Source organism: Oncorhynchus gorbuscha, unplaced genomic scaffold, assembly GCF_021184085.1.
Source record: "Oncorhynchus gorbuscha isolate QuinsamMale2020 ecotype Even-year unplaced genomic scaffold, OgorEven_v1.0 Un_scaffold_1093, whole genome shotgun sequence".
Lineage (NCBI taxonomy): Eukaryota > Metazoa > Chordata > Actinopteri > Salmoniformes > Salmonidae > Oncorhynchus > Oncorhynchus gorbuscha.
The window spans coordinates 75001-209653 of NW_025745979.1; the positions used below are offsets into that span (position 1 = coordinate 75001).

Genomic DNA, 134653 nt, shown 5'->3' on the forward strand with positions numbered 1-134653 from the left:
AACATGTACATGTGTTTTCTCTTGAAATGATAGATGATGGTGCTTGAACGTTACAATGTAGATATTGTTGGGGATGATCTGATTCAATAAATAATTATTAAGGATCTCCCTGTCTGTCTGTCTTCATTAACGATGATACACAAAGGATATGCCTGTATATTTATATAAAAAATAACGAATTATTATATCAAACAAGGTAACAGTAAACATGTTATCCCCCACGAATAATGCAGCGCCCCCAATTAGTGACAACAATTCAAGATCAAACGAGACAGGAGATATCCTTGTTAAAAACGTTTAATTTCAGTTGATTACTATATCGTCCCCCTTGGTGTAACGGATCTCGTCTTCCTCTTCTGATGAGGAGTAGCGAGAAGGACACTTACCATGCGCAGCGTGGTAAGTGTCCATAATGTTTAATCAAAACACAACAGACCACTGGACCAAACCAATAACCATGAATAAACTAAACAGTCCCGAAACCCCCCAAATCAAAAGTGAAACCAGGCTACCTAAGTATGATTCTCAATCAGGGACAACGATTGACAGCTGCCTCTGATTGTGAACCATACCAGGCCGAACACAGAAATCCCAAATTATAGAAAAACGAACATAGACAACCCACCCAACTCACGCCCTGACCATACTAAAACAAAGACATAACAAAGAAACTAAGGTCAGAACGTGACACTTGGGCCTATCAGTTTAACCACGGATCTCTATAGCAAGACGCATCTTTTAGCCAGTTTTCATAGAAATCGCGCCAGTGCTGACTGAGATATCGCGTGTGACTGACGGTCGGATGGAATGTGACCGATCCATAGTCTCCTCCCTGATTTAATTGTGGGGGACAATACAATAATCATGTTTCTATATATTTATCCTTGAAATCAGTGGGCAGTTCCAGCTATAATGTACTAATCACCATATTGTGTAACTAGATTTCCTGGCCTTTTGACTTGACCTGGTCTGGAAAAACTCAGGGCCCTATCCATCCATAACACATTCTACACTGCACGGCATATTCTCTTCAACCATACTAAACATCATAAACATCACTTAGTGTTGTCATAACCAGTGGAAAACATTTGCATGTCAGGTGTGGTCCATTAAGTGGGGTGATGGGTGGCATCAGTTTACGAACAGGAGAAACACAGGTTACTTGGTGAGGGTGCATGAAGCTGTTGGGGAGGGAGGGAGGGAGGGGGAGGGAGGGAGGGAGGGAGGGAGGGAGGGAGGGAGGGAGGGAGGGAGGGAGGGAGGGAGGGAGGGAGGGAGGGAGGGAGGGAGGGAGGGAGGGAGGGAGGGAGGGAGGGACATCTCTTCTGGTTGGCCAATAAAATGACCTTATTGGATGCAGAAGTTTCACCTTTACCTCCATGTTTTTATCATGCCCAGAGTCTGTCATTCCAATCCAGTACTTATCATCATAGCAGCAAGCTAGAACACAATAAATCTGCCAGGAACCATCAGCTTCCATCACTCTGTTACACTCTTCAAAAGCCTCATAGGTGCAAAGACAGTTTGCAGTGACACAGATGATGCCATTAAGTTTGACTTGGTCCTCGGGAAACCCATAGATCTGATTTTGATCTGATTTTCTATTGTCTAGTTTGCTGCTATGATGATGAGTGCTGGATTGGAAATGGCGATGCTGTGGATGATAAAAACATGGACCTGAAGTTGAAATGAATCCGTCCAAGTTATCCAGCAAGATCCTATTCTTGGCCAAACAGAGAAGACACATGTTGTTTACCAAAAACAAGCATCATCTGCACCATCAAGGAACCAACCACTTCAACTGGTCACCAATATGATTTGGGATGTAGCAACATTCCACAATAGAAGATGCAATGAAGAAAGAAAGTGAAAGAATGAAATGAAGAATGAGTAGCCCTCAAAGCAGTTTTTAGTTTTCCTTGGGCAAATACATTGTTCTAATTTTAACTATTCACTCTGCATTTATAAATGATTATCATTTGAAGGTTCAGCCTTGAATTAACTTTGAGTGGGTGTTCTTCACACCTTTTTCCACTAATAGTAGGAACAGCACCAGAACATGGTAATATTAGGTTGTATGATGGCACATACACTTCGATGACTGATTTCTCTGAACAGGGGAAAATAACCATCACCAAATTCACAGAGGATGCATGAAATAGTATGAAGACACAATACTACTAGCCATACTACTAGCCACAGCTTTGTAGTACTTGTCAGACATAGAGAATGAATGAGGTATACTGGCCGTTGGGGTGGGCTTGGTGTGGGGTTTAGGGGGTTACGTGGGTGGCTTTTTACCGCTTTGTAGTACTTGTCAGACATAGAGAATGAATGAGGTATACTGGCCGTTGGGGTGGGCTTGGTGTGGGGTTTAGGGGTTACGTGGGTGGCTTTTTACCGCTTTGTAGTACTTGTCAGACATAGAGAATGAATGAGGTATACTGGCCGTTGGGGTGGGCTTGGTGTGGGGTTTAGGGGGTTACGTGGGTGGCTTTTTACCGCTTTGTAGTACTTGTCAGACATAGAGAATGAATGAGGTATACTGGCCGTTGGGGTGGGCTTGGTGTGGGGTTTAGGGGGTTACGTGGGTGGCTTTTTACCGCTTTGTAGTACTTGTCAGACATAGAGAATGAATGAGGTATACTGGCCGTTGGGGTGGGCTTGGTGTGGGGTTTAGGGGTTACGTGGGTGGCTGTTTACCGCTTTGTAGTACTTGTCAGACATAGAGAATGAATGAGGTATACTGGCCGTTGGGGTGGGCTTGGTGTGGGGTTTAGGGGTTACGTGGGTGGCTTTTTACCGCTTTGTAGTACTTGTCAGACATAGAGAATGAATGAGGTATACTGGCCGTTGGGGTGGGCTTGGTGTGGGGTTTAGGGGTTACGTGGGTGGCTTTTTACCGCTTTGTAGTACTTGTCAGACATAGAGAATGAATGAGGTATACTGGCCGTTGGGGTGGGCTTGGTGTGGGGTTTAGGGGTTACGTGGGTGGCTTTTTACCGCTTTGTAGTACTTGTCAGACATAGAGAATGAATGAGGTATACTGGCCGTTGGGGTGGGCTTGGTGTGGGGTTTAGGGGTTACGTGGGTGGCTTTTTACCGCTTTGTAGTACTTGTCAGACATAGAGAATGAATGAGGTATACTGGCCGTTGGGGTGGGCTTGGTGTGGGGTTTAGGGGTTACGTGGGTGGCTGTTTACCGCTTTGTAGTACTTGTCAGACATAGAGAATGAATGAGGTATACTGGCCGTTGGGGTGGGCTTGGTGTGGGGTTTAGGGGTTACGTGGGTGGCTTTTTTACCGCTTTGTAGTACTTGTCAGACATAGAGAATGAATGAGGTATACTGGCCGTTGGGGTGGGCTTGGTGTGGGGTTTAGGGGTTACGTGGGTGGCTTTTTACCGCTTTGTAGTACTTGTCAGACATAGAGAATGAATGAGGTATACTGGCCGTTGGGGTGGGCTTGGTGTGGGGTTTAGGGGTTACGTGGGTGGCTTTTTACCGCTTTGTAGTACTTGTCAGACATAGAGAATGAATGAGGTATACTGGCCGTTGGGGTGGGCTTGGTGTGGGGTTTAGGGGTTACGTGGGTGGCTTTTACCGCTTTGTAGTACTTGTCAGACATAGAGAATGAATGAGGTATACTGGCCGTTGGGGTGGGCTTGGTGTGGGGTTTAGGGGTTACGTGGGTGGCTTTTTACCGCTTTGTAGTACTTGTCAGACATAGAGAATGAATGAGGTATACTGGCCGTTGGGGTGGGCTTGGTGTGGGGTTTAGGGGTTACGTGGGTGGCTTTTTACCGCTTTGTAGTACTTGTCAGACATAGAGAATGAATGAGGTATACTGGCCGTTGGGGTGGGCTTGGTGTGGGGTTTAGGGGTTACGTGGGTGGCTTTTACCGCTTTGTAGTACTTGTCAGACATAGAGAATGAATGAGGTATACTGGCCGTTGGGGTGGGCTTGGTGTGGGGTTTAGGGGTTACGTGGGTGGCTGTTTACCGCTTTGTAGTACTTGTCAGACATAGAGAATGAATGAGGTATACTGGCCGTTGGGGTGGGCTTGGTGGGGTTTAGGGGTTACGTGGGTGGCTTTTTACCGCTTTGTAGTACTTGTCAGACATAGAGAATGAATGAGGTATACTGGCCGTTGGGGTGGGCTTGGTGTGGGGTTTAGGGGGTTACGTGGGTGGCTGTTTACCGCTTTGTAGTACTTGTCAGACATAGAGAATGAATGAGGTATACTGGCCGTTGGGGTGGGCTTGGTGTGGGGTTTAGGGGGTTACGTGGGTGGCTGTTTACCGCTTTGTAGTACTTGTCAGACATAGAGAATGAATGAGGTATACTGGCCGTTGGGGTGGGCTTGGTGTGGGGTTTAGGGGTTACGTGGGTGGCTGTTTACCGCTTTGTAGTACTTGTCAGACATAGAGAATGAATGAGGTATACTGGCCGTTGGGGTGGGCTTGGTGTGGGGTTTAGGGGTTACGTGGGTGGCTTTTTACCGCTTTGTAGTACTTGTCAGACATAGAGAATGAATGAGGTATACTGGCCGTTGGGGTGGGCTTGGTGTGGGGTTTAGGGGTTACGTGGGTGGCTGTTTACCGCTTTGTAGTACTTGTCAGACATAGAGAATGAATGAGGTATACTGGCCGTTGGGGTGGGCTTGGTGTGGGGTTTAGGGGGTTACGTGGGTGGCTTTTTACCGCTTTGTAGTACTTGTCAGACATAGAGAATGAATGAGGTATACTGGCCGTTGGGGTGGGCTTGGTGTGGGGTTTAGGGGTTACGTGGGTGGCTTTTTACCGCTTTGTAGTACTTGTCAGACATAGAGAATGAATGAGGTATACTGGCCGTTGGGGTGGGCTTGGTGTGGGGTTTAGGGGTTACGTGGGTGGCTTTTTACCGCTTTGTAGTACTTGTCAGACATAGAGAATGAATGAGGTATACTGGCCGTTGGGGTGGGCTTGGTGTGGGGTTTAGGGGTTACGTGGGTGGCTTTTTACCGCTTTGTAGTACTTGTCAGACATAGAGAATGAATGAGGTATACTGGCCGTTGGGGTGGGCTTGGTGTGGGGTTTAGGGGTTACGTGGGTGGCTGTTTACCGCTTTGTAGTACTTGTCAGACATAGAGAATGAATGAGGTATACTGGCCGTTGGGGTGGGCTTGGTGTGGGGTTTAGGGGTTTAGTTACGTGGGTGGCTTTTTACCGCTTTGTAGTACTTGTCAGACATAGAGAATGAATGAGGTATACTGGCCGTTGGGGTGGGCTTGGTGTGGGGTTTAGGGGGTTACGTGGGTGGCTGTTTACCGCTTTGTAGTACTTGTCAGACATAGAGAATGAATGAGGTATACTGGCCGTTGGGGTGGGCTTGGTGTGGGGTTTAGGGGGTTACGTGGGTGGCTGTTTACCGCTTTGTAGTACTTGTCAGACATAGAGAATGAATGAGGTATACTGGCCGTTGGGGTGGGCTTGGTGTGGGGTTTAGGGGGTTACGTGGGTGGCTTTTTACCGCTTTGTAGTACTTGTCAGACATAGAGAATGAATGAGGTATACTGGCCGTTGGGGTGGGCTTGGTGTGGGGTTTAGGGGTTACGTGGGTGGCTGTTTACCGCTTTGTAGTACTTGTCAGACATAGAGAATGAATGAGGTATACTGGCCGTTGGGGTGGGCTTGGTGTGGGGTTTAGGGGTTACGGGGTGGGCTTTTTACCGCTTGGTTACGTGGGTGGCTTTTTACCGCTTTGTAGTACTTGTCAGACATAGAGAATGAATGAGGTATACTGGCCGTTGGGGTGGGCTTGGTGTGGGGTTTAGGGGGTTACGTGGGTGGCTTTTTACCGCTTTGTAGTACTTGTCAGACATAGAGAATGAATGAGGTATACTGGCCGTTGGGGTGGGCTTGGTGTGGGGTTTAGGGGTTACGTGGGTGGCTGTTTACCGCTTTGTAGTACTTGTCAGACATAGAGAATGAATGAGGTATACTGGCCGTTGGGGTGGGCTTGGTGTGGGGTTTAGGGGTTACGTGGGTGGCTGTTTACCGCTTTGTAGTACTTGTCAGACATAGAGAATGAATGAGGTATACTGGCCGTTGGGGTGGGCTTGGTGTGGGGTTTAGGGGTTACGTGGGTGGCTGTTTACCGCTTTGTAGTACTTGTCAGACATAGAGAATGAATGAGGTATACTGGCCGTTGGGGTGGGCTTGGTGTGGGGTTTTGGTAGGGGTTACGTGGGTGGCTGTTTACCGCTTTGTAGTACTTGTCAGACATAGAGAATGAATGAGGTATACTGGCCGTTGGGGTGGGCTTGGTGTGGGGTTTAGGGGGTTACGTGGGTGGCTGTTTACCGCTTTGTAGTACTTGTCAGACATAGAGAATGAATGAGGTATACTGGCCGTTGGGGTGGGCTTGGTGTGGGGTTTAGGGGGTTACGTGGGTGGCTTTTTACCGCTTTGTAGTACTTGTCAGACATAGAGAATGAATGAGGTATACTGGCCGTTGGGGTGGGCTTGGTGTGGGGTTTAGGGGGTTACGTGGGTGGCTGTTTACCCTTCATTTGGATTCCTCACATTTGAATCATTGTTAAGAGGTTTGGTCCAAATCTGATGTAGGCTACTATGTTTATTGAATATTATAGGTATCCTATAAATGTAAATGGCCAATTTGGGTGCAATCAATTCACTTAACAAAACAATGTTGCAGGAATGCTTATCTTATCTGTTTATAACTACAGCAACTATAGTGCTGTGAACAAGTCTTTGCCACCATCCTGATTTCTTATTTTTTGCACATTTGTCACACTTAAATGTTTCAGATCATCAAACTAAATGAAATATTACACAAAGATAACCCAAGTAAACACAAAATGCAGTTTTCAATTGATAATTTTATTTATTAAGGGAAAAAAGTGAAGTAGGCTAAAAGAACTCAAAAAGCAAGACTTCATGCCGCGATCCAAAGAAATTCAGGAACAGATGAGAAACAGAGTAATTGACATCTATCAGTTTGGGTTACAAAGCCATTTCTAAAGCTTTGGGACTCCAGTGAACCACGGTGAGAGACATTATCCCAAATGGAGAAAGTGTGGAACAGTGATGAACCTTCTCAGGAGTGGCCGGCCTACCAAAATTACCCCAAGAGCGCAGCGATGACTCATCCAAGAGGTCACAAAAGAACCCACCACAACATCTAAAGAACTGCAGGCCTCACTTGCCTCAGTTAAGGTCAGTGTTCATGACTCAACCATAAGAAAGAGACTGGGAAAAATGGCATCCATGGCAAAAAGAACATAAAGCCTTGTCTCACTTTTGGCAAACAACATCTTGATGATCCCCAAGACTTTTGGGGAAATATTCTGTGGACTGATGAGACAAAGTTGAACTTTTTGGAAGGTGTGCTTCCCGTTACATCTGGCGTAAAAGTAACACAGCATTTCAGAAAAAGAACATCACACCAACAGTCAAATATGGTGGTGGTAGTGTGATGGTCTCGGGCTGCTTTAGAACCTGGACAATTTGCTGTGATTGATGGAACCATGAATTCTGCTCTCTCCCAAAAAAATCCTGAAGGAGAATGTCTGGCCATCAGTTTGTGACCTCAAGCTGAAGAGCACTTGGGTTCTGCAGCAGGACAATGATCCAACACAAGTCCTCCTCTGTAAACTGGTCATCTCTGTATACCCGTCACAAGACCCACTGGTTGATGGTTATTTAGAAAACCCTCTTGTGCCTCACTCCCCCCTATGTGAGATATCTACTGCATCCCTCATCTTCTGTTCAGAACACCTGTTCTGCCAGTCACATTCTGTTAAAGGTCCCCAAAGCATTTACATTACATTACATTTAAGTCATGTAATGTAAATGCTTTAGGGACCTTTAACAGAATGTGACTCCCCCTGGGTCGCTGCTCTTTTCAGTTCACTGCAGCTAGCAACTGAAACGAGCTGCAACAAACACTCAAACTGGACAGTTTAATCTCAATCTCTTCATTCAAAGACTCAATCATGGACACTCTTACTGACAGTTGTGGCTGCTTTGTGTGACATATTGTTGTCTCTACCTTCTTGACCTTTGTGCTGTTGACTGTGCCCAATAATGTTTGTACCATGTTTTGTTGTGTGTCATGTGTTGCTGCCTTGCTATGTTGTCTTGGGTCTCTCTTTGTGTAGTGTTGTATTGTCTCTCGTTGTGATGTGTGTTTTGACCTATATTAAAATATTGTATTTATTATTATTATTATTCAATCCCAGGCTCCGTCCCCGCAGGGCCTTTTGGTAGGCAGTCACTGTAAATAAGAATTTGTTCTTAACTGACTTGCCTAGTTAAATAAAGGTGAAATTAAAAATAAAGAAAAATAATCGCATCCCCATGACATCAACCTCTCAGTTGATGCGCTGAGGTAGATATATGACGACTGATATAGCGGGCTGGGGGAACTTAACGACGAAACGGAAGTCCCCGTGAGCGTCTTGATGGAATGTAGTGAGTTGGCTAGCTTGATAGCAAATTAGCTGTAAAGTCGACGAATTGTCCTGTCAAACATTGAAGATATATCGAGTGGTCTTTAAATATTTATCCAACGATGCCAGGTAGCTACGTTTTTGTTGCGCTACTGGCTGCTGTGCATTCCAGATACAAGTTGACTTGAATCGTGTGTGCATATCACGCTGTTAGCCTTCGAGCTAAGTTTGATTTAGCTTGTTTCTACCACTACCAGCTAGCTACCTGCTAACAGTTTTATAGCTAGCTATAAAGACCATCCAAGGTAGTAAGAAGGCTATGCTAGTTCCAGGTGACGTAACATTCAGTCTGTACATCAAAAACAGCTTGCTAGCCAAGTTTGATCCAATATGCGTGTTTTTATATATTTCAAGTTAGTTAGCAAGCTCGCTAGCCAAGTAGCTTTCTTGCTCGCTAGTAACGTTAGTATGCCAAAGCCTTTTTCATAGGGTGATTGCACGATGTGTTAGTTATTTAGTGAATGCTAACTTACATAACTCGTTTCATCAGTGACTTGATGGCTACAGTAAGTTTAGTCGAAACCACAACCCTTTTATATCACACATTATTTTCAGGCTGCTAGTTAGCCAGTCCGTGCTAGTTTTCTGAGTTCGCTAGCTACGTAGTTACCTAACGTTGTGTACCAACTAGCAAACTACCTAACGTTGTTTACCAACTAGTAAGCTAGCTACTGTAACTAGCTCACTAGCAAACTGCCAATACTCAAAATAGGATTTGTGCTGCGATGAACGGTAATGTTAGCTGTAACTAAACGTTACTCCAGTTAGCTAATTGTCTGGCTGGCTTGTTGCAGCTGTGACACGCAGGTAGGCCTCGCTCCATGTGGGGTTTGTCATCACCTTTTTTTTTTCTCGTGACATGTGCATCCTTCAATGCTGACGATACAGGTAACGCGTTAGCTAGGTATTGTTGAGTTATAACGGTAGGAACTGGCTAACTAGTAATTGTATCCACGTCAGCTGTAAGCGCAGCCACTGACTCGCTACTCTTGGTCTACTTTAACTAGTATGACACTAGCAAGTAGTAAGTAAAATAATGAAGTATGGACTTTATTTGCGTTTTGGCAATATACATTTGTTCATGTGTGGGTAGATAACGGTTTAACATTCTACTCTTATGTTTTAGCTACGTTTTTTGACCTTAAATGTTTATTAAACACGTAATTTATTCAGTTTACCCAAGCTGAGCTTTACTCTCAATTTGAAAGCCATTTGCCTCATTTTAAAGTGGGTTGCCATTTATGCATGTGTGAAACTGTTAACCCTACAGAGCCTGCGGAGATGAACAGTCCTGAGATGGCGAAAACACCAGGTGGCAGCAGTGCCCCTGGGAAAGAGAACGTGGCCAATGGGCACAAGGAGGGAGAGGTGGGCAACAACAACAACCCCTTCGCTGACTACATGTGGATGGAGAACGAGGAGGATTACAACAGACAGGTCAGTGATTTTTAGGACCACTCTTTTGTTGCCCTGGATAGATATTGCCTGGCATTGTACACAGATCTAGGATCAGGTTACTCTACTCTCAGGATCAAGGGGCATGTTCACTCTTCCTTGCAGGTTTTCTCAAGCTCTGTTAAGTTAGATGGGGAGCGGCAGCCAAAGAGTTACAATTTTCCCATCAGACCACAGAATTGTTTGCCTTGTGCTCTGTCTTTCACATGCCTTTTTGCAAACTCCAGCCATGCTGTCATGTGCCACTCTCCCATAAAGCCCAACTTGGTGAAGTGCTGTAGAGACTGTTGTCCTTCTGGCAGGTTCTCCCTTCTTGCACGGTTGTTCAGTTTGGTCGAACGGCCAGCTCTAGGCAAAGTGGGTAGTTCCCATATTTCCTTCCCCAGATATATGCCTCATCACAATTTTATCTTGGAGATCTACGGACAGTTCCTTGGACTTCATGCTATAGTTTCTACTCTGACATGCACTGTCATGACATAGACTAACCAGGTGAAAGCTATGATCCCTTATTGATATAACTTGTTAATTCCCCTTCAATAAGTGTAGATGAAGGGGAGGACACGGCTTAAATAAGGGGTTTTGAAGTTTGAGACTATTGAGACATAGATTGTGTATGTGTGCCATTCAGAGTAGTGTTGTATACCAGTACCACGGTACCAAAACGTCATGATACTTATGACACCAACATTTTTAGAATACCGTATTACTGTTTCATGTGATGATACCACATTTTTCGGCCCGACCGATCTAAAGAACCATCTGGCGCCTGTCAGTTTTCTTAATAATTTCAGTAATAAAAAAATATAACCCAGCAAAAAAAAAGACACGTCCCTTTTTCAGGACAATGTCTTTCAAAGATCATTTGTAAAAATCCAAATAACTTCAGACCTTCATTGTAAAGGGTTTCCCATGCTTGTTCAATGAACCATAAAAAATGTATGAACATGCACCTGTGGAACGGTCGATAAGACACTAACAGCTTACAGACGGTAGTCAATTAAGGTCACAGTTATGAGAACTTAGGACACTAAAGAGGCTTTTCTACTGACTCCGAAAAAATCGCCCATCTGTGTGGACGTGCCTTAGGCATGCTACAAGGAGGCATGAGGACTGCAGATGTGGCCAGGGCAATAAATTACAATGTCCGTACTGTGAGACACCTAAGACAGCGTTACAGGGAGACAGGACGGGCAGCTGATTGTCTTCGCAGTGGCAGACCACGTGTAACAACACCTGCACAGGATCGGTACATCTGAACATCACACCTGCGGGACAGGGACAGGATAGCAACAACAACTGCCCTAGTTACACCAGGAACGCACAATCCCCCCAATCAGTGCTCAAACTGTCCGCAACAGGCTGAGAGAGGCTGGACTGAGGGCTTGTAGGCCTGTTGTAAGGCAGGTCCTCACCAGACATCACCGGCAACAACGTTGCCTGTGGGTACAAATCCACCATTGCTGAACCAGACAGGACTGGCAAAAAGTGCTCTTCACTGATAAGTCGCGGTTTTGTCTCACCAGGGGTGACAGTCAGTTTTGCGTTTATCGTCGAAGGAATGAGCGTTGCACGAGGCCTGTACTCTGGAGCGGGATTGATTTGGAGGTGGAGGGTCCATCATGGTCTGGGGCGGTGTGTCACAGCATTATCGGACCTAGCTTGTTGTCATTGCAGACAATCTCAACGTTGTGCGTTACAGGGAAGACATCCTCCCTCATGTGGTACCCTTCCTGCAGGCTCATCCTGACATGACCCTCCAGCATGACAATGCCACCGGCTACACTGCTTGTTCTGTGCATGATTTCCTGTAAGACGGGAATGTCAGTGTTCTGCCTTGGCCAGCGAAGAGCCCGGATCTCAATCCCATTGAGCACGTCTGGGACCTGTTTAACTGGAGGGTGAGGGCTAGGGCTATTCCCCCCAGAAATGTCTGGGAACTTGCAGGTGCCTTGGTGGAAGTGGGGTAACATCTCACAGCAAGAACTGGCAAATCTGGTGCAGTCCATGAGGAGGAGATGTACTTAATGCAGCTGGTGGCCACACCAGATAGTGACTGTTGATTTTGACCCCCCCTTTGTTCTGGGACACATTATTCCATTTCTGTTAGTCACATGTCTATGGAACTTGTTCAGTTTTTGTCAAATCTTATGTTCATACAAATATTTACACATGTCAAGTTTGCTGAAAATAACCGCAGTTGACAGTGAGAGGACAGTTTTCTTTTTTTGCTGAGTTTTTATCTCAAATAGTTTATTGTATTCGCCGGTCCTTATATGCGACGGGTCCGATAATGTTCATATCAGCTCTGATCAGCAAGCCGCATGGCCCACATCCCCTTCCAGCCGTCACTCACCTGCTTCTCTTCGTCCACTCTTCCTGCGCATCTATTTTTTCCCATCCATTTAAAAAAATATAATTTAGCAGGCGATCAGGGATGTAGACCCTTATCAGTCTTCTGTTACATTGGAGCAGCCCGCAGAGTGAGCAAAGTTGATACATTGGCCTATGCTGCTGGTTACACCAGGGATGAAGAGACAATCTGAGTAGGCTTTGCAAGTTGTCACTCAGCAGTGCCAGAGAGGGAAAACAAATTTGTGACAGTCATGCTTTCAGCTTTAAAGCAAAGAAAAGGCTCGTCTCTAGCTCAAATGGTGTAAAATTAAATAGAACCCATATTACGTTGGAGCATTGTGGTCCACATGGGCCTGTATACCTGTGGAACGCTTTGGACTCCTTGTAAAGCCCCTGCCCCGGGAAATTAATGCTGTTCTTAATGTTTTGTACACGCGCCTCGAACCTGGGCTGCCCTCCAGTGCTTTGAGAAGGAGGCAAGGATAGAGGACATGAGGAAAGACATATTAAGAAATAATCATCTACTGCTGATTGTAATCCAGCCCTATTCTTCCCCTATTGTGTGGTCATCCCAGGTGGAGGAGGAGCTTCTGGAACAGGAGTTCTTAGAACGCTGTTTCCAGGAAATGCTGGAAGAGGAGGATCAGGATTGGTTCATCCCCGCCAGAGACCTCGCCCCTGGGGTGGGGCAGATTCAGCAACAGCTCAACGGGCTATCTGTCTCCAATGGCAACGCAGATGAACTCGCGGTAAGTCCTGTCAGAATGTTTGTCCGTCAGAGTGTGTCACAAACTGTCTCTACACGAGCAGCATGTCTGAGCGTCGTCGACCAAAACGTCACTATATTTATAGGGCCAGTTTCCCAGATAAAGTTGAATCCTGATTTAAAAAGCATGTTCAACGGAGATTCTTTATTCAGTCCAGGACAAGGATTCATATTTTGTCCCTTAGAGTTAACCTGAGATCTTCTCCAGTTAAAAGCCTGAAATGTATTTGCTGTGGAGCGTTATCCACATTCATTACCTAGATACCGTAGGTAGCCCATCTTCTCCAGTTGTTATCCACATTCAGTACCTAGATACCGTAGGTAGCCCATCTTCTCCGTTGTTATCCACATTCAGTACCTAGATACCGTAGGTAGCCCATCTTCTCCAGTCCACATTCAGTACCTAGATACCACCCATCTTCTCAGTATCCACATTCAGTACCTACCGTAGGTAGCCCATCTTCTCCAGTGTTATCCACATTCAGTACCTAGATACCGTAGGTAGCCCATCTTCTCCAGTTGTTATCCACATTCAGTACCTAGATACCGTAGGTAGCCCATCTTCTCCAGTTGTTATCCACATTCAGTACCTAGATACCGTAGGTAGCCCATCTTCTCCAGTTGTTATCCACATTCAGTACCTAGATACCGTAGGTATTCCCATCTTCTCCAGTTGTTATCCACATTCAGTACCTAGATACCCATCTTCTCCAGTTGTTATCCACATTCAGTACCTAGTAGCCCATCTTCTCCAGTTGTTATCCACATTCAGTACCTAGATACCTAGGTAGCCCATCTTCTCCAGTTGTTATCCACATTCAGTACCTAGATACCGTATAGCCCATCTTCTCCAGTGTTATCCACATTCAGTACCTAGATACCGTAGGTAGCCCATCTTCTCCAGTTGTTATCCACATTCAGTACCTAGATACCGTAGGTAGCCCTTCTCCATCTTCTCCTAGTTGTTCTTCTCCATCCACATTCAGTACCTCTTCTCAGATACCAGTACCTAGGTAGCCCATCTTCTCCAGTTGTTATCCAGTTGTTATCCATCTTCTCCATTCATTCAGTACCTAGATACCTCCCATCTTCTCCAGTGTAGCCCATCTTCTCCAGTTGTTATCCACATTCAGTACCTAGATACCTCCCATCTTCTCCAGTGTTATCCACATTCAGTACCTAGATACCGTAGGTAGCCCATCTTCTCCAGTTGTTATCCACATTCAGTACCTAGATACCGTCAGGTAGCCCATCTTCTCCAGTTGTTATCCACATAAAGTACCTCTTCTCCAGATACATTCAGTACCTAGATAGGTAGCCCATCTTCTCCAGTTGTTATCCACATTCAGTACCTAGATACCGTAGGTAGCCCATCTTCTCCAGTGTTATCCACATTCAGTACCTAGATACCGTAGGTAGCCCATCTTCTCCAGTTGTTATCCACATTCAGTACCTAGATAGTTGTTATCCCATCTTCTCCCATCTTCTCCAGTGTTATCCACATTCAGTACCTAGATACCGATACCCATCTTCTCCAGTGTTATCCACATTCAGTACCTAGATACCGTAGGTAGCCCATCTTCTCCAGTGTTATCCACATTCAGTACCTAGATACCGTAGGTAGCCCATTCAGTACCTAGATACCGTAGGTAGCCCATCTTCTCCAGTGTTATCCATTCATTCAGTACCTCTTCTCCAGATACCGTAGGTAGCCCATTCAGTACCTAGATACCGTAGGTAGCCCATCTTCTCCAGTTGTTATCCACATTCAGTACCTAGATACCGTAGGTAGCCCATCTTCTCCAGTTGTTTGAGCACAGACACAATACCTCTTCTACTTTTTGGCCCAGTTTCCCCAAAAAATATTAAGCCTAGTCCTAGACTAAAGACCATGCTGAAAGGAAATTCTCCAGTAAAATCTGTTTTTAGTCTGGGACTAGGGTTAATCTGGCAGGGAACCGACCATCAGCTGGAGAAACTATCCTGTGGTGCGTGTTACAATCTGAACCGTCTCCTCTTGTCTGTTTTTAATGTTGAGGCCCTGTTATTTTGACCTGTTCATACAGGTCTGGGTCCTTTTTTGTTTGCTCCTATACTAATCCTCTCCTCTCTTTTTACAGCGCAAGAGCAGCTTGAACCCAGAGGCGAAGGAGTTTGTTCCGGGAATGAAATACTAGGGTCCTCCTGCCAGTAGGGGGAACCCTCATAAAGACTCTTTGTGACTGCTGGCTTCCCAGCAGACACCCTTGCACTTGCCTGCTTTTGGGCTGTGTGGGGTACATGGGGTGGGGTTGGAGGGTGGGCTGGGATATACTCTTCAATAAGCTTTTGGTCGCATTCCTCTGCTCAGACGTTGCATGCATCAACCTATGGTTACGTGCCAAGTCATCTACTGTGCCGTCGGGCACCAGATTGCTATGACATGTGGTTAGGGTTATAAATAAAATACCTATTAAATAAAATACCTATTCAGGAGTTGTAAGATCTGGAATGTGTCAGCACCGTCTGAGTAGGGGAACGCAGCCTTTTATTTCCGTTTTGTTCCTATGTGGTTAACTAGGCAGGGGGCAGTGATGGGAGAAGGGTGGGCAGGGGCCATATCAGTATAAAATAATCCTATTGGACAGAATGGGAGGGGCCATCAGTATAAGATGTTCTTATTGGACAGACTGCAGAACTGGAGGTCAGATCTGCGTAGAAAGTTTGGTGTTTTATTTTTGTTCTTTCTCCTCAATCTCAAGTGCAGCCGTGTGAGTCTGTCGTCGTGGTGATCGTGGCTGGAGATTTCTCTCCCCTGATCATTGTTGCAGTTTCCTTTTTTTGTCTTCTCTTTTCTGGATGTTTTTCTTTTCCTCGGAGGCTGGTTTTAGGGTAGGTAGAGTGTAGGGCAAAGTAGGCTTGGCGAAAGATGGACAGACTGCAGTGTACAGAAGGATTGGATGGGATTTGGCTGCGGGGTGTAGCTGACCTGCGAGGGATTTCCATGGCAACAATTTCGTTTTTTCGTTTGGTTGATATGTAAAAACTTGAGTTGAAATCCTGTCACAGTGTGCGACTTGCATTAACAAACGAGGACAAAGTATGATGGAATAAAGATCAGGTACCCTCTGGGACTTTGGTGTCTTGTTCATTGTTTTATATACAGGTTTGATTCTGTTATTACATGTCCAGTAACCTGTCATTACCGTAGCTAAAGGACCCCTCAAAAGATCACGCTGTGGGTTTGATAATGTCGACAGAAACAAGTATCTCTGAATTGTCAAAATATATTTCAAGTGTTTGTTTTTTTTAATTAACCTTTGTCAGGTTGAACATCGAATAGAGACCATGCAGGTCTAATCCTGAAGATGGTTTAGGTCAGTTGACTCTGTTCTGTCTGTACGCAGGGCTGGTCTTGGGTCTGGACAGGCCAGGGTAGTTCTGCAGCACAACCAGAGGAACAACATAATGAATTGTATCGTCTTTTCTCCTTTTGCTCAACTCTGTAAATGATTGAAGTGATCAGTTGTTCCTTGTTGGGCTGGGTTTATACTGCAAGTGTAACCTGATCCCAGATCTGTTTGTCATCTTGTCAACACCAGTGCTGTCATTGTGAAGCCGAATGTGGTATGATGGTGAGGTTGCATGATGGTACAAAAAGACTGGCACTCGCACTACACCAAACACCCGATTCACATCGATGGGAACGCAGTGGAGAAGCTGAACAGCTTGAAGTTCACTGACAATCTGAAATAGTCCAGTCTGCCCAATGCATCACCGGGGGTACACTGCCTGCCCTCCAGGATACCGACAGCACCCAATGTCACAGGAAGGCCCCAAAAAATCAAGGACATCAACCACCTGAGACACAGCCTGTTCACCCCGCTAAGGTGAGGTCACTACAGGGACATCAACCACCTGAGACACAGCCTGTTCACCCCGCTAAGGTGAGGTCACTACAGGGACATCAACCACCTGAGACACAGCCTGTTCACCCCGCTAAGGTGAGGTCACTACAGGGACATCAACCACCTGAGACACAGCCTGTTCACCCCGCTAAGGTGAGGTCACTACAGGGACATCAACCACCTGAGACACAGCCTGTTCACCCCGCTAAGGTGAGGTCACTACAGGGACATCAACCACCTGAGACACAGCCTGTTCACCCCGCTAAGGTGAGGTCACTACAGGGACATCAACCACCTGAGACACAGCCTGTTCACCCCGCTAAGGTGAGGTCACTACAGGGACATCAACCACCTGAGACACAGCCTGTTCACCCCGCTAAGGTGAGGTCACTACAGGTGCATCAAAGCTGGGCCCGAGAGACTGAACAACTTCTAAGGCCATCAGACTGTTAAATGGCCACTAGCCGGCTCACTAGGTTACTCAACCCTGCACCACCTCGGTTACACCCAGGTTACTCAACCCTGCACCACCTCGGTTACTCAACCCTGCACCACCTCGGTTACTCAACCCTGCACCTTAGAGGCTGCTGCTCTATATACACAGACATGGAATCAACGGTCACTTTAATAATGGAACACTAGTCTCTAATAATATTTACATACTGTTTTACTCATTTCATATGCATATAATGTATTTTAGTCATTGCCACTCCAACATTGCTCACCCTAATATTTCTTAATTCCATTATTTTGCTTTTAGATTTGTGTGTGTTGTGAATTGCTAGATACTACTGTGCTGTTGGAGCTAGGAAAGCAAGCATTTTGCTACACCCGCGATAACATAAATATGTGTATGTGACCAATACGATTTGAAATGTAAACGTTAATGGGGTAAATCTCAATCTCTGCAGAGCCCTCGGTGCACCTCGTCACAGCCTCTACAGAGTGTCTAGTGTAGTGGTGTGTAAGTGCAGCCTTATGTTTACTCTAATAGGGAGCCTTGAAACTGGGTCTTTGTCGCAAAATTATTCTCAAAGTGGACCATAAGGCCCTGGTCAAAAGTAGAGCACTACGAAGAGAATATGGTTCCGTTTGGGATATTACCTTCTTAGTGAAGTGCCTCTGATACTCTGAGCAGATGTGTCCTCGGGTCTGGTCTGCTGTGTGGGCACCAGGCTGGTACTTGGTGGTGCAGGGCTCCTTCAGGCCACTAGGGGGCTTCCTCTGCCCAGGGACGTAGTGATCCGGGCCCTGGTACCGGTCCTGGTACTCTGACACCCAGGCCCTCCTGGATGGATGGTGAAGCATATTAAAGTCTGTCATAATCCTGCCCTAACCTAGCTATGTCTTTTTAGGGGGTGGATAACCTAGCTATGTTTTTTAGTTTTTTTAGGGGGTAGATAATCTAGCTATGTTTTTTAGGGGTAGATAATCTAGCTATGTTTGCAGATCTGATGGTCTGGAGGACAGGTATAAGCAGTAGCGGTGGAGCTGCTAAAATTCCCCAATACTCCCCAACTGGATTTATTGTGACATCACTTTTACCTCTGGCTATTACAGACGCCAGACTATCTGATGGACATAACCTCTGCAGCACCACTTGACTGTTAATGGGTTGCTGGGTGAAGGGGATTGCTATGAATCACTGTATGTGTGAATCACTATGTAATCTGCTCTGTAGTAGTCTGCAGTTGTTATCTATCGCAGTGAACAGATTGCAGGAGCTTGAGCTGGAGGAGACTGTCCTGAACAGAGTGTGAAGGAGAGGAGTCGTCCATGGCCTGTGCACCATGGCCTTAGGTAAGTAAGTATGAACAGATACTATCCTTTCAATCCGTGTCGGTATGTGGATGTGATCTACTGTACCAGTTGAGTGTGGCTTCAGGCAGGATGCACTGCGGGCTTCTCAGTGTGGAGGGGTTGTCCCAGTGTGTGTAACTCTGGCTGTAGGTGGTCACACCGTTGAATGGCAGCCCTACACACACACATGTGGATGAGAGTTATCATGAATAATAAAGCGTCTCAGAGTAGGGAGTGCTGATCTAGGATCAGGGTGGATGGTGTTAGCTCGGCCCGTATTAAAGCATCTCAGAGTAGGGAGTGCTGATCTAGGATCAGGGTGGATGGTGTTGAGTACTATGTTTCCCCCTACTGGGTGGCTATGGGACCTACCGAGGTGCATGCAGGTTGTACATCCCAAATGACACCCTATTCGCAATATAGTGCACTACTTTTGACCAAAGCCATATTCCCTATATAGTGCCTATAGGGTTCTGGTCAAAAGTAGTGCACTATATATATATACACACACATTAGTGTTCTATTTGGGATATAAGGCTGGTGATAGAAAGCCTACCTAGGTGCATGAGGTTAGACGGTGGCTATGGGTATAGAACAGTGTTTAATATATTGTTATGTCTCTATAGGACCTACCTAGGTGCATGATGTTAGACTGGGTGGCTATGGGTATAGAACAGTGTTTAAAATATTGTTATGTCTCTATAGGACCTACCTAGGTGCATGATGTTAGACTGGGTGGCTATGGGTATAGAACTATAGGACCTACCTAGGTGCATGAGGTTAGACTGGGTGGCTATGGGTATAGAACAGTGTTTAATATATTGTTATGTCTCTATAGGACCTACCTAGGTGCATGAGGTTAGACTGGGTGGCTATGGGTATAGAACAGTGTTTAATGTATTGTTATGTCTCTATAGGACCTACCTAGGTGCATGAGGTTAGACTGGGTGGCTATGGGTATAGTACAGTGTTTAATATATTGTTATGTCTCTATAGGACCTACCTCGGTGCATGATGTTAGACTGGGTGGCTATGGGTATAGAACAGTGTTTAAAATATTGTTATGTCTCTATAGGACCTACCTAGGTGCATGAGGTTAGACTGGGTGGCTATGGGTATAGAACAGTGTTTAATATATTGTTATGTCTCTATAGGACCTGATGAGGTTAGACTGGCCTTCCAGCCTAGATGAGTGGGTCATGTCCCGACGGAACTGCTTCGCCCTTAACCGCTCCACCTGCAGAGGAAGCTCCCCATCACTTCCTGTGACAACAGGAACAGGTAGTACACACACATATGTTATTGGTGCTGGTCTATCATCTTGCACTAAAGGAAACAAAAGCAGATAAACTGTGGAGTTATAAGGCCATTCAAAGCCTCAAATAAAAACATGTTGTCAATACAAACTGAACAGGGTATTCCCTCTCTCACCTTCTCCACTGCCGATGTGAGGCAGCTCCACCATGTCCTTGGGTGTCGTTGTGATCCCCAGTGCCGGATCCCCTGTTGCATGTGTCCATGCCTCTTTCCTTGCAGGGCGGGACGGGGGGGGAGTTATGGACTGAGGTTGAGGAGAGAGAGGGAGAGACCGACCTTCGTTCCCCAGAGTCGGAGCTCGAACACTGTGGTGGTATCTGGCTCTGCCCCTTATCTGGAGGAGCTGTCCTTTCTACTTGGATCTTACTGACATTCTCACTGTCCAACATAGCTGCCCTCACTGTTCTCCCCTTCTGTAGAGAGACACGATGGAGAGACAGAGAGAGAGGATGAGAGAGGTGGAGAGAGAGAGAGAGAGGGGAGATGGAGAGAAGAGAGACAGAGAGAGGTTGAGAGAGAGGGGAGAGAGGTGGAGAGAGAGAGGGTGAGAGAGCGAGGATGAGAGAGACGGGAGAGGGAGAGACAGAGAGAGGTGAGAGGTGGAGAGGGAGAGGGGAGAGACAGAGAGAGGGTGAGAGGTGGAGAGAGACAGAGGGGGATGGAAGAGAGGCAGAGAGGGTGAGAGGAGGGGAGAGAGAGAGGTTTGAGACTGACTAAGATAATATCAATACATCTACCATGAAATGCCCCTAAGGTATGCCAATCTAGGGACAGGTAAGACAAGTAAGTTAGTTCTTGTGGCTGAGGGACTCACCTGAGTGAAGGAAAAGGCGGGGTTCTGTGGGCCTGTTGGTAATGGTCTGGACAGACAGACACTGTCTGTAGTACTGAGCAGACCAGACATATCCGCCAACTGACAGACAGACAGACAGACAGGCAGACAGATAGACAGGCAGACACAGATAGCAGACAGACAGATAGGAAGACAGACAGAAAGACAGACAGACAGACGGACAGACAGGACAGACGGAGAAAGACAGACACACAGATAGGACGGAGACAGACGGACAGGACAGACAGACAGACAGACAGACAGACAGGAAGACAGATAGACAGACAGACACACAGATAGGAAGACAGACAGACAGACGGACACACAGATAGGAAGACAGATAGACAGACGGACACACAGATAGGAAGACAGATAGACAGACGGACACACAGATAGGAAGACAGATAGACAGACGGACACACAGATAGGAAGACAGATAGACAGACGGACACACAGATAGGAAGACAGATAGACAGACGGACACACAGATAGGAAGACAGATAGACAGACGGACACACAGATAGGAAGACAGACAGACAGGACACAGATAGGACAGACAGATAGAAGACAGATAGGCAGGCAGAGGCAGAAAGACACACAGATAGGAAGACAGACAGGCAGGCAGGCAGAAAGACAGACACACAGATAGGAAGACAGATAGACAGGCAGGCAGAAAGACAGACAGACACACAGATAGGAAGACAGATAGACAGGCAGGCAGGCAGGCAGAAAGACAGACAGACACACAGATAGGAAGACAGATAGATAGGAAGACAGACAGACAGACAGACAGACAGACAGACAGACAGACAGACAGACAGACAGACAGACAGACAGACAGACAGACAGACAGACAGACAGACAGACAGACAGACAGACAGACAGACAGACAGACAGACAGACAGACAGACAGACAGACAGACAGACAGACAGACAGACAGACAGACAGACAGACAGACAGACAGACAGACAAGGACAAAGGAGGATAAACCCATGTGACTTGGAGCTCTGCTGGGAGTTTACCTCAGATTGAGATGAGTGAATTCTGCTTTGCTACTAAAATCATTCTGCCTGTGGATACAGAGAACCTTAACACAGTAATTGAACATCAACAGGCCAGAGGATAAACCCATGTGACTTGGAGCTCTGCTAGAGTTTACCTCAGATTGAGATGAGTGAATTCTGCTTTGCTACTAAAATCATAATAAACACTGACAATTAAAATATTGTGTTATTGTTATGCTGATGATTAATAATACATTTTATAAAATAGGGGGTACACCAAAAGGTTATTTGAGGATACTTTAAAAGGAGTTACTTGAAGAACCCTTTTAGAGGGTTCTTCAATGAACTTGGGCTCCCCCACAGTTTCAATTTGAAGAATCCCTAAAGGATACTCCAGGAGCCCTTTCCTTTTAGAGCGTATGGTATTAGTATACAAGTGGAAAGTGTTGGTGTGTGTGTGAGAGAGAGAGAGGGAGAGACAGAGCGAGTTAGTTGTACCTTCTGATGTGTGGTGCAAGACGGCTCTGCATGCAGCCTGAACAGCCTGAGGTGTCGATCACTGGGGGCTTGTAGTCAGCCCCATAGGTGCTTTACTGCCCCACTCTGGCCTGAGGGCCCCGAGACTGGAGGAGAGAAGAGTGGAGAGATGGATGAACCCTCACCTTTAACCAACCAAGAGCATCAGTGAAAAGTTTTCATTCTAGTAAACATTATGAGACAATCTCATTAATGACCTATTCTTACTAGTTGAATAGCCTAATGTTTATGTTATGAAAATGGTCAAATATGGCAATGATAAACCCGTACTAGACATACCTGAATGTGCCTTAAAGAGTGCATTCAATTGCTCTTTGTTCCCTGATATTTAAGATGGTCATTCGTCAAGGATAAATCGGGGTCAAGCCTAGCAAAACTAAAACAGGCTACGTGAGACAGTGGCTAAATGTGTGTTGGAAAACCCATAATAGTCTATGTTCCATAGAACGTTGGAACGTTTGAGGCAACATAATATACTTCTATCGATTCCTTAGTTACGCAGCGATATCATAAATAGGGCGATGTCACAGCGTCCCAAAATAATATTCGTAGCCGTTCTAAAAACATTGGTCATAAATGAAAGAACAATGAACAATTCAAACATCGTAATAAAATCAACCATGAATGGGCGGTTTCACTTCCTTCAGTCTTCACAATACACGTCTTATTCACTGTATGGTTCTCTGTGTAGGCAATTGTTCATTGTATGACATCACAAGGGTTGGTCTTTTGTCGATTCAGGTAGTTAGAGGAACGTGCATTAACCCCTGGACCAGACGTAGTAGCCTGGGGCGGTGAGAAAGGTGTGGACGCGGTCATAATTTCACCATAGGTTTAGCCTCTGACGTAACGAAAGAAAAACACACCTACATTTGTCAGGGGAGAGTTTTGACGGTACTGAAATCACAAGTGTAGGATTGGGATACCGTAAACTAACATATATCACAGTCAAATCCAAGTTATCGGTTAAAGTTCAGTTGAATGCCGAGAGACGCTTTGAACATAATGGACACTCATGTGAAAGCAGGACAAGTTTACCTTCAACACAGAAATGTAGGAAAGGTAAGCACGTAACTTTATTTAACTTTATTTAGCTCACTTAATTGTACACATCCTGGTACCTTATCTAGCTTGTTTTTGTGGAATGACAATAAAAGTCAATTGGAACATATTGTATTTATTTAGATTTTGAATGCAGCTTTATAACAGTCTTGTAATGTACGTTTTTATTTTGTTTATTTCGAGTGTTTTGATATTGGCTATTGCTGTTATCATGTAAACTCCCACCCCCTTGTTTACTCTATGTACTGTGTATGACAGCCATCTAATCCCTCTACCAATTCCACTTGACATTTTAAAGTATATGATTGCAGTATACGAGGACATTTACTGTAGCCGACATGTTGAAGTCTTTTTGCAGAGACAGGCTACGTTGGTAATGATGCGTGTGTAAAGGTGTGAGGGGGAACGGATCCTCACATGCGTGCCCAGACACAGTACTGCTTACAGTTTCCTCATGCACATTCCAACACAATGTGTCCCAAATGGCACCCTATTCCCTTTTCAGTGTACTACTTTTGACCAGGACTCACAGGATCTCTGGTCAAAACTAGTGCACTATGTAGGGGATAGGGTGCCATTTGGGATGTAATTTTAAACATGGCTAGGCACACGTAAAACAACGCATACTGTACCTGAGCACACATACCTCATCTACCACTGCACCTTTATTTAAAAATAGGCAGATGTGCTGGAGAAAGTGTGGGGGGGTGATATTCTGAGTCTGTCATTTGACTAATGTGTTGTGGGCGAAATGGGAAAACTAGATACTCACTTTTTTTTTTTTAAATTTATTTTTCTCACCCACAAATTTTTCTCCCATTCTCTTGGCCTTTCTCTTTTTCTCCCCATTATTTCTGTCTTCCCTCTCTTCCCTCATCCCCTTTCTTCCCTCCCTCCGCCCTCCCTCCAGAAGTGGAAGCAGCATTGGCTGACTCTCTACCCCTCCAGCCGCTGCGGTGTAGCCAGGCTAGAGCGCCAGGAAGTGGGGGGAGGAGAGCGGGCCGGTCCCTCTGGGGTCTGGAAGCACCAGGACAAAGTTAAGGAGAAGAGGGTGATCCGCCTGTCAGAGGTCAACCTTACTGCTGTACTTGTCTTCCTTACTAGCACTGACTTTGATTAGCTGCATTATTGAGGATTTATTTTTTACTGGCACTGACTGTTATACAGTATGTGGTTGTCTTACCTAACTTAGTTGAATGCACTATAATTGGCTCAGGATATGGACAAGCCTAAGGCCCTGCGAGAAACTAGCGTCCTGTCCAGAGGGCATACTTTTACATCAAACTGGCTCATGCTACAGAAACAAGAGATAGGCCCCTGCTCCTATGAGCTGTTAGATCGGGGTAAGGCTTGTGCAAGCTCTATCTCTTTAATGCTGAGTGCCAAGCAGAGACGCACCAAGTCACATTTTTTACAGTCTCTGGATAAGAGTGTCTGCTAATGGAGTAAAATGTAAATGTAGGTGATCAGGGTCCTGAGGCTGCCCCCACACGCTGAGGCCTGCCCCAAAGACAACATGGCCGCCTTCTGTGTGGAGACCGACGGCAGGAGGTACGTCTTCGCAGCGGATAAGGACGACTGCGTGGAGTGGGTGGAGAGGATGTGTGACCTCGCCTTCCAGGTGAGAATAGCAGCTTCTGTTGTTGTCTTGTGACTGTTATGGATCAGTCTCAATTCAACATTTTGACAGTTACAGATCGAAGTAGAATTATACTTTATTAGCATTCAACAACGCTGAATTAGGAATTTGTCTCGGTATTGGTACAAGGCTAACAGCAAACGCCATTATTCACTGGTCTCTTTATCATTAAACTCTTTTCATCACCAAACGGTTATTATATAGAGGATGTGTAGACTCTTAGAAAATAGGTTGTAAAATGGCTCTTCTGCTGACCCCATAGGAGAAACCTGTTTTGTTCCCTGTATAAACCTCTGTAGAAAGGGTTCTACATGGAAGCCAAAAGGGTTCTCCTTTGGGGACAGCCGAAGAACCCTTTTAAGGTTCTAGATGGCACCTTTTTTTCTAAGAGTGTAGGAATCTGTGAGGACAGTTCTCTCTGTCTAATGTAAATACATGTCTTGTCTCCCAGGGAGGCTCCACTGGTCAGCAGCCGCAAATTCAGATGGAGGACAACCAGATCTACGTCTCCAGGGAGGAAGGTGAGAAGCACATCAGATATCCTAGTGGCCACACAAACTATAACGAACAGCCATTCTTCTGTCTGTTTAATGTCTAATGGGCGTATGATTACTGCTGTCTTGGAACAGGTTCTTCTTTTCAATGATATTACTACGAACAAAGGAAAGATAAACACAAAATATAAAACCAGAAATAGAAATGAACACCGTCCATAGTGCTTCGGTCATGACCGCCACTCTCCCTTCTCTCTCCCCTCAGTTAGTGAGTTCAGGGTGGGTGTGAAGCAGACGGATGTAGCGATGCGCTGCGGCCTCCAGGGGGAGTACTATTGGCTGCAAGTGGCCCAGGAGGGGTTGGTCCTTAAGGAGGCGGAGACCAGGAAGAGTTTGCAGGACTGGCCCTATCGGCTGATACGACGCTATGGCAGAGACAAGGTCAGTAGAACCATGGAATTTAGAATCTCATTGAGCCATAGAATTAGATTCCTAATCTGTTACTAGTTTTAATCTAATGCTACTCTCTAGTGTCTAATTTCAAGGCCGTCACAGTACGGTACTATGGCAGAGACAAGGTCAGTAGAACCATGGAATTTAGAATCTCATTGAGCCATAGAATTAGATTCCTAATCTGTTACTAGTTTTAATCTAATGCTACTCTCTAGTGTCTAATTTCAAGGCCGTCACAGTACGGTACTATGGCAGAGACAAGGTCAGTAGAACCATGGAATTTAGAATCTCATTGAGCCATAGAATTAGATTCCTAATCTGTTACTAGTTTTAATCTAATGCTACTCTCTAGTGTCTAATTTCAAGGCCGTCACAGTACGGTACTATGCTGCTCTACAAAGGCAAAACGCAGTAACTACATCATTTTTTTGACTGCAAATTCAGACTTAAGTCTTTTTCTCTCTAAAAAGACAGCAATTTCTGGTACTTCATGATATGCTCTGATCAACTGTTCTTGTGTCAGGAAAGTAAATCCCACACTAATCAGATAATATACCTGGCCATTACAACAGAGTTACTGTGTTTGGCCTTTTTAGGGCAGTGTGGCTCCAAAAAAGGATGTGTCTTAAGGATCATTGTAGGGTCATCAGTGTCCAATCAAGAAGGTCGCAGGTTATAATACGTTTGGTGCCCACATTCAATTGTGCAATTTTCCAGTGAACACCTGTGGGAATTGTATCCTCAAATCATTGTATCCTCTTGGTTCTCCCACAGTTGACGTTCAACATCGAGGCGGGCCGGCGCTGTGACTCTGGACCCGGAACCTTCACCTTTGAGACGTGCCAAGCTGACGACATCTTCAGCCTCATCGAGGCCGCCATACGGGAACAGAAGGCCGTCGCCGGGGACGAATGTGAGGGCGACACTGTGGTTGCTAACCATAGCCCTAATATGCCTCGTGCTCGTTCCCCACTGCCCAAACTGCCAGATAGTGCAACCATTTTGGAGGGCAGCTACAGTTTTAAACCAGTATTTTCAAATGCTATTGGCTCAGAGCAGTGTTTGTACTCACAGCCGCCTAATTTGATTGGCTCTGAGGAGTGTCCGTACTCTGAGCCAGCAGACAGTATTAAACCCAAAGCCCCCAGCCTCAACTCCTATCTGACGCCCCCAACAGCCTCCACCCTCACCCCCTCTATCCCTCTACACCCCCGCAATCACCATGTCAACCGAACGGAACCAGTGTACGCCGACCCAGCAGACATCCTCTCACTCACACCCCCGAGATCTACACCACCACCACCCCCCCCCGCCCACTTCCTCTTCCTGCTCTTATCACCACGACAACAAGCCAGAGCCGGTCTACTCCGAGGTGTACGACCGTGCGAGTCCTCTACCTGATAAGACTCAACAACAGAAACAGAGCCGGGACCAGCGGGGGCAGGAACCTGGCAAAGAGGAACCCATCTATAGTGAGCCTTGTGTGGGGACCCCAGCCAAGGGCCCCAACACTGACCCGTTCGCCCACCTTTACAGCCAGGTCTGCAAGCCAGGCTCTTCATCACCATCATCATCATCCCCCCCTTCCTCACTGGCCTCCTCTTCCTCCTCATCATCATCGTCGTTGACCATTACCAGGACCTTGGCTACCAGGAGGCCCACTGCTGGACGCCAGTCACCAGAGGTCATCTATGAAAACATGGGGTTCATTTAGGATCCTCTGTTGTGTCTGAAATGGCCCTTTAAGGTTCACTACTTCTGATCTGCGCCCAGAAGGAGATATTCAGACCAATACACACAAATTCACTCATTTCACAATGTTATTGTCTACTTACTTTATTTATTGAACTTGTTTTCACATACAGAATCATTGTTTTTTCTTATGATGTAATACCTTTTGTATAACGTGTTATGAATATCAATATTGCACACCAGTGTAATGGACATGGGAGAGGGAGAAAAGAGCCACAGAGATCTTCCTTAAGTCTGTCAGTGGTCGATGTAAATGTTTTCAAACAGTGTTAGCCGCCGCCTCCTCCCCAACAGAAACCAATGACTTCCGCTCAGTCTCACATCCTTTTCCTTATTTACTTTGTTTTACTGATGTGATTCAATAAAACAATAATGGGTGTGTATCCAGTAACTCTCCTTCCACTATTTGTTTTGTGCATTGATAGTTTTTTTGTGTTTTTTTAATTGTGCCCCTCAATAAATCAGACTACTGTTCAGTTCAATGCTGTTTACCTGGGAATATGTGAACGTTAATAGGCCTACTACTGTATATTTCAGGCTCCTCTGTGGTTGTGGGCGTGTATTGACGTTTGATTTAGAGAGATTTGAACGCTTCCTGGTTTAACACGTTGTAATAGTTCTATTACATACTGTACTGTACCTCACCAGGAGGCGAAGTAGCCTATTATACCGTGTTAGAAATAGCACCAAATCGGACACCGAATAGGTAGGTGAGAATAAAAAAATACGCCGTATTTTGATACACTTGAACCGTACTTTTTTGTTTTCTTGGTTTCTGTAGGCGCTTCGTTCCCCCCTGTCCTCCACTTTTGACAGAACGCCCCGAGCGCACTTTTAATGATGCGTAACTGACGCGCGGTCATCAACGGACATTCTTCCTGATGTCACTTCTCAACATGCGGACCACCTGTTTTATGGCCGTGATCTTGTGGCTCACAACTGGTTCATCTCGTTGTCAAACACCAATTCCCAATGTTCACGGAGGTGAGTACAGTACAGTTGGACAAACGGCCTCTCTCTCGCTCTACATACAAAATGTATAGCAATAAAATGTATAGCAATTCCTAATGGATACGGTAACGTTATGGAGGCTACAATCAAATTAGTCATAGCAATGCAAATGATGTTGCCTAGCAAACAAGTAGATTTGTAAGAAGTCTATTATCAGCACCCAGTGTGGTTTTGGTAGCGTAATTTATTAATCTGGGAGTGGAGAGGTTAATTACTTAATTCAACATTTAACCAGATGGGAAGGATGGAGGCATAAAATGACTGAAGACAGGCGTGTCATTTCACTGCTGTTTTCACTAAGTACCTGGAATAATGCAGAGTGAGTATAGACTGGGGTTACAGTGTTATCCTAGTTTTGCCTGCTTTCATGGATACAGAGAATATGGTGGATTAAAGATGCCCCACTCTTTGTGGTGTGTGTGTGTGTTAACACACAAATGCAACAAGGAGCAGTTTACCGGACACATATTGAGCCTATGTCACGGACTAAATAGCAAACGCAAAGGAGAGTTTAGCCCCACAATTGTCTACCTAAATCAGCATTGAGTGACTGGTGAGTAGGGGTTTATTTATTATGCTGATTCTGTTGCAAAACATTTCTTAAACGGAATGAAATGGGGATGGACCTAAATGAATTTGTCCAATAGAAACCATTTTTTGTTGTTTGTACTAATTATTGCACCCCAGCTCTGGGTAGCAGCCGACAAACCACAAGAGTATTTCTCAGTAGAGGAAGTGACACAATTACTGATGCTTAGAAATGGTTCCGTAAAAGTCCCTGTAAGTCAGTCTCATCCTTTGCACATTCACTCAAAGGTCAAAGGCAAATAAATGGGGCGGAGCAGGAGAGTCTATATATTACGGAGCCCTGGTCCAAAGTAGTGCACTGTAGGAAATAGCCATTTGGGGCACATCCCTAATGTTATGTCCTGTTCTCCTCAGGGTTAGGTGCAGTTCTGGGGGTGTCCAACGCCAGCGTCCTCCTGCAAGACCCCAGCTCTGAGACACTCTACCTGGGAGCCAGAGGCTCCATTCTGGCACTGCACACCTCCAACCTCACCTGGAAACACCCATCAGTGAGAGAGAAAGGGAGAAGAGATGGGGGAGGGACAAGGGACAAGGACATAAGAGGGGAGGGAGGGAGAGGGAGATAAGAGAGCAGGGAGGACAGGGAGATAAGAGGGGAGGGAGGGAGATGGGGGGAGGGAGGGAGATAAGGGAGGAGGGACAGGAGATAAGAGGGCAGGGAGGGACAGGGAGATAAGAGGGCGGAGGGAGGGACAGGGAGATAAGAGGGGGAGGGACAGGGAGATAAGAGGGGGAGGGAGGGACAGGGAGATAAGAGGGTGGAGGGAGGGACAGGGAGATAAGAGGGCGGAGGGAGGGACAGGGAGATAAGAGGGGAGGGAGGGACAGGGAGATGGGAGGGACAGGGAGATGGGAGGGACAGAGAGATAAGAGGGCAGGGAGGGACAGGGAGATAAGAGGGCGGAGGGAGGGACAGGGAGATAAGAGGGGGAGGGAGGGACAGGGAGATAAGAGAGGGAGGGACAGGGAGATAAGAGGGGGAGGGAGGGACAGGGAGATAAGAGGGTGGAGGGAGGGACAGGGAGATAAGAGGGGGAGGGACAGGGAGATGGGGGGAGGGACAGGGAGATAAGAGGGGGCAGAGGGAGGGACAGGGAGATAAGGAGGGAGGGACAGGGACAGGGAGATAAGAGGGCGGAGGGAGGGACAGGGAGATAAGAGGGCAGGGAGGGATAGGGAGATGGGGGGGAGGGACAGGGAGATGGGAGGGAGGGAAGGAGGGACAGAGAGATAAGAGGGCAGAGGGAGGGACAGGGAGATAAGAGGGCGGAGGGAGGGACAGGGAGATAAGAGGGCGGAGGGAGGGACAGGGAGATAAGAGGGACAGGGAGAGGGGGACAGGGAGATAAGAGGGTGGAGGGAGGGACAGGAGATAAGGGGAGGGACAGGGAGATAAGAGGGCGGAGGAGGGACAGGGAGATAAGAGGGCAGGGGGAGGGAGATAAGAGGGCGGAGGGAGGGACAGGGAGATAAGAGGGCGGAGGGAGGGACAGGGAGATAAGAGGGCGGAGGAGGGACAGGGAGATAAGAGGGCGGAGGAGGGACAGGGAGATAAGAGGGCGGAGAGGGGACAGGGAGATAAGAGGGCGGAGGGAGGGACAGGGAGGGGGTGGAGGGAGGGACAGGGAGATAAGAGGGCGGAGGGAGGGACAGGGAGATAAGAGGTGGAGGGAGGGAGGGAAGGAGGGACAGGGGGGTGAGGGGGAGGGACAGGGAGATGGGAGGGAGGGAAGGAGGGACAGGGAGATAAGAGAAGGAGGTACAGAGAGATGGGAGCGACAGAGAGATGGGAGGGGGAGACTTCTTCACTTGACTGTCTGTGTGTGCACGGTTATCTGTGCATATTTCCACTCTTGATCTTAGCTAACTGGCAGTGAAACGAGTGTGTATATATTTTGGTGTGTTCATGATGGGAGTATTCATGAACACAAAACCATAGAAAAACCTACGTCTTACCTGGGACAAACACACTATGCCAGACATTGATTAAACCTAGTCCTGGACAACTTTCTCAATAGAGATTCTCCACTGACACTGCTTTTTAGTCCAGTACTGGGCTCAACCTGTTTAACTGTGGGATGTAACTGTATGTGTTTGTGTGTTCTCTCTTTGACTTCTGTCTCTGCAGATTAAGTGGGAGGCAACAGAAGAGGAGAGGAAGTCCTGTATGGGTAAAGGCAAGAGAGTGGTGAGCAACGTGGGGTGCTCTTGATCTGTGTTTTAAGTGGCACGAAAACTGTGTGTCTGGGTGTGTGTGTGCGTGTCTGTGTGTGTCTGTGTGTGTGTGTGTGTGTCTGTGTGCTGCTCTGTAGTGTATGTACGTGGTTAAAGGTGTCGGTGAGATGCCATGCTTCACACCCATCACCTTTGCCTTTTGTCATACTCACCTATGGCATGATGTATGATACCGTTACCATAACGATTGCTTTACTGACTCTTCAGCTTCCTGTCAACAACACATCACATCCTGTATGTTTGGCTTTCAGATGACTTTTCACTTTGTATCTGGTCATCTTCAAAGACTGATAAACAGAAGCATGACTTACCTTAAATAGTCCGGGAGTTAGAGTTCTTCACTACCATTTATTCAATGGGAGTCATATGAAAACCAACCTTGGCCTGTACACATTGTGTTCCTGCCACCTGAGTTGAGAAACCCTGCATTGTACTTCTGATTATAACCATATTTTATTGATCTGTTTAGAGCCAGGTTCTCCTGATCTAGGATCATGTTATCTACCCCAAATCCTAACCTTAGCCATTATGGTAAGGAATGTAAACTGACCTGAGATCTGTGTCTAGAGGCAACTTTATCCTGCTCTGTTATGGCCCTGTTGTAAGAAGGAGTTGCCAAATGCACTTCAGCCTAGCTTAAACTAAAAGGCAATCAGGGACTTGAAAATCCCCAAAATATTCCTTATCCCAGGGCACTTGAACTGTTTCCGCATATCATATCAAATCAAATCAAAATTATTTATATAGCCCTTCTTACATCAGCTGATATCTCAAAGTGCTGTACAGAAACCCAGCCTAAAACCCCAAACAGCAAGCAATGCAGGTGTAGAAGCACAGTGGCTAGGAAAACTCCCTAGAAAGGCCAAAACCAAGGATGAAACCGAGAGAGGCTATGAGGGGTGGTCAGCCCTCTTCTGGCTGTGCCGGGTGGAGATTATAACAGAACATGGCCAAGATGTTCAAATGTTCATAAATGACCAGCATGGTCAAATAATAATAATCACAGTAGTTGTCGAGGGTGCAGCAAGTCAGCACATCAGGAGTTAATGTCAGTTGGCTTTTCATAGCCGATCATTAAGAGTATCTCTACCACTCCTGCTGTCTCTAGAGAGTTGAAAACAGCAGGTCTGGGACAGGTAGCACGTCCAGTGAACAGGTCAGGGTTCCATAGCCGCAGGCAGAACAGTTGAAACTGGAGCAGCAGCACGGCCAGGTGGACTGGGGACAGCAAGGAGTCATCATGCCAGGTAGTCCTGAGGCATGGTCCGAGGGCTCAGGTCCTCCGAGAGAAAGAAAGAAAGAGAGAATTGGAGAGAGCATACTTAAATTCACACAGGACACCGGATAAGACAGGAGAAGTACTCCAGATATAACAGACTGACCCTAGCCCCCGACACATAAACTACTGCAGCATAAATACTGGAGGCTGAGACAGGAGGGGTCTGGAGACACTGTGGCCCCATCCGATGATACCCCCGGACAGGGCCAAACAGGCAGGATATAACCCCACCCACTTTGCCAAAGCACAGCCCCCACACCACTAGAGGAATATCTTCAACCACCAATTTACCATCCTGAGACAAGGCTGAGTATAGCCCACAAAGATCTCCGCCACGGCACAACCCAAGGGGGGGCGCCAACCCAGACAGGAAGATCACGTCAGTGACTCTACCCACTCAAGTGATGCACCCCTCCTAGGGACGGCATGGAAGAGCACCAGTAAGTCAGTGACTCAGGCTCTGTAATAGGGTTTGAGGCAGAGAATCCCAGTGGAGAGAGGGGAACCAACCAGCCAGAGACAGCAAGGGTGGTTCTTTGCTCCATAGATCGTAAAGAATTAGAGATACAAACAGGCTTCTGTTTTCCCCCTCTGCTAATCTTAAATGGCACCCTAGTCCCCTATTCAGTGCACCACTTTTGACCAGGGCCTATAGGGGAGAATAGGATGCTGTTTGAGACATGTTTCTTTGTCTCCCTCTACAGGATGACTGTTATAACTACATCTGTCTGCTGGAGGTTCTGAAGGATGGAAGGATCTACGTCTGTGGCTCCTACGCCTACAATCCCAAGTGTGCTTTCATAGTCAGTCACGTTGTCTCTCTGTCTCTTCTCATACTCTACACCTATATTATCATTATTATTATTATACTCTACACCTATATTATCATTATTATTATTATACTAGACACCTATATTATCATTATTATTATTATACTCTACACCTATATTTTCATTACTATTATGATACTCTACACCTATATTATTATTATACTCTACACCTATATTATCATTATTATTATTATACTCTACACCTATATTATCATTATTATTATTATACTCTACACCTATATTTTCATTACTATTATGATACTCTACACCTATATTATTATTATACTCTACACCTATATTATCATTATTATTATTATACTCTACACCTATATTATCATTATTATTATTATACTCTACACCTATATTATCATTATTATTATTATACTCTACACCTATATTTTCATTACTATTATGATACTCTACACCTATATTATTATTATACTCTACACCTATATTATCATTATTATTATTATACTCTACACCTATATTATCATTATTATTATTATACTAGACACCTATATTATCATTATTATTATTATACTCTACACCTATATTTTCATTACTATTATGATACTCTACACCTATATTATTATTATACTCTACACCTATATTATCATTATTATTATTATACTCTACACCTATATTATCATTATTATTATTATACTCTACACCTATATTATCATTATTATTATTATACTCTACACCTATATTATCATTATTATTATTATACTCTACACCTATATTATCATTATTATTATTATACTCTACACCTATATTATCATTATTATTATTATACTCTACACCTATATTATCATTATTATTATTATGATACTCTACACCTATATTATCATTATTATTATTATGATACTCTACACCTATATTATTATTATACTCTACACCTATATTATTATTATACTCTACACCTATATTATCATTATTATTATTATACTCTACACCTATATTATCATTATTATTATTATACTCTACACCTATATTATCATTATTATTATTATACTCTACACCTATATTATTATTATTATTATTATTATACTCTACACCTATATTATTTTTGTTATTATTACATTCTATACCTATATTATATATATATATATATATATATATGCCATTTAGCAGACGCTTTTATCCAAAGCGACTTACAGTCATGTGTGCATACATTGTACGTATGGGTGGTCCCGGGAATCGAACCCACTATCCTGGCGTTACAAGCGCCATGCTCTACCAACTGAGCTACAGAAGGACCACATTATAATACTCTACACCTATAATATTATTATACTCTACACCTATAATATTATTATACTCTACACCTATATTATTATGATACTCTACACCTATAATATTATTATACTCTACACCTATAATATTATTATACTCTACACCTATATTATTATGATACTCTACACCTATATTATTATTATACTCTACACCTATATTATTATTATACTCTACACCTATAATATTATTGTTCTCTACACATATAATATTATTATTATACTCTACACCTATAATATTATTATTGTTCTCTACACCTATATTATTATTATACTCTACACATATATTATTATTATACTCTACACCTATATTATTATTATACTCTACACATATAATAATATTATTATACTCTACACATATAATATTATTATTATACTCTACACCTATATTATTATACTCTACACCCATATTATTATTATTATTATACTCTACACGTATAATATTATTATTATTATACTCTACACATATAATATTATTATTATACTCTACACCTATATTATTATACTCTACACCCATATTATTATTATTATTATACTCTACACGTATAATATTATTATTATACTTTACACCTATATTATTATTATACTCTACACCTATATTACTATTATTATTATACTCTACACATATAATATTATTATTATACTCTACACCTATATTATTATTATACTCTACACCCATATTACTATTATTATTATACTCTACACCTATAATATTATTATACTCTACACGTATAATATTATTATTATACTTTACACCTATATTATTATTATACTCTACACATATAATATTATTATTATTATACTCTACACCTATATTATTATTATTATTATACTCTACACCTATATTATTATTATTATTATACTCTACACCTATATTATTTTTATACTCTACACCTATAATATTATTATTATACTCTACACATATATTATTATTATTATTATACTCTACACCTATAATATTATTATTATACTCTACACCTATATTATTTTTATACTCTACACCTATAATATTATTAGAATTATACTCTACACCTATAATAATATTATTAGAATTATACTCTACACCTATAATAATATTATTATTATTATACTCTACACCTATAATAATATTATTATAATTATACTCTACACCTATAATAATATTATTATAATTATACTCTACACCTATAATAATATTATTATAATTATACTCTACACCTATAATAATATTATTATAATTATACTCTACACCTATAATATTATTATTATTATTATACTCTACACCTATATTATTATTATTATTATACTCTACACCTATAATATTATTATTATTATACTCTACACCTATATTATTATTATTATTATACTCTACACCTATATTATTATTATTATACCCTACACCTATATTATCATTATTATTATTATACTCTACACCTATATTATTATTATACTCTACACATATAATATTATTATACTCTACACCTATAATATTATTATTATACTCTACACCTATATTATTATTATACTCTACACCTATAATATTATTATTATACTCTACACCTATATTATTATGATACTCTACACCTATAATATTATTATTATACTCTACACCTATAATATTATTATTATATACTCTACACCTATAATATTATTATTATACTCTACACCTATATTATTATTATTATTATGATACTCTACACCTATAATATTATTATATACTCTACACCTATAATATTATTATGATACTCTACACCTATATTATTATTATACTCTACACCTATATTATTATGATACTCTACACCTATAATATTATTATTATACTCTACACCTATAATATTATTATTATATACTCTACACCTATATTATCATTATTATTATACTCTACACCTATATTATTATTATTATATTATACTCTACACCTATATTATCATATTATTATTATACTCTACACCTATATTATTATTATACTCTACACATATAATATTATTATACTCTACACCTATAATATTATTATTATACTCTACACCTATATTATTATTATACTCTACACCTATAATATTATTATTATACTCTACACCTATATTATTATTATACTCTACACCTATAATATTATTATACTCTACACCTATAATATTATTATTATACTCTACACCTATATTATTATTATTATTATACTCTACACCTATAATTATTATTATACTCTACACCTATAATATTATTATTATACTCTACACCTATAATATTATTATTATACTCTACACCTATAATATTATTATTATACTCTACACCTATATTATTATTATACTCTACACCTATAATATTATTATTATACTCTACACCTATATTATTATTATACTCTACACCTATAATATTATTATTATACTCTACACCTATATTATTATTATACTCTACACCTATAATATTATTATTATACTCTACACCTATATTATTATTATACTCTACACCTATATTATTATTATACTATATAATATTATTATTATACTCTACACCTATATTATTATTATACTCTACACCTATAATATTATTATTTATACTTACACCTATATTATTATTATACTCTACACCTATAATATTATTATTATACTCTACACCTATATTATTATTATACTCTACACCTATAATATTATTATTATACTCTACACCTATATTATTATTATACTCTACACCTATAATATTATTATTATACTCTACACCTATATTATTATTATACTCTACACCTATAATATTATTATACTCTACACCTATAATATTATTATTATACTCTACACCTATAATATTATTATTATACTCTACACCTATAATATTATTATTATACTCTACACCTATATTATTATTATACTCTACACCTATAATATTATTATTATACTCTACACCTATATTATTATTATACTCTACACCTATAATATTATTATTATACTCTACACCTATATTATTATTATACTCTACACCTATAATATTATTATTATACTCTACACCTATATTATTATTATACTCTACACATATAATATTATTATTATACTCTACACCTATAATATTATTATTATACTCTACACCTATATTATTATTATACTCTACACCTATAATATTATTATTATACTCTACACCTATATTATTATTATACTCTACACCTATAATATTATTATTATACTCTACACCTATATTATTATTATACTCTACACCTATATTATTATGATACTCTACACCTATAATATTATTATTATACTCTACACCTATAATATTATTATTATTATACTCTACACCTATATTATCATTATTATTATACTCTACACCTATATTATCATTATTATTATTATACTCTACACCTATATTATCATTATTATTATTATACTCTACACCTATATTATTATTATACTCTACACATATAATATTATTATACTCTACACCTATAATATTATTATTATACTCTACACCTATATTATTATTATACTCTACACCTATAATATTATTATTATACTCTACACCTATATTATTATTATACTCTACACCTATAATATTATTATTATACTCTACACCTATAATATTATTATTATGATACTCTACACCTATAATATTATTATTATACTCTACACCTATATTATTATTATTATTATACTCTACACCTATAATATTATTATACTCTACACCTATAATATTATTATGATACTCTACACCTATATTATTATTATACTCTACACCTATATTATTATTATACTCTACACCTATAATATTATTATTATACTCTACACCTATAATATTATTATTATTATGATACTCTACACCTATAATATTATTATTATTATGATACTCTACACCTATAATATTATTATTATACTCTACACCTATAATATTATTATTATTATGATACACCTGCTAGATGCTCTTTAACTGTTGTGGTGAAACACATGTTATTCATTCAGTTCATGTATTTAGTTGACAGGCTTACACACATGATGTTCACGTCACAGGAGGCGGGACCTTAAATGGGGAGACGAGGCTCGTGGTAATGGCTGGAGCGGAATCAGTGGAACCATATCAAATACATCAAACATATGGTTTCCATGTGTTTGATGCCGTTCCATTGTCTCCGTTCCAACCATTATTATGACCCGTCCTCCCCTCAGCAGCCTCCACTGGTCCACATACACTACTGAATATAGACTGTGTGTGTTCAGGACCCAGTGACGTTTGTCCTAGTGGAGGAAGGTGGTGACAAAGTGAAGATGGAGAATGGGAAGGGGAAATGTCCTTATGATCCCAGACAACCTCACACGGCTGTTACTGCAGGTTAGACACACACACTGCTGTTACTGTAGGTTAGACACACACACTGCTGTTACTGTAGGTTAGACACACACACTGCTTTTACTGTAGGTTAGACACACACTCTGCTGTTACTGTAGGTTAGACACACACTGCTGTTACTGTAGGTTAGACACACACTCTGCTGTTACTGTAGGTTAGACACACACTGCTTTTACTGTAGGTTAGACACACACTCTGCTGTTACTGTAGGTTAGACACACACTCTGCTGTTACTGTAGGTTAGACACACACTCTGCTGTTACTGTAGGTTAGACACACACACTGCTGTTACTGTAGGTTAGACACACACTGCTGTTACTGTAGGTTAGACACACACACTGCTGTTACTGTAGGTTAGACACACACACTGCTGTTACTGTAGGTTAGACACACACTCTGCTGTTACTGTAGGTTAGACACACACTCTGCTGTTACTGTAGGTTAGACACACACTCTGCTGTTACTGTAGGTTAGACACACACTGCTGTTACTGTAGGTTAGACACACACTCTGCTGTTACTGTAGGTTAGACACACACTGCTGTTACTGTAGGTTAGACACACACTCTGCTGTTACTGTAGGTTAGACACACACTGCTGTTACTGTAGGTTAGACACACACTCTGCTGTTACTGCAGGTTAGACACACACTGCTGTTACTGTAGGTTAGACACACACTGCTGTTACTGTAGGTTAGACACACACACTGCTGTTACTGTAGGTTAGACACACACACTGCTGTTACTGCAGGTTAGACACACACTCTGCTGTTACTGTAGGTTAGACACACACTCTGATGTTACTGTAGGTTAGACACACTCTGCTGTTACTGTAGGTTAGACACACACACTGCTGTTACTGTAGGTTAGACACACACTCTGCTGTTACTGCAGGTTAGACACACACTCTGCTGTTACTGTAGGTTAGACACACACTCTGCTGTTACTGTAGGTTAGACACACACTCTGCTGTTACTGTAGGTTAGACACACACTGCTGTTACTGTAGGTTAGACACACACACTGCTGTTACTGTAGGTTAGACACACACTCTGCTGTTACTGTAGGTTAGACACACACTGCTGTTACTGTAGGTTAGACACACACTCTGCTGTTACTGTAGGTTAGACACACACTGCTGTTACTGCAGGTTAGACACACACACTGCTGTTACTGTAGGTTAGACACACACACTGCTGTTACTGTAGGTTAGACACACTCTGCTGTTACTGTAGGTTAGACACACACTCTTCTGTTACTGCAGGTTAGACACACACTCTTCTGTTACTGCAGGTTAGACACACACACTGCTGTTACTGTAGGTTAGACACACACACTGCTGTTACTGCAGGTTAGACACACACTCTTCTGTTACTGCAGGTTAGACACACACACTGCTGTTACTGTAGGTTAGACACACACACTGCTGTTACTGTAGGTTAGACACACACTCTTCTGTTACTGTAGGTTAGACACACACTCTTCTGTTACTGCAGGTTAGACACACACTCTTCTGTTACTGTAGGTTAGACACACACTCTTCTGTTACTGCAGGTTAGACACACACTCTTCTGTTACTGTAGGTTAGACACACACACTGCTGTTACTGTAGGTTAGACACACACTCTTCTGTTACTGTAGGTTAGACACACACTCTTCTGTTACTGTAGGTTAGACACACACTCTTCTGTTACTGCAGGTTAGACACACTCTTTCTGTTACTGTAGGTTAGACACACACTCTTCTGTTACTGTAGGTTAGACACACACACTGCTGTTACTGTAGGTTAGACACACACTCTTCTGTTACTGTAGGTTAGACACACACACTGCTGTTACTGTAGGTTAGACACACACTCTTCTGTTACTGCAGGTTAGACACACACTCTTCTGTTACTGTAGGTTAGACACACACTCTTCTGTTACTGTAGGTTAGACACACTGCTGTTACTGTAGGTTAGACACACACTCTTCTGTTACTGTAGGTTAGACACACACTCTTCTGTTACTGTAGGTTAGACACACACTCTTCTGTTACTGCAGGTTAGACACACACTCTTCTGTTACTGTAGGTTAGACACACACTGCTGTTACTGTAGGTTAGACACACACTCTTCTGTTACTGCAGGTTAGACACACACTCTTCTGTTACTGTAGGTTAGACACACACTGCTGTTACTGTAGGTTAGACACACACTCTTCTGTTACTGCAGGTTAGACACACACTCTTCTGTTACTGTAGGTTAGACACACTCTGCTGTTACTGTAGGTTAGACACACACACTGCTGTTACTGTAGGTTAGACACACACACTGCTGTTACTGTAGGTTAGACACACACACTGCTGTTACTGCAGGTTAGACACACTCTGCTGTTACTGCAGGTTAGACACACACTGCTGTTACTGTAGGTTAGACACACACACTGCTGTTACTGTAGGTTAGACACACACTGCTGTTACTGTAGGTTAGACACACACACTGCTGTTACTGTAGGTTAGACACACTCTGCTGTTACTGCAGGTTAGACACACACTGTTGTTACTGTAGGTTAGACACACTCTGCTGTTACTGTAGGTTAGACACACACTGTTGTTACTGTAGGTTAGACACACTCTGCTGTTACTGTAGGTTAGACACACACTGTTGTTACTGTAGGTTAGACACACACTGCTGTTACTGTAGGTTAGACACACACTGCTGTTACTGTAGGTTAGACACACACACTGCTGTTACTGTAGGTTAGACACACACTGCTGTTACTGTAGGTTAGACACACACTGCTGTTACTGTAGGTTAGACACACACACTGCTGTTACTGTAGGTTAGACACACACACTGCTGTTACTGCAGGTTAGACACACACACTGCTGTTACTGCAGGTTAGACACACTGCTGTTACTGCAGGTTAGACACACTCTGCTGTTACTGTAGGTTAGACACACACACTGCTGTTACTGTAGGTTAGACACACACACTGCTGTTACTGCAGGTTAGACACACACACTGCTGTTACTGCAGGTTAGACACACTCTGCTGTTACTGTAGGTTAGACACACACACTGCTGTTACTGCAGGTTAGACACACACACTGCTGTTACTGCAGGTTAGACACACACTCTGCTGTTACTGCAGGTTAGACACACACACTGCTGTTACTGTAGGTTAGACACACACACTGCTGTTACTGCAGGTTAGACACACACACTGCTGTTACTGTAGGTTAGACACACACACTGCTGTTACTGTAGGTTAGACACACACTCTGCTGTTACTGCAGGTTAGACACACACTGCTGTTACTGTAGGTTAGACACACACTGCTGTTACTGTAGGTTAGACACACACACTGCTGTTACTGTAGGTTAGACACACACTGCTGTTACTGTAGGTTAGACACACACTCTGCTGTTACTGTAGGTTAGACACACACACTGCTGTTACTGTAGGTTAGACACACACTGCTGTTACTGTAGGTTAGACACACACACTGCTGTTAATGTAGGTTAGACACACACACTGCTGTTACTGTAGGTTAGACACACACTCTGCTGTTACTGTAGGTTAGACACACACACTGCTGTTACTGTAGGTTAGACACACACACTGCTGTTACTGTAGGTTAGACACACACTCTGCTGTTACTGTAGGTTAGACACACACACTGCTGTTACTGCAGGTTAGACACACACTCTCTGCTGTTACCGTAGGTTAGACACACACACTGCTGTTACTGTAGGTTAGACACACACTGCTGTTACTGTTTAGACACACACACTGCTGTTACCGTAGGTTAGACACACACTGCTGTTACTGTAGGTTAGACACACACACTGCTGTTACTGTAGGTTAGACACACACTGCTGTTACTGTAGGTTAGACACACACACTGCTGTTACTGTAGGTTAGACACACACTGCTGTTACTGTAGGTTAGACACACACACTGCTGTTACTGTAGGTTAGACACACACTGCTGTTACTGTAGGTTAGACACACACTGCTGTTACTGTAGGTTAGACACACACTGCTGTTACTGTAGGTTAGACACACACTCTGCTGTTACTGTAGGTTAGACACACACACACTGCTGTTACTGTAGGTTAGACACACACACTGCTGTTACTGTAGGTTAGACACACACACTGCTGTTACTGTAGGTTAGACACACACTCTGCTGTTACTGTAGGTTAGACACACACTCTGCTGTTACTGCAGGTTAGACACACACTCTGCTGTTACTGTAGGTTAGACACACACTCTGCTGTTACTGTAGGTTAGACACACACTCTGCTGTTACTGTAGGTTAGACACACACTGCTGTTACTGTAGGTTAGACACACACACTGCTGTTACTGTAGGTTAGACACACACTCTGCTGTTACTGTAGGTTAGACACACACTGCTGTTACTGTAGGTTAGACACACACTCTGCTGTTACTGTAGGTTAGACACACACTGCTGTTACTGCAGGTTAGACACACACACTGCTGTTACTGTAGGTTAGACACACACACTGCTGTTACTGTAGGTTAGACACACTCTGCTGTTACTGTAGGTTAGACACACACTCTTCTGTTACTGCAGGTTAGACACACACTCTTCTGTTACTGCAGGTTAGACACACACACTGCTGTTACTGTAGGTTAGACACACACACTGCTGTTACTGCAGGTTAGACACACACTCTTCTGTTACTGCAGGTTAGACACACACACTGCTGTTACTGTAGGTTAGACACACACACTGCTGTTACTGTAGGTTAGACACACACTCTTCTGTTACTGTAGGTTAGACACACACTCTTCTGTTACTGCAGGTTAGACACACACTCTTCTGTTACTGTAGGTTAGACACACACTCTTCTGTTACTGCAGGTTAGACACACACTCTTCTGTTACTGTAGGTTAGACACACACACTGCTGTTACTGTAGGTTAGACACACACTCTTCTGTTACTGTAGGTTAGACACACACTCTTCTGTTACTGTAGGTTAGACACACACTCTTCTGTTACTGCAGGTTAGACACACACTCTTCTGTTACTGTAGGTTAGACACACACTCTTCTGTTACTGTAGGTTAGACACACACACTGCTGTTACTGTAGGTTAGACACACACTCTTCTGTTACTGTAGGTTAGACACACACACTGCTGTTACTGTAGGTTAGACACACACTCTTCTGTTACTGCAGGTTAGACACACACTCTTCTGTTACTGTAGGTTAGACACACACTCTTCTGTTACTGTAGGTTAGACACACACACTGCTGTTACTGTAGGTTAGACACACACTCTTCTGTTACTGTAGGTTAGACACACACTCTTCTGTTACTGTAGGTTAGACACACACTCTTCTGTTACTGCAGGTTAGACACACACTCTTCTGTTACTGTAGGTTAGACACACACTGCTGTTACTGTAGGTTAGACACACACTCTTCTGTTACTGCAGGTTAGACACACACTCTTCTGTTACTGTAGGTTAGACACACACTGCTGTTACTGTAGGTTAGACACACACTCTTCTGTTACTGCAGGTTAGACACACACTCTTCTGTTACTGTAGGTTAGACACACTCTGCTGTTACTGTAGGTTAGACACACACACTGCTGTTACTGTAGGTTAGACACACACACTGCTGTTACTGTAGGTTAGACACACACACTGCTGTTACTGCAGGTTAGACACACTCTGCTGTTACTGCAGGTTAGACACACACTGCTGTTACTGTAGGTTAGACACACACACTGCTGTTACTGTAGGTTAGACACACACTGCTGTTACTGTAGGTTAGACACACACTGCTGTTACTGTAGGTTAGACACACACTGCTGTTACTGTAGGTTAGACACACTCTGCTGTTACTGTAGGTTAGACACACACACTGCTGTTACTGTAGGTTAGACACACACTCTGCTGTTACTGTAGGTTAGACACACACACTGCTGTTACTGTAGGTTAGACACACACACTGCTGTTACTGTAGGTTAGACACACACACTGCTGTTACTGCAGGTTAGACACACACACTGCTGTTACTGTAGGTTAGACACACACTCTGCTGTTACTGTAGGTTAGACACACACTGCTGTTACTGTAGGTTAGACACACACACTGCTGTTACTGTAGGTTAGACACACACTGCTGTTACTGTAGGTTAGACACACACTGCTGTTACTGTAGGTTAGACACACACTCTGCTGTTACTGTAGGTTAGACACAGACACTGCTGTTACTGTAGGTTAGACACACACTCTGCTGTTACTGTAGGTTAGACACACACACTGCTGTTACTGTAGGTTAGACACACACACTGCTGTTACTGTAGGTTAGACACACACTGCTGTTACTGTAGGTTAGACACACACACTGCTGTTACTGCAGGTTAGACACACACACTGCTGTTACTGTAGGTTAGACACACACACTGCTGTTACTGTAGGTTAGACACAGACACTGCTGTTACTGTAGGTTAGACACACACACTGCTGTTACTGTAGGTTAGACACACACACTGCTGTTACTGTAGGTTAGACACACACACTGCTGTTACTGTAGGTTAGACACACACTGCTGTTACTGTAGGTTAGACACACACTGCTGTTACTGTAGGTTAGACACACACTGCTGTTACTGTAGGTTAGACACACACTGCTGTTACTGTAGGTTAGACACACACACTGCTGTTACTGTAGGTTAGACACACACTGCTGTTACTGTAGGTTAGACACACACTGCTGTTACTGTAGGTTAGACACACACTGCTGTTACTGTAGGTTAGACACACACTCTTCTGTTACTGTAGGTTAGACACACACACACTGCTGTTACTGTAGGTTAGACACACACACTGCTGTTACTGTAGGTTAGACACACACACTGCTGTTACTGTAGGTTAGACACACACACTGCTGTTACTGTAGGTTAGACACACACACTGCTGTTACTGTAGGTTAGACACACACTGCTGTTACTGTAGGTTAGACACACACTCTTCTGTTACTGTAGGTTAGACACACACACACTGCTGTTACTGTAGGTTAGACACACACACTGCTGTTACTGTAGGTTAGACACTCACACACTGCTGTTACTGTAGGTTAGACACACACACTGCTGTTACTGTAGGTTAGACACACACACACTGCTGTTACTGTAGGTTAGACACTCACACACTGCTGTTACTGTAGGTTAGACACACACACTGCTGTTACTGTAGGTTAGACACACACACACTGCTGTTACTGTAGGTTAGACACTCACTCTCTATCACATCCTGTCTATGTGTGTACTGTAGATGGAGTGCTGTACACTGCCTCCCCTTCTAACTTCCTGGGCACGATGTTTGACATCACCAGGGCAACAGGTCAAGAGGTGCACGTGCATCAGTCCGTCAACTGGCTCAGTGGTGAGACCCATCTGTCAATCACACACACTCCAAATGCATGTTGGGAATGATGATAAAATACTTCTACTGTCCAAACTTCTGTAACACCAAACAACAACAGAATGTGTCCACAGAGTTTAACTCAGGATGTGGTTTAGCAGTGTAGTGTTACTTACATAATGAGTTCTCTATGTCTATAACCATCCACGTGTTTTATGTGGTTTAGCAGTGTAGTGTTACTTACATAATGAGTTCTCTATGTCTATAACCATCCACGTGTTTTATGTGGTTTAGCAGTGTAGTGTTACTTACATAATGAGTTCTCTATGTCTATAACCATCCACGTGTTTTATGTGGTTTAGCAGTGTAGTGTTACTTACATAATGAGTTCTCTATGTCTATAACCATCCACGTGTTTTATGTGGTTTAGCAGTGTAGTGTTACTTACATAATGAGTTCTCTATGTCTATAACCATCCACGTGTTTTATGTGGTTTAGCAGTGTAGTGTTACTTACATAATGAGTTCTCTATGTCTATAACCATCCACGTGTTTTATGTGGTTTAGCAGTGTAGTGTTACTTACATAATGAGTTCTCTATGTCTATAACCATCCACGTGTTTTATGTGGTTTAGCAGTGTAGTGTTACTTACATAATGAGTTCTCTATGTCTATAACCATCCACGTGTTTTATGTGGTTTAGCAGTGTAGTGTTACTTACATAATGAGTTCTCTATGTCTATAACCATCCACGTGTTTTATGTGGTTTAGCAGTGTAGTGTTACTTACATAATGAGTTCTCTATGTCTATAACCATCCACGTGTTTTATGTGGTTTAGCAGTGTAGTGTTACTTACATAATGAGTTCTCTATGTCTATAACCATCCACGTGTTTTATGTGGTTTAGCAGTGTAGTGTTACTTACATAATGAGTTCTCTATGTCTATAACCATCCACGTGTTTTATGTGGTTTAGCAGTGTAGTGTTACTTACATAATGAGTTCTCTATGTCTATAACCATCCACGTGTTTTATGTGGTTTAGCAGTGTAGTGTTACTTACATAATGAGTTCTCTATGTCTATAACCATCCACGTGTTTTATGTGGTTTAGCAGTGTAGTGTTACTTACATAATGAGTTCTCTATGTCTATAACCATCCACGTGTTTTATGTGGTTTAGCAGTGTAGTGTTACTTACATAATGAGTTCTCTATGTCTATAACCATCCACGTGTTTTATGTGGTTTAGCAGTGTAGTGTTACTTACATAATGAGTTCTCTATGTCTATAACCATCCACGTGTTTTATGTGGTTTAGCAGTGTAGTGTTACTTACATAATGAGTTCTCTATGTCTATAACCATCCACGTGTTTTATGTGGTTTAGCAGTGTAGTGTTACTTACATAATGAGTTCTCTATGTCTATAACCATCCACGTGTTTTATGTGGTTTAGCAGTGTAGTGTTACTTACATAATGAGTTCTCTATGTCTATAACCATCCACGTGTTTTATGTGGTTTAGCAGTGTAGTGTTACTTACATAATGAGTTCTCTGTCTATAACCATCCACGTGTTTTATGTGGTTTAGCAGTGTAGTGTTACTTACATAATGAGTTCTCTATGTCTATAACCATCCACGTGTTTTATGTGGTTTAGCAGTGTAGTGTTACTTACATAATGAGTTCTCTATGTCTATAACCATCCACGTGTTTTATGTGGTTTAGCAGTGTAGTGTTACTTACATAATGAGTTCTCTATGTCTATAACCATCCACGTGTTTTATGTGGTTTAGCAGTGTAGTGTTACTTACATAATGAGTTCTCTATGTCTATAACCATCCACGTGTTTTATGTGGTTTAGCAGTGTAGTGTTACTTACATAATGAGTTCTCTATGTCTATAACCATCCACGTGTTTTATGTGGTTTAGCAGTGTAGTGTTACTTACATAATGAGTTCTCTATGTCTATAACCATCCACGTGTTTTATGTGGTTTAGCAGTGTAGTGTTACTTACATAATGAGTTCTCTATGTCTATAACCATCCACGTGTTTTATGTGGTTTAGCAGTGTAGTGTTACTTACATAATGAGTTCTCTATGTCTATAACCATCCACGTGTTTTATGTGGTTTAGCAGTGTAGTGTTACTTACATAATGAGTTCTCTATGTCTATAACCATCCACGTGTTTTATGTGGTTTAGCAGTGTAGTGTTACTTACATAATGAGTTCTCTATGTCTATAACCATCCACGTGTTTTATGTGGTTTAGCAGTGTAGTGTTACTTACATAATGAGTTCTCTTTGATGGTGGTCTATGTCTATAACCATCCACGTGTTTTATGTGGTTTAGCAGTGTAGTGTTACTTACATAATGAGTTCTCTATGTCTATAACCATCCACGTGTTTTATGTGGTTTAGCAGTGTAGTGTTACTTACATAATGAGTTCTCTATGTCTATAACCATCCACGTGTTTTATGTGGTTTAGCAGTGTAGTGTTACTTACATAATGAGTTCTCTATGTCTATAACCATCCACGTGTTTTATGTGGTTTAGCAGTGTAGTGTTACTTACATAATGAGTTCTCTATGTCTATAACCATCCACGTGTTTTATGTGGTTTAGCAGTGTAGTGTTACTTACATAATGAGTTCTCTATGTCTATAACCATCCACGTGTTTTATGTGGTTTAGCAGTGTAGTGTTACTTACATAATGAGTTCTCTATGTCTATAACCATCCACGTGTTTTATGTGGTTTAGCAGTGTAGTGTTACTTACATAATGAGTTCTCTATGTCTATAACCATCCACGTGTTTTATGTGGTTAGCAGTGTGTAGTGTTACTTACATAATGAGTTCTCTATGTCTATAACCATCCACGTGTTTTATGTGGTTTAGCAGTGTAGTGTTACTTACATAATGAGTTCTCTATGTCTATAACCATCCACGTGTTTTATGTGGTTTAGCAGTGTAGTGTTACTTACATAATGAGTTCTCTTTGATGGTGGTCTATGTCTATAACCATCCACCTGGTTTATGTGGTTTAGCAGTGTAGTGTTACTTACATAATGAGTTCTCTATGTCTATAACCATCCACGTGTTTTATGTGGTTTAGCAGTGTAGTGTTACTTACATAATGAGTTCTCTTTGATGGTGGTCTATGTCTATAACCATCCACGTGTTTTATGTGGTTTAGCAGTGTAGTGTTACTTACATAATGAGTTCTCTTTGATGGTGGTCTATGTCTATAACCATCCACGTGGTTTATGTGGTTTAGCAGTGTAGTGTTACTTACATAATGAGTTCTCTTTGATGGTGGTCTGTGTCATAACCATCCACGTGGTTTATGTGGTTTAGCAGTGTAGTGTTACTTACATAATGAGTTCTCTATGTCTATAACCATCCACGTGTTTTATGTGGTTTAGCAGTGTAGTGTTACTTACATAATGAGTTCTCTTTGATGGTGGTCTATGTCTATAACCATCCACGTGTTTTATGCCAGTAAAGTCATACCGTATAAAATAAACATCACCACAGCTCTGATGGAAACAGGATGTTTTGATATAGTTTTATAAATTCCATCAGATAACTTGTCCGTTGGACATGGTGGGATCTTTTTTGTGGCGGTAGAATGAAGGATGTGAGAAGTGGAGATGGAAACGTCTTTATATGCTCCTATTGATGTAACAACCATCATATGGAAGTAAACTGGGAGTCATGAGATGACATGTTGTGTGGTCCTCCCACTACGACTCAGGAAGTCATGCAGTTTATTAGGCTACAGATGACATGTTGTGTGGTCCTCCCACTACGACTCAGGAAGTCATGCAGTTTATTAGGCTACAGATGACATGTTGTGTGGTCCTCCCACTACGACTCAGGAAGTCATGCAGTTTATTAGACTACAGATGACATGTTGTGTGGTCCTCCCACTACGACTCAGGAAGTCATGCAGTTTATTAGACTACAGATGACATGTTGTGTGGTCCTCCCACTACGACTCAGGAAGTCATGCAGTTTATTAGACTACAGATGACATGTTGTGTGGTCCTCCCACTACGACTCAGGAAGTCATGCAGTTTATTAGACTACAGATGACATGTTGTGTGGTCCTCCCACTACGACTCGGGAAGTCATGCAGTTTATTAGGCTACAGATGACATGTTGTGTGGTCCTCCCACTACGACTCAGGGAAGTCATGCAGTTTATTAGACTACAGATGACATGTTGTGTGGTCCTCCCACTACGACTCAGGAAGTCATGCAGTTTATTAGACTACAGATGACATGTTGTGTGGTCCTCCCACTACGACTCAGGAAGTCATGCAAGTCATGCAGTTTATTAGACTACAGATGACATGTTGTGTTATTAGACTACAGATGACATGTTGTGTGGTCCTCCCACTACGACTCGGGAAGTCATGCAGTTTATTAGACTACAGATGACATGTTGTGTTGTCCTCCCACTACGACTCGGGAAGTCATGCAGTTTATTAGGCTACAGATGACATGTTGTGTGGTCCTCCCACTACGACTCGGGAAGTCATGCAGTTTATTATACTACAGATGACATGTTGTGTGGTCCTCCCACTACGACTCAGGAAGTCATGCAGTTTATTAGGCTACAGATGACATGTTGTGTGGTCCTCCCACTACGACTCAGGAAGTCATGCAGTTTATTAGGCTACAGATGACATGTTGTGTGGTCCTCCCACTACGACTCAGGAAGTCATGCAGTTTATTAGGCTACAGATGACATGTTGTGTGGTCCTCACACTACGACTCAGGAAGTCATGCAGTTTATTAGACTACAGATGACATGTTGTGTGGTCCTCCCACTACGACTCAGGAAGTCATGCAGTTTATTAGACTACAGATGACATGTTGTGTGGTCCTCCCACTACGACTCAGGAAGTCATGCAGTTTATTAGACTACAGATGACATGTTGTGTGGTCCTCCCACTACGACTCAGGAAGTCATGCAGTTTATTAGACTACAGATGACATGTTGTGTGGTCCTCCCACTACGACTCAGGAAGTCATGCAGTTTATTAGACTACAGATGACATGTTGTGTGGTCCTCCCACTACGACTCAGGAAGTCATGCAGTTTATTAGACTACAGATGACATGTTGTGTGGTCCTCCCACTACGACTCAGGAAGTCATGCAGTTTATTAGACTACAGATGACATGTTGTGTGGTCCTCCCACTACGACTCAGGAAGTCATGCAGTTTATTAGGCTACAGATGACATGTTGTGTGGTCCTCCCACTACGACTCAGGAAGTCATGCAGTTTATTAGGCTACAGATGACATGTTGTGTGGTCCTCCCACAGTTTATTAGGCTACAGATGACTCAGGAAGTCATGCAGTTTATTAGACTACAGATGACATGTTGTGTGGTCCTCCCACTACGACTCAGGAAGTCATGCAGTTTATTAGGCTACAGATGACATGTTGTGTGGTCCTCCCACTACGACTCGGGAAGTCATGCAGTTTATTAGGCTACAGATGACATGTTGTGTGGTCCTCCCACTACGACTCGGGAAGTCATGCAGTTTATTAGGCTACAGATGACATGTTGTGTGGTCCTCCCACTACGACTCGGGAAGTCATGCAGTTTATTAGGCTACAGATGACATGTTGTGTGGTCCTCCCACTACGACTCAGGAAGTCATGCAGTTTATTAGGCTACAGATGACATGTTGTGTGGTCCTCCCACTACGACTCAGGAAGTCATGCAGTTTATTAGGCTACAGATGACATGTTGTGTGGTCCTCCCACTACGACTCAGGAAGTCATGCAGTTTATTAGACTACAGATGACATGTTGTGTGGTCCTCCCACTACGACTCAGGAAGTCATGCAGTTTATTAGACTACAGATGACATGTTGTGTGGTCCTCCCACTACGACTCAGGAAGTCATGCAGTTTATTAGACTACAGATGACATGTTGTGTGGTCCTCCCACTACGACTCGGGAAGTCATGTAGTTTATTAGGCTACAGATGACATGTTGTGTTGTCCTCCCACTACGACTCAGGAAGTCATGCAGTTTATTAGGCTACAGATGACATGTTGTGTTGTCCTCCCACTACGACTCAGGAAGTCATGCAGTTTATTAGACTACAGATGACATGTTGTGTGGTCCTCCCACTACGACTCAGGAAGTCATGCAGTTTATTAGACTACAGATGACATGTTGTGTGGTCCTCCCACTACGACTCGGGAAGTCATGTAGTTTATTAGGCTACAGATGACATGTTGTGTGGTCCTCCCACTACGACTCAGGAAGTCATGCAGTTTATTAGGCTACAGATGACATGTTGTGTGGTCCTCCCACTACGACTCAGGAAGTCATGCAGTTTATTAGGCTACAGATGACATGTTGTGTTGTCCTCCCACTACGACTCAGGAAGTCATGCAGTTTATTAGACTACAGATGACATGTTGTGTTGTCCTCCCACTACGACTCAGGAAGTCATGCAGTTTATTAGGCTACAGATGACATGTTGTGTGGTCCTCCCACTACGACTCAGGAAGTCATGCAGTTTATTAGGCTACAGATGACATGTTGTGTGGTCCTCCCACTACGACTCAGGAAGTCATGCAGTTTATTAGACTACAGATGACATGTTGTGTGGTCCTCCCACTACGACTCAGGAAGTCATGCAGTTTATTAGGCTACAGATGACATGTTGTGTGGTCCTCCCACTACGACTCAGGAAGTCATGCAGTTTATTAGGCTACAGATGACATGTTGTGTGGTCCTCCCACTACGACTCGGGAAGTCATGCAGTTTATTAGGCTACAGATGACATGTTGTGTGGTCCTCCCACTACGACTCAGGAAGTCATGCAGTTTATTAGACTACAGACTACAGATGACATGTTGTGTGGTCCTCCCACTACGACTCAGGAAGTCATGCAGTTTATTAGGCTACAGATGACATGTTGTGTGGTCCTCCCACTACGACTCGGGAAGTCATGCAGTTTATTAGACTACAGATGACATGTTGTGTGGTCCTCCCACTACGACTCAGGAAGTCATGCAGTTTATTAGGCTACAGATGACATGTTGTGTGGTCCTCCCACTACGACTCGGGAAGTCATGCAGTTTATTAGGCTACAGATGACATGTTGTGTGGTCCTCCCACTACGACTCGGGAAGTCATGCAGTTTATTAGGCTACAGATGACATGTTGTGTGGTCCTCCCACTACGACTCGGGAAGTCATGCAGTTTATTAGGCTACAGATGACATGTTGTGTGGTCCTCCCACTACGACTCAGGAAGTCATGCAGTTTATTAGGCTACAGATGACATGTTGTGTGGTCCTCCCACTACGACTCAGGAAGTCATGCAGTTTATTAGGCTACAGATGACATGTTGTGTGGTCCTCCCACTACGACTCAGGAAGTCATGCAGTTTATTAGACTACAGATGACATGTTGTGTGGTCCTCCCACTACGACTCAGGAAGTCATGCAGTTTATTAGACTACAGATGACATGTTGTGTGGTCCTCCCACTACGACTCGGGAAGTCATGCAGTTTATTAGGCTACAGATGACATGTTGTGTGGTCCTCCCACTACGACTCGGGAAGTCATGCAGTTTATTAGACTACAGATGACATGTTGTGTGGTCCTCCCACTACGACTCGGGAAGTCATGCAGTTTATTAGACTACAGATGACATGTTGTGTGGTCCTCCCACTACGACTCAGGAAGTCATGCAGTTTATTAGACTACAGATGACATGTTGTGTGGTCCTCCCACTACGACTCGGGAAGTCATGCAGTTTATTAGGCTACAGATGACATGTTGTGTGGTCCTCCCACTACGACTCAGGAAGTCATGCAGTTTATTAGACTACAGATGACATGTTGTGTTGTCCTCCCACTACGACTCAGGAAGTCATGCAGTTTATTAGACTACAGATGACATGTTGTGTGGTCCTCCCACTACGACTCAGGAAGTCATGCAGTTTATTAGACTACAGATGACATGTTGTGTGGTCCTCCCACTACGACTCAGGAAGTCATGCAGTTTATTAGACTACAGATGACATGTTGTGTGGTCCTCCTACTACGACTCAGGAAGTCATGCAGTTTATTAGACTACAGATGACATGTTGTGTGGTCGTCCTACTACGACTCAGGAAGTCATGCAGTTTATTAGACTACAGATGACATGTTGTGTGGTCCTCCCACTACGACTCAGGAAGTCATGCAGTTTATTAGACTACAGATGACATGTTGTGTGGTCCTCCCACTACGACTCAGGAAGTCATGCAGTTTATTAGGCTACAGATGACATGTTGTGTTGTCCTCCCACTACGACTCAGGAAGTCATGCAGTTTATTAGGCTACAGATGACATGTTGTGTGGTCCTCCCACTACGACTCGGGAAGTCATGCAGTTTATTAGGCTACAGATGACATGTTGTGTGGTCCTCCCACTACGACTCGGGAAGTCATGCAGTTTATTAGACTACAGATGACATGTTGTGTGGTCCTCCTACTACGACTCAGGAAGTCATGCAGTTTATTAGGCTACAGATGACATGTTGTGTGGTCCTCCCACTACGACTCAGGAAGTCATGCAGTTTATTAGACTACAGATGACATGTTGTGTGGTCCTCCCACTACGACTCGGGAAGTCATGCAGTTTATTAGGCTACAGATGACATGTTGTGTGGTCCTCCCACTACGACTCGGGAAGTCATGCAGTTTATTAGGCTACAGATGACATGTTGTGTGGTCCTCCCACTACGACTCGGGAAGTCATGCAGTTTATTAGGCTACAGATGACATGTTGTGTGGTCCTCCCACTACGACTCGGGAAGTCATGCAGTTTATTAGACTACAGATGACATGTTGTGTGGTCCTCCCACTACGACAGTCATGCAGTTTATTAGACTACAGATGACATCCTCCCACTACGGAAGTCATGCACTACGACTCAGGAAGTCATGAGATGACATGTTGTGTGGTCCTCCCACTACGACTCAGGAAGTCATGCAGTTTATTAGGCTACAGATGACATGTTGTGTGGTCCTCCCACTACGACTCCGGAAGTCATGCAGTTTATTAGGCTACAGATGACATGTTGTGTGGTCCTCCCACTACGACTCGGGAAGTCATGCAGTTTATTATGCTACAGATGACATGTTGTGTGGTCCTCCCACTACGACTCGGGAAGTCATGCAGTTTATTAGGCTACAGATGACATGTTGTGTGGTCCTCCCACTACGACTCGGGAAGTAATGCAGTTTATTAGGCTACAGATGACATGTTGTGTGGTCCTCCCACTACGACTCGGGAAGTCATGCAGTTTATTAGACTACAGATGACATGTTGTGTGGTCCTCCCACTACGACTCAGGAAGTCATGCAGTTTATTAGACTACAGATGACATGTTGTGTGGTCCTCCCACTACGACTCGGGAAGTCATGCAGTTTATTAGGCTACAGATGACATGTTGTGTGGTCCTCCCACTACGACTCAGGAAGTCATGCAGTTTATTAGACTACAGATGACATGTTGTGTTGTCCTCCCACTACGACTCAGGAAGTCATGCAGTTTATTAGGCTACAGATGACATGTTGTGTGGTCCTCCCACTACGACTCAGGAAGTCATGCAGTTTATTAGACTACAGATGACATGTTGTGTGGTCCTCCCACTACGACTCAGGAAGTCATGCAGTTTATTAGACTACAGATGACATGTTGTGTGGTCCTCCTACTACGACTCAGGAAGTCATGCAGTTTATTAGACTACAGATGACATGTTGTGTGGTCCTCCTACTACGACTCAGGAAGTCATGCAGTTTATTAGACTACAGATGACATGTTGTGTGGTCCTCCCACTACGACTCAGGAAGTCATGCAGTTTATTAGACTACAGATGACATGTTGTGTGGTCCTCCCACTACGACTCAGGAAGTCATGCAGTTTATTAGGCTACAGATGACATGTTGTGTGGTCCTCCCACTACGACTCGGGAAGTCATGCAGTTTATTAGGCTACAGATGACATGTTGTGTGGTCCTCCCACTACGACTCGGGAAGTCATGCAGTTTATTAGGCTACAGATGACATGTTGTGTGGTCCTCCCACTACGACTCGGGAAGTCATGCAGTTTATTAGACTACAGATGACATGTTGTGTGGTCCTCCCACTACGACTCAGGAAGTCATGAGATGACATGTTGTGTGGTCCTCCCACTACGACTCAGGAAGTCATGAGATGACATGTTGTGTGGTCCTCCCACTACGACTCAGGAAGTCATGCAGTTTATTAGGCTACAGATGACATGTTGTGTGGTCCTCCCACTATGACTTGGGAAGTCATGCAGTTTATTAGGCTACAGATGACATGTTGTGTGGTCCTCCCACTACGACTCGGGAAGTCATGCAGTTTATTAGGCTACAGATGACATGTTGTGTGGTCCTCCCACTACGACTCGGGAAGTCATGCAGTTTATTAGGCTACAGATGACATGTTGTGTGGTCCTCCCACTACGACTCGGGAAGTAATGCAGTTTATTAGGCTACAGATGACATGTTGTGTGGTCCTCCCACTACGACTCGGGAAGTCATGCAGTTTATTAGACTACAGATGACATGTTGTGTGGTCCTCCCACTACGACTCAGGAAGTCATGCAGTTTATTAGACTACAGATGACATGTTGTGTGGTCCTCCCACTACGACTCGGGAAGTCATGCAGTTTATTAGGCTACAGATGACATGTTGTGTGGTCCTCCCACTACGACTCAGGAAGTCATGCAGTTTATTAGACTACAGATGACATGTTGTGTTGTCCTCCCACTACGACTCAGGAAGTCATGCAGTTTATTAGGCTACAGATGACATGTTGTGTGGTCCTCCCACTACGACTCAGGAAGTCATGCAGTTTATTAGACTACAGATGACATGTTGTGTGGTCCTCCCACTACGACTCAGGAAGTCATGCAGTTTATTAGACTACAGATGACATGTTGTGTGGTCCTCCTACTACGACTCAGGAAGTCATGCAGTTTATTAGACTACAGATGACATGTTGTGTGGTCCTCCTACTACGACTCAGGAAGTCATGCAGTTTATTAGACTACAGATGACATGTTGTGTGGTCCTCCCACTACGACTCAGGAAGTCATGCAGTTTATTAGACTACAGATGACATGTTGTGTGGTCCTCCCACTACGACTCAGGAAGTCATGCAGTTTATTAGGCTACAGATGACATGTTGTGTTGTCCTCCCACTACGACTCAGGAAGTCATGCAGTTTATTAGGCTACAGATGACATGTTGTGTGGTCCTCCCACTACGACTCGGGAAGTCATGCAGTTTATTAGGCTACAGATGACATGTTGTGTGGTCCTCCCACTACGACTCAGGAAGTCATGCAGTTTATTAGGCTACAGATGACATGTTGTGTGGTCCTCCCACTATGACTCAGACTCAGGAAGTCATGCAGTTTATTAGACTACAGATGACATGTTGTGTGGTCCTCCCACTACGACTCAGGAAGTCATGAGATGACATATTGTGTGGTCCTCCCACTACGACTCAGGAAGTCATGCAGTTTATTAGGCTACAGATGACATGTTGTGTGGTCCTCCCACTACGACTTGGGAAGTCATGCAGTTTATTAGGCTACAGATGACATGTTGTGTGGTCCTCCCACTACGACTCGGGAAGTCATGCAGTTTATTAGGCTACAGATGACATGTTGTGTGGTCCTCCCACTACGACTCGGGAAGTCATGCAGTTTATTAGGCTACAGATGACATGTTGTGTGGTCCTCCCACTACGACTCAGGAAGTCATGCAGTTTATTAGGCTACAGATGACATGTTGTGTGGTCCTCCCACTACGACTCAGGAAGTCATGCAGTTTATTAGACTACAGATGACATGTTGTGTGGTCCTCCCACTACGACTCAGGAAGTCATGCAGTTTATTAGACTACAGATGACATGTTGTGTGGTCCTCCCACTACGACTCAGGAAGTCATGCAGTTTATTAGACTACAGATGACATGTTGTGTGGTCCTCCTACTACGACTCAGGAAGTCATGCAGTTTATTAGACTACAGATGACATGTTGTGTGGTCCTCCCACTACGACTCAGGAAGTCATGCAGTTTATTAGACTACAGATGACATGTTGTGTGGTCCTCCCACTACGACTCAGGAAGTCATGCAGTTTATTAGACTACAGATGACATGTTGTGTGGTCCTCCCACTACGACTCAGGAAGTCATGCAGTTTATTAGGCTACAGATGACATGTTGTGTTGTCCTCCCACTACGACTCAGGAAGTCATGCAGTTTATTAGGCTACAGATGACATGTTGTGTGGTCCTCCCACTACGACTCGGGAAGTCATGCAGTTTATTAGGCTACAGATGACATGTTGTGTGGTCCTCCCACTACGACTCAGGAAGTCATGCAGTTTATTAGGCTACAGATGACATGTTGTGTGGTCCTCCCACTACGACTCAGGAAGTCATGCAGTTTATTAGACTACAGATGACATGTTGTGTGGTCCTCCCACTACGACTCGGGAAGTCATGCAGTTTATTAGGCTACAGATGACATGTTGTGTGGTCCTCCCACTACGACTCGGGAAGTCATGCAGTTTATTAGGCTACAGATGACATGTTGTGTGGTCCTCCCACTACGACTCGGGAAGTCATGCAGTTTATTAGGCTACAGATGACATGTTGTGTGGTCCTCCCACTACGACTCGGGAAGTCATGCAGTTTATTAGACTACAGATGACATGTTGTGTGGTCCTCCCACTACGACTCAGGAAGTCATGAGATGACATGTTGTGTGGTCCTCCCACTACGACTCAGGAAGTCATGCAGTTTATTAGACTACAGATGACGTGTTGTGTTGTCCTCCCACTACGACTCAGGAAGTCATGCAGTTTATTAGACTACAGATGACATGTTGTGTGGTCCTCCCACTACGACTCAGGAAGTCATGCAGTTTATTAGGCTACAGATGACATGTTGTGTGGTCCTCCCACTACGACTCGGGAAGTCATGCAGTTTATTAGGCTACAGATGACATGTTGTGTGGTCCTCCCACTACGACTCAGGAAGTCATGCAGTTTATTAGGCTACAGATGACATGTTGTGTGGTCCTCCCACTACGACTCGGGAAGTCATGCAGTTTATTAGACTACAGATGACATGTTGTGTGGTCCTCCTACTACGACTCAGGAAGTCATGCAGTTTATTAGGCTACAGATGACATGTTGTGTGGTCCTCCCACTACGACTCAGGAAGTCATGCAGTTTATTAGACTACAGATGACATGTTGTGTGGTCCTCCTACTACGACTCGGGAAGTCATGCAGTTTATTAGACTACAGATGACATGTTGTGTGGTCCTCCCACTACGACTCAGGAAGTCATGAGATGACATGTTGTGTGGTCCTCCCACTACGACTCAGGAAGTCATGCAGTTTATTAGACTACAGATGACGTGTTGTGTTGTCCTCCCACTACGACTCAGGAAGTCATGCAGTTTATTAGACTACAGATGACATGTTGTGTGGTCCTCCCACTACGACTCGGGAAGTCATGCAGTTTATTAGACTACAGATGACATGTTGTGTGGTCCTCCTACTACGACTCAGGAAGTCATGCAGTTTATTAGACTACAGATGACATGTTGTGTGGTCCTCCCACTACGACTCGGGAAGTCATGCAGTTTATTAGGCTACAGATGACATGTTGTGTGGTCCTCCCACTACGACTCGGGAAGTCATGCAGTTTATTAGGCTACAGATGACATGTTGTGTGGTCCTCCCACTACGACTCGGGAAGTCATGCAGTTTATTAGGCTACAGATGACATGTTGTGTGGTCCTCCCACTACGACTCAGGAAGTCATGCAGTTTATTAGACTACAGATGACATGTTGTGTGGTCCTCCCACTACGACTCAGGAAGTCATGCAGTTTATTAGACTACAGATGACGTGTTGTGTTGTCCTCCCACTACGACTCAGGAAGTCATGCAGTTTATTAGACTACAGATGACATGTTGTGTGGTCCTCCCACTACGACTCAGGAAGTCATGCAGTTTATTAGACTACAGATGACATGTTGTGTGGTCCTCCCACTACGACTCGGGAAGTCATGCAGTTTATTAGGCTACAGATGACATGCTGTGTGGTCCTCCCACTACGACTCGGGAAGTCATGCAGTTTATTAGACTACAGATGACATGTTGTGTGGTCCTCCCACTACGACTCAGGAAGTCATGCAGTTTATTAGACTACAGATGACGTGTTGTGTGGTCCTCCCACTACGACTCAGGAAGTCATGCAGTTTATTAGACTACAGATGACATGTTGTGTTGTCCTCCCACTACGACTCAGGAAGTCATGCAGTTTATTAGGCTACAGATGACATGTTGTGTGGTCCTCCCACTACGACTCGGGAAGTCATGCAGTTTATTAGGCTACAGATGACATGTTGTGTGGTCCTCCCACTACGACTCAGGAAGTCATGCAGTTTATTAGGCTACAGATGACATGTTGTGTGGTCCTCCCACTATGACTCGGGAAGTCATGCAGTTTATTAGGCTACAGATGACATGTTGTGTGGTCCTCCCACTACGACTCAGGAAGTCATGCAGTTTATTAGGCTACAGATGACATGTTGTGTGGTCCTCCCACTACGACTCAGGAAGTCATGCAGTTTATTAGACTACAGATGACATGTTGTGTGGTCCTCCCACTACGACTCAGGAAGTCATGCAGTTTATTAGGCTACAGATGACATGTTGTGTGGTCCTCCCACTACGACTCAGGAAGTCATGCAGTTTATTAGGCTACAGATGACATGTTGTGTGGTCCTCCCACTACGACTCAGGAAGTCATGCAGTTTATTAGACTACAGATGACATGTTGTGTGGTCCTCCCACTACGACTCAGGAAGTCATGCAGTTTATTAGGCTACAGATGACATGTTGTGTGGTCCTCCCACTACGACTCAGGAAGTCATGCAGTTTATTAGACTACAGATGACATGTTGTGTGGTCCTCCCACTACGACTCAGGAAGTCATGCAGTTTATTAGGCTACAGATGACATGTTGTGTGGTCCTCCCACTACGACTCAGGAAGTCATGCAGTTTATTAGGCTACAGATGACATGTTGTGTGGTCCTCCCACTACGACTCGGGAAGTCATGCAGTTTATTAGGCTACAGATGACATGTTGTGTGGTCCTCCCACTACGACTCAGGAAGTCATGCAGTTTATTAGGCTACAGATGACATGTTGTGTGGTCCTCCCACTACGACTCGGGAAGTCATGCAGTTTATTAGGCTACAGATGACATGTTGTGTGGTCCTCCCACTACGACTCAGGAAGTCATGCAGTTTATTAGGCTACAGATGACATGTTGTGTGGTCCTCCCACTACGACTCAGGAAGTCATGCAGTTTATTAGGCTACAGATGAAATAACTGAAAGTGCAAGGTGATTTTGACGCTCTTTTCCCGTAAATATCGAGAGTCTTATTCTGGTAATGTGATGATCGAGGCTTGACTGCAGTTTGACAAATACAAATATTCTTGCTCTTATTGATAGTGATCTCATCATGTAGACTAGCCTTCCCAAAGTGTATCTGTGAGCTGTTGGCTAGAGCGCTCGTGCCAAGACCAGAATATGCACATTTTCTATTTAACCAAACCTGGGATATAACTATCGGTACAGTTGAAAATGGGAACACATTGAACTTTACATTTTTATTCGGTACATTGAAATTTATGCAAAAAATAATGTTTTGTGTGTCTACGTCATCACACATTGATTTTTATCCGCAAAAAGACAGTTTAGTGGAAACACCACTGATGAGAAAATGTGCATGTTTGTCTGGGGCTACAAGGAAAACCGTCGGGGCTGTTGAGGACTGGAGCTGGGAAGCACGACATACAATATGTCATTAATATGTCATTCTCTGATGAGTCCAGATCCAGAGTTTGTGAGTTCGGCCCTGGTCAAGGAGAGTCCTGGAGATGATGATAAAATCTACTTCTTCTTCATGGAGAATGCCTTAGAGTACGACCTTTACACCAAGGTCAGGGTCACACGGTTGGCCAGAGTCTGCAAGGTGAGATACATCTCTCTCTCTGTCTGTCTGTCTCTCTTTCCTCTCTTTCTCTCTCTCTCCCTCTATTTTGCTCATGTGTGCTCGTGCTCTCTCTCCATCCTTCTCATCCCCCTCTCCCCCATCCCTTTCCCTCTCTGCCAGGGAGACGTGGGGGGCTCTAAGACCCTGCAGAAGCGCTGGACCAGTTTCCTGAAGGCTCAGCTGGTGTGTCAGGACCGGGACAGTGGCCAGCACTACACCGTCCTGACCCACGCCTACCCCCTGGAACACCGCCTGGGAGACCCCAGCAGCACACACTTCTACACCCTCTTCACCTCCCAGGGGTAAGGGGGTGGAGAGGGGAAGAGAGAGTGAGGGAGGGGGGGGGGTAGAGATGGGGAGAGAGGGAGGGAGTGGGGGTAGAGATGGGGAGAGAGGGAGGTAGAGGAGGAGTAGAGATGGGGAGAGAGGGGGGAGTGGGGGTAGAGATGGGGAGAGAGGGAGGTAGAGGAGGAGTAGAGATGGGGAGAGAGGGAGGTAGAGGAGGAGTAGAGATGGGGAGAGAGGGAGGTAGAGGAGGAGTAGAGATGGGGAGAGAGAGGGGTAGAGGAGGAGTAGAGATGGGGAGAGAGGGAGGTAGAGGAGGAGTAGAGATGGGGAGAGAGGGAGGGGGGTAGAGATGGGGAGAGAGGGAGGTAGAGGAGGAGTAGAGATGGGAAGTGGGGTGGGGAGTGAATGAGAGAGAGGACAGATTGTGAGGGAAAGAGAGAGGAGAATCACTAAAATATGAATATTATGTTACAGTGACTCATACAGATGGCATTACTGTAATGAACATGGTAATGTGTGTGTGTGTGTTTAGGAAAGGAGAGCGCGTGTCAGCAGTGTGTGTGTACAGCCTGGCTGACATCACCAAGGTGTTTGCGACGGGAGGCTTCAGAGATATGAAGAGGAACTGTGTGAACAGTGGGAACTCTGAGTCTGTACCCGACCCCCGACCTGGACAGGTATTCACCAGACTCACCTGGGTTGTATTTATTAGGGCATGCAATGGAAAACATTTTAAAAACGTTTTGCAACGGATAGCGGAAGTTAGTGCTTCTTTGGAAAATGAGTGTTTCTTTGTTATTGGACGGATCCAGGTAGTCATTTTCCATTTCAGGGTTATTATCATATAGTGTCCTAGTATGTCCATCATCGTCATAACACGCTGAACTGTTCTCTGTGCCCCCTCAGTGTATCAACCATGTCCTGAGAGCCCAGGGTTACAACTCCTCCTTCGACATGCCCGACCGCGTGCTGCAGTTTGCCAAGGAACATCCTCTGTTGACGAACACTGTGGACGCAGCGCCCCTTCTGGTGAGGAGGGGAACTACATACACCAGGATCACAGCCACCAACATCTCCAACAGTGATGCTGCCCTACTACATCTGGGAACAGGTGAGAGAGAGAAACATCAAGTAATCAATAGACAAGGCTGTTAATTGACTATGCTGAACATATCAGAAAATATGCTCATTTTGTGGTTGATGATGTTCTGTGGTGTGAATTGATGTGTGTTTTCACACAGATCAGGGGGAGTTACACAGTGTCTCTATTGTTGGTCGTACTGCTACTCTGCTGCAGGAGATCCCTCTGACAACCTCAGTAGAGCCCGTCAACAACATCCTCATACACCAGGTAACACACACACACACACACACACACACACACACACACACACACACACACACACACACACACACACACACACACACACACACACACACACACACACACACACACACACACACACACACACACACACACAGACATCTTTAATTCTTTGCTCCCTCCCAGGGCCATGTGGTGGTGGGCTCCCCATGCTCTCTGTCCCGTGTGCCAGTAGAGGGGTGCAGGGTGTACTCCAGCTGTCAGGTGTGTGCCCGGGCAGCAGGACTAGGTTGTGTGTGGGATGTCAACACGAGAGGCTGTGTTGCGGAGTGAGTCTACATAGCATTCTCTTTGTGGGGGTTTGAGTCTCTTTCTCCCTTTCTCTCTCTTTCTCTCTCTCTCTCTCTGAATTAAATTCAAGGGCTTTATTGGCATGGGAAACATATGTTAAGGCCCTCCTTGGTCGGCCTCTCTCTCTGTCTCTATTTCTGTCTCTGTCTCTCACTCTCTGTCTCTGTCTCTGTCAATTCAATTTCAATTTAAGGGGCTTTATTGGCGTAGGATACATATGTTTACATTGCCAAAGGAAGTCAAATAGATAATAAACAAAAGTGAAATAAACAATAAAAAGTTTACATTTAACAGTACACTCCAAAAGAATAAAGACATTTTAAGTGTCATAATATGTCTAAATATACACTGTTGGGATGTTTATCTCTCTCTCTCCCTCTCTCTCTCTCTCTCTCTCTCTCTCTCTCTCTCTCTCTCTCTCTCTCTCTCTCTCTCTCTCTCTGTCTCTCTCTGTCTATCTCTCTCTCTATCTCTCTCTCTCTCTCTCTCTCTCTCTCTGTCTCTCTCTGTCTCTCTCTCTCTCTCTCTCTCTCTCTCTCTCTCTCTCTCTCTCTCTCTCTCTCTCTCTCTCTTCTCCCTCTATCTCTCTCTCTATCTCTCTCTCTCTCTCTCTCTCTCTCTCTCTCTCTCTCTCTCTCTCTCTCTCTCTCTCTCTCTCTCTCTCCCCTCTCTCTCTCTCTCTCTCTCTCTCTCTCTCTCTCTCTCTCTCTCTCTCTCTCTCTCTCTCTCTCTCTCTCTCTCTCTCTCTCTCTCTCTCTCTCTCTCTCTCTCTCTCTCTCTCTCTCTCTCTCTCTCTCTCTCTCTCTCTCTCTCTCTCTCCCTCCTGCTGTTCAGAACATTGCTTTATCTTCCTTCCTTTCAAACTAGTTGTTTCATTGTCACCCTCACATCACACTGTCTCTCGTTGTTCTTCCTCTGTTCTCAGCTCTCCAGTGCAGAGGGAGTCAGAGGACCCTTTGAAGGTGTGTGGCACTGGAGAGGGTGAGTACGAACACTATTCCACTATTAAACAGGTTGATTGGAATTGTAGTGCTAGAGGCGCACTACAGACCCTTGTTTGATTCCAGGCTGTATCACAACCGGCTGTGATTGGGAGTCCCATAGGGCGGCGCACATTTGACCCAGCATCGTCTGGTTTAGGGTCTGGCCGGGGTAGGCCGTTATTGTCAATAAGAATTTGTTGACTTGTATAGTTAAATAAAGGTTAAAATATATATATATAATAATTATATCATATAATTATATCAGTTATATTCCACTATTACCCATGCATAATGTTCTTATATCACATCTAGTCCACTATTAAACATGTTTAAGGCCCTTATAACATCAATTCCACTATTAAACATGCATAAGGTTATTATATCACATATATTCCACTATTAAACATGTTTAAGGCCCTTATATAACATCAATTCCACTATTAAACATGCATAAGGTTATTATATCACATCTATTCCACTATTAAACATGCATAAGGTTATTATATCACATCTATTCCACTATTAAACATGCATAAGGTTATTATATCACATCTATTCCACTATTAAACATGCATAAGGTTATTATATCACATCTATTCCACTATTAAACATGCATACGGTTATTATATCACATCTATTCCACTATTAAACATGCATACAGCCCTCATACCACATCTATTCCACTATTAAACATGCATACGGTTATTATATCACATCTATTCCACTATTAAACATGCATACGGTTATTATATCACATCTATTCCACTATTAAACATGCATAAGGTTATTATATAACATCTATTCCACTGTTAAACATGCATTAGGTTATTATATCACATCTATTCCACTATTAAACATGCATACGGTTATTATATCACATCTATTCCACTATTAAACATGCATACGGTTATTATATCACATCTATTCCACTATTAAACATGCATACGGTTATTATATCACATCTATTCCACTATTAAACATGCATACAGCCCTCATACCACATCTATTCCACTATTAAACATGCATAAGGTTATTATATCACATCTATTCCACTATTAAACATGCATAAGGTTATTATACCACATCTATTCCACTATTAAACATGCATAAGGTTATTATATCACATCTATTCCACTATTAAACATGCATAAGGTTATTATACCACATATATTCCACTATTAAACATGCATAAGGTTATTATACCACATCTATTCCACTATTAAACATGCATAAGGTTATTATATCACATCTATTCCACTATTAAACATGCATACGGTTATTATATCACATCTATTCCACTATTAAACATGCATAAGGTTATTATATCACATCTATTCCACTATTAAACATGCATACAGCCCTCATACCACATCTATTCCACTATTAAACATGCATACGGTTATTATATCACATATATTCCACTATTAAACATGCATACGGTTATTATATCACATCTATTCCACTATTAAACATGCATACGGTTATTATATCACATCTATTCCACTATTAAACATGCATACTGTTATTATATCACATCTATTCCACTATTAAACATGCATACGGTTATTATATCACATCTATTCCACTATTAAACATGCATACAGCCCTCATACCACATCTATTCCACTATTAAACATGCATAAGGTTATTATATCACATCTATTCCACTATTAAACATGCATAAGGTTATTATACCACATCTATTCCACTATTAAACATGCATAAGGTTATTATATCACATCTATTCCACTATTAACATGCATAAGGTTATTATACCACATATATTCCACTATTAAACATGCATAAGGTTATTATACCACATCTATTCCACTATTAAACATGCATAAGGTTATTATATCACATCTATTCCACTATTAAACATGCATACGGTTATTATATCACATCTATTCCACTATTAAACATGCATACGGTTATTATATCACATCTATTCCACTATTAAACATGCATACAGCCCTCATACCACATCTATTCCACTATTAAACATGCATAAGGTTATTATATCACATCTATTCCACTATTAAACATGCATACGGTTATTATACCACATCTATTCCACTATTAAACATGCATAAGGTTATTATACCACATCTATTCCACTATTAAACATGCATACGGTTATTATATCACATCTATTCCACTATTAAACATGCATAAGGTTATTATACCACATCTATTCCACTATTAAACATGCATAAGGTTATTATACCACATCTATTCCACTATTAAACATGCATAAGGTTATTATACCACATCTATTCCACTATTAAACATGCATACGGTTATTATATCACATCTATTCCACTATTAAACATGCATAAGGTTATTATACCACATCTATTCCACTATTAAACATGCATAAGGTTATTATACCACATCTATTCCACTATTAAACATGCATACGGTTATTATACCACATCTATTCCACTATTAAACATGCATAAGGTTATTATATCACATCTATTCCACTATTAAACATGCATAAGGTTATTATATCACATCTATTCCACTATTAAACATGCATACAGCCCTCATACCACATCTATTCCACTATTAAACATGCATAAGGTTATTATACCACATCTATTCCACTATTAAACATGCATAAGGTTATTATATCACATCTATTCATGCACACATCTATTCCAAAAACATGCATAAGGTTATTATATCACATCTATTCCACTATTAAACATGCATAAAGTTATTATATCACATCTATTCCACTATTAAACATGCATAAGGTTATTATATCACATCTATTCCACTATTAAACATGCATACGGTTATTATATCACATCTATTCCACTATTAAACATGCATAAGGTTATTATACCACATCTATTCCACTATTAAACATGCATACGGTTATTATACCACATCTATTCCACTATTAAACATGCATAAGGTTATTATATCACATCTATTCCACTATTAAACATGCATTAGGTTATTATATCACATCTATTCCACTATTAAACATGCATACAGCCCTCATACCACATCTATTCCACTATTAAACATGCATAAGGTTATTATACCACATCTATTCCACTATTAAACATGCATACGGTTATTATATCACATCTATTCCACTATTAAACATGCATAAGGTTATTATACCACATCTATTCCACTATTAAACATGCATAAGGTTATTATACCACATCTATTCCACTATTAAACATGCATACGGTTATTATACCACATCTATTCCACTATTAAACATGCATAAGGTTATTATACCACATCTATTCCACTATTAAACATGCATAAGGTTATTATACCACATCTATTCCACTATTAAACATGCATACGGTTATTATATCACATCTATTCCACTATTAAACATGCATAAGGTTATTATACCACATCTATTCCACTATTAAACATGCATAAGGTTATTATACCACATCTATTCCACTATTAAACATGCATACGGTTATTATACCACATCTATTCCACTATTAAACATGCATAAGGTTATTATATCACATCTATTCCACTATTAAACATGCATACGGTTATTATATCACATCTATTCCACTATTAAACATGCATACAGCCCTCATACCACATCTATTCCACTATTAAACATGCATAAGGTTATTATACCACATCTATTCCACTATTAAACATGCATAAGGTTATTATATCACATCTATTCCACTATTAAACATGCATAAGGTTATTATATCACATCTATTCCACTATTAAACATGCATAAGGTTATTATATCACATCTATTCCACTATTAAACATGCATAAGGTTATTATACCACATCTATTCCACTATTAAACATGCATAAGGTTATTATACCACATCTATTCCACTATTAAACATGCATAAGGTTATTATATCACATCTATTCCACTATTAAACACATCCACCAAATCTACAACATTTCCATACAGAATTAGGACGATCTCTCGCTCTTCCTCTCATCTAGTAACTCCCTCCCTCCTCTTGACCATACTTCCTATCTCTCCCTTTCTCTCTCTGTTACTCTCCGTCCTTCCTTCTCACTCCTCCTCTCCCTCCAACTCCTCTTTCTCTCTCTGCTTCTGCCTCTCTCTGTTGTCTCTCCCACCCCCTTCCCATCTCAGGTCGTTGTTCCCCTGTGGTGAAGGAGCTGCGTGTGAAGATGGGCCTGGTGGTCCTCCTCCCCTGTGACCACCCCCATCTCTCCCCTCTCCCCTGCGTCTGGGAGCACCCCCAGGGCCGCCACACCCTGAAGCACCACTCCCACCTGGAGGTCACTGTCTCCGAATCCAGCCTGGGCCTCTACTCCTGCCGCTGCTCAGCCCAGGGTGATTATTCCCGGGGTAGCGAACCCTGCCTTACAGCCTCCTACCAGCTCACCATGGAGGACCTCAGTGTCGAAGGCAGGGTGGACCCGGGGCTGTCGAGATCACCGGTATGGGTATACATCTCCTGTGTCCTGCTGGGGGTGCTGGTTGGAGCTTTAGGAGCAACTGTGTTCCTGAAGAGGCTTTGCTGGAGAGCAGCCCAGCACACCCCATTAGAGGACAGAAATGGGGGTGGAGCCAATCAAGGACAGCAGGGGCGGGGCCCCACCTGTTATGAGAATAAGCTGGTGATGGGTGACATGTCGGTCGGCCAATTGGGAGAGGGCGTTTTGTGAAGAGATGTCCAGAATTGACTTAATTGAAGGGAGTGTTTTGCCAGGTACCGCTTAGAGACTGAGGCTTTCTTTCTTTCTGTGTCTCTTTCTGTCTCTCTCTGTGTGTCTCTTTCTCTGTGTCTCTCTCTGTGTCTCTCTGTGTCGCTCTCTCTGTCTCTCCCTCTGTGTCTCTCTGTGTCTCTGTTTCTGTGTCTCTGTCTCTGTGTCTCTCTCTGTGTCTCTCTCTGTGTCTCTCTCTGTGTCTCTCTCTCTGTGTCTCTCTGTCTCTCTCTGTGTCTCTCTGTCTCTGTGTCGCTCTCTCTGTGTCTCTGTCTCTCTCTGTCTCTGTGTCGCTCTCTCTGTCTCTCTCTGTGTCTGTGTCTCTTTGTGTCTCTGTCTCTCTCTCTCTGTCTCTCTCTCTGTGTCTGTCTCTCTCTGTCTCTGTGTCTCTCTGTGTCTCTCTGTCTCTGTGTCGCTCGCTCTGTCTCTCTCGTTGTCTCTCTGTGTCTCTGTCTCTCTGTAACCAGGTTTCCATCCAACCTTTTTATTTGAGTAAAACATGTCACGGCAGGCCTGATGGAAACAGCACATTTTTGGGTAAACTCGTTTAGTGTTGGTAAAGTGAATTATGTGAGAAACGGTGGTGGAAACACCACCTTTATAGGCAGATATTGATATGATAACCATCATATCGTTGTGATGACATGTTGTGTGGTCCTCACACTACTACTCAGGCAAGCATACAGTTTATTAGCCTACAGATGAAATAAGTAATGATGAACTTCACAGGGAGGTGATGAACTTGATGCTCCTTTCCAATAAATATCCAGGGTCCTATTCTGGTGACATGATGATCGATGCTTGGCTGCCGTTTGACAAATAAAACAAATCTTACTCTTATCAATAATATTCTCATGTAGACAAGCCTACCCCACTGTATCTGCCAGATGCTGGCTACAGCGTACATACACACAGTTAAAAATGCGATGGAAGCCCGTCATCACCCACTGTCATCACCATCTGTCATCACCCACTGTCATCACCAACTGTCATCACCAACTGGCATCACCCACTGTCATCACCCACTGTCATCACCCACTGGCATCACCAACTGTCATCACCCACTGTTATCACCCACTGTCAGCACCCACTGTCAGCACCCACTGTCATCACCAACTGGCATCACCCACTGTCATCACCAACTGGCATCACCCACTGTCATCACCCACTGTCATCACCCACTGGCATCACCCACTGTCAGCACCCACTGTCATCACCAACTGTCATCACCCACTGTTTCCGCCAAGTCAGTTTGGGGGAAACTCGGCACTGGGGAAAATGTGCATATTTTCCTTATGGATATTTTACAAAATTCACATGAAAACCTGTCGCCAGTTGGATTGAAACCAAGCTAGTGACATCACAGGGTAGTGACATCACAGGGTAGTGACATCACAGGGTAGTGACATATTATCACAGGGTAGTGACAACACAGGGTAGGATTAAAAGTGAAAAGGAGAGTGATTTCCAAACCTGCAACCAGTTTCTAGCCAGCGGGAGGGTATTTACCTGCTCCCCAAGTCATCACAAATTTCAGTGTTTGATGAAAATCACTGTTTTAAAATGTTTTTGCTTTTAATGACATTGGCTAGAACGTTATATATTTTTCGACAAAACGTAAAAATGCGGCGTTTTCACATGTTTAGACTCTGGCATTGTGCTGGAGATAATGAACATGAGGATGACAACATGTTTAGACTCTGGCATTGTGCTGGAGATAATGAGGATGACAACATGTTTAGACTCTGGCATTGTGCTGGAGATAATGAACATGAGGATGACAACATGTTTAGACTCTGGCATTGTGCTGGAGATAATGAACATGAGGATGACAACATGTTTAGACTCTGGCATTGTGCTGGAGATAATGGACATGAGGATGACAACATGTTTAGACTCTGGCATTGTGCTGGAGATAATGGACATGAGGATGACAACATGTTTAGACTCTGGCATTGTGCTGGAGATAATGAGGATGACAACATGTTTAGACTCTGGCATTGTGCTAGAGATAATGAACATGAGGATGACAACATGTTTAGACTCTGGCATTGTGCTGGAGATAATGAGGATGACAACATGTTTAGACTCTGGCATTGTGCTGGAGATAATGAACATGAGGATGACAACATGTTTAGACTCTGGCATTGTGCTGGAGATAATGAACATGAGGACGACAACATGTTTAGACTCTGGCATTGTGCTGGAGATAATGGACATGAGGATGACAACATGTTTAGACTCTGGCATTGTGCTGGAGATAATGAACAGCTAATTTACAGCTCATTTCTTGTAATTCTACTCATTTTGCCATGGTGTGAAGAGGAACATCCCCTGATTTACAGCTCATTTCCTGTAATTCTACTCATTTTGCCATGGTGTGAAGAGGAACATCCCCTGATTTACAGCTCATTTCCTGTAATTCTACTCATTTTGCCATGGTGTGAAGAGGAACATCCCCTGATTTACAGCTCAATTCCTGTAATTCTACTCATTTTGCCATGGGGCGAAGAGGAACATCAGCTGTTTTACATCTCATTTCCTGTAATTCTACTCATTTTGCCATGGGGTGAAGAGGAACATCAGCTGTTTTACAGCTCATTTCCTGTAATTCTACTCATTTTGCCATGGGGCGAAGAGGAACATCAGCTGTTTTACAGCTCATTTCCTGTAATTCTACTCATTTTGCCATGGGGTGTAGAGAAGGAATTGCCTGTGGGTCGCCCGTTGCCCATCCCTGTACTAAATATTCCCACGTCTCCGGCTACTTTGCAACACTTCATGACAAAACATGTTTTGATAAATGTTTATGTCTGGGAAACCGCTCCCCAGATACATACAAATAAATAAAGGATGCCGCCACTGGGTTTTCTCAAGACTGTCACCACATCCTTCATCACAAGGCACACCAACCTTCACTCAGTGTGGGGAGCACAAGACTGTCACCACATCCTTCATCACAAGGCACACCAACCTTCACTCAGTGTGGGGAGCACAAGACTGTCACCACATCCTTCATCACAAGGCACACCAACCTTCACTCAGTGTGGGGAGCACAAGACTGTCCCCACATCCTTCATCACAAGGCACACCAACCTTCACTCAGTGTGGGGAGCACAAGACTGTCCCCACATCCTTCATCACAAGGCACACCAACCTTCACTCAGTGTGGGGAGCACAAGACTGTCCCCACATCCTTCATCACAAGGCACACCAACCTTCACTCAGTGTGGGGAGCACAAGACTGTCACCACATCCTTCATCACAAAGCACACCAACCTTCACTCAGTGTGGGGAGATATCTGTGTCCTGATGTTAGAATGTAACAATAACAGCATGGAGTCTGTTACTCAGGGTACTACAAGTCTATTGACTTACATCTCAATATCTGTGTCCTGATGTTAGAATGTAACAATAACAGCATGGAGTCTGTTACTCAGGGTACTACAAGTCTATTGACTTACATCTCAATATCTGTGTCCTGATGTTAGAATGTAACAATAACAGCATGGAGTCTGTTACTCAGGGTACTACAAGTCTATTGACTTACATCTCAATATCTGTGTCCTGATGTTAGAATGTAACAATGACAGCATGGAGTCTGTTACTCAGGGTACTACAAGTCTATTGACTTACATCTCAATATCTGTGTCCTGATGTTAGAATGTAACAATGACAGCATGGAGTCTGTTACTCAGGGTACTACAAGTCTATTGACTTACATCTCAATATCTGTGTCCTGATGTTAGAATGTAACAATGACAGCATGGAGTCTGTTACTCAGGGTACTACAAGTCTATTGACTTACATCTCAATATCTGTGTCCTGATGTCAGAATGTAACAATAACAGTGACCCACTAACTGATTAAAATATAACTAACAGACATTGAAAATATATTTGTTTAAAAAAAGTTTAAGAAAGCAGAGGTAGACTTGTTTGATTTAAACATCTTCATGGAAAATGAACCGATGAATGTATCTCTCAAAAAGATATGGACCACGCACATGACTCAATCGTTTGCTGTATTCACACAATATAAGTTTACCCTGGATGTACAATTTAGTGTTGAATGAACTTGTATACTAATATGAGGTTAACAACATTTCCCGTGTTGACATAACTTACATTTTAAGGCATTGGTTTATAACATGTGACAGTGTTGGTATTGATAGAAGCTGTAGACAGAGGAACCATCTAGATGACAGATTTCAATAAATGCAAGATGTCATATTAAGAACTTAAATCTCAATGCAAATAGGTACGGATATATTACCTATCTGTTTCTCCACATACGGCAAAGTAGTAGAATCATTATCTGATTCCTAACAGGGGCTTGATCTGTATCTACACTAAAGCACAGTTCAGATCACTTCGATATGTTGCACTTTTCAGTTTGAAAACAACTTTGCACCACAGGTCTTTGACTGTGTTTCTATATTTCACTTCCTCAATTTTACATTTCTCATAAGGAGGGATCAAAACCTCTGCCTCAAGTGACCCCATGATCGTATATTTTTCCACAGAGGCACCATAGCATGTTTGAATTTCAAAACAATTTTCAGTTCCAAATTCTGCAGCAAAAGTCTGAGAAGTAGAGGTTGAGAGTGTCACGGTTTTCTAATGGTGAAGGAGAGTCGGACCAAACTGCAGCGTGTCGATTGCGATCCATGTTTATTAAACAAACGTAAAACACAACTAAACACGAACACTACAAAACAATAAACGAAACAAAAACCGAAAACAGCCTATACATGTGTCAACTAACATCTAACAAGGACATCAAGACACTCAGGACAATCACCCACAATACAACCAAAGAATATGGCTGCCTAAATATGGTTCCCAATCAGAGACAACGATAACCACCTGCCTCTGATTGAGAACCACTTCAGACAGCCATAGACTCTCCTAGAACACCCCACTAAGCTACAATCCCACTAAGCTACACACCACAACAAAAACCCATGTCACACCCTGGCCTGACCAAATACATGAAGAAAAACACTAAATACTTCGACCAGGGCGTGACAGAGAGAAATTTGCCAAATCTAATTTCTTGATTGAATTGCCCCTTGTAAACATGTTTGGTTCCACGGTATACGGTTTTCAAACATTCATTGGGATGATTTTTTTCTTTCAGAATATGTATGGGATCAGACAGCAGGAGATGCCATGCATAGAAATCAAATGTTTTTGCTTTGTATTTATCTCGACAGATGAACGTGCCATGTCCAGAACGGTGTCAGGCCTCACCTTGGAGAGGAGGAAAAGGATTTAGCCATTTCACCTTTTTAGGATTTAAAACTCAAAGGTGATCCTAGTTATTATCAGGTTACAGCTCTCTGGTGCTTATGGCTGTGATCTTACCGAGTTGTCTTCACTTTGGTGCGCCTCCCTCCCTCCGGACAGTCATTTATCCTGTATCTGCTATTTGCATAACTAAACTGCCACTTCAGTACAGGTCTCATTCATACAATACAAACTCGTGACTGTCTCCCATTGGCTGTTTTTACTAGTTAGTTTTGAATCTGTTGATCTGTATTCCTCTGCCCTTTTTTGGAAATGGATCATTGCCCAAGGAAGATGAAACCGGACATTTACATGCCACTTGACACCATGTTCTACTCCATAACTCTATACTGAGTAGGACAAGTTGATACTGTATTGTAGCTGAGCTTCTACTGTTGTCAGTACTCAGTGTGGTTTAGCTCGTTGCCTCCAAATGAACAAAACAGCATAACATATCTTTTAAATCTTGTTTTGAGTGCTGACACATTAATCTTATGTTTTAACTTACATTGCTGCTAGACACTCACCTATGCCCAATTACAAAAAGTAATGTATGAACAACTAATTGTAACTCTAATGTCCCTAGGCGATGTTTAACGGGGGTATCTTCTCTCTAACTCACTCATGACCATGATCCCCTTCACACTACTTGAACAATTTCAGGCTTATTCACTATTTAAATCCTAAAATCTCATAGGATGCATTTGCTCTCCGGTTTACATTAGCTCTCCAGGACCAGGTGAGGTGCCCACTGAGAGAGGTAGCTAAAAATAGTGGGTCTGTTTTATGCATGAAATGCTGACCCCTTCTGGTAGTTGTGGAGAATGCACAATGTAATCATTTGTCGAAGGTGGTCTTTGAAAACCATTGAACTGCTTTAATCAGGCTCAATGATGCTTTATTGATGCTATAGGGCAAGTGCTGAAAATGTATGATAAAAACATCATTAACTCTAAATTACACCACATTAGATAATACATTATTCCATGTAGGCACAGTAACAGTTAATGCTACAGTACACATAGTTACAGTAAATGCTACAGTATATATAGTTACAGTAAATGCTACATTAAATATAGTTACAGTAAATACTACAGCAAATATAGTAACAGTTAATGCTACAGTAAATACAGTTACACTAAATTGTCATGCAGGTGAATGAGGACCCAAAAGCGACTTGGCGAAAACAGAGTCTTTAATCCAGAAAAGTAATTCTACAAACATAAGACATAATTCCACTCGTAATGACGAGAACAGACTGGAGACTCGATCAAGAACTGCAGGTTGCCTCGGGAAGGCACTTGAACCTAGCAGACTCAGACACCTGCTCTCCACGCAGCATCTGAGGGAAACACGACACGACAGGGCGATACACAGACACAGCACGGTGAACAATAGACAAGGATCCGACAGGACAGGAACGGAAAACAAGGGAAGAAATAGGGACTCTAATCAGGGGAAAAGATAAGGAACAGGTGTGGGAAGACTAAATGATTGATTAGGGGAATAGGAACAGCTGGGAGCAGGAACGGAACGATAGAGAGAAGAGAGAGAGGAAGGGAGAGAGAAAAAGGGGAACGAACCTAAAAAGACCAGCAGGGGGAAAATGAACAGAGGAAAAGCAAAATGACAAGACAATCTAAGACAAAACATGACAAAATGCTACAGTACATATAGTTAATGGCCTCCTAATTGTCCCTAGAATTTCTAAGCAAACAGCTGGAGGCAGGGCTTTCTCCTATAGAGCTCCATTTTTATGGAACGGTCTGCCTACCCATGTCAGAGACGCAAACTCGGTCTCAACCTTTAAGTCTTTACTGAAGACTCATCTCTTCAGTAGGTCATATGATTGAGTGTAGTCTGGCCCAGGAGTGGGAAGGTGAACGGAAAGGCTCTGGAGCAACGAACCGCCCTTGCTGTCTCTGCCTGGCCGGTTCCCCTCTTTCCACTGGGATTCTCTGCCTCTAACCCTATTACAGGGGCTGAGTCACTGGCTTACTGGGGCTCTCTCATGCTGTCCCTGGAGGGGGTGCGTCACCTGAGTGGGTTGATTCACTGTTGTGGTCATCCTGTCTGGGTTGGCGACCCCCCCCCCTTGGGTTGTGCCGTGGCGGAGATCTTTGTGGGCTATACTCAGCCTTGTCTCAGGATGGTAAGTTGGTGGTTGAAGATATCCCTCTAGTGGTGTGGGGGCTGTGCTTTGGCAAAGTGGGTGGGGTTATATCCTTCCTGTTTGGCCCTGTCCGGGGGTGTCCTCGGATGGGGCCACAGTGTCTCCTGACCCCTCCTGTCTCAGCCTCCAGTATTTATGCTGCAGTAGTTTATGTGTCGGGGGGCTGGGGTCAGTTTGTTATATCTGGAGTACTTCTCTTGTCCTATTCGGTGTCCTGTGTGAATCTAAGTGTGTGTTCTCTAATTCTCTCCTTCTCTCTTTCTTTCCTCTCTCTCGGAGGACCTGATCCCTAGGACCATGCCCCAGGACTACCTGACATGATGACTCCTTGCTGTCCCCAGTCCACCTGGCCATGCTGCTGTTCCAGTTTCAACTGACCTGAGCCCTAGGACCATGCCCCAGGACTACCTGACATGATGACTCCTTGCTGTCCCCAGTCCACCTGGCCATGCTGCTGCTCCAGTTTCAACTGTTCTGCCTTATTATTATTCGACCATGCTGGTCATTTATGAACATTTGAACATCTTGGCCATGTTCTGTTATAATCTCCACCCGGCACAGCCAGAAGAGGACTGGCCACCCCACATAGCCTGGTTCCTCTCTAGGTTTCTTCCTAGGTTTTGGCCTTTCTAGGGAGTTTTTCCTAGCCATCGTGCTTCTACACCTGCATTGCTTGCTGTTTTGGGTTTTAGGCTGGGTTTCTGTACAGCACTTTGAGATATCAGCTGATGTACGAAGGGCTATATAAATACATTTGATTTGATGTAAATATAGTTACAGTAAATATAGTTACAGGTAATGCTACAGTAAATATAGTTACAGTAAATGCAATATATGACCAGACCTGAGTTCAAATACTATTTGAAATCTTTCCTGTATTTGTGGGAGGGAGCGATGGTGGATGGGGAAGCCAGGTGTTGCACTAAAAACTGCATTTCATATTTGACTGAAAGCAGAACAGCTGTGTTGCTGTTTTAATTTGACTCTCCTTGGAGTGGTCCAACCATCTGGCATTTCAGGTCACTTTTTCCTTTCTTAGTACTCTGCAATTTGTAAACGACATCACACCAGAGGTCTTTCTTGTCTGTTCTCTTCAGCACCTCTGTAATTTTGAACACCTCGTAGGGAGGAATCAGCACCTCCTTCTCATGAGCCATCTGAGATGCGTACTCCCCCAGTGGGGCACCAAAGTAGGTGGTGACCTCAAAACAGGAGCGATTTCCAAAGTGTTTAGTGATTTTCTTGTCTAAAGAGCTCGAGGTGAACTGTCCGAATCGCATTTCAGTATTTCGGACTCCGTGGAAAGACACGTTGGTTCCTCGGAATGTTTGGAAACGCTTATTATTCTTGTTCAGGATTCGTAAAGCATTGGTCAGAAGGAAGTGCAGGGAGTGGTACTGGAATGTTGTGGTGTAGCTCTCCTTTTGGGTACGAGTGGCAGCGTTGAATGACTTGTAGACGTTGGATGTTGCATTCACATACACCTGGATTGCCAGGGAATAGTTTTTAGACAGTTTTCCTTTTTTTGTGTAATGGTTCTCAGCAGCGGTCCAAGCCTGGTTGAAATCTTCGTTCTCTCCTCTCTCTTTTGGCAGGTAATAGTCATGCACCTTCCCGCGCATCTTCTCCTCACAGCCCTTGTAAGACAGTAGATTTTATGACAGTTAACCTGTGGATAGACAGTCGATGTTTTGACAGTTAGCCTGTGGATAGACAGTAGATGATAACTGTCATAACATCTACTGTCTATCCACAGGCTATGATAGTTATCATCTACTGTCTATCCACAGGCTATGACAGTTATCATCTACTGTCTATCCACAGGCTATGACAGTTATCATCTACTGTCTATCCACAGGCTATGACAGTTATCATCTACTGTCTATCCACAGGCTATTATAGTTATCATCTACTGTCTATCCACAGGCTATGACAGTTATCATCTACTGTCTATCCACAGGCTATGACAGTTATCATCTACTGTCTATCCACAGGCTATGACAGTTATCATCTACTGTCTATCCACAGGCTATGATAGTTATCATCTACTGTCTATCCACAGGCTATGACAGTTATCATCTACTGTCTATCCACAGGCTATGATAGTTATCATCTACTGTCTATCCACAGGCTATGACAGTTATCATCTACTGTCTATCCACAGGCTATTATAGTTATCATCTACTGTCTATCCACAGGCTATGATAGTTATCATCTACTGTCTATCCACAGGCTATGACAGTTATCATCTACTGTCTATCCACAGGCTATTATAGTTATCATCTACTGTCTATCCACAGGCTATGACAGTTATCATCTACTGTCTATCCACAGGCTATGACAGTTATCATCTACTGTCTATCCACAGGCTATGATAGTTATCATCTACTGTCTATCCACAGGCTATGACAGTTATCATCTACTGTCTATCCACAGGCTATGACAGTTATCATCTACTGTCTATCCACAGGCTATGACAGTTATCATCTACTGTCTATCCACAGGCTATGATAGTTATCATCTACTGTCTATCCACAGGCTATGACAGTTATCATCTACTGTCTATCCACAGGCTAACTGTCATAACATTGACTTTCTATCCACAGGTTAATTGTCATAAAATCTACTGTCTTTCCACAGGTTAATTGTCATAACATCTACTGTCTATCCACAGGTTAACTGTCATAACATCTACTGTCTATCCACAGGTTACTTTGACACTATAACTGTTGTTTTGACACCACTATAATAATTGTCATAACCTGTGGATAGACAGTAGATGTTATGACAATTAACCTGTGGAAAGACAGTAGATTTTATGACAATTAACCTGTGGAAAGACAGTAGATTTTATGACAGTTAACTACCTACTGTCTATCCACAGGTTAACTGCCATAACTACCTACTGTCTATCCACAGGTTAACTGCCATAACTACCTACTGTCTATCCACAGGTTAACTGCCATAACTACCTACTGTCTATCCACAGGTTAACTGCCATAACTACCTACTGTCTATCCACAGGTTAACTGCCATAACTACCTACTGTCTATCCACAGGTTAACTGCCATAACTACCTACTGTCTATCCACAGGTTAACTGCCATAACTACCTACTGTCTATCCACAGGTTAACTGCCATAACTACCTACTGTCTATCCACAGGTTATAGCAGTTAACCTGTGGATAGACAGTAGATGTTATGACAGTTCACTGCCACCAGATGTCCTCTGTTGTCTCTGCCAGTCAACAAGATGGCTGCTGAAAGCTTCCTTCATAACCAAGTCCCGCCCCCTCTCTCTCCTCCAACCCCACTTATGATGTTGGCCATGTTCCAGGCTGACTACATTGAAGTCGCCTGCCAGATCTCACATCTCCTGGATTACTGTTTAACATATCAGTTAACCACATCATATGGTATAGCGATCTGATGCTCATTTGTCGTAGCGTCAAACTCAACAGCAATATAGTCTGCCTGGAACGAGACCGTTCTCTCCTTGTTGTGGTTGATAGAATGAGCTGTACTGAGCTCTGACATCAGACACAGGAAACTACTAACCCTGACAGTGTTGATCAGATTAGCCACAGAGCTTTTAGTTTCCTATTTGAGACGTTAGTTGCTAAGGGGTGCTACTGCTGCTGCTTACAATTTTAAACCAATCAGAGAACAACCTGAGAACTAGTGGAGTTGCTTTTTAATGAGATGTAATATATATCTTCTGTAGATTTACACCAGATTTACACATGGTGGGTAAAGAGGACAGGAGATGTAATATATATCTTCTGTAGATTTACACCAGATTTACACATGGTGGGTAAAGAGGACGGGAGATGTAATATATATCTTCTGTAGATTTACACCAGATTTACACATGGTGGGTAAAGAGGACAGGAGATGTAATATATATCTTCTGTAGATTTACACCAGATTTACACATGGTGGGTAAAGAGGACGGGAGATGTAATATATATCTTCTGTAGATTTACACCAGATTCACACATGGTGGGTAAAGAGGACGGGAGATGTAATATATATCTTCTGTAGATTTACACCAGATTTACACATGGTGGGTAAAGAGGACGGGAGATGTAATATATATCTTCTGTAGATTTACACCAGATTTACACATGGTGGGTAAAGAGGACAGGAGATGTAATATATATCTTCTGTAGATTTACACCAGATTTACACATGGTGGGTAAAGAGGACAGGAGATGTAATATATATCTTCTGTAGATTTACACCAGATTTACACATGGTGGGTAAAGAGGACAGGAGATGTAATATTACTCAATGCTTTTCTTTATTTTTTAAATATTTTTTTACACACATTCTAGTCCACATGACAACAAAACAGAACGTACCATCAGAAACGTCATGTGGCACGTGCACCCACACATTTGTCCTGTAAAAAAATATAGATATACAGTACCAGTCAAAAGTTTGGGTACACCTACTCATTCAAGGGGTTTTCTTTATGTTTTACTATTTTCTACATTGACGAATAATGGTGAAGACATCAACACTATGAAATAACACGTAATCATGTACATGTAGTAACAAACAAATCAAAATATATTTTATATTTGAGATTCTTCAAAGAAGCCAACCTTTGCCTTGATGACAGCTTTGCACACTCATGTGTGTATGTATGGTCAAAAGACTATACCTCTCCCAAATAATCTTATTAAATACTTTTTTCTTTACATAGTTGAATGTGCTGACAACAAAATCACACAAAAATTATCAATAGAAATCAAATTTATCAACCCATGGAGGTCTGGATTTGGAGTCACACTCAAAATCAAAGTGGAAAACCACACTACAGGCTGATCCAACTTTGATGTAATGTCCTTAAAACAAGTCAAAATGAGGCTCAGTAGTGTGTGTGGCCTCCACTTGCCTGTATGACCTCCCTACAACGCCTGGGCATGCTCTTGATGAGGTGGCGGATGGTCTCCTGAGGGATCTCCTCCCAGACCTGGACTAAAGCATCCGCCAACACCTGGACAGTTTGTGATGCAACATGGCGTTGGTGGATGGAGCGAGACATGATGTCCCAGATGTGCTCAATTGGAATCAGGTCTGGGGAACGGGCGGGCCAGTCCATAGCATCAATGCCTTCCTCTTGCAGGAACTGCTGACACACTCCAGCCAAATGAGGACTAGCATTGTCTTGCATTAGGAGGAACCCAGGGCCAACTGGACCAGCATATGGTCTCACAAGGGGTCTGAGGATCTCATCTTGGTACCTAATGGCAGTCAGGCTACCTCTGGCGAGCACATGGAGGGCTGTGCGGCCCCCCAAAGAAATGCCACCCCACACCATGACTGACCCACCGCCAAACCGGGTCATGCTGGAGGATGTTGCAGGCAGCAGAACATTTTCCACGGCGTCTCCAGGCTCTGTCACGTCTGTCACATGTGCTCAGTGTGAACCTGCTTTCATCTGTGAAGAGCACAGGGCGCCAGTGGCGAATTTGCCAATCTTGGTGTTCTCTGGCAAATGCCAAACGTCCGGCTGTAAGCACAACCCCCACCTGTAGACGTCGGGCCCTCATACCACCCTCATGGAGTCTGTTTCTGACCGTTTGAGCAGACAAATGCACATTTGTGGCCTGCTGGAGGTCATTTTGCAGGGCTCTGGCAGTGCTCCTCCAGCTCCTCCTTGCACAAAAGTGGAGGTAGCGGTCCTGCTGCTGGGTTGTTGCCCTCCTACGGCCTCCTCCACGTCTCCTGATGTACTGGCCTGTCTCCTGGTAGCGCCTCCATGCTCTGGACACTACGCTGACAGACACAGCAAACCTTCTTGCCACAGCTCGTATTGATGTTCCCTCCTGGATGAGCTGCACTACCTGAGCCACTTGTGTGGGTTGTAGACTCTGTCTCATGCTACCACTAGAGTGAAAGCACCGCCAGCATTCAAAAGTGACCAAAACATCAGCCAGGAAGCATAGGAACTGAGAAGTGGTCTGTGGTCACCACCTGCAGAACCACTCCTTTATTGGGGGTGTCTTGCTAAATGCCTATAATTTCCACCTGCTGTCTATTCCATTGAACAACAGCATGTGAAATGTATTGTCAATCAGTGTTGCTTCCTAAGTGGACAGTTTGATTTCACAGAAGTGTGATTGACTTGGAGTTACATTGTGTTGTTTAAGTGTTCCCTCTATTTTTTTGAGCAGTGTATATTGGTCCAATGGCAAAATGTAATGGAGATCAGCTATCACAGAGCCTTGTTATACCACTGCTCTTCAGGTTATTGTCACAGTCCCTCCTCCTCTCTTGCTAAGAATAGGCACATGCTGGCACAAGTACCCATCAAACCACAAACACCAGCACACACAGTCACATGTAGCCAAGCGGTTAAGAGCGTTGGTCCAGTCATCGAAAAGTTGCTGGCTTGAATCCAGTTGCCGGCAAGGTGTAAAAATGTGCCATTCTCCCCGGGGTGCCGATGACGTCGATTAACGTCTGCATCTCTCTTATTCAGAAGGGTTAAATGTGTAAGACACATTTTGGTGGAATGTATTCAGTTATGCAACTGACAAGGTAACCCTTTCCCCTTCACATACTCACACACATAGTGTGGTGCCTAGTTGGGACAAAATTCTGTGGCACTCCTGGAACAGGGTTTCCTACCCCTGGCCTAGTCTAAGCTTTGTCTGCGAATCATTCAATGAGTTAAATACTGCCCTCTTCTTCACAGAATGCACTGCGTCTAGACTGAAGGCCTCTGGGTACATTAGTGTGTGTTTGGATTCAGTGGTCTCTCATGCCAGTTCCCAGGGTATGATTTAGACAGTTTCCCACTATTATAATACCGCTGGTTATGGTTGTTTCCGTTCCTTTGTTATGACTGAGATGTGAGAGGTCTGCTACAGTAGGTTGATAGGGTTCCATCATGTTGCGTTAATATGGTGAGGTCTTTCAGATCTGTGGTGGTTACAAACTATAGGAGATAAGGAAAGGGGACAAGGAAAGGATGGAAGCAGATTGAGACTATTGGAATGTGGCCTTAGTGTTTGGGAAAATATCTGCTGAATGTGTGGTTTTTGCTGGAGTCCAGCCACTGTAGAGATGGCACCTCATCCACCAGAAAATATCTGCTGAATGTGTGGTTTTTGCTGGAGTCCAGCCACTGTAGAGATGGCACCTCATCCACCAGAAAATATCTGCTGAATGTGTGGTTTATGCTGGAGTCCAGCCACTGTAGAGATGGCACCTCATCCACCAGAAAATATCTGCTGAATGTGTGGTTTATGCTGGAGTCCAGCCACTGTAGAGATGGCACCTCATCCACCAGAAAATATCTGCTGAATGTGTGGTTTATGCTGGAGTCCAGCCACTGTAGAGATGGCACCTCATCCACCAGAAAATATCTGCTGAATGTGTGGTTTATGCTGGAGTCCAGCCACTGTAGAGATGGCACCTCATCCACCAGAAAATATCTGCTGAATGTGTGGTTTATGCTGGAGTCCAGCCACTGTAGAGATGGCACCTCATCCACCAGAAAATATCTGCTGAATGTGTGGTTTATGCTGGAGTCCAGCCACTGTAGAGATGGCACCTCATCCACCAGAAAATATCTGCTGAATGTGTGGTTTATGCTGGAGTCCAGCCACTGTAGAGATGGCACCTCATCCACCAGAAAATATCTGCTGAATGTGTGGTTTATGCTGGAGTCCAGCCACTGTAGAGATGGCACCTCATCCACCAGAAAATATCTGCTGAATGTGTGGTTTATGCTGGAGTCCAGCCACTGTAGAGATGGCACCTCATCCACCAGAAAATATCTGCTGAATGTGTGGTTTATGCTGGAGTCCAGCCACTGTAGAGATGGCACCTCATCCACCAGAAAATATCTCTAGGTCACATTTTAATGCACGGACACAGGCAGGAAACACAAAATGGCTTTCGATAATTGTTTGTTCATACTTATTTCGTGCTGATCTATGTGTGAACATGACCAACACCAGCAACAACACTGTTGATACTGAGAAAGAGTTCCCATAGTAACAGTACAGAAAGACCCTTATTAAACCTCATCATCATCCTTCCCCTCTAATCAGGGACTGATTCAGGTCTGGAATACTAATAGCCAATATACCACTAATAAATCAATCACCCAAAATAATGGAAAGCAGCACTACAGTGAAGATTGAGGTCCCCAGTCCAGGGTTTCCCAACCCTCTTCTCAGGGACCATCAGACATTTCAGAGTGTTTGTTTTTGCCCTAAACTGGCAAACCTGATACAGTCTACTAACCAACAGCCCCTTGACTAAATTAAGCAGGTGGGCCAGTCTAGTGGTCTCTGAGGAGAGGGTTGGGAAGTACTGAACATAGTAAGTAACCCTGGTACTGGAGTGATGCAGGCACTTGATCTTTTTCATTTAACCGACCTGGAAGACCAGGTGTGTTGAATTCAGGTAATCACTGAGCTGATCAATTATCTGTTGGCCAGATGCGGTGCCTAGTTGGGACAAAATGGTAACAGTACAGTAACAGTCCATCATTGTTCCTGTACCCAAGAAAGCAAAGGTAACTGCACTAATTGACTATCGCTTCGTAGCACTCACTTCTTTCATCATGAAGTGCTTTGAGAGGCAAGTTAAGGATCATATCACCTCCACTTTACCTGACAACCTATGACTGAGATGTGCGAGACCAGGAAGGTTGCTTGGGTTCCATTCTTTTGTTATGACTGAGATTTGAGAGGCCTGGTAGGTTGATTGGGTTACATTAATTTGTTATGACTGAGATTTGAGAGGCCTGGTAGGTTGATTGGGTTACATTAATTTGTTATGACTGAGATGTTAGAGACCTGGTAGGTTGACAGGGTTCCATCATATTGTATTCATATGTTGAGGTGTTTCAGTTCTGGGGTGGTTACAAAGGAAAGGAGACAAGGAAAGGAATCAAGAAGATTGAGACTATTGGGACATGGCCTTAGTGTTTGCGAACATAGCTGATGGATGTGTCCAGTTTATGTTGGAGTCCAGCCACTGTATAGATACTGTAATCCAGCAGACATATCTGTAGAGGGATGTGAGTTTGCACAGAAATGTTTTTTTTTTTATGATCTATTAAGGAGGACACATTCTATTTAGGAAGACACATTCTATTTAGGAAGACACATTCTATTTAGGAAGACACATTCTATTTAGGAAGACACATTCTATTTAGGAAGACACATTCTATTTAGGAAGACACATTCTATTTAGGAAGACACATTCTATTTAGGAAGACACATTCTATTTAGGAAGACACATTCTATTTAGGAAGACACATTCTATTTAGGAAGACACATTCTATTTAGGAAGACTGTTATGCAGATGAATGAGGACCCAAAAGCGACTTGGCGAAAACAGAGTTTTTAATCCAGTAAAGTTACTTTACAAACAAAAGGCATAATACTACTCGTAATGACGAGAACAGACTGGAGACTTGATCAAGAACTGCAGGTTGCCTCGGGAAGGCACTTGAACGTAGCAGACTCAGACACCTGCTCACCACGCAGCATCTGAGGGAAACACGACACGACAGGGCAATACATAGACACAGCACGGTGAATAATAGACAAGGATCCGACAGGGCAGGAACGGAAAACAAGGAGAGAAATAGGGACTCTAATCAGGGAAAAGGATCGGGAACAGGTGTGGGAAGACTAAATGATTGATTAGGGGAATAGGAACAGCTGGGAGCAGGAACGGAACGATAGAGAGAAGAGAGAGCGAGAGAGTGAGAGAGGGAGGGGGAGAGAGAGGGATAGAAAGAGGGAAAGAACCTAATAAGACCAGCAGAGGGAAACGAATAGAAGGGGAAGCACAGGGACAAGACATGATAATCAATGACAAAACATGACAAAGACACATTCTATTTAGGAAGACACATTCTATTTAGGAAGACACATTCTATTTAGGAAGACACATTCTATTTAGGAAGACACATTCTATTTAGGAAGACACATTCTATTTAGGAAGACACATTCTATTTAGGAAGACACATTCTATTTAGGAAGACACATTCTATTTAGGAAGACACATTCTATTTAGGAAGACACATTCTATTTAGGAAGACACATTCCAACACGACATGGCATCTGAGAATTGTTTGTTCACACTTCTATAAATACTATGTGATCTATGTGTGAACATGACTAACACCAGCAACATCACCGCTTATACAGAGAGAAGGTGTCATGTTTGTCATTTATTATCATGTCTTGTCCCTGTGCTCCCCATTCTATTCGTTTCCCTCTGCTGGTCTTATTTGGTTCTTTCCCTCCTTCTATCCCTCTCTCTCCCCCTCCCTCTCTCACTCTCTCGCTCTCTCTTCTCTCTATCGTTCCGTTCCTGCTCCCAGCTGTTCCTATTCCCCTAATCATCATTTAGTCTTCCCACTCCTGTTCCCGATCCTTTCCCCTGATTAGAGTCCCTATTTATTCCTTTGTGTTCCGTTCCTGTCCCGTCGGTTCCTTGTTTTGTATTCACCATGCTGTGATTGTGTTTCGCCCTGTCCTGTCGTGTTTTTTGCCTTCATCAGATGCTGCGTGTGAGCAGGTGTCTCTGTCTACTACGGCCTGCGCCTACCCGAAGCGACCTGCAGTCTGTGGCCGCTTCTCTTGTTATTCCCCTCTACAGACTAGAGGATTTCTGTTATTCCCTGTTTGGACTTGAATAAACTCTGTTTCTGTTAAGTCGCTTTTGGGTCCTCTATCACCTGCATGACAGAAGGAACCGACCAAGGAATGGACCCAGCGACTTCAGACGCTCGTTACACTGCCGTCGAGATCCAAGGAGCCATGCTCGGCAGACACGAGCAGGAATTGTCTGCTGCTCGCCATGCCGTGGAGAACCTGGCCGCTCAGGTTTCCGACCTCTCTGGACAGTTCCAGAGTCTACGTCTCGTGCCACCTGTTACTTCCTGGCCTGCCGAGCCTCCAGAACCTAGGGTTAATAACCCACCTTGCTACTCCGGGCAGCCCACTGAGTGCCGCTCCTTTCTCACGCAGTGTGAGATTGTGTTCTCTCTCCAACCCAACACATACTCTAGAGAGAGCTCGGGTTGCTTACGTCATTTCACTCCTTACTGGCCGGGCTCGAGAATGGGGCACAGCTATCTGGGAGGCAAGGGCTGATTGCTCTAACAAGTTCCAGAACTTTAAAGAGGAGATGATTCGGGTTTTTGACCGTTCAGTTTTTGGTAGGGAGGCTTCTAGGGCCCTGGCTTCCTTATGCCAAGGTGAACGGTCCATAACGGATTATTCTATTGAGTTTCGCACTCTTGCTGCCTCTAGTGAGTGGAACGAGCCGGCGCTGCTCGCTCGTTTTCTGGAGGGACTCCACGCAGTGGTTAAGGATGAGATTCTCTCCCGGGAGGTTCCATCAGATGTGGACTCTTTGATTGCTCTCGCCATCCGCATAGAACGACGGGTAGATCTTCGTCACCGGGCCCGTGGAAGAGAGCTCGCATCAACGGTGTTTCCCTGCTCCGCATCGCAACCATCTCCCTCCTCTGGCTTTGAGACTGAGCCCATGCAGCTGGGAGGGATTCGCATCTCGACTAAGGAGAGGGAACGGAGGATCACCAACCGCCTGTGCCTCTATTGCGGAGTTGCTGGACATTTTGTTAATTCATGTCCAGTAAGAGGCCAGAGCCCATCAGTAAGCGGAGGGCTACTGGTGAGCGCTACTACTCAGGTCCCTTCATCTAGATCTTGTACTACTATGTCGGTCCATCTACGCTGGACCGGTTCGGGTGCTACATGCAGTGCCTTGATTGACTCTGGGGCTGAGGGTTGTTTCATGGACGAAGCATGGGTTCGGAAACATAACATTCCTTTCAGACCGTTAGACAGGCCTACGCCCATGTTTGCCTTAGATGGTAGTCATCTTCCCAGTATCAAATTTGAGACACTACCTTTAACTCTCACAGTATCTGGTAACCACAGTGAGACTATTTCTTTTTTGATTTTCCGTTCACCGTTTACACCTGTTGTTTTGGGTCATCCCTGGCTAGTATGTCATAATCCTTCTATTAATTGGTCTAGTAATTCTATCCTATCCTGGAACGTTTCTTGTCATGTGAAGTGTTTAATGTCTGCCATCCCTCCCGTTTCTTCTGTCCCTACTTCTCAGGAGGAACCTGGCGATTTGACAGGAGTGCCGGAGGAATATCATGATCTGCGCACGGTCTTCAGTCGGTCCCGAGCCAACTCCCTTCCTCCTCACCGGTCGTATGATTGTAGTATTGATCTCCTTCCGGGGACCACTCCTCCTCGAGGTAGACTATACTCTCTGTCGGCTCCCGAACGTAAGGCTCTCGAGGATTATTTGTCTGTGTCTCTTGACGCCGGTACCATAGTGCCTTCTTCTTCTCCGGCCGGGGCGGGGTTCTTTTTGTTAAGAAGAAGGACGGTACTCTGCGCCCCTGCGTGGATTATCGAGGGCTGAATGACATAACGGTTAAGAATCGTTATCCGCTTCCCCTTATGTCATCAGCCTTCGAGATTCTGCAGGGAGCCAGGTGCTTTACTAAGTTGGACCTTCGTAACGCTTACCATCTCGTGCGCATCAGAGAGGGGGACGAGTGGAAAACGGCGTTTAACACTCCGTTAGGGCATTTTGAGTACCGGGTTCTGCCGTTCGGTCTCGCCAATGCGCCAGCTGTTTTTCAGGCATTAGTTAATGATGTTCTGAGAGACATGCTGAACATCTTTGTTTTTGTCTATCTTGACGATATCCTGATTTTTTTCTCCGTCACTCGAGATTCATGTTCAGCACGTTCGACGTGTTCTACAGCACCTTTTAGAGAATTGTCTCTACGTAAAGGCTGAGAAGTGCTCTTTTCATGTCTCCTCCGTTACTTTTCTCGGTTCCGTTATTTCCGCTGAAGGCATTCAGATGGATTCCGCTAAGGTCCAAGCTGTCAGTGATTGGCCCGTTCCAAGGTCACGTGTCGAGTTGCAGCGCTTTTTAGGTTTCGCTAATTTCTATCGGCGTTTCATTCGTAATTTCGGTCAAGTTGCTGCCCCTCTCACAGCTCTTACTTCTGTCAAGACGTGTTTTAAGTGGTCCGGTTCCGCCCAGGGAGCTTTTGATCTTCTTAAAGAACGTTTTACGTCCGCTCCTATCCTCGTTACTCCTGACGTCACTAGACAATTCATTGTCGAGGTTGACGCTTCAGAGGTAGGCGTGGGAGCCATTCTATCCCAGCGCTTCCAGTCTGACGATAAGGTTCATCCTTGCGCTTATTTTTCTCATCGCCTGTCGCCATCTGAGCGCAACTATGATGTGGGTAACCGTGAACTGCTCGCCATCCGCTTAGCCCTAGGCGAATGGCGACAGTGGTTGGAGGGGGCGACCGTTCCTTTTGTCGTTTGGACAGACCATAAGAACCTTGAGTACATCCGTTCTGCCAAACGACTTAATGCCCGTCAAGCTCGTTGGGCGTTGTTTTTCGCTCGTTTCGAGTTTGTGATTTCTTACCGTCCGGGTAGCAAGAACACCAAGCCTGATGCCTTATCCCGTCTGTTTAGTTCTTCTGTGGCTTCTACTGATCCCGAGGGGATTCTTCCTTATGGGCGTGTTGTCGGGTTAACAGTCTGGGGAATTGAAAGACAGGTTAAGCAAGCACTCACGCACACTGCGTCGCCGCGCGCTTGTCCTAGTAACCTCCTTTTCGTTCCTGTTTCCACTCGTCTGGCTGTTCTTCAGTGGGCTCACTCTGCCAAGTTAGCTGGTCATCCCGGTGTTCGAGGCACTCTTGCGTCTATTCGCCAGCGCTTTTGGTGGCCGACTCAGGAGCGTGACACGCGCCGTTTCGTGGCTGCTTGTTCGGACTGCGCGCAGACTAAGTCGGGTAACTCTCCTCCTGCCGGTCGTCTCAGACCGCTCCCCATTCCTTCTCGACCATGGTCTCACATCGCCTTAGACTTCATTACCGGTCTGCCTTTGTCTGCGGGGAAGACTGTGATTCTTACGGTTGTCGATAGGTTCTCTAAGGCGGCACATTTCATTCCCCTCGCTAAACTTCCTTCCGCTAAGGAGACGGCACAAATCATTATTGAGAATGTATTCAGAATTCATGGCCTTCCGTTAGACGCCGTTTCAGACAGAGGCCCGCAATTCACGTCACAGTTTTGGAGGGAGTTCTGTCGTTTGATTGGTGCGTCCGTCAGTCTCTCTTCCGGGTTTCATCCCCAGTCTAACGGTCAAGCAGAGAGGGCCAATCAGACGATTGGTCGCATACTACGCAGCCTTTCTTTCAGAAACCCTGCGTCTTGGGCAGAACAGCTCCCCTGGGCAGAATACGCTCACAATTCGCTTCCTTCGTCTGCTACCGGGTTATCTCCGTTTCAGAGTAGTCTGGGTTACCAGCCTCCTCTGTTCTCATCCCAGCTTGCCGAGTCCAGCGTTCCCTCCGCTCAAGCGTTTGTCCAACGTTGTGAGCGCACCTGGAGGAGGGTGAGGTCTGCACTTTGCCGTTACAGGGCACAGACGGTGAGAGCCGCCAATAAACGCAGGATTAAGAGTCCAAGGTATTGTTGCGGCCAGAGAGTGTGGCTTTCCACTCGCAACCTTCCTCTTACGACAGCTTCTCGTAAGTTGACTCCGCGGTTCATTGGTCCGTTCCGTGTCTCCCAGGTCGTCAATCCTGTCGCTGTGCGACTGCTTCTTCCGCGACATCTTCGTCGCGTCCATCCTGTCTTCCATGTCTCCTGTGTTAAGCCCTTTCTTCGCACCCCCGTTCGTCTTCCCTCCCCCCTCCCGTCCTTGTCGAGAGCGCACCTATTTACAAGGTACATAAGATCATGGACATGCGTTCTCGGGGACGGGGTCACCAATACTTAGTGGATTGGGAGGGTTACGGTCCTGAGGAGAGGAGTTGGGTTCCGTCTCGGGACGTGCTGGACCGTTCACTCATCGATGATTTCCTCCGTTGCCGCCAGGATTCCTCCTCGAGTGCGCCAGGAGGCGCTCGGTGAGTGGGGGGTACTGTCATGTTTGTCATTTATTATCATGTCTTGTCCCTGTGCTCCCCATTCTATTCGTTTCCCTCTGCTGGTCTTATTTGGTTCTTTCCCTCCTTCTATCCCTCTCTCTCCCCCTCCCTCTCTCACTCTCTCGCTCTCTCTTCTCTCTATCGTTCCGTTCCTGCTCCCAGCTGTTCCTATTCCCCTAATCATCATTTAGTCTTCCCACACCTGTTCCCGATCCTTTCCCCTGATTAGAGTCCCTATTTATTCCTTTGTGTTCCGTTCCTGTCCCGTCGGTTCCTTGTTTTGTATTCACCATGCTGTGATTGTGTTTCGCCCTGTCCTGTCGTGTTTTTTGCCTTCATCAGATGCTGCGTGTGAGCAGGTGTCTCTGTCTACTACGGCCTGCGCCTACCCGAAGCGACCTGCAGTCTGTGGCCGCTTCTCTTGTTATTCCCCTCTACAGACTAGAGGATTTCTGTTATTCCCTGTTTGGACTTGAATAAACTCTGTTTCTGTTAAGTCGCTTTTGGGTCCTCTATCACCTGCATGACAGAAGGTGTGTGTGTGCATGAAAGCGCACACACACATCTCAGTTGCTCAATCACTCAAACACTCAAACATCCAATGAATCAACTATCAGGGAATAAGGAAAACAGCACTATGTCAATCCTTGAGGCACCTAGTATAAACTTCGGAGCCAATCATGGACTGCAGGGGCAGGGCCCCACCACTTATGAGAATAAACTGGTGATGGGGGACATTCCTGTGGGCCAATCAGAGCGGGGCGCTTTGCAAAGAGCCATCCAGAATTTACTTAATTGAAGTAATTGTATTACCGGATAAGCCAGGTACCGCTTGTAGATGGAGTCCACACCCAAAGTCTAAGCCTGGACGTCAAAGTCTAAGCCTGGACGAAATACATCATAGTAAAGGTTAGGATCTTTTGTCTTGCCATGATGTGAACATATATTGTATATTGGTCCAATAGAAACTTGCAACGGAAATTAATTGTCTTTTAAGATACAGAATCAGCATTCAAATGTTCATCTGCCAATCATTCCTTTAGCTAGTTGAGTTAAATATTGCCCTCTGCTGGCTGATGTGCAGAATGCACCGTGCCAAGACTAAAGGCTTCTGTGTAAGTTAGTGTGTGTTTGGTTTTCAGTGGTCTCTCCTGCCAGTGTCCATGGTATGATTTAGACAGTATCCCAATATTATAATACTGCTGGTTAAGGTTGTTACCTTTCCTTTGTTATGACTGAGATGTGAGAGACCTGGTAGGTTGACAGTGTTCCATTCCTTTGTTATGACTGAGGTAAGAGACCTGGTAGGTTGATAGAGTTCCATCATATTGTGATCATATGGTGAGTTCTTTCAGATCTGTAGTATTTTACAAATGATATGAGGTAAAGAAAGGGGATGAGGAAAGGAAGGAAGCAGATTGAGACTATTGGGATGTGGCCTTAGATATCTGTAGAGGGATGTGTGTTCACACAGATTAATACAGGTCACAATCTAATGCACGCAGGCATACACCCCTCCCACACAGGCAGGAAGTAACACAAGGCTTCTGAGAATGGTTTGTTCAAACTTCTACAATACTGATCTGTGTGTGAACATGACTAACAACAGCAACACCACTGCTGATACTGAGAAAAGGTTCCCATAGTAACAATACAGAAAGACTCTTCAACCTCATCATCATCCTTCCCCTCTAATCAATGACTGATTCAGGTCTGGAATACTAATAGCCAATATACCACTTTAATCAATCAATCACCCATAATAAAGAATAAAGGAAAGCAGCACTACAGTGAAGCTTGAGGCCCCCAGTCCAGGGTTTCCCAACCATCTTCTCAGGGACCAACAGACATTTCAAAGTGTTTGTTTTAGCCCTAAACTGGCACACTTGATTCTGTCTACCAGCCATCAACCCCTTGACTAAATTAAGCAGGTGTGCCAGTCTGGTGATGCCTGAGGAGAGTGTTGGAAAGTACTAAACCTAAATATTATTATTTGTTATTTTAGTACTGAACCTAGTAAGCAGCACTGGTCCTGGAGGGCTGCAGGCACTTCATGTTTTTGATTTAACCAACCAGGAAGACCAGGTGTGTTGAATTTTGTCATTCACTTCACTGATCAATTAGCTCAGTTGGTCTGGTGTGGAGCCTAGTTGGAACAAAACCCTGCAGCACTCCATGAACAGGGTTGCTTACCCCTGGCCTAAGCTAAGCTTTGTCTGCCTATCATTCCTTTAGCTGGTTGAGTTAAATACTGTCCTCTACTGGCTGATGTGAGGAATGCACCTTTTCAAGACACTAAGGCCTCTGGGTACATTAGTGTGTGTTTGGTTTTCAGTGGTCTCTCCTGCCAGTATCCAGGGTATGATTTATACAGTATTCTAATTATGCTGGTTATGTTTGTTACCTTTCCTTTGAAATGACTGAGATGTGAGAGACCTGGTAGGTTGACAGTGTTCCATTCCTTTGTTATGACTGAGATGTGAGAGACCTGGTAGGTTGACAGTGTTCCATTCCTTTGTTATGACTGAGATGTGAGAGACCTGGTAGGTTGACAGTGTTCCATTCCTTTGTTATGACTGAGATTTGAGAGACCTGGTAGGTTGACAGTGTTCCATTCCTTTGTTATGACTGAGATGTGAGAGACCTGGTAGGTTGACAGGGTTCCATTCCTTTGTTATGACTGAGATGTGAGAGACCTGGTAGGTTGACAGAATTCCATTCCTTTGTTATGACTGAGATGTGAGAGGCCTGGTAGGTTGACAGAATTCCATTCCTTTGTTATGACTGAGATGTGAGAGGCCTGGTAGGTTGACAGGGTTCCATTCCTTTGTTATGACTGAGATGTGAGAGGCCTGGTAGGTTGATAGAGTTCCATCTTATTGCATTCATATGGTGAGGTCATTCTGATCTGTGATAGGAGATAAGGAAAGGGGACAGGAAAAGGAAGGAAGCAGATTGAGACTATTGGGATGTGGCCTTAGTGGTTGGGCCTCTGAATGTGTAGTTGATTGTGGTGTCCAGTCACTGACTGTGTAGTTTATGGTGGAGTCCAGTCACTGACTGTGTAGTTTATGGTGGAGTCCAGTCACTGACTGTGTAGTTTATGGTGGAGTCCAGTCACTGACTGTGTAGTTTATGGTGGAGTCCAGTCACTGACTGTGTAGTTTATGGTGGAGTCCAGTCACTGACTGTGTGGTTTATGGTGGAGTCCATCCACTGACTGTGTAGTTTATGGTGGAGACCAGCCACTGACTGTGTAGTTGATGATGGAGACCAGCCACTGACTGTGTGGTTTATGGTGGAGTCCATCCACTGACTGTGTAGTTTATGGTGGAGACCAGCCACTGACTGTGTAGTTTATGGTGGAGTCCAGCCACTGACTGTGTAGTTGATGGTGGAGTCCAGTCACTGACTGTGTGGTTTATGGTGGAGACCAGCCACTGACTGTGTAGTTGATGATGGAGACCAGCCACTGACTGTGTAGTTGATGATGGAGACCAGCCACTGACTGTGTAGTTGATGGTGGAGTCCAGTCACTGACTGTGTGGTTTATGGTGGAGTCCATCCACTGACTGTGTAGTTGATGATGGAGACCAGCCACTGACTGTGTAGTTGATGATGGAGACCAGCCACTGACTGTGTAGTTTATGGTGGAGTCCAGCCACTGACTGTAGTTTATGGTGGAGTCCAGTTAGAACCTAATCCAACAGTTATATTGTTGACACAGATTAATACAGGTCCCACGCACGCACGCACGCACGCAGGCATACACACACACACACACACACACACACACACACACACACACACACACACACACACACACACACACACACACACACACACACACACACACACACACACACACACACACACACACACACACACACACACACACACACACACTCTTTTGTCTCCATGAGACACAAAAAAGTCACATGAATAACAGTGTTTGTTCAGGAGAATGTTGCCATTGATAAACACTAATGTCGTTCAGAATGTCAACACGTTATTTACCAAGAGAGAGGAGAGAAAAGGTTGAAGTATGTTTTACCATCACCCTGTTCCTGCTTCAATACAGGGACATTTTATTAGTCCCCATCACCCTGTTACTGCTTCAATACAGGGACATTGTATTAGTCCAACATCACCCTGTTACTGCTTCAATACAGGGACATTTTATTAGTCCCCATCACCCTGTTACTGCCTCAATACAGGGACATGTTATTAGTCCAACATCACCCTGTTACTGCTTCAATACAGGGACATTTTATTAGTCCACCATCACCCTGTTACTGCCTCAATACAGGGGCATTTTATTACCCTGTTACTGCTTCAATACTGGGACATTTTATTAGTGTTTGTATTGGACCTGTGTGGTTTTAGTCCAAGCTTAGCGTGTCATTCAGGTAGAGTTACAATTACACACATGGACACCAGCACACACAGTGGATGTTAAGAGTTGCCCCTGTGGGTGACTGTGTTCAAACAGTGGAAGGCAAGAGGAGGAGGAGACATTGTCACACACACAATGGCAATGTTCTCTCAAGAACAGAATGTTGGATGTCTGCATTCCAGCAACGTTCAGCAAACATTCTGATGTGTTTGGATAAAATGGTGCCATTGTTGTACTTCTGACCTTTGTCACTAAAGTTACAGTAACTGAGGTTGTGTTATAAACTGGGTGGTTCCAGCCCTGAATGCTGATATGCTGACAGCTGTGGTATATCAGACTGTATACCACAGGTATGACAAAACATGGATATTTACTGCTCTAATTATGCTGGTAACCAGTTTATAATGGCAATAAGGCGCCTCAGGGGTTTGTGATATATGGCCGATATACCACCACCAAGGGCTGTATGCAGGCACTCCATGTTGAGTCATGTGTAAGAACTGCCCTTAGCTGGGGTATATTGGCCATATACCACACCCCCTTGGACCTTATTGATTAATTATACCACATCATACAGTATTGCTAGTGCTTCAAAATCTAGCAAAGGTGAAACACATTGACAGTTAAGAACTGAGGTCCTGTTTCTCTTGGCTGATAATGTGTCCCTAGTAATGTAAAGGTGGTGGGTTCGATTCCCGCTGATTCACAGACCCTATACTAAAGATGTGTGCACCCACTGTACTATAAATCACTTAGGATTAAAGGAGTTGCTAAATAGTTGCTGAAAAATTAACACAACATTTTACTGAGTTACAGTTCATATAAGGAAATCAGTCAATTTAAATAAATTCAATAGGCACTAATCTATGGATTTCACATGACTGGGAAATGACTGGGAATACAGATACAGTATGAATCTTTTAGTCATAGATACATTAAACAAAAGGTAGGGGCGCGGATCAGAATAACATTCTGTATCTCCTTCACATAGACTTGATCAGGCTGTTGATTGTGGCCTGTGGGAATGTTGGCCCAATCCTCTTCAATGACTGTGGGAATGTTGTTCCACCCCTCTTCAATGGCTGTGGGAATGTTGTTCCACTCCGCTTCAATGGCTGTGGGAATGTTGTCCCACTCCTCTTCAATGGCTGTGGGAATGTTGTCCCACTCCTCTTCAATGGCTGTGGGAATGTTGTCCCAATCCTCTTCAATGACTGTGGGAATGTTGTCCCACCCCTCTTCAATGACTGTGGGAATGTTGTCCCACCCCTCTTCAATGACTGTGGGAATGTTGTCCCACTCCTCTTCAATGGCTGTGGGAATGTTGTCTATCCCTTCCTCTATACAACTCTCTGGTATCCCTCCCTCTATACAACTCTCTGGTGTCCCTCCCTCTTTACAACTCTCTGGTATCCCTCTCTCTTTACAACTCTCTGGTATCCCTCCCTCTTTACAACTCTCTGCTATCCCTCCCTCTATACAACCCTCTGGTATCCCTCCCTCTTTACAACTCTCTGGTGTCCCTCCCTCTATACAACTCTCTGGTATCCCTCTCTCTATACAACTCTCTGGTATCCCTCCCTCTATACAACCCTCTGGTATCCCTCCCTCTTTACAACTCTCTGGTATCCCTCCCTCTTTACAACTCTCTGGTATCCCTCCCTCTATACAACTCTCTGGTATCCCTCCCTCTTTACAACTCTCTGGTATCCCTCCCTCTTTACAACTCTCTGGTATCCCTCCCTCTTTACAACTCTCTGGTGTCCCTCCCTCTATACAACCCTCTGGTGTCCCTCCCTCTTTACAACTCTCTGGTGTCCCTCCCTCTATACAACCCTCTGGTATCCCTCCCTCTTTACAACTCTCTGGTATCCCTCCCTCTTTACAACTCTCTGGTGTCCCTCCCTCTTTACAACTCTCTGGTGTCCCTCCCTCTATACAACCCTCTGGTATCCCTCCCTCTTTACAACTCTCTGGTATCCCTCCCTCTTTACAACTCTCTGGTGTCCCTCCCTCTATACAACTCTCTGGTATCCCTCTCTCTATACAACTCTCTGGTATCCCTCCCTCTTTACAACTCTCTGGTGTCCCTCCCTCTATACAACTCTCTGGTGTCCCTCCCTCTATACAACCCTCTGGTATCCCTCCCTCTATACAACTCTCTGGTATCCCTCCCTCTATACAACCCTCTGGTGTCCCTCCCTCTTTACAACTCTCTGGTGTCCCTCCCTCTATACAACCCTCTGGTATCCCTCCCTCTTTACAACTCTCTGGTATCCCTCCCTCTTTACAACTCTCTGGTGTCCCTCCCTCTTTACAACTCTCTGGTGTCCCTCCCTCTTTACAACTCTCTGGTATCCCTCCCTCTATACAACCCTCTGGTATCCCTCCCTCTTTACAACTCTCTGGTATCCCTCCCTCTATACAACTCTCTGGTATCCCTCCCTCTATACAACCCTCTGGTATCACTCCCTCTATACAACTCTCTGGTATCCCTCCCTCTTTACAACTCTCTGGTATCCCTCCCTCTATACAACTCTCTGGTATCCCTCCCTCTTTACAACTCTCTGGTATCCCTCCCTCTTTACAACTCTCTGGTATCACTCCCTCTTTACAACTCTCTGGTGTCCCTCCCTCTATACAACCCTCTGGTGTCCCTCCCTCTTTACAACTCTCTGGTGTCCCTCCCTCTATACAACCCTCTGGTATCCCTCCCTCTTTACAACTCTCTGGTATCCCTCCCTCTTTACAACTCTCTGGTGTCCCTCCCTCTATACAACCCTCTGGTATCCCTCCCTCTTTACAACTCTCTGGTATCCCTCCCTCTTTACAACTCTCTGGTATCCCTTCCTCTTTACAACTCTCTGGTATCCCTCCCTGTGACTGTGATATTATTTTTCCTATCAGGTCCCTCTCCCTTTCTCTATATTTCCTCCGTCTTTCTCTCTGTCCTTTAAAGACTCTTGTCCTTTCTTGACATCTGTAGCATCCTGCTACTGTACTTTATGTAGAACTGGAATGATTGGCTCTACTTCTATGTTACCTTCCGCCTGACCATTGACAGGAAATGAGAGTGAAACCAAATGACAATTGGATGAAGAAGTAACCTGACAGGGTAATTGGATGAAGAAGTAACCTGACAGGGTAATTGGATGAAGAAGTAACCTGACAGGGTAATTGGATGAAGAAGTAACCTGACGGGGTAATTGGATGAAGAAGTAACCTGACAGGGTAATTGGATGAAGAAGTAACCTGACAGGGTAATTGGATGAAGAAGTAACCTGACAGGGTAATTAGATGAAGAAGTAACCTGACAGGGTAATTGGATGAAGAAGTAACCTGACAGGGTAATTAGATGAAGTAACCTGACAGGGTAATTGGATGAAGAAGTAACCTGACAGGGTAATTGGATGAAGAAGTAACCTGACAGGGTAATTGGATGAAGAAGTAACCTGACAGGGTAATTGGATGAAGAAGTAACCTGACAGGGTAATTGGATGAAGCAGTAACCTGACAGGGTAATTGGATGAAGAAGTAACCTGACAGGGTAATTGGATGAAGAAGTAACCTGACAGGGTAATTGGATGAAGCAGTAACCTGACAGGGTAATTGGATGAAGAAGTAACCTGACAGGGTAATTGGATGAAGAAGTAACCTGACAGGGTAATTGGATGAAGAAGTAACCTGACAGGGTAATTGGATGAAGAAGTAACCTGACAGGGTAATTGGATGAAGAAGTAACCTGACAGGGTAATTGGATGAAGAAGTAACCTGACAGGGTAATTGGATGAAGAAGTAACCTGACAGGGTAATTGGATGAAGAAGTAACCTGACAGGGTAATTGGATGAAGCAGTAACCTGACAGGGTAATTGGATGAAGAAGTAACCTGACAGGGTAATTGGATGAAGAAGTAACCTGACAGGGTAATTGGATGAAGCAGTAACCTGACAGGGTAATTGGATGAAGAAGTAACCTGACAGGGTAATTAGATGAAGCAGTAACCTGACAGGGTAATTGGATGAAGAAGTAACCTGACAGGGTAATTGGATGAAGAAGTAACCTGACAGGGTAATTGGATGAAGCAGTAACCTGACAGGGTAATTGGATGAAGAAGTAACCTGACAGGGTAATTGGATGAAGAAGTAACCTGACAGGGTAATTGGATGAAGAAGTAACCTGACAGGGTAATTGGATGAAGAAGTAACCTGACAGGGTAATTGGATGAAGAAGTAACCTGACAGGGTAATTGGATGAAGAAGTAACCTGACAGGGTAATTGGATGAAGAAGTAACCTGACAGGGTAATTGGATGAAGAAGTAACCTGACAGGGTAATTAGATGAAGAAGTAACCTGACAGGGTAATTGGATGAAGAAGTAACCTGACAGGGTAATTAGATGAAGAAGTAACCTGACAGGGTAATTGGATGAAGCAGTAACCTGACAGGGTAATTAGATGAAGAAGTAACCTGACAGGGTAATTGGATGAAGCAGTAACCTGACAGGGTAATTGGACGAAGAAGTAACCTGACAGGGTAATTGGATGAAGAAGTAACCTGACAGGGTAATTGGATGAAGAAGTAACCTGACAGGGTAATTGGATGAAGAAGTAACCTGACAGGGTAATTGGATGAAGAAGTAACCTGACAGGGTAATTGGATGAAGAAGTAACCTGACAGGGTAATTGGATGAAGAAGTAACCTGACAGGGTAATTGGATGAAGCAGTAACCTGACAGGGTAATTGGATGAAGAAGTAACCTGACAGGGTAATTGGATGAAGAAGTAACCTGACAGGGTAATTGGATGAAGCAGTAACCTGACAGGGTAATTGGATGAAGAAGTAACCTGACAGGGTAATTGGATGAAGCAGTAACCTGACAGGGTAATTGGATGAAGAAGTAACCTGACAGGGTAATTGGATGAAGAAGTAACCTGACAGGGTAATTGGATGAAGCAGTAACCTGACAGGGTAATTGGATGAAGAAGTAACCTGACAGGGTAATTGGATGAAGAAGTAACCTGACAGGGTAATTGGATGAAGAAGTAACCTGACAGGGTAATTGGATGAAGAAGTAACCTGACAGGGTAATTGGATGAAGAAGTAACCTGACAGGGTAATTGGATGAAGAAGTAACCTGACAGGGTAATTGGATGAAGAAGTAACCTGACAGGGTAATTGGATGAAGAAGTAACCTGACAGGGTAATTAGATGAAGAAGTAACCTGACAGGGTAATTGGATGAAGAAGTAACCTGACAGGGTAATTAGATGAAGAAGTAACCTGACAGGGTAATTGGATGAAGCAGTAACCTGACAGGGTAATTAGATGAAGAAGTAACCTGACAGGGTAATTGGATGAAGCAGTAACCTGACAGGGTAATTGGATGAAGAAGTAACCTGACAGGGTAATTGGATGAAGAAGTAACCTGACAGGGTAATTGGATGAAGAAGTAACCTGACAGGGTAATTGGATGAAGAAGTAACCTGACAGGGTAATTGGATGAAGAAGTAACTTGACAGGGTAATTGGATGAAGAAGTAACCTGACAGGGTAATTGGATGAAGAAGTAACCTGACAGGGTAATTGGATGAAGCAGTAACCTGACAGGGTAATTGGATGAAGAAGTAACCTGACAGGGTAATTGGATGAAGAAGTAACCTGACAGGGTAATTGGATGAAGCAGTAACCTGACAGGGTAATTGGATGAAGAAGTAACCTGACAGGGTAATTAGATGAAGCAGTAACCTGACAGGGTAATTGGATGAAGAAGTAACCTGACAGGGTAATTGGATGAAGAAGTAACCTGACAGGGTAATTGGATGAAGCAGTAACCTGACAGGGTAATTGGATGAAGAAGTAACCTGACAGGGTAATTGGATGAAGAAGTAACCTGACAGGGTAATTGGATGAAGAAGTAACCTGACAGGGTAATTGGATGAAGAAGTAACCTGACAGGGTAATTGGATGAAGAAGTAACCTGACAGGGTAATTGGATGAAGAAGTAACCTGACAGGGTAATTGGATGAAGAAGTAACCTGACAGGGTAATTGGATGAAGAAGTAACCTGACAGGGTAATTAGATGAAGAAGTAACCTGACAGGGTAATTGGATGAAGAAGTAACCTGACAGGGTAATTAGATGAAGAAGTAACCTGACAGGGTAATTGGATGAAGCAGTAACCTGACAGGGTAATTAGATGAAGAAGTAACCTGACAGGGTAATTGGATGAAGCAGTAACCTGACAGGGTAATTGGATGAAGAAGTAACCTGACAGGGTAATTGGATGAAGAAGTAACCTGACAGGGTAATTGGATGAAGAAGTAACCTGACAGGGTAATTGGATGAAGAAGTAACCTGACAGGGTAATTGGATGAAGAAGTAACCTGACAGGGTAATTGGATGAAGAAGTAACCTGACAGGGTAATTGGATGAAGAAGTAACCTGACAGGGTAATTGGATGAAGAAGTAACCTGACAGGGTAATTGGATGAAGAAGTAACCTGACAGGGTAATTGGATGAAGAAGTAACCTGACAGGGTAATTAGATGAAGAAGTAACCTGACAGGGTAATTGGATGAAGAAGTAACCTGACAGGGTAATTAGATGAAGAAGTAACCTGACAGGGTAATTGGATGAAGCAGTAACCTGACAGGGTAATTAGATGAAGAAGTAACCTGACAGGGTAATTGGATGAAGCAGTAACCTGACAGGGTAATTGGATGAAGAAGTAACCTGACAGGGTAATTGGATGAAGCAGTAACCTGACAGGGTAATTGGATGAAGAAGTAACCTGACAGGGTAATTGGATGAAGAAGTAACCTGACAGGGTAATTGGATGAAGCAGTAACCTGACAGGGTAATTGGATGAAGAAGTAACCTGACAGGGTAATTAGATGAAGCAGTAACCTGACAGGGTAATTGGATGAAGAAGTAACCTGACAGGGTAATTGGATGAAGAAGTAACCTGACAGGGTAATTGGATGAAGCAGTAACCTGACAGGGTAATTGGATGAAGAAGTAACCTGACAGGGTAATTGGATGAAGAAGTAACCTGACAGGGTAATTGGATGAAGAAGTAACCTGACAGGGTAATTGGATGATGAAGAAGTAACCTGACAGGGTAATTGGATGAAGAAGTAACCTGACAGGGTAATTGGATGAAGAAGTAACCTGACAGGGTAATTGGATGAAGAAGTAACCTGACAGGGTAATTGGATGAAGAAGTAACCTGACAGGGTAATTAGATGAAGAAGTAACCTGACAGGGTAATTGGATGAAGAAGTAACCTGACAGGGTAATTAGATGAAGAAGTAACCTGACAGGGTAATTGGATGAAGCAGTAACCTGACAGGGTAATTGGATGAAGAAGTAACCTGACAGGGTAATTGGATGAAGAAGTAACCTGACAGGGTAATTGGATGAAGAAGTAACCTGACAGGGTAATTGGATGAAGAAGTAACCTGACAGGGTAATTGGATGAAGAAGTAACCTGACAGGGTAATTGGATGAAGAAGTAACCTGACAGGGTAATTGGATGAAGAAGTAACCTGACAGGGTAATTGGATGAAGAAGTAACCTGACAGGGTAATTGGATGAAGAAGTAACCTGACAGGGTAATTGGATGAAGAAGTAACCTGACAGGGTAATTGGATGAAGAAGTAACCTGACAGGGTAATTGATGAAGAAGTAACCTGACAGGGTAATTGGATGAAGAAGTAACCTGACAGGGTAATTAGATGAAGAAGTAACCTGACAGGGTAATTGGATGAAGAAGTAACCTGACAGGGTAATTAGATGAAGAAGTAACCTGACAGGGTAATTGGATGAAGCAGTAACCTGACAGGGTAATTGGATGAAGAAGTAACCTGACAGGGTAATTGGATGAAGAAGTAACCTGACAGGGTAATTGGATGAAGAAGTAACCTGACAGGGTAATTGGATGAAGAAGTAACCTGACAGGGTAATTGGATGAAGAAGTAACCTGACAGGGTAATTGGATGAAGAAGTAACCTGACAGGGTAATTGGATGAAGAAGTAACCTGACAGGGTAATTGGATGAAGAAGTAACCTGACAGGGTAATTGGATGAAGCAGTAACCTGACAGGGTAATTGGATGAAGAAGTAACCTGACAGGGTAATTGGATGAAGAAGTAACCTGACAGGGTAATTGGATGAAGCAGTAACCTGACAGGGTAATTGGATGAAGAAGTAACCTGACAGGGTAATTGGATGAAGCAGTAACCTGACAGGGTAATTGGATGAAGAAGTAACCTGACAGGGTAATTGGATGAAGAAGTAACCTGACAGGGTAATTGGATGAAGCAGTAACCTGACAGGGTAATTGGATGAAGAAGTAACCTGACAGGGTAATTGGATGAAGAAGTAACCTGACAGGGTAATTGGATGAAGAAGTAACCTGACAGGGTAATTGGATGAAGAAGTAACCTGACAGGGTAATTGGATGAAGAAGTAACCTGACAGGGTAATTGGATGAAGAAGTAACCTGACAGGGTAATTGGATGAAGAAGTAACCTGACAGGGTAATTGGATGAAGAAGTAACCTGACAGGGTAATTAGATGAAGAAGTAACCTGACAGGGTAATTGGATGAAGAAGTAACCTGACAGGGTAATTAGATGAAGAAGTAACCTGACAGGGTAATTGGATGAAGCAGTAACCTGACAGGGTAATTAGATGAAGAAGTAACCTGACAGGGTAATTGGATGAAGCAGTAACCTGACAGGGTAATTGGATGAAGAAGTAACCTGACAGGGTAATTGGATGAAGAAGTAACCTGACAGGGTAATTGGATGAAGAAGTAACCTGACAGGGTAATTGGATGAAGAAGTAACCTGACAGGGTAATTGGATGAAGAAGTAACTTGACAGGGTAATTGGATGAAGAAGTAACCTGACAGGGTAATTGGATGAAGAAGTAACCTGACAGGGTAATTGGATGAAGCAGTAACCTGACAGGGTAATTGGATGAAGAAGTAACCTGACAGGGTAATTGGATGAAGAAGTAACCTGACAGGGTAATTGGATGAAGCAGTAACCTGACAGGGTAATTGGATGAAGAAGTAACCTGACAGGGTAATTAGATGAAGCAGTAACCTGACAGGGTAATTGGATGAAGAAGTAACCTGACAGGGTAATTGGATGAAGAAGTAACCTGACAGGGTAATTGGATGAAGCAGTAACCTGACAGGGTAATTGGATGAAGAAGTAACCTGACAGGGTAATTGGATGAAGAAGTAACCTGACAGGGTAATTGGATGAAGAAGTAACCTGACAGGGTAATTGGATGAAGAAGTAACCTGACAGGGTAATTGGATGAAGAAGTAACCTGACAGGGTAATTGGATGGAGAAGTAACCTGACAGGGTAATTGGATGAAGAAGTAACCTGACAGGGTAATTGGATGAAGAAGTAACCTGACAGGGTAATTAGATGAAGAAGTAACCTGACAGGGTAATTGGATGAAGAAGTAACCTGACAGGGTAATTAGATGAAGAAGTAACCTGACAGGGTAATTGGATGAAGCAGTAACCTGACAGGGTAATTAGATGAAGAAGTAACCTGACAGGGTAATTGGATGAAGCAGTAACCTGACAGGGTAATTGGATGAAGAAGTAACCTGACAGGGTAATTGGATGAAGAAGTAACCTGACAGGGTAATTGGATGAAGAAGTAACCTGACAGGGTAATTGGATGAAGAAGTAACCTGACAGGGTAATTGGATGAAGAAGTAACCTGACAGGGTAATTGGATGAAGAAGTAACCTGACAGGGTAATTGGATGAAGAAGTAACCTGACAGGGTAATTGGATGAAGAAGTAACCTGACAGGGTAATTGGATGAAGAAGTAACCTGACAGGGTAATTGGATGAAGAAGTAACCTGACAGGGTAATTAGATGAAGAAGTAACCTGACAGGGTAATTGGATGAAGAAGTAACCTGACAGGGTAATTAGATGAAGAAGTAACCTGACAGGGTAATTGGATGAAGCAGTAACCTGACAGGGTAATTAGATGAAGAAGTAACCTGACAGGGTAATTGGATGAAGCAGTAACCTGACAGGGTAATTGGATGAAGAAGTAACCTGACAGGGTAATTGGATGAAGCAGTAACCTGACAGGGTAATTGGATGAAGAAGTAACCTGACAGGGTAATTGGATGAAGAAGTAACCTGACAGGGTAATTGGATGAAGCAGTAACCTGACAGGGTAATTGGATGAAGAAGTAACCTGACAGGGTAATTAGATGAAGCAGTAACCTGACAGGGTAATTGGATGAAGAAGTAACCTGACAGGGTAATTGGATGAAGAAGTAACCTGACAGGGTAATTGGATGAAGCAGTAACCTGACAGGGTAATTGGATGAAGAAGTAACCTGACAGGGTAATTGGATGAAGAAGTAACCTGACAGGGTAATTGGATGAAGAAGTAACCTGACAGGGTAATTGGATGAAGAAGTAACCTGACAGGGTAATTGGATGAAGAAGTAACCTGACAGGGTAATTGGATGAAGAAGTAACCTGACAGGGTAATTGGATGAAGAAGTAACCTGACAGGGTAATTGGATGAAGAAGTAACCTGACAGGGTAATTAGATGAAGAAGTAACCTGACAGGGTAATTGGATGAAGAAGTAACCTGACAGGGTAATTAGATGAAGAAGTAACCTGACAGGGTAATTGGATGAAGCAGTAACCTGACAGGGTAATTAGATGAAGAAGTAACCTGACAGGGTAATTGGATGAAGCAGTAACCTGACAGGGTAATTGGATGAAGAAGTAACCTGACAGGGTAATTGGATGAAGAAGTAACCTGACAGGGTAATTGGATGAAGAAGTAACCTGACAGGGTAATTGTGTCAGAACAGTGGAAGGTCAGAAAAGGAGAATCCGTTGGTTCTCTCTTATACATCACTAAAGGTTGAATCCTAACTTCAGGTCCAATTTTCATTTAGTCTCCATATGATATCAATGCATTACTAAGTGAAAGTTTGACTTAAGTGGAAGTTAGGATTCACCCCTGTGTGTAATTGTGATGAAACAGTGGAACGCCAGAAAATGATACTTTAGCTCACACACACACACACACACACACACACACACACACACACACACACACACACACACACACACACACACACACACACACACACACACACACACACACACACACACACACACACACACACACACACACACACACACACACACACACATACAAAACAAATTAGGAATATATCACTCAAGCTGTTGTCAGTGTTAAAATGTACAGTTCATTATGTATCATTTCTTGTAGACTGTACACATCTCTCTCTCTCTAGCTCTTTTTATTAGCAACATGTCATATGACTTCCAATGACATTTTTTTCATGATCAATTATTATAAATAACTTTTATAATAAGAAGAACAAAGGCACAGATGAGTAAATAAAGGAACAATCTCTGAGTTCTACCAGCTTCCTGATTGAATGTGAGTCACGGAGTACGAGCCATAATTTCACATCCTTACGAACAATGTCACATATACACACACACACACACGCACACGCACACGCACACGCACACGCACACGCACACACGCGCACACACACACTGAGGCATCTAAAACATAGGAGGCTTCTGAGGGGAGGACGGCTCATACTAATGGCATGGAAGCCATGTTTGATATCATTCTATTGACTCCGTTCCAGACATTATTATGAGCCGTCCTCCCCTCAGCAGCCTCCACTGATCTAACAGTACGTTCACAATATGCACATTCACTCATCAAACGTGACATTTCACTTTTCTCCTATGAATTGCTAAATGCTGCTTCTCTTATTGAACTAAGAAAAAACAGACAACAGCTGGCAGAGAAAAAAAGGCCTTTATGGGAATGAAAAGTAAACCATTTGTTATGAGATACATCACTTCACAGAATGTCCCCCAAACGGCACCCTATTCCTTAAATAGTGCACTACAGTTGACCAGGACTCATAGTGCTCATCGGACTCATAGGACTCATAGAACTCATAGAGCTCATAGGACTCATAGTGCTGATAGAGCTCATAGGACTCATAGAGCTCATAGGACTCATAGTGCTGATAGAACTCATAGGACTCATAGTGCTCATCAGACTCATAGAGCTCATAGGACTCATAGAGCTCATAGTCCTCATAGTGCTGATAGAACTCATAGGACTCATAGAGCTCATAGGACTCATAGAGCTCATAGGACTCATAGGGCTCATATATATGGAAAAGGGTGTCATTTGGTACACTGCCTTTATGTGTATTTGAGTCAGACTTCCTTAACACGGACAGTAAGGCCTCTCCCACTGTCCTCCCACTGCTCTGACACACACACACACACACACACACACACACACACACACACACACACACACACACACACACACACACACACACACACACACACACACACACACACACACACACACACACACACACACACACACACACACACACACACACAGACACACACAGACACACACACACAGTAAACACGTACTGTACACACACAGCCCTCCTCTTCCTGTGTATCTAGAGGAGTGTTCTGTTTGGGAATTCTTGTCACGGCCACCTGAACACTGAATGAGTGACTTTCCCTCGTCATTCCACCCAGGTGTAGCAAGTTATAAAGGAGCAGAATGAGCCCACACACACACACACACACACACAAACTGATAAGGACAAAGAATGTCAAACACACAGAGAATACTGTACACACACACTTGAAGTCTCATTCCACCGCCACTCCCAACGTGGACATCGGGACTTCACGACTCACAGGTAAAACACACATTTTAATGTCATTTTAATCCATTTTACCTGTCAACATTTCAGTTGGAATTTTTGTAAGTCAACTTTGTGTATTTTAGACTTCATCTTTAGTTAATTTGGCACTGTTATGTAAAGTATTTGAATGGAAAATTGTATGTAAATTGGAGTTTTCTTAAAGTGCGTTCGTTAGTCATTTTAGTATTTTAGTCATATGTACAATGTGATCTGAGATATGGTCAGGACTTAAGTGAGAATATTTCTGTCTCCCCTCCCTTTTCTCTCTTATGCCTCCCTCCTTCATTCCCTTGTCTCTCTCATGCCTCCCCCTTCATTCCCTTGTCTCTCTCATGCTTCCCCCTTCATTCCCTTGTCTCTCTCATACCTCCCCCTTCATTCCCTTGTCTCTCTCATGCTTCCCCTTCATTCCCTTGTCTCTCTCATACCTCCCTCTTCATTCCCTTGTCTCTCTCATGCTTCCCCCTTCATTCCCTTGTCTCTCTCATACCTCCCTCTTCATTCCCTTGTCTCTCTCATGCTTCCCCCTTCATTCCCTTGTCTCTCTCATACCTCCCCTTCATTCCCTTGTCTCTCTCATACCTCCCCCTTCATTCCCTTGTCTCTCTCATGCCTCCCCCTTCATTCCCTTGTCTCTCTCATACCTCCCCCTTCATTCCCTTGTCTCTCTCATGCCTCCCTCTTCATTCCCTTGTCTCTCTCATGCTTCCCTCTTCATTCCCTTGTCTCTCTCATGCTTCCCTCTTCATTCCCTTGTCTCTCTCATGCCTCCCCCTTCATTCCCTTGTCTCTCTCATGCCTCCCCCTTCATTCCCTTTTCTCTCTCATGCCTCCCCCTTCATTCCCTTTTCTCTCTCATGCATCCCCCTTCATTCCCTTGTCTCTCTCATGCTTCCCTCTTCATTCCCTTTTCTCTCTCATGCCTCCCCCTTCATTCCCTTGTCTCTCTCATACCTCCCCCTTCATTCCCTTGTCTCTCTCATGCCTCCCCCTTCATTCCCTTGTCTCTCTCATACCTCCCCCTTCATTCCCTTGTCTCTCTCCTCCCCCTTCATTCCCTTGTCTCTCTCATGCCTCCCCCTTCATTCCCTTGTCTCTCTCATGCTTCCCTCTTCATTCCCTTGTCTCTCTCATGCCTCCCCCTTCATTCCCTTGTCTCTCTCATGCCTCCCCCTTCATTCCCTTGTCTCTCTCATACCTCCCCCTTCATTCCCTTGTCTCTCTCATGCCTCCCCCTTCATTCCCTTGTCTCTCTCATGCCTCCCCCTTCATTCCCTTGTCTCTCTCATGCCTCCCCCTTCATTCCCTTGTCTCTCTCATGCCTCCCTCTTCATTCCCTTGTCTCTCTCATGCTTCCCTCTTCATTCCCAATCTCCACACAGGCATTTCCATTACAGCTCATTAACCCTGAGTAACCTCTCCTTGATTTGCTCTCTGTCCTTATGTGTCTCTGTAGGTTGCAACAGGTTCACAGAACCAGGAAGATACTTGATATTGATATCTCACACATAGAGAGAGTTATTAGAGACCTCCACCAATCTCCTTGGACCATCAAAACTTTATGCACTGCCATGCAGACCTCTCTCCTCTTGATGGCGCTGTACCTGTCCATTCCAGGGGGCACCCAGGCCTTCAAACCCCTCATCTCAGGAGGGGGCTCGGTCACACACCGTGACATCACACAGAGGGCCGTATTACGCAAAACCGCAGAGGTCTGCCGCGCCCTTGCTGCCGCCCAGGGGCGGGACTTCAGCCTGCCAGTGAGTTGACTATTGGTGGATGTTGTGACAGACCGGAATGAGCTACTGGAAATGAACTAATGTTTTTGTAATTAGTTCTATAATAAAGCAAATAATAAGACATTTAAGATAATAAGACATTTTTTTTCACCAGACTGAAAGTAAGTATCTTACTTGTGTGTTTCCCCTACAAACCAACTAATAACCTGTCTGTCTCTCTCTTTCCCTTTCTCTCCAAAGATTGATGACAGTCTCTCCATCATCAAACTACAGAAGGCCTGCTCTGCAGACTCCTCCTCTTCCTCCCTCGTCTCCACCATCCTCTTCCAGAGCGCCATTGTCAAGATGTACCTTAGCAACGCCCTGGTGGACATGGCGTTTGCTCTGAGCAAAGTGAGGATGACAAGATGATGAAGAGAATGATGGTGATGATGATGATAATGGTGATGATCATGACAATAATTATGATAATGGCGATAATGGTGATTATGATGCTGATGATAATGGTGATGATGAATGAGGTGATTATTATGGTAATGGTGATGAGGATGTTAATGATGATCAATGTGATGATAATGATGGCAATTATTATTTGGAGTATGATAATGGTAATAATGACAATGTCGATGATAATGGTGACAATTGTGATAACTATGATGATAATGGTGATGAAAATTGTGACGATTATAATGCTGATGTTGATCATGATGATGATGATAATGGGGATGATGGTGATAAGGGTGGTGATAATGGGTATGGGGATGATGAGGTTGATGATTGTGATGTTAATGGTGACACGATGATGATGGTGATGGTGATGATGATGATGATGATGGTGACATGATGGTGGTGATGATGATGATGTGAGCCAGGCGCACCACTTCGACGGTGAGACCTTCCAGGGGGGGCGGGCCCTGATCACGGCGGGGGTGTCGGAGGTCAAGGCCAGCGTCAAACGAGGGAGGTTCCTATTGGCCAGGCTGGCGCTGGGACGAGTCTGTCACACACTACAGGTGAGCTGTCTGTCACACTACAGATGAGGTAACACACAAACAAGCATGCATGCACACGCACAAACACACACACACACATACTACAGGTGAGAGAGGGAGATGATGAAGACTGTGCTGATACTGTGTTGATTGTGACTGTCTCTCCAGGATTTCTACAGCCACAGTAACTGGGTTGAGATGGGGAACAGACAGCCGTACAGCACTCTGATCAGACCTGACCTGCAACTGGTGAACCTGGCAGGTATTGTGTGTGGAACTCTCTGTAGTTTATTTAAACCATCCCCAGATACAGTATACCAGCCTATATCAGCACAATACAGGCAACTACATGCAAAACAGACACGTAGCTAAAACGCCTACATTATAAAGGCATTTGTTCATAAAATAAAGAAAGCCCTCCTCGCAGATTGATAAAGAAGTATTTGGCTGTGTGCCAATGTCAACACCAAACCACTTCCTCTTTGTATCAGTCGACCAACCAGCCTGGAGATAATAGACTTGTCATCACTTCTACACACTTCACACCGCTCTATACATAGTCACTTTAACTCTACCGACATGTACATATTACCTCCATTACCTCCACGAACCGGTGTCTCCGCACATTGACTCTGTACCGGTACTCACAGTATATAGGTACTCACAGTATATAGGTACTCACAGTATATTGTTATTTTACTGCTGCTCTTTAATTATTTGTTACTTAACATTTTTTTAAACTGCACTGTTGTTAAGGGCTTGTAGGTAAGCATTCCACTTTTGTATTCGGCACATGTGACAAATACAATTTGATGACTCCACATACCGTACTCTAACATTTCAGTGGATTTTCTCTCTCTCTCTCTCTCTCCCCCTCTATCTCTCTCTCTCTCTCTCTCTCTCTCTCTCTCTCTCTCTCTCTCTCTCTCTCTCTCTGTCTCTGTCTCTGTCTCTGTCTCTGTCTCTGTCTCTGTCTCTGTCTCTGTCTCTCTCTCTCTCTCTCTCTCTCTCTCTCTCTCTCTCTCTCTCTCTCTCTCTCTCTACTCCTGTTATAACCCCCTTATCCTCCCTCTTCAGGCCCCAGTACTCCTGTTATAACTCCCTCTCCTCCCTCTTCAGGCCCCAGTACTCCTGTTATAACCCCCTCTCCTCCCTCTTCAGGCCCCAGTACTCCTGTTATAACCCCCTCTACTCCCTCTTCAGGCCCAAGTACTCCTGTTATAACCCCCTCTCCTCCCTCTTCAGGCCCCAGTACTACTGTTATAACCCCCTCTCCTCCCTCTTCAGGCCCCAGTACTCCTGTTATAACTCCCTCTCCTCCCTCTTCAGGTCCCAGTACTCCTGTTATAACCCCCTCTCCTCCCTCTTCAGGCCCCAGTACTCCTGTTATAACCCCCTCTCCTCCCTCTCCTTGATCTTCAGGCCCCAGTACTCCTGTTATAACCCCCTCTCCTCCCTCTCCTCCCTCTTCAGGCCCCAGTACTCCTGTTATAACCCACTCTCCTCCCTCTCCTCCCTCTTCAGGCCCCAGTACTCCTGTTATAACCCCTCTCCTCCCTCTTCAGGCCCCAGTACTCCTGTTATAACCCCCTCTCCTCCTTCTTCAGGCCCCAGTACTCTTGTTATAACCCCCTCTCCTCCCTCTCCTCCCTCTTCAGGCCCCAGTACTCCTGTTATAACCCCCTCTCCTCCCTCTCCTCCATCTTCAGGCCCTAGTACTCCTGTTATAACCTCCTCTCCTCCCTCTTCAGGCCCCAGCACTCCTGTTATAACCCCCTCTCCTCCCTCTTCAGGCCCCAGTAGTCCTGTTATAACCCCCTCACCTCCCTCTTCAGGCCCCAGTACTCCTGTTATAACCCCCTCTCCTTCCTCTTCAGGCCCCAGTACTCCTGTTATAACCCCCTCTCCTCCCTCTTCAGGCCCCAGTACTCCTGTTATAACCCCCTCTCCTCCCTATCCTTGATCTTCAGGCCCCAGTACTCCTGTTATAACCCCCTCTCCTCCCTCTTCAGGCCCCAGAACTCCTGTTATAACCCCCTCTCCTCCCTCTCCTTGATCTTCAGGCCCCAGTACTCCTGTTATAACCCCCTCTCCTCCCTCTCCTCCCTCTTCAGGCCCCAGTACTCCTGTTATAACCCCCTCTCCTCCCTCTCCTCCCTCTTCAGGCCCCAGTACTCCTGTTATAACCCCCTCTCCTCCTTCTTCAGGCCCCAGTACTCCTGTTATAACCCCTCTCCTCCCTCCCCTCCCTCTTCAGGCCCCAGTACTCCTGTTATAACCCCCTCTCCTCCCTCTCCTCCATCTTCAGGCCCTAGTACTCCTGTTATAACCCCCTCTCCTCCCTCTTCAGGCCCCAGCACTCCTGTTATAACCCCCTCTCCTCCCTCTTCAGGCCCCAGTAGTCCTGTTATAACCCCCTCACCTCCCTCTTCAGGCCCCAGTACTCCTGTTATAACCCCCTCTCCTCCCTCTTCAGGCCCCAATACTCAAATCAAATCAAATCAAATCAAATCAAATTTATTTATATAGCCCTTCGTACATCAGCTGATATCTCAAAGTGCTGTACAGAAACCCAGCCTAAAACCCCAAACAGCAAACAATGCAGGTGTAAAAGCACGGTGGCTAGGAAAAACTCCCTAGAAAGGCCAAAACCTAGGAAGAAACCTAGAGAGGAACCGGGCTATGTGGGGTGGCCAGTCCTCTTCTGGCTGTGCCGGGTAGAGATTATAACAGAACATGACCAAGATGTTCAAATGTTCATAAATGACCAGCATGGTCAAATAATAATAAGGCCGAACAGTTGAAACTGGAGCAGCAGCACAGTCAGGTGGACTGGGGACAGCAAGGAGCCATCATGTCAGGTAGTCCTGGGGCACGGTCCTAGGGCTCAGGTCCTCCGAGAGAGAGAAAGAAAGAGAGAATTAGAGAGAGCATATGTGGGGTGGCCAGTCCTCTTCTGGCTGTGCCGGGTGGAGATTATAACAGAACGTGGCCAAGATGTTCAAATGTTCATAAATGACCAGCATGGTTGAATAATAGTAAGGCAGAACAGTTGAAACTGGAGCAGGAGCATGGCCAGGTGGACTGGGGACAGCAAGGAGTCCTCATGTCAGGTAGTCCTGGGACATGGTCCTAGGGCCCAGGCCAGTTGAAACTGGAGCAGCAGCATGGCCAGGTGGACTGGGGACAGCAAGGAGTCATCATGTCAGGTAGTCCTGGGGCATGGTTCTAGGGCTCAGGTCCTCCGAGAGAGAGAAAGAAAGAGAGAAGGAGAGAATTAAAGAACGCACACTTAGATTTACACAGGACACCGAATAGGACAGGAGAAGTACTCCAGATAAACAAACTGACCCTAGCCCCCCGACACATAAACTACTGCAGCATAAATACTGGAGGCTGAGACAGGAGGGGTCAGGAGACACTGTGGCCCCATCCGAGGACACCCCCGGACAGGGCCAAACAGGAAGGATATAACCCCACCCACTTTGCCAAAGCACAGCCCCCACACCACTAGAGGGAAATCTTCAACCACCAACTTACCATCCTGAGACAAGGCCGAGTATAGCCCACAAAGATCTCCGACACGGTACAACCCAAGGGGGGGAAACCCAGACAGGCCGACCACAACAGTGAATCAACCCACCCAGGTGACGCACCCCCCAGGGACGGCACGAGAGAGCCCCAGCAAGCCAGTGACTCAGCCCCCGTAACAGGGTTAGAGGCAGAGAATCCCAGTGGAAAAAGGGGAACCGGCCAGGCAGAGACAGCAAGGGCGGTTCGTTGCTCCAGAGCCTTTCCGTTCACCTTCCCACTCCTGGGCCAGACTACACTCAATCATATGACCCACTGAAGAGATGAGTCTTCAGTAAAGACTTAAAGGTTGAGACCGAGTTTGCGTCTCTGACATGGGTAGGCAGACCGTTCCATAAAAATGGAGCTCTATAGGAGAAAGCCCTGCCTCCAGCTGTTTGCTTAGAAATTCTAGGGACAATTAGGAGGCCTGCGTCTTGTGACCGTAGCGTACGTATAGGTATGTACGGCAGGACCAAATCAGAGAGGTAGGTAGGAGCAAGCCCATGTAATGCTTTGTAGGTTAGCAGTAAAACCTTGAAATCAGCCCTTGCTTTGACAGGAAGCCAGTGTAGAGAGGCTAGCACTGGAGTAATATGATCAAATTTTTTGGTTCTAGTCAGGATTCTAGCAGCCGTATTTAGCACTAACTGAAGTTTATTTAGTGCTTTTTAATACTCCTGTTATAACCCCCTTTCCTCCCTCTTCAGGCGCCAGTACTCCTGTTATAACCCCCTCTCCTCCCTATCCTTGATCTTCAGGCCCCAGTACTCCTGTTATAACCCCCTCTCCTCCCTCTCCTCCCTCTTCAGGCCCCAGTACTCCTGTTATAACCCCCTCTCCTCCCTCTCCTCCCTCTTTAGGTCCCAGTACTCCTGTTATAACCCCCTCTCCTCCCTCTCCTCCCTCTTTAGGTCCCAGTACTCCTGTTATAACCCCCTCTCCTCCCTCTTCAGGCCCCAGTACTCCTGTTATAACTCCCTCTCCTCCCTCTTCAGGCCCCAGTACTCCTGTTATAACCCCCTCTCCTCCCTCTTCAGGCCCCAGTACTCCTGTTATAACCCCCTCTCCTCCCTCTTCAGGCCCCAGTACTCCTGTTATAACCCCCTCTCCTCCCTCCTCAGGCCCCAGTACTCCTGTTATAACCCCTCTCCTCCCTCCTCAGGCCCCAGTACTCCTGTTATAACCCCCTCTCCTCCCTCTTCAGGTCCCAGTACTCCTGTTATAACCCCCTCTCCTCCCTCCTCAGGCCCCAGTACTCCTGTTATAACCCCCTCTCCTCCCTCTTCAGGTCCCAGTACTCCTGTTATAACCCCCTCTCCTCCCTCTTCAGGTCCCAGTACTCCTGTTGTAACTCCCTCTCCTCTCTCTCCTCCCTCTTCAGGCCCCAGTACTCCTGTTATAACCCCCTCTCCTCCCTCTTCAGGTCCCAGTACTCCTGTTATAACCCCGTCTCCTCCCTCTTCAGGCCCCAGAACTCCTGTTATAACCCCCTCTCCTCCCTCTTCAGGCCCCAGTACTCCTGTTATAACTCCCTCTCCTCCCTCTTCAGGTCCCAGTACTCCTGTTATAACCCCCTCTCCTCCCTCTTCAGGCCCCAGTACTCCTGTTATAACCCCCTCTCCTCCCTCTTCAGGCCCCAGTACTCCTGTTATAACTCCCTCTCCTCCCTCTTCAGGCCCCAGTACTCCTGTTATAACTCCCTCTCCTCCCTCTTCAGGCCCCAGTACTCCTGTTATAACCCCCTCTCCTCCCTCTTTAGGCCCCAGTACTACTGTTATAACCCCCTCTCCTCCCTCTTCAGGCCCCAGTACTCCTGTTATAACTCCCTCTCCTCCCTCTTCAGGCCCCAGTACTCCTGTTATAACCCCCTCTCCTCCCTCTTCAGGCCCCAGTACTCCTGTTATAACTCCCTCTCCTCCCTCTCCTCCCTCTCCTCCCTCCTCAGGCCCCAGTACTCCTGTTATAACTCCCTCTCCTCCCTCTCCTCCCTCTCCTCCCTCTCCTCCCTCCTCAGGCCCCAGTACTCCTGTTATAACTCCCTCTCCTCCCTCCTCAGGCCCCAGTACTCCTGTTATAACTCCCTCTCCTCCCTCTCCTCCCTCTCCTCCCTCCTCAGGCCCCAGTACTCCTGTTATAACTCCCTCTCCTCCCTCCTCAGGCCCCAGTACTCCTGTTATAACCCCCTCTCCTCCCTCTTCAGGCCCCAGTACTCCTGATATAACCCCCTCTCCTCCCTCTTCAGGCCACAGTACTCCTGTTATAACCCCCTCTCCTCCCTCTTCAGGCCGAAGTACTCCTGTTATAACTCCCTCTCCTACCTCTTCAGGCCCCAGTACTCCTGTTATAACTCCCTCTCCTCCCTCTTCAGGCCCCAGTACTCCTGTTATAACTCCCTCTCCTCCCTCTTCAGGCCCCAGTACTCCTGTTATAACCCCCTCTCCTCCCTCTTCAGGCCCCAGTACTCCTGTTATAACTCCCTCTCCTCCCTCTTCAGGCCCCAGTACTCCTTTTATAACTCCCTCTCCTCCCTCTTCAGGCCCCAATACTCCTGTTATAACCCCCTCTCCTCCCTCTTCAGGCCCCAGTACTCCTGTTATAACCCCCTCTCCTCCCTCTTCAGGCCCCAGTACTCCTGTTATAACCCCCTCTCCTCTCTCTCCTCCCTCTTCAGGCCCCAGTACTCCTGTTATAACCCCCTCTCCTCCCTCTTCAGGCCCCAGTACTCCCTTTATAACCCCCTCTCCTCCCTCTCCTCCCTCTCCTCCCTCTTCAGGCCCCAGTACTCCTGTTATAACCCCCTCTCCTCCCTCTTCAGGCCCCAGTACTCCTGTTATAACCCCCTCTCCTCCTTCTTCAGGCCCCAGTACTCCGACCTGTAGGAGCTGTATGGGAGGTAACTGTACTGATAACATCCTACCAGAGGTCTTACAGCAGGGCCTTCTCACCTCTGGATACTTCAACCTGTTCTCCTCCAACAAACCTGCAGGTACACACACACACACACACACACACACACACACACACACACACACACACACACACACACACACACACACACACACACACACACACACACACACACACACACACACACACACACACACACACACACTTTTTATTCCTCTTCTTGATAGACAGCAGCTAATGGGGATCCTAATAAATCAACCAAAAAAACATTATATTTTGTAACCTTTATTTAACTAGGCAAGTGTTAATTTACAATGAAGGGCTACTCCTGCCAAACCCGGACAACGTTGGGACAATTGTGCACCACCGTATGGGGACTCCCAATCACAGCCGGATTATGATACAGCCTGGAATCAAACCAAGGACTGTAGTGATGCCGCTTGCACTGTGATGCAGCGCCTTAGACCGCTGCTCCCCTCGGGAGCATTGATGCAAACTAATTTACACACTCATCTCCCCCTCTCCTAGGTAAGTGTAGCCACGGCGGGTCGTTTGACCGGACCAGCGGTCGGGACCCGAAAGGGGGCATCAACAAGGACGACGTGGGGTCCAGTCACGGTCACCTCCACCACACTGCAGCCGACGTGGCCGTCAACGCCACCATGGAACTGTTGGAGGACATCAGAGGAGCTGCCGGGGACAAAGACTTCCTACGGTGAGAGAGAGAGAGAGGCTGAAGTAGGTGGGCAATGTTGAGGCAAGAGGGGATTATTTGTGATGTTTTGTGTTAAATTGGAGGATTTTATCACTACTATGGGCAAGGATTGGACTATTATATGATGAGGGAGATGTCATGGTAAACTGTTGTGAGGAGCTAGGATAACGAAGGGTGTTTTTGGTTCATAATTCCTACTCCATAATCTCCCTTGCTCTCTCTCCTCTTCTCTCCAGGTTAATGGACATCACCCAGTCACCAGTGTTGTGTTTTGTCATCGACACCACAGGCAGTATGAGTGATGACATCACTGAGGCTAAGAGAGTGTCCTTCTCCATCATCGACAGTAAGAGAGGAACCCAGCAGGAACCTTCATCATACATCCTGGTCCCCTTCAACGACCCAGGTAGGTGTTAGCCTGGTCCCAGATCAGCAGGAACATACATTCTGGTCCCCTTCAACGACCCAGGTAGGTGTTAGCCTGGTCCCAGATCAGCAGGAACATACATTCTGGTCCCCTTCAAAGACCCAGGTAGGTGTTAGCCTGGTCCCAGATCAGCAGGAACATACATTCTGGTCCCCTTCAAAGACCCAGGTGGGTGTTAGCCTGGTCCCAGATCTGTTGTCCAATTCCAACATCATCGTCACGTTCCAAGTGCCTCTCTGAAATTGGGAGCAGAATAACTGTTTTAACCCAAATTTAATCTCTTTTTAAACACTTCACACCACTCTATACAAGTGACATAACATTACATTTTCACATCAGACCAAATCTTACACAATTTGTCATTTGTGGTGTGTGTGTGTGTGTGTGTGTGTGTGTGTGTGTGTGTGTGTGTGTGTGTGTGTGTGTGTGTGTGTGTGTGTGTGTGTGTGTGTGTGTGTGTGTGTGTGTGTGTGTGTGTGTGTGTGTGTGTGTGTGTGTGTGTGTGTGTGTGTGTGTGTGTGTGTAGAATTTGGACCTCTGATCACCACAACAAATGCAGACATTTTCAAACAGAGAATCAACACACTGACAGCATCAGGAGGAGGAGATATACCAGAGCTGTGCCTGTCAGGACTACAGGTGTGTGTGTGTGTGTGTGTGTGTGTGTGTGTGTGTGTGTGTGTGTGTGTGTGTGTGTGTGTGTGTGTGTGTGTGTGTGTGTGTGTGTGTGTGTGTGTGTGTGTGTGTGTGTGTGTGTGTGTGTGTGTGTGTGTGTGTGTGTGTGTGTATATATATACAGGCAATGTCATGAGCAAAGGTTTCATTGCCAATATGAAGGCTGTATTTGAACGGCTGCATTTTAAATGTGGTTGCCTGTTTTAGTAACTCTGCCAGAGCTGTTTAGTTAGACTGAACATGTTATTTCCCAAAGAGATCCTGTACTTGATCCCAGTGTGGTCTGACTCTTTGCTGAATGTGTTGTAATTCCCAGCTGGCCCTCACGGCGGCGCCACCCTCCTCTGAGATCTTTGTGTTCACTGATGCTCCTGCTAAAGACACTGCATTGAAGAGCACTGTCACTGCCCTCATAGAGAGCACCAAGTCTGTGGTTAGTAGCTTTCACTACTGTTTATCTTTCTCTCTCTGTCTCCTTCTCTTTCTGTCTCTTTCTCTGTGCTTCTCTTCATCACTGTCTCTGTCTCTACCCTTTTTGGAGACAGTTTCCTGTTTGTTGTCTCACAAGTTATCTGACTGAGATTTGATAAAGTGTGATGTAAATATTAGCCATTATTATTGATCTCAACATATCTTATTTCTTTACTGGCCATTCTTTCCTAACTTCCACTTTCCTTTCATCCTTTATTCTGTCATCAACCTCTACCTCTCCTCTGCTCCCTATCCTCTCCTCAGGTGACCTTCATGTTGACTGACAACCTCCGATCCAGTCGACGTCGTCGTAGGCGTTCCATGGGCGGGGCTTCAGCCATATGGCCCAGTAAGGGTGGAGCCTCCAACCGGATGGCCCAATCAGACGCTCAGCTGTACCGTGACCTTGCCCAGGCCTCTGGAGGTCAACCAATCATTCAATTGATTTAATTCACAAAGCAGTTGTCCCAAAGTGTTTTACAGCTTCTTATAGAGTTCTCAGAACATACTGTGCTCCCTTCCTCTAGGTCAGGCCATTGAGGTCACCAAGGAGGATCTGCACCGGGCCACCAGCGTCATCGAGGACGCCTCCGCTGCAGCACAGGTATGATAATGTATTGACCTACAGGTTATAGACCAATGTCCGCCAGCTCAGTGTTCAGTCAGTCACTCTCACTCACTGGACAAGATACAACTGTACACATAACAATGACCTCATGTATTGTCTATTAACCCCTCCTCCTCCTCCTCCTCCTCCTCCTCCAGGTTACTGTGTTGTTAACATATCTAATGTGTTGTCTATTAACTCCTCCTTCTCCTCCTCCTCCTCCACCTCCTCCAGGTTACTGTGTTGTTAACATATCTAATGTATTGTCTATTAACCCCTCCTCCTCCTCCTCCTCCTCGTCCTCCTCCTCCAGGTTACTGTGTTGTTAACATATCTAATGTGTAGTCTATTAACTCCTCCTCCTCCTCCTCCTCTTCCTCCTCCTCCTCCTCCAGGTTACTGTGTTGTTAACATATCTAATGTGTTGTCTATTAACTCCTCCTCCTCCTCCTCCTCCTCCTCCTCCTCCAGGTTACTGTGTTGTTAACATATCTAATGTATTGTCTGTTAACCCCTCCTCCTCCTCCTCCTCCTCTTCCTCCTCCTCCTTCTCCCCCTCCTCCTCCTCCTCCTCCTCCTCCAGGTTACTGTGTTGTTAACATATCTAATGTATTGTCTGTTAACCCCTCCTCCTCCTCCTCCAGGTTACTGTGTTGTTAACATATCTAATGTATTGTCTATTAACCCCTCCTCCTCCTCCTCCTCCTCCTCCTCCTCCTCCTCCTCCTCCCTCCGCCTGCTCCTCCAGGTTACTGTGTTGTTAACATATCTAATGTATTGTCTGTTAACCCCTCCTCCTCCTCCTCCACCTCCTCCTCCAGGTTACTGTGTTGTTAACATATCTAATGTGTTGTCTGTTAACCCCTCCTCCTCCTCCTCCTCCTCCTCCTCCTCCTCCTCCAGGTTACTGTGTTGTTAACATATCTAATGTATTGTCTGTTAACCCCTCCTCCTCCTCCTCCTCCTCCAGGTTACTGTGTTGTTAACATATCTAATGTATTGTCTGTTAACCCCTCCTCCTCCTCCTCCTCCTCCTCTTCCTCCTCCAGGTTACTGTGTTGTTAACATATCTAATGTATTGTCTATTAACCCCTCCTCCTCCTCCTCCTCCTCCTCCAGGTTACTGTGTTGTTAACATATCTAATGTATTGTCTATTAACTCCTCCTCCTCCTCTTCCTCCTCCAGGTTACTGTGTTGTTAACATATCTAATGTATTGTCTATTAACCCCTCCTCCTCCTCCTCCTCCTCCTCCTCCTCCTCCAGGTTACTGTGTTGTTAACATATCTAATGTGTTGTCTATTAACTCCTCCTCCTCCTCCTCCTCCTCCTCTTCCTCCTCCTCCTCCTCCTCCAGGTTACTGTGTTGTTAACATATCTAATGTATTGTCTATTAACCCCTCCTCCTCCTCCTCCTCCTCCTCCTCCTCCTCCTCCTCCAGGTTACTGTGTTGTTAACATATCTAATGTATTGTCTATTAACTCCTCCTCCTCCTCCTCCTCCAGGTTACTGTGTTGTTAACATATCTAATGTGTTGTCTATTAACTCCTCCTCCTCCTCCTCCAGGTTACTGTGTTGTTAACATATCTAATGTATTGTCTATTAACCCCTCCTCCTCCTCCTCCTCCAGGTTACTGTGTTGTTAACATATCTAATGTGTTGTCTATTAACTCCTCCTCCTCCTCCTCCTCCTCCTCCTCCAGGTTACTGTGTTGTTAACATATCTAATGTGTTGTCTATTAACTCCTCCTTCTCCTCCTCCTCCTCCTCCAGGTTACTGTGTTGTTAACATATCTAATGTATTATCTATTAACCCCTCCTCCTCCTCCTCCTCCTCCTCATCATCCTCCTCCTCGTCCAGGTTACTGTGTTTTTAACATATCTAATGTCTATTATCCTCTCCTCCTCCTCCTCCTCCTCTTCTTCATGCTCCTCCTCCTCCTCCAGGTTACTGTGCTGTTAACATATCTAATGTATTGTCTATTAAGTCCTCCTCCTCCTCCTCCTGCAGGTGACTGTTCTACAGGAGGTAAGGAGCACAGGAAAGGCAGAGAATTTCTCCTTTACAGTAGACGAGTCTATGAGAAACCTGAATGCTTACATCACAGGAGGATCCCTCTCCTTCACTCTCACCAGCCCTTCAGGTGTGTGTGTAACAGCCAGTTGTGAGTTATTATACACGTCACCTGTCCAGGTAAAGGTTTGATAACCAGATGTCCCTCTCCTCCCTCTAGGTGTGTCTCAGAGTAACAGTGAGGCCAGCGGTCCTCTGGGGACCATCCAGACTGTAGGGAACCTACACCGCGTCTCTCTGACCACACACAACAACACAGGATTATGGGAAATCAATCTTAACTCCCTAGAGTCTTACTCACTGAAGGTCATAGGTCAGTACAGTGAGGAGCCCTGATCCCTGGTCAACAGTAGTGATTATATGGAATAGGGTTCCGTTTCAGACATAGTTCATTGTCTGGACTTCCCCTCCTCATCACAACATTTAGATATCTATCTTTCTTCTCTAGGTAAGAATTGTTTAAATAATGCTTATCTAATGTGCGTGTGTTTCAGGTCAGAGCTCTGTTAATTTCGGCTACCATTTCGTGGAGGCTTTCGGCGGTGCTCATGGAGACTTTGGCCTCAAAGAGGGCCGTCCTCTCACAGGTAACAATAAATAACAGATGAAACCATCTTCAGGACCGTCTTTTTCATCTTCATCTTCCAAAGCATCACAGCAGAGTAGTTTAGTCAAAGCATCACAGCAGAGTAGTTTAGTCAAAGCATCACAGCAGAGTAGTTTAGTCAAAGCATCACAGCAGAGTAGTTTAGTCAAAGCATCACAGCAGAGTAGTTTAGTCAAAGCATCACAGCAGAGTAGTTTAGTCAAAGCATCACAGCAGAGTAGTTTAGTCAAAGCATCACAGCAGAGTAGTTTAGTCAAAGCATCACAGCAGAGTAGTTTAGTCAAAGCATCACAGCAGAAAGCATCACAGCAGTGTAGTCAAAGCATCACAGCAGAGTAGTTTAGTCAAAGCATCACAGCAGAGTAGTTTAGTCAAAGCACCATAGCAGAGTAGTTTAGTCAAAGCATCACAGCAGAGTAGTTTAGTCAAAGCATCACAGCAGAGTAGTTTAGTCAAAGCATCACAGCAGAGTAGTTTAGTCAAAGCATCACAGCAGAGTAGTTTAGTCAAAGCATCACAGCAGAGTAGTTTAGTCAAAGCATCACAGCAGAGTAGTTTAGTCAAAGCATCACAGCAGAGTAGTTTCAAATAATGTTAAAGAAAATAACTTCCTCTTCCTCTCTACTTCACCTTACCTCTCTGTTTCTACCTCGTTTTCTCCCTCGCTCCGTTACCCTCTCTCTCATTCTTACTCTCTCTTTTCCTCTGTTCACTTCACTCTCCTCCCCTTCTCTCCTCTTCCTCCATGTCTCCCTTCACCACCCGGTCTCTCCTACCCCCTCCCCCTCCCAGGCGATAACATAACCCTGCTGGTGTCTGTGACGGGGGTGACTCTGTCACTGTGACGGCGGTGGCCCTGGTCGAGGCCTTGGGGTCAGGGTCAGAAGTCAACGGAACCCTGCAATCTCTAGGCGGCGGGGACTTCCTGGTTACCGTGGCCAGAGTCCCACAGGGGAGTTTGTGGTGCGTCTGAGGGGAGAGAGCAATAGCGCCACCACCAAATCATCACCTAGCCTCTTCCAGAGACAGGCCTCCACTCAGATAAAGACTTCCAGCATCTCTGTTACGGTCAGTCTTGTAGAACTCTGAAATGGCACCCTTTTCCGTTGGACCTGGGCCACTAGGGTTCTGATGAAAAGCAGTGCACTACAAGGAATAGGATGGCATTTTGAACACTGTCTTATTGTTAAAAAGTGAAGTTCTTCTCTCCCCAGGCCCAGGCTGACAGTACTCTAGAACCCGGTTCTACCATCTCTGTCCCCTTCACCGTGGCAATGGCCAACGGAACAGGAGGAGCTTTTACCGTCCGAGCCACGAACGACCGCGGCTTCACTTCCTCCTTCCCCGCCAGTGTCTCCATTGTGACCGGAGAGGGAGTGGCCAACGGTACGGTGACTCTCACGGCGCCCGCCAGCACCCCATCGGGAACGGACGTCACCTTGACCATCGAGGCAGAGTCCGCTGGAGCAGCAGACTTGAACTACGTCATCCTGCGTCTCTCTGTTGTCAGCAAGGTAAGGGTCATGTTCCAAAACTCTAAAATGGGTCTGGCCTCCTTTCCTCATATCCTCTCTCCCTCATGGCCCTGATAAGAATGCTAACAGCGCTACAGGTCAGAGATGGTTCTACCACCACCACTACTTCAGTTGTCTGACTAAGATCTCTATCGCTCCCTCTCTGTCTCCCCCCTCCTCCAGATGACAGATTTCACTCCTCCCCAGTGTGGGGTGGTCAGCGTCTCGTCCAACTGCCCGGCTGACTGCGGTGCCTCTTACTGGCAGCTCTCTGCCAACCTGACCGATGGTGCCAACGGGACTGGCATCGACCGAGTCACCCTGCGCCAGGGCAACGGGACCCTGAACACTTCTACAGAGGTGGGCATCGGGGGCGAGAACGTGACCCGGATTGAGTACAGCGCCACCTGCTGTTCAAAGAGGGTAGAGCTAGTGGTAGTTGACAGGGCAGGCAACGTGGGTGTGTGTCTGGGCTCAGTAAAGGACTCTGTGGGGGTGGTTGTGAACTCTACAGCACAGGCCTCTGTCACCAACACTACAGCTGTACCTGTAGTTAGTACTGCATCTACTGGAGGGCCACCTTTGACTCTGTCCCTGTATCTAAGGATCTGTGTGATGCTTTCTCTCCTCCTGTGGAATAGAGTAGAGCTGTAGAGTTGTATAATAGTTCATGTAGGTAGATGTCATGTGGAGCAGTAGAATCATTGCAAAGAGAGTCAAGTCATCAGACATTACCGGTATGTATATGTTATGTTGTACAAAAAGACAGGGTGGAAATGTGTAATGAACTCTGTCATAATACACTGTGGGAACTCTGTCATAATACACTGTGGGAACTCTGTCATAATACACTGTGGGAATTCTTGTCATAATACACTGTGGGAACTTGTCAAAATACAATGTGGGAACTCTGTCATAATACACTGTGGGAACTCTGTCATAATACACTGTGGGAACTCTGTCATAATACACTGTGGGAACTCTGTCATAATACACTGTGGGAACTTGTCAAAATACACTGTGGGAACTCTGTCATAATACACTGTGGGAACTCTGTCATAATACACTGTGGGAACTCTGTCATAATACACTGTGGGAACTCTGTCATAATACACTGTGGGAACTCTGTCATAATACACTGTGGGAACTCTGTCATAATACATCCATGGGAACTCTGTCATTTACATTTACATTTAAGTCATTTAGCAGACGCTCTTATCCAGAGCGACTTACAAATTGGTGCATTCACCTTATGACATCCAGTGGAACAGCCACTTTACAATAGTGCATCTAAATATTTTAAGGGTGGGGAGGATTACTTTATCCTATCCTAAGTATTCCTTAAAGAGGTGGGGTTTCAGGTGTCTCCGGAAGGTGGTGATTGACTCCGCTGTCCTGGCGTTGTGAGGGAGTTTGTTCCACCATTGGGGAGCCAGAGCAGCGAACAGTTTTGACTGGGCTGAGCGGGAACTGTACTTCCTCAGTGGTAGGGAGGCGAGCAGGCCAGAGGTGGATGAACGCAGTGCCCTTATTTGGGTGTAGGGCCTGATCAGAGCCTGGAGGTACTGAGGTGCCGTTCCCCTCACAGCTCCGTAGGCAAGCACCATGGTCTTATAGCGGATGCGAGCTTCAACTGGAAGCCAGTGGAGAGAGCGGAGGAGCGGGGTGACGTGAGAGAACTTGGGAAGGTTGAACACTAGACGGGCTGCGGCGTTCTGGATGAGTTGTAGGGGTTTAATGGCACAGGCAGGGAGCCCAGCCAACAGCGAGTTGCAGTAATCCAGACGGGAGATGACAAGTGCCTGGATTAGGACCTGCGCCGCTTCCTGTGTGAGGCAGTGTCGTACTCTAATAATACACTGTGGGAACTCAGTCATAATACACTGTGAGAACTCAGTCATAATACACTGTGGGAACTCAGTCATAATACACTGTGGGAACTCAGTCATAATACACTGTGGGAACTCAGTCATAATACACTGTGGGATGTGCACTGTGGGAAACAACCATTTTTCCATTAGAAGCTAAGGTGGGGGAAGTCATGTGGTCATGTTTTTATAGGGGACAGTGCACATTAATCAGCATCAATATTACATCCATGTAAATGTGCCAGGGTTAGCCAAAGATCATTGACACCCGTAGTCCCTGGGCATGTAAGGGCCTTTACACAGCCATCATCTAAATACAAATACACACTAAAACAATACAACATACAAATACATTACATCCAATAATATGTCATTCTAACAACAACACACTATAATGAGGAACCACAGATAACTCATGTGTACAGGTTTGGATAGATTTGAGGCTTGTTTTCAATTGAAATGTAAAAGTACAATAATGAGTGCAGCTTCTCTAGTCCGTGAGCCTTGCATTCCATCATATTTTAGCTCTAATAGAGAAGGCCGATTGACTGAATGTACTGTCTCAAAAAGGTACAACGCAATCAACCTCTAGTTGCTGCCATTGTTATCCTGGAGCTGCTTAAAACAGTGCCACCTACAGTAAGGAACAGGAACAGACACAGGGCAGAGGTAACGATGTCACAAGAACCTGGATAGACTTAACATACACCTGTTAGACAGAAAACACAGTACGTTGATGGAGATGTCTGAAGCCATCTATGCTGAGCCAGATATGACCAATAAGGTCAAGTTTAACAGAGGTGAGATGAAGGAGAGGATTGTGGATATCTACGTCAGTGCAGACACCCTGAGAGACGGTGAGACCAGCACCAAGAGAGAAGAGACAGAGGACACTGCTCCTAATAATGGACCAGGAGACCAGCACTCAGGTAACACACACACACACACACACACACACACACACACACACACACACACACACACACACACACACACACACACACACACACACACACACACACACACACACACACACACACACACACACACACACACACACACACACACACACACACACACACACACACACACCAGTTTATTTGATGTGTCTACAGAGCCTGAGAAGCTCAGGGAAGAGACCCTTCACAGTTTTTGCAGTGTGTCTGGGGCTGCTGTGTGTTTTAATGGCTGGGACCATAGGCCTGTCTGTCTACTATGAGTTGGTGTCCAAATTCATTGCTTATCACCTAGTTGTAAGATGTGCTGGTGATTAGAACTATTCACCTGTTGTTTTACCTAGTAACTATGTTGCATCCTAGTAACTGGTTGCATCACTAACTGATATGGCAACCGCAAGGCACTACAGATGGTAGTGCATACGGCCCAGTACAGCACCGGGGCTAAGCTGCCTGCCATCCAGGAGCTCTACACCAGGCGGTGTCAAAGGAAGGCCCTAAACATTGTCAAAGACTCCAGCCACCAAGACCAGTAGCAGTAACAGATGACGTTTTCACCATGTATCCATCCTATGCAGATAACAGAAGCATCGGAGACTCATAAAATTAACATGACTAAAGAGAGAGACCAGCTACAGACGAGTTACAACAGGCTGACAAAAGAGAGAGACCAGCTACAGACGAGTTACAACAGGCTGACAAAAGAGAGAGACCAGCTACAGATGAGTTACAACAGGCTGACAAAAGAGAGAGACCAGCTACAGACGAGTTACAACAGGCTGACAAAAGAGAGAGACCAGTTAGAAAGGGAGAGAGACAACTATCGGAATAAGAACTGAACTGGTATTCCTTTTGATGTCAATCCTCATCAAAATGACAATCCTAAACAGTATACAACCTTTAGGTAACACTTTTTGGATAGACCCAAGTAATTGTATTTATTTATTGTGTTGTATTTTTCAACAGAGAAAACCTCATGCTCTAATGGATGGATGAGGTTTGAAGGCAGCTGTTACTACATCTCTACTTTCTACATCTCCACTGTGAAGAACACCTGGGATTACGCCAGACAGGACTGTCTGAGCAGAGGAGCAGACCTGGCGATCATAGAGAGCAAAGATGAACAGGTAAAACAGAGAGATAGAGTCTTTTGACTTGTTGTCAAAATGTCCTGTACTGCAGTACAGCATACATGTTCCATACTCACCTTGCCCTCTACAGCACATTACAAAACAACATCACACATCACAATAACCAAAACCTCACCATTTCTACAACCGTATATCCAACTGATCTTCCCCAGCTGTACAGACAGCACCTCCAACACACCATATCGTCTGAAACATCTCCACACTTTGTATCATTTTATAGAACTCAAATTCCACCCTAAGGCGCGCAGAGACCATCCCATTGAATAATAGTAAAGGGTCTGTTTCCCCCACCTTTGACCCTGTTCCTCCTTGTGAGCCAAATAGCCAACTTTGCCTGAGCAAACAGTTCAATTCAACACACATTTGACCTTCTCCTTATTTAAATAACTGTACCCCATTATAAACATCCCAACAGTAAAACCCACCCACAACCTCTCACACAGACATTCCAACAGAGATCCCTGCAGTCTCCTGCATAGCAGGCCCAGAAAAGGCTCCATGGCTAGTGTATATAACTTCCCAGGTAGAGGCCATCCTTGTCTAATGTCCCAGCTCACCCAGACTGGCCTACTGAGCCCTCCTCCCACCTTGACCATACATTATGCTCCAGCTTACAACATCCTCACACAGGCCGAAAACATTGACCCAAACCCAAACCCAAACACAGACATCACATTAAACATATACTCATGGCCCACTCTATCAAAAACCTTCTCTTGATCTAGATAGACCAATTCAAAGTTCACATCAGAACATCCCGATAAGTCCAACAAGGGCACGTTGACCGTGACTGAGCGTGCACGGTGCACATTATGTCTGGTCCTTGTGTACTACAGAGTCCAGATAGGACTTCAGTCTTTTAGAGAGGACCTTGGCAAATAGCTTGTAGTCCGCACAGAGCAATGCCACAGGCCTTCAGTACTTAAGTTCACACAAGTCCCCTTTTTTGGCAGGAGAGTCAGAGCCCCCTGACGCCAGCGTCTCCTCAGGCGCTACCTGTGAGAGTTCGTGTTTAAGCCTAACCCTAACCCCAAATAGAAACATCCTCTCTCTCCCTGTGTTCGGCGCATACACATTTATAAAGACAAACCACATGTTGTTAATTTCTGCTTTTACTACAAGCAGCCTACCCCTACATACCTACTTTGAGGAGCATATTTTTAGAGAAATACCAGGTACAAAAAGGACTGCTACCCCTGTAAAAAAAAAAGCCCACAGTTTTGTTCGTTCTGGAAAAATAATGTATAATTTCTGCTCCTACCTTTTCGCTGACCTCAAGCAGAACCTCCTCCACCTTAATTCCATTCTCAGGAACACAGCTGAATCGATGCCGTAATGACAGCGTCCCCTCCGCGCTAGGCTGTGAAGCCATCGCGCACACCACACCGTTCAAACCCAGGAAAATAAAACTCTGTCCTATGCTACCCTAACTTTAAGAGAAAAAAACTGTGGGCACCGCTAAAACAAACAGTGCATTAATCTTCCACCATAGGAAAGAAAGCATTTAAAGAAAAGACCAAGGAAATAATCAAGTAAAAAGTTAGGACAGAGCCCTCCACACCAAACACTCAAACTCCAAAAAATTGTCAGAGAGAGAGAGAGAGAGAGAGAGAGAGAGAGAGAGAGAGAGAGAGAGAGAGAGAGAGAGAGAGAGGTGGATATAGAGTTTTAGAGAATGAGAGAGAGAGAGAGAGAGAGAGAGAGAGAGAGAGAGAGAGAGAGAGAGAGAGAGAGAGAGAGAGAGAGAGAGAGAGAGAGAGAGAGAGAGAGAGAGAGAGAGAAAAAATATATATAGTGGTGGATATATTGTTTTAGCAATGTTGTTTTCTGTCACAATAACAGATGTTCATCAATGGGCTTAAATCAGTCAGTCATGTCTGGATTGGTCTGACTGACTCTGTTACTGAGGGGACCTGGAAATGGGTGGACGGAACCCCACTGACCACCCCAAGGTAAGAGACTACTGCTCTATAATAACACTGACCACCCCAAGGTAAGAGAATACTGCTCTAATAACACTGACCACCCCAAGGTAAGAGAATACTGCTCTAATAACACTGACCACAGTGGAAGAAGTAGGACTGATTCTCTGTGTTGTTCATACTCTAGGTTCTGAGAGAGTGGTCAGTCTAACTGTGTTGTTCATACTCTGGGTTCTGAGAGAGTGGTCAGCCTAACTCGGTGTTGTTCATACTCTGGGTTCTGAGAGAGTGGTCAGTCTAACTGTGTTGTTCATACTCTGGGTTCTGAGAGAGTGGTCAGCCTAACTCGGTGTTGTTCATACTCTGGGTTCTGAGAGAGTGGTCAGTCTAACTGTGTTGTTCATACTCTAGGTTCTGAGAGAGTGGTCAGTCTAACTCTGTGTTGTTCATACTCTAGGTTCTGAGAGAGTGGTCAGTCTAACTCTGTGTTGTTCATACTCTAGGTTCTGAGAGAGTGGTCAGTCTAACTCTGTGTTGTTCATACTCTAGGTTCTGAGAGAGTGGCCACTATAACTGTTGTTTCTACTGCAGGTATTGGAGGAGTGGAGAGCCTAATGGTGGTGCAGTGTAGAACTGTGTGGTGATACCTTACTGGTCATCAGGCCAAGGAGAATGGTGGGACGATCAGTGTTCATATCGAGAGTAGTGGATCTGTGAAAAGGCCTTTTGTAGGTACTGCTGTTTAAGGAACTCTGAAGACTGATTATATAGTTTGGGAAAATGGCACTATGAACGAGACGTTGGAGAGAGAGAGGCACACACACACACACACACACACACACACACACACACACACACACACACACACACACACACACACACACACACACACACACACACACACACACACACACACACACACACACACACACACACACACACACACACACACACACACACACACACACACACACACAGAAATCAAATGAGGTATTTACACTACCGGTCAAACTTTTGGACACACCTAATCATTCCAGGGTTTTTTTCTATTCTACATTGTAGAATAATAGTGAAGACATCAAACCTATGAAATAACACATATGGAATCATGTAGCAACCAAATAAGTGTTAAACAAATCGAAATATATTTAATATTTCAGATTCTTCCAAGTAGCCACCTTTTGCCTTGATGACAGCTTTGCACACCCTTGACATTCTCTCAACCAGCTTCATGAGGTCGTCACCTGGAATGCATTTGTTAAAAGTGAATTTGTGGAATTTCTTTCCTTCTTAATGCTTTTAGCCAATAGTTTTGTTGTGACAAAGTAGGGGTGGTATAAAGAAGATAGTCTTTTACCAAATGGGGTTAAGTCCATATTATGGCAAGAACAGCTAAAATAAGCAAAGAGAAACGACAGACCATCATCACTTTAAACATGAAGGTCAGTCAGGAACATTTCAAGAACTTTGAAACTGAAAGTTTCTTCAAGTGCAGTCACAAAAACCATCAAGCGCTATGATGAAACTGGCTCTCATGAGGACTGCCACAGGAAAGGATGACCCAAAGTTACCTCTGCTGCAGTTGAAAAGTTCATTAGAGTTAATTACACCTCAGATTGGAGACTAAATAAATGCTTCCTAAGTAAATGAGTTCAAGTAGCAGACACATCCCAACATCAACTGTTCAGAGGAGACTGTGTGAATCAGGCCTTCATGGTCGAATTGCTGCAAAAAAAAACACTACTAAATGACACCAATAATAAGATGAGACTTGCTTGGGCCAAGAAATACGAGCAATTAATATTAGAATGTTGAAATCTGTCCTTTGGTCTGATGAGTCCAAATTTTAGATTTCTGGTTCCAACCCCAGAGTCTTTGTGAGATGCAGAATAGGTGAACGGATGATCTCTACCTGTGTGGTTCCCATCGTGAAGCATGGAGGAGGAGGTGTGATGGTGTGGGGGTGCCTGGTTGGTGACACGGTCAGTGATTTATTTAGAATTCAAGGCACACTTAACCAGCATGGCTACCACAGCATTCTGCAGCGATACGCCATCCCATATGGTTTATGCCTAGTGGGACGATCATTTATTTGTATTTTTTTATGTATGTTTTTAAGGGGTGGATCAGCTTTAAGGGTGGATCAGCTTTAAGGGTGGATCAGCTTTAAGGGGTGGATCAGCTTTAAGGGGTGGATCAGCTTT

General features: G+C 44.3%; 6 protein-coding genes and 1 long non-coding RNA gene across 13 annotated transcripts; 5 read left to right on the forward strand and 2 right to left on the reverse strand.

The window, feature by feature from the left end:
- The first annotated feature begins 8451 nt into the window (after positions 1-8451).
- LOC124021224 (polyadenylate-binding protein-interacting protein 2B-like) lies at positions 8452-16204 on the forward strand. The gene is made up of 4 exons (XM_046336569.1): positions 8452-8584; positions 9786-9952; positions 12901-13074; positions 15212-16204. The coding sequence occupies exons 1-4, from the start codon at positions 8578-8580 to the stop codon at positions 15266-15268; spliced, it is 405 nt and encodes a 134-aa protein (XP_046192525.1). The 5' UTR covers positions 8452-8577; the 3' UTR covers positions 15269-16204.
- A 184-nt stretch (positions 16205-16388) lies between these two features.
- On the reverse strand, positions 16389-18950 carry LOC124021223. The gene is made up of 3 exons (XR_006836227.1): positions 18845-18950; positions 18083-18266; positions 16389-16511 (listed from the first exon to the last, which is right to left on the reverse strand). It is a non-coding gene; the product is annotated as an uncharacterized LOC124021223 (long non-coding RNA).
- Positions 18951-23389: 4439 nt separating this feature from the next.
- Positions 23390-28256, forward strand: LOC124021227 (docking protein 1-like). Of its 3 annotated transcripts, none has more exons than XM_046336574.1 (6): positions 23390-23531; positions 24442-24874; positions 24994-25152; positions 25622-25691; positions 25930-26105; positions 26892-28256. In XM_046336574.1, the coding sequence occupies exons 3-6, from the start codon at positions 25048-25050 to the stop codon at positions 27516-27518; spliced, it is 978 nt and encodes a 325-aa protein (XP_046192530.1). In that variant the 5' UTR covers positions 23390-23531; positions 24442-24874; positions 24994-25047; the 3' UTR covers positions 27519-28256. The 3 variants fall into 3 exon arrangements, with proteins under 3 accessions (XP_046192530.1, XP_046192528.1, XP_046192529.1); XM_046336572.1 differs by having other exon boundaries at positions 24442-24615; XM_046336573.1 differs by having other exon boundaries at positions 24442-24600.
- A 206-nt stretch (positions 28257-28462) lies between these two features.
- LOC124021228 (semaphorin-4F-like) lies at positions 28463-78390 on the forward strand. Of its 5 annotated transcripts, XM_046336577.1 has the most exons (16): positions 28463-28853; positions 29823-29956; positions 31597-31656; positions 33687-33785; positions 39277-39388; positions 46701-46811; positions 62771-62910; positions 63052-63233; positions 63752-63896; positions 64126-64330; positions 64461-64570; positions 64730-64872; positions 65820-65875; positions 70003-70313; positions 75799-75893; positions 78338-78390. In XM_046336577.1, exons 1-16 carry the CDS (start codon positions 28751-28753, stop codon positions 78363-78365), a joined length of 2034 nt encoding a protein of 677 aa, XP_046192533.1. In that variant the 5' UTR covers positions 28463-28750; the 3' UTR covers positions 78366-78390. The 5 variants fall into 5 exon arrangements, with proteins under 5 accessions (XP_046192533.1, XP_046192531.1, XP_046192535.1 ...); XM_046336578.1 differs by lacking the exons at positions 75799-75893; positions 78338-78390 and adding an exon at positions 70466-70727 and having other exon boundaries at positions 28465-28853; positions 70003-70332; XM_046336576.1 differs by lacking the exons at positions 75799-75893; positions 78338-78390 and having other exon boundaries at positions 28476-28575; positions 28651-28853; positions 70003-70727.
- Positions 78391-79018: 628 nt separating this feature from the next.
- LOC124021222 (ecto-ADP-ribosyltransferase 5-like) lies at positions 79019-79690 on the reverse strand (the record flags this gene model as incomplete). The annotated part of the gene is made up of 1 exon (XM_046336567.1): positions 79019-79690. A coding segment is annotated over one exon (672 nt), but the record flags the coding sequence as incomplete, so codon positions are not given.
- A 30401-nt stretch (positions 79691-110091) lies between these two features.
- On the forward strand, positions 110092-125904 carry LOC124021225 (von Willebrand factor A domain-containing protein 7-like). Its single transcript, XM_046336570.1, has 16 exons — positions 110092-110245; positions 111708-112011; positions 112231-112383; positions 112863-113003; positions 113151-113244; positions 119413-119541; positions 119991-120177; positions 120414-120583; positions 121131-121243; positions 121596-121712; positions 122015-122174; positions 122278-122354; positions 124369-124501; positions 124592-124744; positions 124926-125018; positions 125831-125904. Exons 2-16 carry the CDS (start codon positions 111823-111825, stop codon positions 125881-125883), a joined length of 1962 nt encoding a protein of 653 aa, XP_046192526.1. The 5' UTR covers positions 110092-110245; positions 111708-111822; the 3' UTR covers positions 125884-125904.
- An 84-nt stretch (positions 125905-125988) lies between these two features.
- LOC124021226 lies at positions 125989-127708 on the forward strand. Its single transcript, XM_046336571.1, has 3 exons — positions 125989-126106; positions 126253-126552; positions 126736-127708. The coding sequence occupies exons 2-3, from the start codon at positions 126313-126315 to the stop codon at positions 127204-127206; spliced, it is 711 nt and encodes a 236-aa protein (XP_046192527.1). The 5' UTR covers positions 125989-126106; positions 126253-126312; the 3' UTR covers positions 127207-127708.
- The last annotated feature ends 6945 nt before the right edge of the window (positions 127709-134653 follow it).

Excerpts from the sequence above, each read along its gene's own strand:
- LOC124021226 (XM_046336571.1), top strand. The coding sequence starts at position 126,313 with ATGGCCAACGGAACAGGAGGAGCTTTTACCGTCCGAGCCACGAACGAC. Across the intron at positions 126,553-126,735 it reads GTCTCTCTGTTGTCAGCAAG|ATGACAGATTTCACTCCTCC; the intron begins GTAAGGGTCATG and ends CCCCTCCTCCAG.
- LOC124021228 (XM_046336575.1), top strand. The coding sequence starts at position 28,751 with ATGTCACTTCTCAACATGCGGACCACCTGTTTTATGGCCGTGATCTTG. Across the intron at positions 46,812-62,770 it reads GTCCGTCAACTGGCTCAGTG|ATCCAGAGTTTGTGAGTTCG; the intron begins GTGAGACCCATC and ends TGATGAGTCCAG. Across the intron at positions 64,571-64,729 it reads ACAACATCCTCATACACCAG|GGCCATGTGGTGGTGGGCTC; the intron begins GTAACACACACA and ends GCTCCCTCCCAG.
- LOC124021224 (XM_046336569.1), top strand. Across the intron at positions 9,953-12,900 it reads AGGAGGATTACAACAGACAG|GTGGAGGAGGAGCTTCTGGA; the intron begins GTCAGTGATTTT and ends TGGTCATCCCAG. Across the intron at positions 13,075-15,211 it reads GCAACGCAGATGAACTCGCG|CGCAAGAGCAGCTTGAACCC; the intron begins GTAAGTCCTGTC and ends CTCTTTTTACAG.
- LOC124021227 (XM_046336572.1), top strand. The coding sequence starts at position 23,451 with ATGCCGAGAGACGCTTTGAACATAATGGACACTCATGTGAAAGCAGGA. Across the intron at positions 24,616-24,993 it reads CAGAGGTCAACCTTACTGCT|GTGATCAGGGTCCTGAGGCT; the intron begins GTACTTGTCTTC and ends ATGTAAATGTAG. Across the intron at positions 25,692-25,929 it reads CTACGTCTCCAGGGAGGAAG|TTAGTGAGTTCAGGGTGGGT; the intron begins GTGAGAAGCACA and ends CTCTCCCCTCAG.
- LOC124021225 (XM_046336570.1), top strand. The coding sequence starts at position 111,823 with ATGCAGACCTCTCTCCTCTTGATGGCGCTGTACCTGTCCATTCCAGGG. Across the intron at positions 113,004-113,150 it reads GAGTCTGTCACACACTACAG|GATTTCTACAGCCACAGTAA; the intron begins GTGAGCTGTCTG and ends CTGTCTCTCCAG. Across the intron at positions 124,502-124,591 it reads CACTCTCACCAGCCCTTCAG|GTGTGTCTCAGAGTAACAGT; the intron begins GTGTGTGTGTAA and ends TCCTCCCTCTAG.